Genomic DNA, 142,531 nt, shown 5'->3' with positions numbered 1-142,531 from the left:
ATTCTTCCATTCACTTATAGCTTGTGCAATAATTTAAGTGAACTTCAATTAAAATGTGATAGAAGTCTAATAAACTTCCTAAGGACAAAAACTATCTGATCCCAAATGGTAAATTTCTTTAAAGGCATGTTTTAAAGCTCATTTTAATACCTAAATTAATTCCCTAATTTACTTACTGTAAGCCCCCTGATAGCTATAGCCCTGGTGAGGAAAGTATATTCTTTCATGCCTGAGAAAAAAAGCCCCTGCTAAATCTGTACCTTAAGTGCAAAATTCTGTTCGACTTTAACTATCTAGCTCCAGCGTCACTTCCATAAAGAGTATAAGTATTTTTAACTTGTTTAATAGTTCACCTTTGGAAAAGAGAAAACTGTCCATCTGCAATAATTATCTTATAATTGTGGAAAAGATGTCTCTCAAGGGACTTGAAGGCTGGAAGAAGTCAGCTTAATTAGCTACTCCTAATCCAAACTTCTGGTTTCCTTCAGCTGAAAGGTTATTCCAGTGCATAAATCTAATATATTATGCAGGTTTAGTATCATCCTAAAGAGAACAAAACATTCCCGTGCATTCACAGGTTGTTTGTGGGGGAGGAAGTTCATGTCTGTCATGTCTGTTAAATCTTCCCTAACTCATCTTTTTAGCAGCTCTTGGAGAGGAGGCGCTGACCATCCTTAACTCCAGCTGACTGCCCTGAGACCTGGGGGCACCCAGCACTTATCCAGACCAACACATTTCCACCTATGGCCCCAAACATAGATTTTGACGCACATCCATAAAAACTCATCTCTGGAAATTTTAGCCTCTATAGCTCATAGAGCTGGACTTTAAAATATTAAAGCTATCAAGTGTTATTTTGAATCATAAGCATGTCGCTATTGACTTTTATTTGTCACTTTAATTTGTCACTGTAATTTGTCACTCATGTCATTCCTAGCTGTTTCTATTTTTAGTGTGATTTAATGGAAGGTATACGAGGTCTTTCATTAAAGCCCTCTTCAGTAATAATGTTTATCATTTTACATTCTAGTCATTCTTACTTTTAGAACTTATTTCTTTGTTTCTAAAGAATATATTTGTTCTGACTCAGCTGAAGCATACATATTATTCAGCACAATAATGATGACCAAGTACTTACACTCTTAGACAAAATTTCCCTTAAATGGAGGTGGCCTCTGAAAGGGATCAGGAGAGAGAAGTGCTGAAGGGCTGCGTTTAGAGACTCCGGTAATGGGGCCAGGCTACTATCAAGGTGTCCATAGGCATGGAGGGCTCTTAGCATTGGATGCAAGCATGGGGACTGGACTGCCTGATGGTGAGGCAACAGCCACCCCAGCGGTGATGGCACAACCAAGTTCAGGGTCCCGTCTGCAGGCAGGTTACTGGTGTTAATACTGCTGGCTGTCAGGATCTGCACTTCGCTTGTGACCATAGTGGTCTGAGATGAGGAACACTGAACGCACCTCCCCCAAATCCATTTGCTAGAGGTTTTACATGACCCTAAGTGACGGCAATTAGAGCCCATTCCCTGAAATCATCACGAGGGAGGCAACAATCTACACTTGGGCAACTCACTCATTACTGTCACTACCCAAAGGGAATCTAAACAAAAATTGTTCTTTTGGTATCAAACTGGATTACACTTGCCTTGATTACAGTTAGCATGGCTTTGCTGTCACTTGGGAATGAAACCCTTCATACTGTTCCAGCTCCTGACTCAACTTATGGGAATGCTTTACATCATTAAAGAATGCTAACAGCCAGTTTGACAGAAATATCAGCAACTGTAATAAAGTGAAAATAGAAAACTTCACTACCAGTGCAACTTATACTTCCCATTAGCTTTTAAAAAATGAAGGGCAAACTGGATCAGCTTTTGACTAAAGCTTGTCTAAAGAAATAGAGCAGAAGATAGTCCTTAGTTACAGGTTAATGGAAGGAGGAAAGAAGGGCTTCCTGTCTGGATTCCCATTAGCTCATTACATGAATTAAGATTTGTTGTTACATTCCTTGCATCTGCCTAACAGCTGAATTTAGATTTATATAGCAACAGCTCCTTGCACTGCTCTAGCATGTGCCATCTGAGAAACTGAAAGGGCTTTAAAAATGTTCTTGAAGTTAAACTCACAAGTAAGAAGATAACATAGCTCACCCACTAAACCGTGACTGCTTGCCTGTAGCTTCTTAGGCAGCAGCAAGTGCAAAACAACTGGTGGCATCCTAACTTTGATGAAAAAGAGGTGACTACCAGGTATTTATTGAAGGGCAAGAGAGTGCACAGGAAGAGCTACCCCAAACTCATGGTATTTTGCTGATACATTCATGTCTTGCAAACTTTTTTGAGATAAACCTATATATAGGCAGGTGGCATTTAATGTTACAGCTCTAAGAGATTAGATAATTTTTAGAGCAGTATGGAGCAGTATAGAGCAGGATACAGGGAGCCTAAACTGCCTAATAGTTGGAAAGAGCGCTCAGTCCTGCCAGCACATGTGTTCAGCTACCACCTGGTTAGTTATTTACAATGATGTATCCAGATAATTTTGGACTATTTTTGTCTTGAAGTTGCTCTCCATCAGAGTAACTTAGTAATCTGTTACTGTTTAAACCCTGTGCCTTGGACCTCCACTGATGGAAACTATTTTCACTGCTGCACCCTGGAGCTTCTCATGATTTACAGCTGCAGAAGAACTGGGACCTTCATGGGAATGTATCTTTGAGGACAAATTGCTGGCAAACAGCGCTCACTGTATAGGCTGCTATTTCCATTATCAATATGTAATTGATCACTTGTTCTGTGTGGTTTTGTTTGAGATTCCTAGCAACGAATGCAATTATAGTACAACAAAGTGAAGATTAAGCCAATAATAATTACAGAGCAGGTATTTTTAACAAAACTACCAAAAAAAAACCCCAGCAGACTGAAGAACAGCAAAGCTCATAACTGGATTTTAAAAAGAAAAGACTGATATGGGTATCTGTGGTGCTGACTAGTCCATCCTCAGTCATATGCTAAACTTTACAACAAGTTGTGGAGGAAAAAATAAGGACAGGGAGGCACTTCTGACTTAATCTATCTATTTGACAAGATAATGTGATTTTTAGATGAGGAAATTGCAGTAGCTCTCGGTTATCTTGACTCCAGTAAACATCTGATACACCACCACAAATGAAAGAGGAACTGTCCTACAATTTAGGACTCTGCTATTCATCTCTTTTCCCACAAGCCTTTGACAGGATCCCCATGACAAGACGAAGAACGTGGCCCTTATTTTAAAAGGACTGGATCAACTTAGGGCCCAAACATTACTGGCCTGTCCATTATGATTCAGCTGGATTAACTGGTCTCCTTACAAGTGTATATATATATAAAAAATGTAGGTAAAACTGATGCAGGGCTTTGTCATACAAGACAATTTTTAGCAGAAAGAAGGAAATATTTCTGCCATTCTCCAAACACTGGGGGGGCATCATCTGGAGTGCTGTGAATTCCAGTTATCTGCTACACAGGCAAATGCGTTCAAGCTGGGGCACATGTAGGGGAGAACTACTACAATGAGATCTGAAGGCCTCACCCAATAAAAAGAGTATAAAATACTTCAGTTTGCTTAGCCTAGCAAAAAAGGCTGAGGGAGAATACGCTTCTTTGAATAAGTATATCCAGAAAGAAAGTAGGACGGGAGACTGGCAGTTTGAGGTAAATAAGAATAGTAGCACCCAAATGAAAGCTGTAAGATGACCATTTAGGCTGGAAAATAGAAGACTGCAATTACAGCAAAAAGCCCTGAGAGGGACTCTGTGGGACTGTCTCCTTCTCCTTCCCCTGTGGTTCACCTCAGCCTGAGCCATGCCAGATGGATCTGTCGGACCTGTCCACAACACCCGCTTGGGGAGGGACCCCAGCCCCGGGCAGCCGGCTCCCTGCTCGGCTTGCCTTGCGGGCAAGCAGCTTTATCCTAATGTCTACCTTAAGTCTTTTCTGTTGCAATTTAAAGCACTTTTCTTCTTATCCTCTCCCTAGTGGTTATGGAGAACAAATGACGCCTCTCTTCTCCGCAGCGACTCTTCGCACCCCGCGTGCGCTGCTCCAGGTCTTGGCGCTCCTGAGCCTTCCCACCCCGATCCTTTCCAGGCAGGGCGACTGCCGCAGCCTGCGCTGGGGAGTGCAGCCCTCCCAGTACTGCGCTGCTGGGGGGGCCTGGAGAGCAAGGTCTTATGCATCTATCAAGGACTTTTAATTAATGTCTTAATTTATTTAATTTTTTATTTAAATTTCAATTTAATTGGTCTCCAATTTCCTCGCCACCATTGGTACTCACTTAGCTGTTGTGACAAAGAGTAATTTTGGCACAAGGACATGTATGGGGACTTGCTGGAGAGAAACAGCAAACTTTGTTGGAAAAATTGACGGGGGAAGATGGAAAACTTCAATTTCCACTTCTGCCCACGTTAATTCATTTGGTCATATGTCAATTTTGGTTACAGGTTCAACATACATTTCCTACAAATTTTCATGCAAACAAATGTCTCTTACATTAATTTAGATAAAAAGTAAATATAAAGCAATGAATTGTAGTTACTAGTTTTCAAGAGTGATTATGAATAGATTTTTTCCACTATTCAGCTATTTTTGTGTGCATATTAAACTCATTTGGTTTTTTTCAGGAAAAGAATTGTGTGACAGCAATCCTATCTCAACTCAGCCCTGAACAGAGGCAAAATTTCTCATAACTGAGTGGGAAAAAGTGAAAGAGAATTAATGTTATGGTATAGAGATGATGCTGGTACACAGATATCTGATAAATGCAACACATTTAAATACGAAATCTGTGAGAAATTGTCCTTCAGCTCTTCTCAACAAATGACAAAAATGGAAAATCTGCTACAATAGCATGCATGTGTTAGCACCTAGATACTGCTATGAATGCTATGCTGCAAACAGTTCTTATAAATGGAGAAATAATTAGCAACAGCGTTCATTTACCAGAATCATGACATTGTGCATTCCTTCCTTCTTCAGCTGTTGGAGGTAGTCTGGCAGACCCGCAAAATTCACTTTATCATAGGTAAAGTCCAGGCGACGTTCCGTGTAGTCGATATCAAGATGTTGGACATCCTAAACATCTTTAAAGTAAACATTACATGAGTACTTCATCCAGCTCTGGAGTCCTCAGCACAGGAAAGACATGGACCTGTTGGAGCAGGTCCAGAGGAGGGCCACAAAAATGATCAGAGGGATGGAACACCTCTCCTATGAAGAAAGGCTGAGAGAGTTGGGGTTATTCAGCCTGGAGAAGAGAAGGCTTCGGGGAGACCTTATTGCAGCCTTTCGGTACTGAAAGGGAGCTTATAAGAAAGATGGGGACAAACTTTTAGCAGGGCCTGTTGCAACAGGACAAGGGGTAATGGTTTTAAACTAAAGGAGGGTAGATTCAGACTAGATATAAGGAAGAAATTTTTTACGATGATGAGGGTGGTGAAACACTGGAACAGGTGGTAGATGCCCCATCCCTGGAAACATTCAAGGTCAGGTTGGACGGGGCTCTAAGCAACCTGATCTCGTTGAAGATGACCCTGCCCACGGCAGGGGGATTGGACTAGATGACCTTTAAAGGTCCCTTCCAATCCAAACTGTTTTATGATTCTATGAATGAAGTATTTGATACAGAAAATCAGAATGTATGCAACTGCATTTCTAGAAGGTAACTAAAGTATGAAATGAAACCTAAGAGATCGGCTAAAATAATTGTAAATAATTGTCAGGCCAAATTCGGCTTCTATAAACTTAAGTGGTAGTAATGGACAAAATGGAAATATAGAAGTCCTACTTTAGCAACTGTTTGGCAGTGATATGCATCAGAAGTACCGTAATTTAATTTTTAAATGCACCTCATACTGCATAACAGTAAATCCACACCAGAATCGCCTGCTATGCAGCCAATAGCAGCACTTAAACCTCATGTTCAAAGCCCGCTTTAAATGTTCCTTTAAGCATTATAAAGATATTACATGCAAAACCTCTACATAAGATTATGAACATCCTTTTATTCTACAATTCTCTTTGTAGGATAATCACTTTTCCTCTAGTATAATTCTATTCATCTCGCTTTGGATTGTAAAGCTAGCATACACAGTGAAAAATTCATACTCACATATGGGATATCATAGTAGCGCATGCGATCGACAGTTTTCTTCAAAACATCAATGCTGCCATAACCCCATCGGGAGAGATGAAATCCCGGAGACCAGTAGGCAGGCATGTGTGGGCGTCCAATGGCCTACAGCAGGAATGAGGAATACAGAAATGCAAAGGGTGAGATGAAGAGAAGTTACCCTGAAACACCAGGAGAGGCTCCCAGCTCATTTAAGCCATGAAGATCAGGGCACGGGTATCACACACCCATGAAATGCCCTTTCCTTTCTCAGAACGGCTCAATGTACAGTATGCTTGGCTTCAAAAAAGCACTTCTCCTGGTGGACTCTTGTCCTTAGCAGAGGCTGAGTGACACCCACACTGAGCATCACTCCTAAGAACACCCCAGTGATGTATAAAACCCAGGCTAACGTTAAATGAGGGTCTCGCTCCACACGGTAGCACATGCCTTCACTCACGCGGCGCACGCTGGCGGAAACCCCGCATAAGCCTCAACCGCCTGAACCGTGCCAAGTCCACAAACCCTTTGGTCAACAGCGGGCAAATTTCTGACGCTACACAGCAACGTCAGCTTTGCTAATTTCTCTGCCGCATCCAGCTGAACTAACTCATCTGGAGTCTGATGTTTATTTGAGCTCTCTGAAGTTTTAATTATATTTACACACCACCCTGATGAAATTCAGTCAGTTACGACTGACTGCTCTTATTGCTGGCCCACAGCATTGTGTTGCCAGGCATTGACAAACCTCTTCAAGGTCAGAGTTACTGTTTGGTCCCAAAATTCTCAACTGAAACATGAGGTAATGAGTTAAATATGATTTTATAAATATTTGATTTCCACCGGCTCCATGTAATCCAGCTGTAAATTGCATGAGGAAACTCGATTGAGAGCACAGGGGAGTGAGGCATCCTGCTCTGCTTCCCCCGGTGAGAGCTGCTCTGGCAACCTGGGACAAGCAGCGAGCAGCCACGATGTGTCTGTTCTAGAAATAAGCTGAAATCTGGTGTTGTCTCGTTAGTACACACTGGTGTTTTCTGGGGGACATCTCCCGAAATCATTACTCCAGTTTTAAACAGTTACATCCCATGAAATTAACCTTTGTTCAGTATTTCTAACATCCCTGCAGGCAATACATGAAAATCAAGTAGCTAGTAAGCATCCATGATTATTAATCAGTTGTAGCTATTGACTCCCTTTGGCTAAATAACTGTTCCTCTCTTATTTCCTTGTGGATCTCCATAATTAGGGAATTACACTAAGAAGTGAAAAAGAACAAAACTTGCATATTGGCAGGTAAACCGCATCTACTTTGATTAAATAAAACAAGGCACTCCTGGCACTCCGTATCTATTGCATTGCTAAGCTCTCTAGGGATCACAATGCATAAAGGCACGTCTTCCTATGGGATTTTCTCCACCAAGAATCTGACCTGGGAAAGCAATGCTGAACTTGAAATTGCTCTAAAATACGTCACAGATGCTAGAGCTGGTGGGATGTGCAAACTGCACCGGACAGAAAAACAGATGCAGGAGAGAAGTGAGGAAAAGCAGAGGATGTTTTAATGCACCTGAGCTGGGGGAACACGCAGGATAAATTGCTTCCAAACAAGAATGGCTTGTGGACAGACAGGCAAACTTTAAGCGCTAATATTACAAATTTGTCTACACAGTGTGCTTTGACTTGTTGGGATGCTGATATCTCACCTAAGATAAAGCAGGAGGAGGCCAGAGCAACTGGTGAGGTTAATGGTTTGAGTGCCTCCAGGAGGGATGCTCTGGCTGAGCAGCACAGCTGCCCCGTATGCCTGCTACTTATCCCGTTCCACCAGACTTAACTCTCTTCACCCTCCTCAACACATACTTCACCTCCAACTTAGCTGGAGACTAAGCCCTTCGGAGGAAGCAAGAGCAGCTCTCAGCAGCATGCTCCTGATGCAGCCGCACTCTGCCTTCGCTGCACGCCGCTGCGCCCTTGCCAGGAGAGGCCCTGGACAGACGAAGGTGGTCCCCTACCATGTAGGGGGTGGGCAGAGACGCACCATTGCCACCACACTGCAGTCTCGTCTGGTTACACGTGTCATTAGTTATTTCCAGCCTGTGTGGACACACCTGATCCCTCAGACCATCTTTCAAGCTCTGCTGGAGTTTCCCATGGAGAGCTGAATGGGGCATGATGGCCTGGGACGATCTCCTAGACACTGTGAGCTGGCACCGAGGTGTCCAGCAGAGCACGGCAAGCCTCAGGGCAAGAAGTCTGATTCTCTCTCACAACTGCACTTGCCATATTAAGGATAAATTCATCTGAGGAGGCAGCAGAGCTTGTTTTAGACCAGCCAAGGCTGCAAGATGAGCTCGGTGAACCCCACCACTTTGTGCTCCTAAAGCAGATGCACATTTTGCCCTTGCTTTCTCTACTGTAAACAGAGAGTGACCTCTACAAACAAGGTTAAAAAGACAGACCAAAACAAAAGAACTCCCTAATGAATTAAAATGTTTTGTGCACAGGCTTCTCCCCTTGGACAAGAAGAAGAAGGAAAACCAGCTGATAAATATTAATCCTGCGGCTGAACACAGAGCCCTGTGCCCTGGCAGGATGTCTGCATGGCATCCGCTGCCTCTCCCCAGGCGGGCTGGGAAACGGGAACCGCTGCGGGGGTGACCAGTCTGGGCAGAGGCAGCAGGAACCGCTGGGCAGCCCTGCTCTGGGTTCTGCGATACCCCGCATCGCACCTGGCTGGGGAGGACAGTCAGAGACAATCGCCAATACAACGTGGTTCAGGAGCTGGATAGGGATTTGGTTCTGCCCCCGTGTCCAGTCGAGCACCCAGATGGACACCAGTGGGGCTGGAGGTGGAGCTGTGGCCACTGGTGTGCTGGCCAGGGTCCTTCCCAAAGGGCACGTCCCCAGTGCTGGGGTTTGCTGGGGTTCAGCTGCTCACCCTTACGTGACCGGTGCTGTCTCACCTGCGGGCCGCAGAGCTGCCCCACGGCGAGGCAGTATTTCGTGACAGCATCCCTTGAGGAGTTTGGGATTACAGCTGAACCAACTGAAGAAAATCCACCTTGCAAGCAAGATATTAAGTTTTAAAGCAATTAGTTCCCCAGGTTCACCAGGCTGGCGCATCTATGGTGAGCTTAATTGAAAGCAGCAGAACATTTGAAAAGGAAGGATGAAAACAGGGCAGCTGGGAAAACAAATGTTCTTTTTTCTAATTATGCTGCGGACTCTCTCTAATGGATCCCCCTGAAGCTTCCTGGTAAAGTAACTGACATATGGTACCTACTTGCAGATGGATCAGCCGAGGCAGGGATGTAATTTTGCAAACCTGAAAACTCATGTTGGATTTGATATATATTTAGGATCTAGTTAATTCATATAGATTGCATTCTGCATACAAATGATCATAAAATGCAGTAGGCAGAGAAAGCCTGCTTGGCAAAATTGACTCCCATAGAATCAGAAAAGGTAAATGAGGTATGGCAGGGGAACTGAGGGAGGAAAACACAAGAAATGCAGAAACAGCAAACATATGGGCTATCCAAACTGAGAAAACAAATAGGAAGATATGGTAGTGCAGAAGCAGAAAAAAAAATAGATCCTATTTTCTGTTCCACAATTCCTCCTGCACTTGGTTCTTAAATAACTCCTGGTGTGGTTTAATAAATTCACTGTTAGTTTTTCCAGGTTTACATAACCTGGCATTATGTAATTTTTTTTTCACTTTTTTCAGATGCACCTGAGAGCTGATGAATCTAGGAGGTGCCTTGGAAGTGTTTTGCAGTAAGAACGAAGTTCAGTGAAAACATGTATATGTAACAGCTAAAATCTGTTGCTCAGGGAGCAGGTGATCTGTATTCACTTTCCCTGTGTTGGGTTATTGGACAAATAACATTATTACTATGAGCATCAAGGATATCAACTAAGTTATAAATGCTATATAGTAAATCAGGATCCTATTCTATTAACACTATGACTTTGATGCGAGAGAGACAGCTGAGTAGTTATACCCTATACATCATAGAGGCCATAGAGATACTCTTTCCCATGCTCATAAAGGAGCTGAGATCTCCAGTAGCGCAGGTACAGGGGGCCAACATGAAAGATTGCTAATGTTGTACCCTAATTAGCCATATAAAATGACTCTTGAAGCTTGATATTTGCTTAAACTTCCTTTCTTTAAGGAAGAGCTGTAGGAGGAAACTATAAAAATCCAAGTGGGCTAATGCTCTGGATTTAGACACAGAACTAGTGTGTTTGGATAGTCACACAGTGGCTAAATTACACAGGTGCTCCTATGGCCCACATATCTGTATCCAGCTCACCCTCTGTGGCTGAGGTAGGCAGGTGAATGCTGTGGGCACCTACTTAGGCAGGGGGTAACCTTCGCTCAAAGCCTATGCACAGAAGCTGAATTTTGTTTTAGGAGAAAAGAAGAAAGGCCCTGCAACTGCTGAACCATTAAGAAGACGCTCACAACTTCAGGAGTCTAAAAATTTTAAGGCCTTTCAATGCCAAGGTCTTCAAACCTTGTTCTTTGCTGCACAAACACTTATCAGCTGCTTAGTCTTTTTTGGGGGACCCATGAATTCAACTGCGAGACTCTCACTGAATCACTGTGATAAACTGTAGGTACAAGCAGATTCCCCATCTTACCTCTCAAATAGGAGGCTGGACTAGAGACCTCCTGAGGTCCCTTCCACCTAGAACTATCCTACAGTTCTGTAAGGAGGAAGTAAACCAGCAATTTGCTCTCAAAACAGAATTAGGAGACGTGCAGTATGCTCTCTTAAAGCTTGTCATCAGATAATTTGTGATAAAATAACAAATTCATGGCCTTCACTCCACCCAACAGCTGTTAAATGTCCATTTGTTGAATTATAACTTTCCTGAGTGTCCTGTTATGGAGCTCACGTGCTACTGCTACGCACTGTTACTCTGTCCTGAAAGGCCACCAGTGGACTTGGCAACGGCAGTCTGGTATTAGGTCTGGCTGTAGAGCCTCAGCTAGGCTCAGCTCAACGGCTGACTTCTTTAGCTTGTTACTGCTTTTTCCCATCCTCCTGCAAACCAAGGCGTTTGCCATAAAAAGTGAGATTTGTGTTATGTAACTGTTCCGCACACCGGACCTCTTCTGTAGTAGGAGAAAAGTGTGATTACCGTCAAATACATACCCAGCTGCGGCAGGACCGTCTCTGATGTGCCAGGAGCAGTGCTCCTTGCGGCCGGGCTCAGGGATAGGAGGGAGCAGAAGAATCGGGATGGAGATTTCTCCTTCCCCTTGCACGATGCCCAGCACATGCCCTATCGCTGCCATCACTGCTGCAGCACTGGCAGGATGCGTCCTACAGCCCACCTCTGCTCCGTGCGAGACACGGCAGGGGGGACGGAGGCACCGGCACTCAGCCCTCTGCTCCTTTCCCGCTCCCTGCATCGCCCTTGGAGCCCATTTAAAGCAGATTAGCCTAGGCCAGGCTGGCACCTGGGGCCACCACGGCTTTCGCTGCCACCTGTCCTTGCCCTGAGGATGCACAGAGAGGCTGGTGGCCCTGGCAGGGCAGCCGCAATCACCCCTGATCACCACGCAGGGAGTCCCCGCTCTTGGCACACCCGGCTGTCCCCAGCTGGCCACGCAGCAGTGGCTCTGGGCAAGAGCCTGTGGGCCACCCCTGGGTGCTGGCAGCAACTTGGAGAGGTGCATGGGGAAAGCTTATGTACTCCAGAGTCCCAGTAAAGAGCTTCGTTACAAAGCTTTCCTAACTCACTGGTTTGGAGGGAGCTGCATAAAAGCACTGAGCAGAGCTAAGCTCCTAAATCTTTCACAGAAACAAGCACGGTGGGGGCCAGGGGGTTGCTCAGGTTTTGAAGTGGCACTGAAGGCAACAGCACGAAATGTTTGAGAAAGGTTTGGAGCACTTTGCTCTGGACACAGCTGCCTTGCTCTCAAGAGCCATGCACCGGCTGGCACCTGGCCACCCTGCCATACCACTGGGGCCACCCTGGAGAGGATGCAATGGGTGGTCCCTGCAAAAAGCCCCATGCAGTGATTTTGGGCATATGTTTACACAGCAGGGAGGCGGGTGCTGTTCCCCCAAGGAGCTCGTTGCAGCAGGGCAGCCTGGCCCCCCAGAGTTCCCTGCAGCTGGGAGCTCCCAAAACACCACTTCCCAGAGGAGACCCATGCAATCAGCCGAGAGAGCTGAGACATGCTGCTGAGCGGTGCCTTGCAGACATCGGTCACATTGCTCCTTTCCACCCCCTCTCCTTCTCCAGGGTGTGACAATGACTGCGCAGGAGAGTCCTCTTGGTGTGACAGAAAATACAATTGAAAAATAAAGTCTTTTCTGTCTCCTTCACCTTCCCACATATCTTGTACATAAAAGCCAAATCTTTACCCTAGAGACTAATAATATGGTAATTGTAACATTTGCGATCCGGGAATTTCAGGATGTTTACTGAAGAAATTATTATTTCACTATGAAATTGCTACCATGCATTCTTTAAGATTCCCTAGAGAGCTGAGCACAAGCTCGAAGAATACAGAACAGGGGATTTTTTGTCTTGGCATGTGACATGTCTAGTTAGGAGACGCCCACCGGCTCCCCTTTACCTTGTTTTCTTTGCTCCAGCTCCATTTCCAGAGAGGCAGGGGTGGAAAGTGAGCTGCCAGTACCCATCAGCTGGGGAGTGAAAACTCTCTCATTTTATTTTCAGCTGCTGGCCACCTGCTAAGCCACAGAAATGCTGCCTTCAAACACCAGCGAAAGACTTTGAAAAGAAACGGGGATGGCTCTAATCTCCATCATGCTGCTGCAGTGACTCCCCTGAAATAGGTGCTTTCATCGTTGGGATCAAAGCTGCAGCTAGGGGGAAAGTCACTTTACTTTTTCTTTCTTTGTTTGTTTTTTTTTGTTTGATTGCCAATGTGTAAGTTCAAAACCCAGTTTGCTGGTTGGTCTGTGGCACTGGGGATGGAGGTGGCTGGTGGGGAGGATGTACGGAGGGAGCTGGAAATCTCTGAGCGACAGAGCAGTCACTCCCTGAGGGACTGGAGGGGCACTGGCATGCTCCCACCTCTCTGGGAGGCACCACCTGAACCTCTGCTTGGAAAAGGAAGGTCTAGCAGAGCCTACCACCCTGGGGAGGCTCCAGCCTTCCCAAAACAGCAACATGAGCAAGGCTGCTTCTCCCTTCCATCACCAAAACAGAACCCAGCAATACTTTCCTTCTGGGCTAAATCCTCTTTTTCCCTCTGTCCAAACCACAATAGTTCTGTTCCCATTTCAGGCACTTTAAAAGAAAGCAAGCATAGGATATGGAGGCTTTAAAAAGCCAGGAAAGACAAAATGTTTGCTGAAAATCAGAGCTCAGGCCCCCTTCCCCTGGGGTGGTGGAGGGGAAGGCAGAGCACATGCCCATCTCACTGCGAGCTCCGGCTGCCCAGCTCTGGGATGCCCTACCGCAGGCTGCTCGGCACCTCTGGTTGCAACTTAATCCGCAGGGTCTGCACGCATGAATCCCCCTTCTCACAGTGACAGCCCCTTCTCAGCTTTGCTCCACACTCTTTAGGTGTGGCTCTGGTTTCTTTATATACAAAGCTTGGATTCGAGGTGGCAATTTTCTGTGCAAGGGCCCAGTTAATGCATCACCTGGCATTTGGTGACCAGGAAGAACGTTACCTGTTACTTTTTTCTGGGCGGCCCTCACTGGGTAGGAATTGCACGTACACTCCCAAAACAGCTATTTGCATGTGTACTCCCAGTTCTTTGGAAAACATTGGGCAACTGGAAAACAAGTAGTTATGCTCTGTGAGACAGCAGTAAATATGTTTTTTTCACATCTATGCTCTCCAATGCAATTACATGGGTTTTCATTAGTAAAAAACAGGCTGACGGCTCCAAAATCAGCAGGCAATTCCACTGGCAAATAAAGGCTTGAAGCCTTTGAAGTTCATTCAACATCTCTGAAGCCCAGCAGATGTAAAGTTCCCAGACATTCTCATCTGTGTTCTGCCTAGTTTGTTTACTCCATCCACAGTGTCAAAACACACTTATGGTCAGGGAGTGAAGACTGTAAAACTATCACGGCTCAGAGAAGAGTAAGCTTGGACAAATTTCTTTCTAATCATTGCATCCCTTTAATGCACTCCTGCTCTCGTTACTGAAACACTGCAGGAAAGGCTGGAGACGTGCATTGAACGCTCAGCCAGTCTGCTACACTCAGAGAGACCGTTCGCAGATGCTTGAGCACACACCAGGTTGCCCATGGACCTGAAGCTGCAGCTTTGTATGAACAGGTCAGGACAAAGCTCCCAGATGCTGCTGGGAGTTCCTTACAAGGTACTGCCCCGTGTGCCATATGCACTTTTCTACTAACCTCTGTGTATTGCTGAATTACGTTTTCGGGAGTTGGTCCAAGAAAGACATAAAAGTCAAGGATCCCTCCAATAGTGCGGAAAGTTAGGGATGGGTTTGGACTCAGAGAAACATCTGAAAGGAAAAAAAAGGTTCTCAGTACAAACTCTGCACTATGTGTGGGAATGGTTCAAGGCTGCATCAGAGGAGGTTCAGACTGGACATTTGGAAGCATTTTTTTACTGGGAGGGTGGTCAAACACTGGAACAGGCTTCCTAGAGAGGTGGTCGACGCCTCAAGTCTGTCAGTGTTTAAGAGGCATTTGGACAATGCTCTTAATAACATGCTTTAACTTTTTGTCAACCCTGAAGTGGTCAGGCAGTTGGACTAGATGATCATTCTAGGTCCCTTCCAACAGAAATATTCTATTCCATTCTATTCTATCTTATCCTATCCTATTCTAGATGCATGCACGCTGGGCTCTTCCATGCAGAAATGTATCCCCAGGCAGAGGTGGCTACACGTTCAAGTCACTACCCGATGCCTTGTGGGTACGGTTGGCTGAGCAAACAGGACTTGTACGTAGGCTAGCAGTTGCCCAGTGTTTCTGTAATCTCTACTTTCAGATTGGCATTGTGCAGCAATAAATCACAGAAACCCACACAGAGTAGATTGCACAGATCCATTTGCCTCAGTTTCATTTATATAAAAAGGAACCACAAGCTTGTGTTTAGGGTTCCTCTATGCTATTTTAATCTTCTTATTGGAAGTCATTGCCTGCCAGGGTAAACTGATTTTATAGACTGAGTGAAGATTCCCCTTTTCCGAAATTATACCACTGGATTAATACAGTAAGGTGACCATGGCAACGCACAAAACTGTTCTCCACAGACAGAATATAGAACTAACCTAAATTGATTTGATTCAGTTATGCCAATCCCAGAGGAAATTTCTTCTACCTTCTCTTTTCCCTGTATGTGCATTTATTTTAAAAAAAAAAAAAAAGGAAACATATATTTTCACTGAAAATACCTTACCCTGTTAAACAGTCATTCTAATGAAATCCCTTTGAAAACTTTATAGTAATTCCTGGAACTTCAGTTATGGAACAATCACTCATATTTGTATCACATTGAAAAAGCAATCAGTAAAACAGGTTTTTATATTTACTAATTTACCATCTTTGTATATGCAGTCCGTATAGACAATCCATATATCTTTTTACCTTGTGCATTGGAGTTCAGAAGGAGAACACCATGGGCATTGGAGTCGGCTTCTACACACATATGGAAAGGGTGAACTCCATAGAGGTTGGCAAATGACTGAAACATAAACAGCACATTAGGTATGGCTTCACTTGCTATTTTTCATCATTTTTGTCAGCTAGGTAGATATGCAAAGACAAGGCAATAAATTCATTCATAGTTAGAGACTTGTTGTGAAAGGTTGGGGATTTTTTTAATCTGAACTAGTGTGGAGTCAAATTGATAGAAAAGAGTTATTTTTTCTGCCTTAACACAGTGCTTCTTATTAGTCTCTCTTAGTTAAACCCTTCATATTCTGCCAAACCCTCCAAAATGGCATGGGTAAGAAATACTTTACTTTGCTAGTTAAAATAGACTCATCAATCACTGACCCCAGTTTAACCAAACATTTAATGAGTCCTGCCGAAGTCCAGCTTGTTTGGATGAACAGGCATTGATTCAACACGAAATGAAATGCTTTCCTGAACAGGATCTTGGCACGCAAAATACTTTTTTCTGAAAACTAACTGCACTGTGAGAAAGCTTCTGATGAAAGGTTTCAAAGTCCCCTCAAAATGACTCATGGTTTTGTCATTTAATTAAAACTTACGACACCTGCAAAACCTGTGACATTCCGTGTTTGCCATCGATTCACATTAGCAGTGTTACCATAGAGAGAGGTGCTCCCTCGGCAGAGCTGTACCTTGCCACCTCCTTTTTGTGATACAAGTTTAGGACAAAGTGTTGCATGAAGTCAATTACCATTGGTGCCTGATCCCTGCTGAACATGCCATAAGTAACGAAGTCCATGCTGTGTTTGAAGGACGGGTGCTCATGTTCACCAAACACCCATACACCGAAGCGGATGGCACAGTAGTTGTGATCTGAAGATACTGGTTGAAGAAAAACAGATCAGCCAGGGGACTGTCCCACCTGCGACAAACAGAGGGAGACATGATTAAGTTTGCTTATCTCTGGTATGCATAATTTTAAGTTCACATCTGGCTATTCATAATTTTTCTGTATTTTGGAGAGTAACAATATTAAAAGATATTAAATTCTATGCATGCCTCTAACATGCTTAACCTAACACACATTAAATTCATCTTGTGATGGCTGCAGACATCTCATCTACTTATACAATAAAATGCATCAGTATAATTTTGAAAAGAACAACTAAAATAAGAGAAGACACTATCTATAATCCTATTACCAAAATAAGTGGTTCCTTGTGCCATTTCTATGACAACCAACGGGGCAGGCTAAAAATTGTTATTACGCAGTAGGGTTCAGAATACTTAATGAGAACAACACTGATATAACAAGTTGTTATCAGTTTTTACTTTTTAATGCTTTGCTGGATCAGGACCCAAATACTCTTGTTACCCCCAACTTTATGCAGGCGCCTAAAGCAGAGGGACAGCTTCCTCCAGACTCTGCTTGAATGAGATGTTTTTATTCTGATGATTCTCTCCTGCTTCTCTCGCCAGCTTAATGCCTTTATTTCTATTGAATCATCTGTGGACACAGGCTCACATTTTAATTAGGTGTTACATTTTGTTTCCTATCTCTAGTGCTATAATGAGCTGCAAGTTAGATGGAGGAGAACATAGTCAAGCTGTGGAGAAGTGTTTCATTAATGGTACTGTGTATGCCATGAGTACCACATTTAGATAGCACCCTCTCGAGCCTTGTTTAACCATGAATTTGTTACAGCTAATTAAAATAAATGAGCCAAAGCCATAGAGTGTAGAAGTGGCATAACTCTCCTTTTAATGGTCTTTTGTCAATGATTTTGAGAAAATTAAATGGTTGATCAAATTGACCAGTAAACCAGAGAAGTGGAAGATGGGTTGTGTTGGGGGGGGCAGCACTACCCCTGCAAGGGGAGCGCTCCCTGGTAAGCCCTGGCTGCCACCCGTGCCACTGGCACCCCACCTGGGGACAAGTCCCCGCTGCTGGGAGGCTGGGAGGGCACCGCCGCTCCCACCACGCCAGCCTTGGGCAGTTCTGCTCTCCCCGTGGGGAAGCAAGGACAACCGCTCACAGGGATGCCCAAGGGCAGATCCAAGGCACGCTCCTGCCTCTCCATGCAAAAGGCAGGCACAATCCATCCCTTGCTAGACAAGTCCTAAGTCAAGCACATGTACTGAAGGGTCTATGTATTTTTGGAAAACTCTATTTGGCCTTTCTCACAAGCAGGAAAAATAAGAATTTGTATTTAAGTCTTGTTTTGGTTGTTTGCCAGCAGCAGCTCTCCCTCCCTTCCATCATCTCCTCCACCTACACGCAGTACTGAATAAGGTTATTTTCTTATAGGAAGGTTAATGCACGCAAAATATCCCCAAGAATCAGATCCAGCCCTTGGCAAACAGAGGCCTTTCTGCAAGAGGCTGCTGCTATGCAGGAACAAGGATGGGCTCTGGAGCTATGTTCCTGTCCAAAGGAGCGCTGTCACATAGCTCTGCTCTGTGCCAAGGCAGGCACGGTCACTGCTCTGAGCAGACCACGGGGTTATGCAAAAAGCAAAGGATGCCAGAGGGGAAATGTTTTGGGAAGAGCTTAAATATCTGTCCTAACTCATTGAGCTCTCTCCATGATGTCTGTTCAGAGGACATGAGGCTTTGTACGTTCATGGTATCAACATTACGGCACTGACATTTCCCATCGTGAGAGCAATTAGTGTTACCATGGCATTAAAAGTGCTCCTTCTGCTCAGCAAGACCTCTCCCTGCCCAGAAGGGTCACTGGGGTGGTGCAAACCGCAACCCGAGGAACAACCCCTCTGCCCCACCACATCTTTAAATGGCATGGAGAAACTGTTTTATACCTCATGCATTCCCTCGGGCCACTGTCAGGCACTCAACGTCTGCATGGCATCGCCAAAGCAGTGCCCCTCTCTGCACCCCTCCATCATTCGTCTCCCTGGGGGCTGCCACTCCCAACAGCACAGCTGCCCGTGCTGTGCTGCCAGCCATCGCTCTCCACCAGCCTCGTCTTTCGTTAGACCTCCGCTTGCCAGAACGGCTATGCGCTAAATATAGCATTAACTATGACATAAAAAGACTGGTAATGACACTCTCTTTTTTCCAGGTACCATTATGTCTCCTCCGTCTGAAGGAAAGCGTGGACAGGTTTTCCCCTGGCACCTCTCTCTGCCTCCGCTCCCAAGTGGCTGCCCTTGTGCTCTGCAGCGCACTGTGGTAAGCTCTTGTGTTACTTTATGTGTTTGCTTGTGTTGTGTTGGCAAAGAGTAATCATTTAAATGGAAGAATTATGTCTGTCGTTCCTTAAATACTTGGAGACAATAAAAGAAAATGTCATATTTCTCCCACCTCCCCTCCTGCTGGTTTAAAGCAGATAGAAGGAACAAAACAGGAGGGAACATAAAATGACACCATGTGCGCAGGAATTTGCATGGTTCTCCTCTGATAGTCCTACAAACCATAACAGTGCTGTGGTGGACAACAGAAGGCATCTAAAAATCTAAAAAAATCTAAAAGTACAGCTAAGTAGTTGTTCACTGTCAAAAATTCCACCCCTACCAGCAGTTAGACATGGCAAAGCCTGTGAAGACGAGAACCCTTTTCTTTGCAGAAGAGGTAATAGCTGCACTCGGGTCCATTGCTGGAAGTCCTAACCCTTTCGTGCCTCTGGGGTGGGAACACTCCTGCCTGTGGAAATACAAACTGGCCTCCCCACAGGTCCGCCTGGCCCATTGCCTGCTAACAGTTGCCTGCTGCCTGTCCGGGAAGTCTGACTGATAAAAGCTAGCGTTTTCTTCCAAACACCGTGCACTATACTCAGGAGTAAACCTCTCTTTTTTTTAACCTTGCATCAAGGAAAAAGAGAATGATTCAGGATTGAAAAGGTCTGTGTGCAAATTAACATTCCTGGCCAGCAAGCGAACCAGTCTCACATCCAGCAGGCACCCCTCAGGCCACCAGGACAAAACATAACTACGGCAGACCGGGGAAGCGGCGTTAAAGGAAGGTGGGTAGGCAGATAGATAAAACATCCTGAAGGTGTAGTTTGTGACTAACATTGTCATGACGTTTGAGGGGGATGACTAAAAGGCAGTATAAAATGGTTTTCAGAAGTGCAATCATCAGTCCTTTGTAATACGGCGTGGACATGATGATTTACCTGGTTGAATGACTTCGCGCTGTTTGAAGTTTATTGGAGACCTATAACCGCAGTGTGCCCAACGGCTCGGAGCACTGACTCGCGCCGGCCGTGAGCAAGCAGCTGGTGGCACACACCGAGGGGTCTTGTAAAACCTCCAGGATTAGGAAACTTGGGACACGTATACGATACACCGTTAAGACATGCATAATGCATTATTTAGACGTTCAAAAACCATTTTAGATTGGGAGAGGGAGAGGGGTTTTTTTCCTTCTTGTTGCAATGAATCCAAGAGAAATGAGCTCGTTACTTGGAGGTGTGAACACCTGTCCCCCTCAGTCACTTGGAGAAAATGTCCTCTCTAACATCTGCTTTTCTTGGCCTCCAGACCCTTTGGAAACCATAGCTGTGTGAAAGGGAACACACCGTATATATTATCTGTGTGCAAATCCAGCTGGAAACTTCACATGTCTATCAGAAAGTGGGTCTGAGCCTCCCGGCAGAGACTTGGCATACCTTTTCAGAGGGCACAGGCCATCGCTGTATGCGCAGGCCGCCTATAAAGCAATAAAGCATCTTAGGGATTGAGGAGTATAGGCCCTATTTTCAGAAGAACCGCAAACATACTTGGCCCCTGACTCACCCCACTTGAGCTGCTGGGGAGCACCAGCTCAGGAGCCCAGGTCTCTGTGATTTTCCATTGCTCTCAGATTGCTGAAAAATGTTTCTCACAACAGCCGAATTCCTTATTAGCTGTAAGTCTTGGGGCACCACTGGACTGCAGAAGGCACACCAAGAATGAATTTTTATATGCTTATCTTACTTTTAAGGTGATTTATCAAATAGGTGGAGAAAGTCAGCACGAGTAACCAACAGTTTTTCCACAAACATGACATTTTAAAAGAAAGAATTGCAGGGTATATTTACAGTTATTGACACAGTTCTGCTCTACTTCTACTGTGTTCATTGTCATGGTATCAGGGCATCTCCTGTAAGTGGCTGGATATATAATGCTTCATTTTTGTTCTGAAAAACACTTGGATAAGTGATATACCTACAATACTTCTCGCCTATGTAACATAAATCTTAATGATTAGAAGACTAAAATAATGGCTTTTACAAACCAGGAGCAAACCCAAGCTACCCATGATGCACACTATTTGCTCCTGTTGCTTTCAGCAAAATTGCAGTTTAAGACAATAGTGTTATAAATCATTCTAATAGCCTTGCCTATGTAAAAATATCTTCATGGTAAGTGGCGTCTGTGCTTACTACCACAATCAATAAAAAAGGCAGCTGAACTCTGCAGTAGCCTTTTTGGAAATTAGGGAAAATCTTGATTAGATTTCACTTATTTGTGCTGTATCTTCCCAAGTGTGATAGCAAATGAGGTATTCCAAACTCTTAATAGAGAGAAAGGAGCACTTATCTGGCTTGGGAAAAATGTTCTGCCTTCCATTATTCGTATGACATCATGAAGGAAAAGTCAGTTGGAGAACGGATATTAAAGTGGAGAATCAAATCAATAGTCTATCCCTCTGCAGCCTGTCTCCAGCAATGGCCCAGGCCAGATATCGCAGAGGAAGGCATAAGATGTCACTCAGAGCCTGTCTTGCAATAATCTGCTTATGGAGGAAGTTTCTGGCTGTTTTCATAGAATTAGCTTATGTTGTGAAACATGGAGACAAAAATAGTTGGGTTATTTTTCGTTGTTCTACAAATGATTTTTTTATTATGCGTGAATGTGTATCCTGCTAAGCCTCCCATGTCAGTACTGCCCTGGGGCAACGAGTCCCACAGAGTAATCACACACTGCAAAATGAGGATGTCTTTGTTATTTATCGCTGCCTTAAAGCAAACAGTTCCCGGCCTTTTACTCTCTGTGCTTGAGGAAATCTATGCTTTCTTAAAGCCTTCGTGCTCACACTTGATACTACCTCCTCCAGTGGTTGCTGCTGTTAGTGGCAGGAGCAGAAAGGAGAATAGCACTCAACCTGAGAGCACGTGCCACTAAATAACGCAGAGGCTCCGTTTTGCTCCCTCGTCTGCCTTATTACAACCCAATATTTTCTCTCCTTTTTATTACTCTAGGGCCCTGGCCAGTTTCCCAGTAGAGCTGCAAGATCAGCTAGGATAGCGTGAGTGAGGGTTTATTAAACTAAAGCCAATTACAAATCTCTTGACAAAACATTTTGCCACTGATAACGCCGATTTGCCAAAACAGGTATTTTCCAAGCATCATGGGAGCGGGCAGAGGTTCCCCGCAGACTCTGCTGCCCCACGAAGCCAGTAGTTTGGGAGGCCTTGGAGACCCAGGCCCCAGTCCCTGTCCCTTGTGGTTCACATCTAAGAACAGGTTAAGGTTGCAGCCTTAAATCAGCTGCGGTTTGGGTCACGTCCCAGACAAAATGGAAAACACCTGACACCTGTACGGGAGCAGGGGTTCTGCCTGCCCCTGGTCTCATCTGACCTCCTCAGCACCTCACCGGCGAACGCGTGGAGCTGGCACCTCTTCACCCCCATGGCTTCGGAGAGCTGCTGGCATGGGGAAGGACGTTCCCTGGCCACCAGTGAAAAGCAGGAGCTTGGGGGAGGGTGAAGAGGGGAAGGAGCAGGCAGGACTGGATGGGACAGAAGAAAGGAGAAGGAGAGAGGTAAGAGGCGGGAAGCCAAGAGGCATTACCGGGAGGAGAAAGAGAGGCAGCCCAAGAGCTTCTGGTCCTGGAGCCCCCAGCAGCGCCTGGATCATTTCCCTGCAGGACCCCATCTAATTTTTGCCCCATGCAGGCGAAGCAGCGGCTGTTGCCTGATTACCTTGGAGCAAGCTGAAAATGTAGCAGGACTTGGCCTTTTACTCTTGCTCCTGGCTCCACGTGAGGTTTGCAATCAGCAGTTAATGGCTCTCCCCTTACATAATTCATTCCTCTCCCCCGTTATTGTGATTACACGGAGCCCTGAGTTGGTCCTGCCCTCCTTGAGCCAGCACTTGGGTAGCTCGGCTACAGCAAAGGCTCCTTGTGCTCGGCGAGCGGGAGAAATGCCTGTAAAGCGCATTCAGGAATATCTCAAAGTCTCCGCCGCCTCTCCCCTGCGACGTTTCCAACGTGATATTAAATTGTTCCTCACGAGGAGGAGGCTTTGTGCGCACGAATGGCAGAGCTGGGATGGGGTTTTATGTCAAGTAGGCAGACGGGGAGCCTGCCGCCAGCTACCCCATCACTGCAAAGTCTGCGGCGCAAAGACAGCGATAGCAGGATAGACGGCACCAGGGGAAGGAGGGGAGAGAAACACAAGCGTGGACTTTCAAAGAACAACCCAAACCCATACCGTGTTTCTGCTCCCTCCCCATGTGGACTGTCAGCTGTGCCAGAGCACTCTGGGGATCGTGAGGGATTTTAGGCTTTTTTGGGGGTGTGGGTCATCCAGCAGTGTGAAGCTGCTGGTGAGGGATAAGGAGCATCATGTAAACAGATTTCTGAGGTTTTGGGATTGCTTTACAATGAGAAAGCCTTCCTCGGAGACATTAGAAATGTCCAGCAGAGCGCCTGGACCTGGTTTGGCGTAGACACGAGTTATTACCCATTCACACCCGGGAAGTGCAACTGCAGCACCTGTTGAAGAGACTTTATTTGCCCACATCAACTGTTCTGAGCAATATTTGTGTGCATATGAAGATTAACGATTGATTCAGCTGTTCATTGAGACAGCAAGGCCATGGCCATTCGCATCTTAAAATAGGAGACTGAAGTCCCCCCAGGTGTTACATGCTTGCCTGTTTCTCAGGGACACTTGCCTACGCAGCCTGCCCTAACCTGGCACAGCCGCGGAGGCTGCCGGCTTTGCAGCTCGGCACCTGGCCCCAGACACGCTGGGGGCCCTGGAGCAGCAGATCCCACCTCAGGAAGGAGCCCAAAGAAAAAAGATTTGGGTTTTAGCACCTTCTTTGCAGACTGCACCTGGGACAGGGACAAGGGGACAAGGCAATGATGAAGATGCTCTGCAGCGGTTCCTACTGAGCCCTTGCTGCCGCTGTGGAGCACACTCAGACCCACCTCCCACGCATCTAAACCTGCCTTTGGGCAGGTTGAACTAACATGAAAATCTACTTAACATGCCAGATGCCCCTGGTGCTCCCCCAGACCCAGCCAGCTGGTGCAGTCACCAGTGGGGATGCTCCTGTAATGCTGCTTGCTGAGGGTTCAGCCTCCCCAGTCGAGCAAATGCAGCACCCCATGGCTTTTAGGTCAGGATATATAACCTGCTTTCCTGTTTCAAAAGACGATTTCCATCTGCACAGCTTTTCTGGTGGCTAAGGAGGTTGCAAATCCCTGTAAGTCAGGCTGTGGAGGTATCCCTGAGCATCTGCATTCACTCACTCTGACGGGACGGACTGGCAAGCAATGAAAGGGAAGCATTTTTGCTCTTCACACATAGAATTTAACTCCGAATATGATTCAGCTGTGAGAGGAAGGCTCCCTGCCGGGATGTGATCCTTCAGTCTATAAGCACCGGCTGTGCCATTTCACATGAAACAAAAATTCCCAGGAACATATAATTTCCCTTTCTCTATGCAAAATCCTGTGTCTCTGCTGATGAGAATCTTTTAGTAGCAGCACTGCCATTGTTTGCAGGATAAAAACCCATTAACCGCATGTTACATTCACCTGCAATTTCCTCTTTTTGGGGTCGGTTGGGTTTCAGGAGAACTCCTTTACCTACTTGGAGGCAGCATATGCTTTTCCAGCGGCGATGTTCGATAGCAGATCATCGCTGCCGAGCGTGCACCGATGCTACTAACCAAGACTGCCCTCTACCTCCCCAGGCTCTGCAGCACATCGCTGCTGCACCCCACGCCTGCATCGCTGCTGAGCGCAGATTCTGGGGGACACGGGGGTGCCCCACTGCCAGGGGCGCAGAGGAGGCTTCCCCAGGCCCACGGCAGACCAGCGAACGTGCCCTCCTGGAAATCTGCTCAGCAGGGACCGACTTGTGCTCCTCTGCCTCTCACTGGAGTTGCGCCTTTGGCAGCTCAGCGGATCAAACCCTGCGTCTGCTTCACAGCCGGCCCCTTCCCTTAGCTGGGACGTCCCATGCCCTGACCAAGCGAGCCTAAATCCTTGGGTTTTGCGTGAAGAGGAGGAGGACTGGATGGGCCATAAGCTAGCCGCTCACCATGTCTTATTATGCATTCATCTCTTACATCACCATTCCAATTAATGAGCCTTTACAAAAATCTCTTATTACAAAGAGAAGAAAATTGGGCCTTTAACGTAAGCCCACTGTTTTCACAAAGCTGTTAAGTCTAACAAGGAATTAAATTATTCTTGTTATCGGAGTAATGCATAATACATTCATTTACAATAGCCTGCAAAAAGAAAACTTTACAGAATTGGCTGTGACGTATATGAAAAGAGATGCCACAAGACTAATTTAAAAGGATGGGCAGCTAATTAAAAACCCAGTGCGGTGGGGTTCCATCTGCAGACTCAAACAATTCTTCAGGCTGTATTGTCTTACTTGCATCACATGCGTTAAGCCATCCTTACATTGCTCACAAAGATAATGCTTATATTTTGAGTCTGTTTAACAGAGTTTCTTGAGGGGGGAAATCTGAGCTGATTTTTTAATTTCTTGATTTGGGGTTAGATTTTCTAATGCATGAAATGAACTACTTGGATGCCAATGATCTTCCGGGAATGTGCTTGCACTAGTGGTGGGGTGCAAGAGAGGCAGAGCTGGTGCTGAGGACCCAGTGGCCGCACACATCTCGGGGGCTTGCTGTGAAGCCAGAGCACACCTCCCGGTAAGGTCACATGGAAGGGACCTAATCCATGCTCCTCAGGACCCCTGCAAGGTCAGCCAACGCACAAGACGTGTATAATCAGGAGATTCATGTCAAAAGGTGCTGCTGATCTGAATTAAAATGCTAATATAGTCACAACCACAGGCTGATGCAAACGGTACCCATATTTCTATGTTCTGTGCATCTCCTTTGCCCACCTGAGTCAAGCGGCGATAACCCAGAGCGGTCTGTAACACTGTCATTTGTCACTGCAGACAGCCAGAGACTGCTGCTAACGCCATGCTGTAGCATCCCCAAATGCAACTGGCAGGAGCGCGCCTTGATTGGGACGCAGGGAGCTGCTCCTTCCAAAAAACTCTCTTGCTAAGTAGCATTATACATTAGAGATGTGTTGGTGGAAGCCAAGAAAATGGGAAATTATGACACCTGGTGACATTTGCTGGTGAGGGGAGCTTTTGCTGAAATTAAACTTAACAGTACCAGATTGAGAATACAGCTGGTATTTTTGCAGAGTGACAAACTAAACCCACAGATGCCCTTCACTGAAATCAGTGGAAGTTAGAGGCTTATGGCCTCTTGGCTTTGAGCTTTAGTTTCCTAGGCCTACATCTTGGAGAGTGTCAGGAAATTTGGTGCTCAATTTCTGACATATTTAAACAAATACCAGAAAACTTAGTTCAGTGCTTTCACAAGTTGAGTCTACCAGCATCCCAAGCTGTGACGCTGTAGCCTCAAAAGTTATTTGACTTGCTGAATAATCTTTCCTGCATGCATGTAGATACTCTCCCATAATACAGGCATACACTTCTATCAATAATGAGTGTTTTCCAGGGACGAGGCATAAATCTGTATTTATGTCACATGCAATTTGTGCTTAAGCCTGTATCACACAGACCCAAGCAATAGGGTGTGAGGAAACAGTGCTTGCCCCATCACTCTTAATTTCTGTGAAAAGTGACGTTAATGACATCCGGTACTCACAGCACTGTGCTGGTGCTTTTCCTCTTGATCCTGAAGTGCGAGTTCATCTGTGAACTCCACGTCGTAGCTGGCCTCATCGGCGGCAACTCCTGGGGAGTCGATCTTGAGTGGGACTTCAAACCGCTGCCTGTTGGGGTCGTAGAGCTAAAGCAAGGCAAGGAGGAGGCAGGTTAGCTCGTTCTTTAGCACACATTGCTTTGGTTAAATGATTCCCCTCCCCCCCAAATACTCACCCTGAACCAGAGTCTGTCCCTTGTCTGGAACTCCACTGCGGGGAAGTGTCATTTCCGAAGAGGGACAAGGCCTGGCGCTTGTTCAGCGTTACCCTGCGGCAGAAACACGCGCTGCCGCCCACCGCCACCGCTCGCCGCCTGTGAGCACCCTGGCATGGCGGGGGGGAACAACTCAGGTATTCTACCTTAGCTCTTTAAAAATAAATCATTGACTTATTGACAGAAATAATCTCTCAGGTTAGCTTAGGCTCTCTCTCTTGGTCCCTCTCCTTCCCGTTAATGGATAAAATAGGCGCTCCTGAAGTAAGGAGACCTCATGGTCTACTGGGACACAGCTCCCAGGGCGGGAGGGACCACCGACCACCCTGTGCCAGTGGTTTCCTCACCGGTGGCGTGGTGTGAGCACAGGATCCCAACTCTGCACCCCTTACACGCGGTGAAACATGTCCGTTATCCTCCTCGTCGCAAGCTGAGCACGCGGTAGCCAAGCAGCTTGGGCAAGGTCTCCGGCGAGCTGCCCCCGGGGCGGCCGCGATGGTGGCCGTGCAGTGCCGGACTGCAGCACCAGAGGAGCCACACGCGCTTACCTCCAGCCTTTGGCTGTCTTCTCGGTGTTCCCGCCCAGGGAGTAGCCATAGGGACTCTCCTCGGGGAGGAAGCACCAGGGAGCGCCGGCCACGTGGGTGGCGCAGCATGTGCAGCCCCGCACCTCGCAGCCTCCCGGGAAGCGCCCGGCTGGGGGTGGCAGTCGATGCGCTGCGGCACGCCACAGCCCCCGCGCACTGCCCGTCCTGGCTGAGCCGGGGCACCCGCCTAGGGCCGGACCCGGGGAAGAGGCAGTCAGAGCAGCAGAGAACCACGCTGAAAAACCCCCCAATGCAATATTCTTTAGTTATCCTTTGTTTGTTGTGGTTTTGCCCCACCTGGGGCTAACACACGTGATTCCTTTGACTGAGATGACAGCAGAGCAGCATGCCTGCTCGTGACCGAGGCAAGAGCAACAGGTTTCTTTGACAAGCCAAGGCAGCGGGTCTGTGTTCTTCAGTGCTCAGGCTGCTGGTGCTCAGCTGAAGCACGACTTGCTTGAAGTTAAATAGCATGGAAAGTTAACAGCAGGCTAACGAAACCGCTGGGGAGGTGCGAGAGCAACACTTGGGGCTAGCTGACCAGGAGGTGTACTTCACTAAGGACTAAAACTGTTATCGATATTAAAATGCTACATTTTCTGTATATTTATTCTCTCAGTTTATACACAGAGGTTATCTATATATAGATAGATACAAATATGTGAAATCAGCATGCACCTGTATGATATATACAAATACAAAAATACTGATTACATATATGTTTGTATTAGGCTTCATTTCTATATTATATGACTACTACGTCTACGTAGTATTAGTAGTTTATGTTCATACAGATACGGTTATTTGTAAAGGGAAAATGCCAGCAATAAAAGAAAACGCACAAATTAGTCATTTGCAGAATCATCCTGACAAAAACCTCTTAGTAAGGTGCTAAATTCTTTCTTTTCTGCAGCTGCAGGTAGAGCCCTGTGGTTTCCCTGTGCAGAGCAAGCCTGCTGAGAGCAGGGGGACCCTGAGACCGGCTCCCTGCCGTGCCAACAAAACGCTCTGTTATCCAAGATTCTTAAAGTGAGCTGGCGTACGTACCACAGGCAGCATTCTTATTTTGAAGTTAACTTATGTCATTTTAGTCATTACAGCAATATTCAAAGATTAAATCTACTTGAAAGATAATTGCTCTTTTCCATAAAATGACTAAGACCTCTGCTTTAATTTTTTTTTATGTGGACTGTCATGTGCTTGAAAGCTTAAAACATGATTGCTGATGCAGTCTGGGCTTCTCCAAATAAAGAACTTTACAAGCAGCTGTGCACAAGCAATAATTATATATACTGGGAAAACTTACAGAATAAAACTGTGGATTCACTAGAAAATGCTATCATGCTGCGATGCCAGAGTTGACTTCCAAGTCAGGGATGGGAATGCAGAAAAGCAGGAGCTGAGTGCCGTCTACATTTGTCTTTTGAGAAAACTCTCATCGCCCCTTTGATGCGGGAGCATCTGACGCTCAGGTCTGACGCTCCCGGGATGCGCAGCAGAGCTCGCGCATCCCTGCCACAACATCTTCTATCCCCTTTTTCATTCCATAGGAATATGAACGTCCCTCTGCAATCCCTAAATCATTTCTTCCTGCAGCAGAAATCAGGGAGGATTCATCAATGGTCTAATGAAACACTGAAGACTCCTTGCCTTTTCGTACTCTGTCCCTGATGAAGATGTGGGAAAGTCACACAGATTGCAAGTCCCATGGAAATAACTGCCATGCCTTTGTACCGCTACGCACCAAATACTCCAGCTTATTGAGGGAGAGGTGAAAGGATTTCAAACGCTTCCCGCAGCCCTCTGGATCCTGAGGTCCTTAAACCTGCGCAATCACAGAGGCTAAAAAAATGACGTACCAAGCACCACCTCTGCAGTCAATGCATAGCTTCTGTGTCCAGCAGCTTTGCACTGCTCTGCCTTGCACATTCGAGTTAACACCTTGGCAGACGAAGCACAAAATAGAGTAAACCCATCACATTTCATTTAGTTTTTTGGGTTTTTTTCTAATGGGTGTCAAATGCAGCATCTGTGTTTTCATTGCTGAAATCAAAGAATATGACTGAACACACTACAGCATATTATTAACTTGGCATCATTTTACATAGCGTAGGTTCATGGGAGACTTTTATCAGCTCATTGGTATGATAAAATACTTTCAAAATACTTCAGAAGAAGGATATTGTGAATGAAAAAGCTAGTTCAAGGGAAAAAAAATTGCCCCAGCCAGAGCCAAAAAATTTTTAATTCTTTTACCCTCCCATCAATGTGAAGCTTACATTTTCCAGCAAATTTTGAAAACAAGCAGTTGCAGGTATGAGCAGCTGAATAAGACTGCAACCTCATTCATCCCTTTTTCCTGGATTTACTTCTATTACAGTACAAATGGGATAGTAGCAAGTGGGAAGATGCAATTTTCCTTGCCTACTTTTTAAAAATGTTTTTATTTTTAAATCTCCACATCATTTTCACTGCATTTATGGCCCATGTTTGTAAATTTACATAGAAGATGAAATGCAAACGAGCAGTTGAATTTAGCAATAGCTATGGCTACTTGCTGCTTTTCACGATAATTTCCATGGGAACAGAAGCTAAAGAGAGGTAGTTTGAAAGATACACGTGAAAAATTATCCCCATTGATTTTTAAAAACCTGACTTCAATTTTGTGAGGTTAGGTTAGAAAATGCTGCAATAAGACATAACCAAAGAATTAAAATATTACCACAGGCCTTTTAATTTAATAGCATTAGCCTATACATTTTGGGTTCATCCATACATTTCAAAGCCATTTGCTGCAGCGGTTGCCTCTTCCTTTATCTGGCAACATAATACGATGTATTCTCCCTTTATTAGACTCTGGACTGAATTAACCTCTGGTATACTGGGGTAAAAATCACAGCAAACAAACTAGCGAAGCGTGGGGCAGCTTTCAGCAGCAGAATGGTCACATGGACTCCAGTGTGCCTGTGCTGGTGCCCAAGAGCTGAATACATTGTTGGACTGGGACGTATTTCTAAAGAAGCCAGCCAGCCCTCTTGTCTTCCCCACAGAGTCACCTCAGGTGGAGTTAAAGCCACGCCCGTTCTCTCCTTTTCCATGTAAAACTTTCCCCTCCCGTAATAGCTTTTCTGTTGTTATCACGTTTATATCTCGCTTCTGAAGCCTATGACAAAATACAAATGCCATACGTTTACCTGCTAGCACAACAGCCAAGAAACACGGGCTCCTGATCCTCTCCATGGTTGAACGTCGGTTTCTGCAGGCAGCATGGAGCCTTTTATCCAAGGCAGGGGCACTGTTATGGTTTAACAGCACTTGTTCCAATACATAATAAGAAACATCGCAAATATTTTCTCAGCATTCATATCTTATATGAGATTAATTGTAACACGCGACCTTGCCTGTATTTAAGAATGTATCTAAGCAGATAAGATCAGATATAGTTACTAATTTGTCCACAAACTTTGCTCAACTTCTGAATTCCAACTTTGAGAGAGAACATGATTTTCCCATACGTAGAATTCTTAGAAAATTAATTTTTCACAGATCACCTTCATTTTTTTTAAACAAACATCTTCAGACGATCGGAGTCCAGTGCTTACCTTTTTCTGATTTCATATTCTCTTTTGTCACATATGTAGTTTTACAGTACAAACGAAAAGTTTGGAGAAAACTGAACAGTTGAAGAATTCTCCATTAAAACAAGACACTGATACTGTGACCTTCACAAAATGACAATTTTCTTCCAATTGCTTGATGACAAGAACTTTCAGAGTAAAGCTGTGTTCTAGGGTAAGATCTAGTCTGGGTGGAACATCTTCCTGAGGGGGGGGGGAGAGGAGGGAGGCGGAAATCTTTCTATACACACAATATCTAAGTTATATTGGTCCCTATCACAAGATAGCTTCGTAAAACAAAATGTCTGTGTTGTCAAGCATCACCAGAGAGAAGCATCTGCAATGCAGACTGCTGCCACGACAGCCCCTCGCCATATGCTGCGTTAAAGCAGAGCAGCCTGACAGCAGGTAATCATTTCCCAGGTTTGTAAGGGCTTTGGTCCTGCAGTTGCAAAACAATACTCATACGAATCTTACACACACATTAAAACAACACAACTACCCAGCGTTCCCAGATGACAGCCATGAGTGTTCAGCTTCAAAACCGGGGGTTGCCTGGCATCATTTGTGTAGCTTGGCACAGTGGGTGGCCTTTACCCACTGGGCCAGGCGGAACAGGGACCCTCCACCAGGCACACAAAGCCTCTCACATGAGTCTTGCACATAAATCCACTCTCCACGGGGAGTTTTGCTTAAAGTTGTGATATGGTCCCAAATCTTTTGTGTGTACAGCCCTTGAGTGGTCAAAAAGCATGATAGATAAACACTAATTGGTATTGCTGCTGTTTATTTTAACTAACCTATACATTGCTTCTTAACAATATTTATCATTACTCGTTTCTGCCAAAACTTGGAATAAATCAGTAACTCAAATTGCAAACAGGATGCATTTTCATCTCCTTTCAAGCTGAGCTGGGAAGGAAATAATTCCTCTAAGATGAGTAAGAGGCATCATAACTTTTCTTTGTTTGACAGACCATATGTAATAAGGTAAGAACTGTCATCTCTTAGGAACAGGAGCCATCTGCTTCATTTTAAGTCTGTACCGTACTTAGCATGAGGGAATCCTACCAGGGTTCCTAAGTACTATCAAAACACAAATAATGGCCAACGAGAACACAGACGTGGGATAACAGAACAACCTATGGGCTATATTACTCAGCAAGCTATTCCACTGCATTGTGTAAAATTGTGCATTTTATATTCGGGGCCTTTGCAAGAGAAGTGAATTTTTTATAAGGAAGTGTGATGAAAAAGGCAAAGAGACGTAGTTCACATTCACATCTTTATTTAAGTGTTACCTACATAAGCTATAATTTACAGACTGATATTTTCTGGGGAAAAAAAAAACCAAACAACCAAAAAATCCTCAATATCCAAACACTGTATGTGAATCTACATATATTTTTAAAATTTGCAGAATTTACAAATTAATGTTCAGCGCAGTTGGGTAAATTATACATCCTCCCTCAATATCCACACTCTAAGAGCTTTAAAAGTCATACAGGCACAAGATAAGGTATTTTCTTTGTACAACCATCTATTTACATAGCTTTTTCCAATACACGTGGTTCAGTTCTCAAAGTAACTGCCAAGGTTTGCAAAACAGTGTATTTAAAATACATTTAGCAGCATATAAAGTTAGATAAAAAGGAAAGACATTTTGCTTTAAAAAAGAAAATGTGAGATGATAGAAACAAATCCATAAGAAAAATAGATTAAGATATATTTCTGTTATGACATTAAGAACACCTAGTCATTACAGAATATAGGCAAAACGCTAATAAAACATACCAATTTATGAGCATTCGAGTTCTAGTCCTGAGCACAGAGTACACATAGCTGCACAACTTTGGTCAACAGGGATTATACGCTAACATTAACACAAATCGTATGGCATTCACTGTTAGCAGGATACAGCCATGTCAGATAGATGTGTCATTAACAGCTTCTTCCCATCTTTTATTCACTCCACTTTCCTAACAACAGTGTAAGTGACCTTTAGAGTCTTGAAACAACGCCTGTCGTAATCAAAGGCTTATTACTGGGACATCATGATTCCCTTGCTACCCTAAAATGCAAAACAGCTGATCATACTTGTGAGTGAAATACAGCAGAGCACTTTTGTTATATATTCCAAGTAACAATTTTGAGATGGTCATTAGAGAAGACTGATTTCCAGTTAATTTTAACTGCAAGTGTTATATACGCACACAAATCCATCCATAATATATATAGACATATATATGTGACCATTGAGACACAAGCATGTTACCAAGAGGTTATCTTTTTCTTAAATACAGTACATATTTTAAGGACAGCAGGTCTAAGTATAAGAGTTCACTCTTATTTTTCAGTTCATTCCAGTCATCGGTGTTTACCTAATAAGCATGCAGCAAACTGCATAGAGTGCACCTCAAATTCATCAATATATTCATTTATCCCCATGATTTCAATTACTGGCAAGATCTTCACTTGCATCTCCTGTATCTGAGCTCTGTCCATCTATTACATTTCGAGCTTTCCAGATCCTCACAGTCCGGTCACTGAAAAACAAACCAAAGCAGTATTAAAGCTAGGTAATTGAATTGGGGGAGGGAGAGAAACGGGGGCAGAGGGGGATGGGGAGGGCAGGGGAGCTTTCTTAAAAGCTCTTTCTTATTCAGAAAGACATTGTTGGCAAAATAAGATTTCCTTAATGGATATGCAAGGGTTATTCCACCTCCAGGAGACTTTGTAATCTAAGATGTACAACATTTAAGAATCTCTAACCTTATCACAGCACTGGCTACTACCTTTAACCATCTAGACATATAATCTTTATACTTGCCTAAGGAAAGTAAAATCCTACTCTGCTATTACTTATTTTTTTAAAATACAGCTAATGGTAATAGGCTTAAGTAGACTGACTTAGAGAAGAGCTTCCATCATGTGGCTATTCACAAGTCAGCAGACCACAAGCAAACAGCCAGTGTACTACAGAACTAGAGAGACAGACTCAATAGGACAAGACTATTCCTGCCATTAAGAAAGTGTGAACAGTTATAACAGGTTAAATCAAACAGGACCTGAAACATGCTCTGTTTGCACAAAAGGTGTCAGTCTATAACAAGAAAAGGTAAAAAAAAGCACAGAATTGCAAGATGATACAAAGTCCTAACTCCTCCCTGCCCCCCCCCCCAAAAAAAAACAAAAACAAAACAAAAAAAAAAACCAAAACACAACACCAAACCAAAACCAAAACTCTTTCCCAGGTGCTGGAAAGTGTATACTAGTGAGCGTACTTTTGGCAACAATCACTATTTATGCAATTTTAAAGTATGTATAAGTAAAGTATCACACGGAATGTGTTACAAAACTCTATTATCATAATTAAAAGTAAAATGAAAAATTAGTCTTGTTAAATAGCAATTTATCCTGTGCAAGAGAAGTAGAAGGTACGAATTTCTCATAAACATCGAGTTATGTGACTAGCAAACATTGACTCATGTATTCCTTATAACCCCCTCAAAAAAAGCCAGGAGGCAGCAGTCGGGACAGACTTTGTCACAGTACAGAGGTTTTCTGACTTGAGCCTTCACTTCACTGTAAATTGTCAGGAATACACCAAGTTCTGTAGACCTTCACCACAATGTTACAAGTGCCAAAAGGCTGGGATTTGCTTTCACTAGTAATAAAGAATAAATTTCAGGTGCATGTATGTTCTAAACTTACTAATAATCTTTAGGCAAACAGAGACATAAGCTTTGATGTCTCTACCCCTATCTATTAATACTTAAACATAAAAATTGGCCACCAAACGTGGAAACTTGGCAATTTTGAAATCCTGCTTCGATTCAGAAAGACCTGCTTTCAATTCAGAAGGCCAGAAGCTTCCGCGATTGGCACCAGAAGGTAACATGACAGCTTTCACAGCTCCTGTGCTCAGACTACGCCACTAAGCGGGCTCTACTGCCGTCTCCCGCACCTCCTCCAGAACGAGATACTTTTCTTGGCCAAGCCCCCTGAGGTTTCAGGTACTCAGTTTGCTCATTTTTACTGAGGAAGCAAATATTCAAATCAAGGTGTTTAAAGGATAGTAGGACAGCTTGCAAAGTTTCTGCTACACACCAGCACTCAAAAACAAACAAGCAAAAAGAAACCAAAAAACAACCACATACCACGGCTTTTAGAAAAATTCCCACAGGTCAGGGATCAGGCCTAGCAGTAAATAGCCCAACTGTAGAGACAAGCTGGTAAAATTCTCAACTATTGCCAATTCTCCCTGCCATCCTATAGATCAGTGGTCTCCAAACTTTTTTGATCATGCACCCCTACCACTAAGAAATTTTTGAGCACACATCCCCATGTGTATTTATTAATTTATAAATTATATACATGTACTACTGAAGTTCTAATATTTTCTTCCCATGCCCCAATGAATCATGTTGTGCATCCCCTGGGGTGCATGCACCCCACTTTGAAGATCACTGTAGTAATTATTAGCATTTAGGAGCATGGACCAGGTGTTCCCATGCTTGCTATGAAGTGACCTACACAAGATCTCCTAAATGCATTTGCACGGACGGAATTCTAGCAGGAGCTATGGAAAAGGAAGATTCATGAGGAAGCAAAACTCACTCTGCTGCTGTGAAAATCTGGCTGGAGTTGGTGCAGATTGCATTTATAGGGCTGTCGTGTCCCTTCATCTCCCCAATGGGTGCGAAGGTATCCACATTCCAGAGCTTGAGAGTGCCTCCTCTGCAGCCACTGAGCAGAACCGGAGCGCCAGGTACCAGGCCAAGAGCACACACCCAGTCTTTATGAGCGTTAGGAACTTGCTGAAAAAGAGAAGGCAGGCAAGTCGCACAGGGCTGCAAAAACTTCTAGAGGAACGAGCACAGAAATGGAAAAATCCCAAGTTCTAAGCCCAATTCCTGTCTTGCAATAGATTTGCTACATGATGCTGGGTATATCCCAGCCCTGTGGCTTCTCCTTTAGAGCAAGGAGGGTGCTATCTTCCATGAGGCTACTTCTGTACCACGAGTTTGTTCCTCTTTGTGAAATAGTACTGCAAAACAAGAAGATAATCCAATATGCACAACTGACCTGACGTGGAACAGAAATTAATTTAGGATAATGCTAAATCTGCATATGTTCAAATGCATATTTGAATGCATATTTGAACATATGGTCTCTGTATATGTTTCAAGTCTGACTGTAAAACAGCTATAAAACACATAAAAAGAAAATCCAAAATACTGCTCAAAAAATACACCAGGGAGACAGAAACTGTTTCTATATTTGCCTTCCTCCTTTCTTCTTTTCCCATTACACATTATAAATTGATGTTGTTATGTAGCACTTAACAAAAATACGTTAATTCTTTATTGAGGAAGGACACTAGCATTTTACTGCTAATTCAGAAAGCAAAATGCTGCACACACCAGCTGAGAACAACATCCACTTGATACCAACACTGGGGAATTAATAGCCCAAGTTTGCTGTCTTTTAAGGGGACCAAGAGTGGCTCTTCTCCAGTTCAGTTTGGTAGGAACTGCTTTGGTTTGCTGCCTTTCTCATGTTATGGAGCATTTTCAGCTTTCTAGGATCATCTTGGCGGTTTATCTATAACATACACTGCTATCAAAACACTGGTGGTCTGGTCCTGCAGCACTTCATGAACCTGGGGGGGTTGTTCTTGTAAATCTTAATGTTGTCACAGAAGCGTTTTGTGGCTTGGGTTGTATAGCGCCAGGTGAAGTAGATGATGTCCGAATTCTTTTGAATAGCGTGTTTGTTAAGTGTTTTTCATCAATTATATAGGACCAACCTTGTTTAACACATGTATGCCAAACCAACACCTCTGTTGAAATGTTAGCATTTATACTTTAAAGCAGCTCAGCTCTGTTTTCAAAAAAACACTCTGAAGTGTTTTTTTCCCCCTTCATCTAAAACAGTCAAGTGTACGCCCCAAAAGGAAGTTGCAACAATAGAAATTTTGACCGGATATGGGGGAGGGGGGAAGTTCATACAAGAATAGTTTCAGGGTTGCAATGGGTCACCCAGAGCAGCTGTGCAATCTGTGACTTTGGAGATTTTGAAAACTCAGCTGGGCAAGGCCTTGAGTAACCAGACCTAACTACAAAGTTGGTGTTGCTTGGATCAGAGGACCAACTTTGCACTGTGACCTTCAGTGGGCCCTTTCACCCTGAATTACCCCATGATTACCAAAAGTAATAGCACTTTTCTTCACTCCTTAAAAAGACAGTGAATAAAAATTATTTCTATTGTTTTGTCAAATGCTTTAGTCTCACCTCCTTAAAAAACACACATTTTATAGAAATAAAAAAAGAAGAAATCGTGAAATAATTTTTATTAAGTTCTACTTTTAAAAGCAACAAACAAACAGGGGAACATGAAGTATAGAAATTATGAAATGCACATATATCAAAAGGAAAATAAGAAAAGGAATACAAATAGTCCACTGTTACATTCTCACCCCCGCCCCATATTCTTCTGATGTTAAATTAATTGCAATGGCAAAAATGCACATTGCATAATATTTTAATGAGCCTAAAATGCAAGAGTGAAGATGCTTCTTACATCTTTAATAAAGTCATCCTGAGAATACAAAATCTTTCCTGTTTCTGCGGTCCTCCTGTTTTTGCTAACAAGCTGCTTAGTACATTTCCCTAGACAGACAGATATGAGGGTAGATGTCCCAATATGGCCAAGTGAAGATTTTCTGTAAGAAGCCGAATTTCTGAATCCTTATTTTAACTGTCTTAGTACTATTCCGAAAAGGAACTGGCACCCAGTTGGACAGTTTTAAAAGAAGGTCAAGAAAGACTGTATATTTATGGAATACTAAGTATGCCCATATAGAAATTTTCTTCTTAAGGTAACGAGTCCATTATTCTCTCATGTCCCAAAACTTTAATATTCTATTTCTTTCCTTGCTATCAGTCTGCACATTAAGTGCACATAAACAACATGCTCCTCCTCTCTCAAAAAATTATTAAATGATTGGTATCTAACCAAACCTTTGCAAAAATAGCAGTATCTTCTGGCATTTGTTTTTCTGCCTTCTATTTCTCACACAGTCTCAACTTAAATAATTGTATCTCTACCTCAACAACCTCTCATAAGACCTAAAAGAATAGACTGGCTTATAGCAAGTAGCCAAAAATCAGAGTTCTCCATGTCAGACACATTACAATGAACTTCAAAGTTTCCCTAGATTTGAGGTCCTTTTTTGTCCCCAATAAAAACTTACAGCAAGTATGTTCTAACAGCAAACAGATTATTATGTGTGTGTTGTATACATTGCATAACATATGCATTGTATAAGAAGATGAATGGAGACCTAAGAAGTAAGCTTTTTAGAAAAAAGACTGGGTGGAGCAAGGTAGGTTGTAAACCCTCTTCACAAGAAAATATTCTGCAGCCTGATCTAAAGCATTTTTTGTCATTAATGAGTTCCAGTCCAAATTTACCAACTTGTCAATGACAGGGATGATCCAAAGGTTCCAATCGTAGAGGAGGCAAGTGCTGACTTCATTCTGAAGCAAAAAAAAAATAAAACCCACATACCCAGAGCTAAAGTAGAGGGCTTCATCAGAATTTCCTGACGCTACATACACTGAAAAGAAAAGCAACTGCGTTCCTCGTGTAAAGATCAAGTACATTATCGATTTCTTTCTTAGACAGTGCTCTGTGCCTTCGCTATTAAAAATATCAGTATCTAAGTGAATAGTCATTGCATGAGCCTGAATATTTACACAGCCTGAAAACAGTTCTACAGCGTGACTGTCACATTAGCCGCATGATTTTTTCCATTACCTGAAGAAGGTCTTTTTGAGCCAAATCCCATTTCTTAATTCCATTATCTCTGGATCCACTAAATAGGTTGTCTCCCATAATAGCCAGTGCTTCAATGCCATCATAATGAGGAGGTTCAAAATTGTGTGTAGGACTTACACTTCCAAGAGCCCCTTCAGTCACATCGAACATCTAAAATAAATAAATAAATGATCAAATATGTTAAGCAAAATTATCTGCCATCTAACCAGCTTAGAAGACATTGCAATGACTAACTTCAGAGGAAAAACTTGGAAAGTCTTATTACAGGCCACTGGCTCATGATTTTTATTTGACAGAATTTATCTACCAGAAGAACTCCCTTCTCCTCTTCTACCTCTTGCCTGAAGCAGGAATGCTTCACTGACTTCAGAGAAGACTGCTCTGGGAAGAAGTGCTACTACCTGGTTATGAAATACACAGTATCTTCACAAGGAAGAGCCTATATGTACACCGTGTGGTGGGTTCATAAGTATGGGAAACATGACTCACGCTGGGAGAATTGTACAGGCAGCTGCAGGAAGAGGCATTAATATATTTTTCTGGACAAGGTGTTTTGGCAAGGGTTACATACCATTACACGCTGATGCTTTCCATGGACTAGACATACCTCTCTTGGAGCCTGTGCTCCAAGAATGGGGTGTTAAAACAGATTCTTCAGGTAAGGCCAATTTAAGGCATAATCAACCCCATCAGCTCTTTGTCCCTAGAGCAGCAGTGTAAGCAACCCTGTTTCATTTTGCATTGTAGCGAGCCAGAACTCACCCGTTAGACCGAGCTGAGGAGGCTTAGTAACTTTTTAAACCCCTACCTCTGTTTCACAAGCAAATGTCAGACTTCATCCCCTATTATTTGCTCTCCATTGACCTTTTAAAATGAATAAGCTTGGCAGTAAAAAAGGGACAGCTTGGTAGTGTAAATGAATACCTTAAGTGAGTTAAAGGTATTTTAAAACTTACCCCATTCAATTAACACGCATCAGTTCCAGCTGTAACAAAAAATTCAATGATACTCCAGAAAAATTAGGTGCTTAGACAGAGGTGACTAATATTGCTGGCTCAGTAGACAAGACAGTAGTTTCCTGTGGCAGGGGAAAGCCGTATCTGTGACCAGGTCCACTACCCCCAGGGGACCTACCCATGTGGAGAAGCACTGAGAATTTCCAAACTGCTGCGCTGACCATGCACATACAGATCATTTGTACTATCCCAAGCAGCTTGACAATTATGGACGCATTCACCTTGCAGAACACCCCCTACTCTCTGCAGCTCATACACACAGTCAAAATATCTCTGGATATTCTAGTTGTGCAAGCCAAGCAGCCTCATAAGGATTTATGTAGCCTGCCTACAGCAAGGGAGCACAGAAGAATGGCAGATAAACAACTCTGACTGTTGACACTCTGTTTTCCAAAAGCCCTTCTCTACCTCTTTGCTTGTCACATGAGTTGGTAGCATGACAAACTTGCATTACATGATCACATCCTGTTGTCCCCACTCAGGTCCTACACTCATTACTGTGCCAGGATGGTAGCTCTTAACTAACCCAATATTCTGAACTGCGCAGAGAAGTAATTATTAGAGTGCCTCTCTCTGTCACCCTACTGCCTAAGAATCCTCTGGCCTCTAACCATAGGGACTGCTGATAGGATTCAAATCCATGGCCCAAACCGTCAAACTATGCACCCACCTTCCAGGCAACCTTCTGAGGCTGGCCGAGTGCACAGCCAAGCGTCCAAGAATTGCAGAATAATGTCAAAAAGAGAAAGCCCAGCACAGTGAGAAAGCTCACTCGAGTTCTGGCTCCTGCTCCACTGCCAGATGTGTTTATACACTTTTTCCAGTGTGCGAGAAGTATAAAGACCAAGAACAAAGGGTACCCCCTCACAACAAGCTAGAGTATCTTGCTCATTCTCTCTTTGGCCTCATGAATCACACGTTCTTTGCAGTGTGAGGGTCAGCTTTATGGGGAAGATGATGTATAGTTCCCGTAGTCCGGTGGTTTGGGCATACTCCTGAGAAACAAGAGCTTGTGGGTTCAAATACCCTCTGGCTGAGGTGGGCCCAAAAAAGAAAAAAGAAAGAAAAGGAAAAAAAAGCCCCAGACCCCACCCCTACTCCCCTGCCCCCCCCCCAAAAAAAATTACCACCCCACCAGATTCCCTATCATTGAGTGAATTAATCACAATGCCAAGAAGCAGGAAAGTATCATAACACCACTGGCTATGCTTTTGAACTGAGAGCAACCTGTGTGCTAATGAATACACCAAATAGACTGAGCACCTTGGCTGAGATGTGCTGATCTCTCTCTCCTTCCTCACTCCAGGACTTGGGTAACACTTAAGCAAGAGCCTGGCCTAAACCCCAGACTCTCTTCTGTGGGGAGCACACAGAGTGTCTCTGCTGAGGCAATTAGGTCTGCACTCCAAAACAGAGGCACTGACTTAAGATACTTTCAAGAGCTAAATGTTACTTAAGAGTAGGTGTTAGGAATATTGCTCCAAGACTTCATACACCTGATGTCCACCTTACTGGGGATTAAGAAAAAGGTTAACTATAGACAACCATCCAAATAAAAATAGCACTGAAGTGATAAGTGTTTATTAAGACTGAACATTATTCATAATCTATGATGAAATCTATTCATAAACTGATGAAAGAATTTCCATCTTGGCTATCACGTTTCAGTTATGGAGATGTGAGTCAATTCTGCTGAAGCCTGCATCCCATGCTAATGTGAAGAATTAAAATAAATAAGTAAAAACAGTTTACCTTTATATAATGATCCTTTGAACCAGTAACAATAAGATCTTGTCCATTGGAAATTCGATCTACAGTAAGGCACATAACAGGACCCTGGTGACCAGTTAGCTTTCCTGTAGACTGAAATCTTCAAGAATAAAGAGAAGAAATGAGGATTTGTAATTTTTTAATATTTCCAATACAATTTATAGCACGGTTTCTGCCAGAATGGATCTTTTATTTTCCCCATGTCTTCACTATTCATTCCCTGGTTACATGTACTCTATTGCTCATATCCATATGTAAATGTTAAATCTATGTTAAATATAAACAAAAGCTTCTATTTATGTAAAATAAGAATTAAAAAATTTTAAAGTAAAGACAAATCAGACCCCTCAAAGTATTCTCTGTATTTTGAATGCACTCTTTGGGTGTCGGTTCTGTTTGGAAAAGTGCTGTTACAGTGTGGCTATCACAGCCCCATTACATTACATCAGTTGGCTTTCATCATCTCATCAGCAATTACTAGTCAGGATTCATGCACCTGTCACCTTACAAGAGTCTCTTTTATAGTGCCTGTCTTAAAAAAAACCTTGTGGTTTTCCTTTCAATGTGTTTTGTCCTTTTTCCTTTCCTGCATGTGTCCTTAAAGGAGGCTTATAAGAAAGATGGGGACAGACTTTTTAGCAGGGCCTGTTGCGATAGGACAGGGGGTAATGTTTTTAAACTAACAGAGGGTAGATTTAGACTAGATATAAGAAAGAAATTTTTTATGATGAGGGTGGTGAAACACTGGAACAGGTTGCCCAGAGAGGCGGTAGATGCCCCATTCCTGGAAACATTCAAGGTCAGGTTGGACGGGGCTCTGACCCTGCCCATGGCAGGGCGGTTGGACTAGATGACCTTTAAAGGTCCCTTCCAATCCAAACTGTTCTATGATTCTACGATTCTATGATTTTTCCAATCATTTTTACTGAAACAATTCACCATAATCTTAACACACGAGGAGATCATGAACACCTCCATTATCTCAGTAACCACCATGGCATGGATGAGTTGATCCATATCTTGACAGTATTTTGTCCAGGTTATGGGCATTACCACAAACAGGAAACATTTCACTGACTTTCTTTCATATGCACATGTAACCACCTAAAGAACATTCTCTTCTACTGGTGTTCAGTACCTTTTCAGATCCCACATCCTCACTGAGTTTCCAGCAGCCGCATAGAGGAATGTGCCAGTTGGATTTAGCGCAATCTGATTGATTTGGTTTTCTCCAGCTGGGATAGTGACTGTTCTGTTAGTACTTCCTGAACACACATCACCAGGCATTGCCTGGCCCGAAGACCTGAGTACAGGGAGGAAGGAGGGAAAAAAAAAAAAAAAAAAAAAGAAGAAAACAAATTCCCTTATTATGTATTCATAATAAGCCAATTATGAATACTGAACATTTGATAACACACTATAGGCATGAATGCAAATTGTTTTGTGTTTCTATGTATTACCAATGCCCTAAACTGACTTAGCCTGAACACATAAAGAAAGCCTCCAGCCCCAAATAGTGTACTTAAATTACACTGTGCTGCACTATTGAATTAAATCTAATAATTTTTTTTATCTAAAAGTAAGATTCATTTAAACTCTCAGCATTCGAGGTTTAGCATACTTACGTTAATGTCCGAATACACTTAGCAGAATCTCTGATATCCCACACCTTGATATAGGAGGTTGAGACTGTGAAGACCAGGCTAGTGTAGTTGCAATATTTTATAGAAACAATATTATTTGGATGACCCCCCAGAGACATAATCTCTTGTCCAGTTACCAGATTCCAGACTTTACAGGTACGATCTAAATAAAAGACAAGCAAAAAGGGAAAAAAAAATTAAAAAATTAAAAATTTCAACAAACAAACAAAAAAACCACCAAAGAAACACCACGGAAAACATGTTTTTCCAAAACTCAATTAATTTAAAAAAGTCTATACATCCATTTGCACTCATACATAACCCTCCATTTCGGCAGGCACTTTTAAAGACCTATTTAATTAATCTGTTTTTGTAGAGTACACATGGGCATCATCTACCATCATCAAAACTAAGCAACATTAATCATTAAATGTCATGTTGAAGATGTGCGTATTAGCTCCCATAGCATTTTAAAAGGATAAAATCCCACGTCAACCCCAAACTGTCAAATAGACAGTTTGGAGGCTATAAATTTTGGCTGATGACAGATCAAGAGAACTACTCAAATTTTAATTCAAGGATTCTTCACCAAGAACATAGTTCAGGAGGTGCTTAGAACCTCAGCATGACCGGACTGACTGCCACAACAAAGTTACAAAGGTGAGAAGTGATCCAAACTATTTGACGCTTTAGGAGCCTCTGAAAATCCCAGCGTAAGTGCTTTAGTCACAGTTTTCATTCAGTAGGAAAGGAATTTAAATACTGCAGCCTTTTGTATACTGTAAGGCCCAGATGCGTCGAATTTTTCAAGACTTTTGCAACACAAATGGAGTCAACAGCAAATTCTCCTTGTTGTACCACATCTGTACCACTCCATATGTTTTAGAAGTACATTTTTACTGGAATAAGTACTGGGAGGATGAAGAGAAAACTTCATGTATAGGCAGTGTTTATAAGAGCACGAAGAAGGTAAGTATACCAAGAACTCGTCAGCCACTTTAAAAATCCCAGCTATCAAGACCAGCGCCCAATATCCGCAATGCACCTGAAAGCTTATTGGCATTCCTGACTTGGCACTGTCTGCTAGGGTTATGGTTGTCAGTGAGCTGAGGCTTTCTGCTTCAGCAACAATTTCCAAAAGATTAAGTTTAATTAAACTGCCGTTTACACTCTTGTACTCTTGAGTACAAGTATCCTTTGTAAAGTTTTCCCCTCCAAAAATATATACAGGAAAAATTCTCCCATAAATATGGGAAGCTAGCATATGACAAGAAAGAGCAAATATTTACAACATCTGAAGCACCCCTATGTTAAAAACAAACCAACACTTTCAAACACAAATCTAGATGTAAAATAAAAAAATAAATTTAAAAGCCTCTTTTTTTTTCCCCTCGCATAGCCACTAAATTTGAAATCTCAATACAAATTAACCAAGCAACATTTACAGAAGCTACAAATACGTCCTTTTCTGCATTTGTATCCACTTGCACAAATGCTAGAACGTTGGCTTAAAACTTATTAGACCAAAAGTTTGCCAATTCACTGTAAGAACGTGTCTTGGTATTTTTAACAGCCAGGTAGTAGAATAGCCACAGAAACCATACCTTTCTTCCAAAACACTATTTCTATCAGCTTGAAGAGTTCATAGCGTGGCTGCACCATCCAGTAGGGAATTTAATGACTAGCCCCTCCCACATCAGCCATACAACTCTTACACCTACAAGGGACAGGACGAGGTGCACAGGGGAAGAAGAATATGACCTTAGCTCTGCTCAGAGAACCAACTACGGCAGGAAGAATCTATTCAAACTCTGTAGGTAGCACAGCTAAAGATGTGCTAATTTCCACCTCTACCCCTACCCTGAGGCTATTACTTTGCATTGCACATCATGTGTGCACATGTTACCATGACTGGTTCCACCATATCACTCAACAAATGTTAATGTTATTCTTGAGAGTTACTTTTTCCACTACAAATAAACAGCCAAATACTACCCATTGGAATGAAAAACCTGTAGATAATTACTGTAAATCCTTCTTCAGCTTATGTTGCAAAATGGATCCTCACAATTTTCCAGTGTGTTTACAGCACTAAGCACAAACCGAGAATTTCACAATACCCCAAGCTGTCAAAGCTTGTCATGCACAGGTGCATGAAGCTTGCCTAACCTTTAGATCCAGTGAAGAGAAGATCATCAGTTGCATCAACACAAAGCACAGCCTTGGTATGTCCTTCAGCTGTATAGATACACTGAAGCGGGGACGATCTGATGCATTTTGAAGCAGGGAATGGGTTAATTATCCCCCTAAAGAAAAAAAGAGAACGTGAGTTGGGCATAGTAATAGATACAAATCCAATTAATTTACTTAAATGTAGGGAAAAAAATTAATCTAATTTTCTTACATAGGCAGAACAGCTGAACGTCTTTCATAAACTATGTAAGAATGTTTACTGTTTAGCTTCAACAATTGCCAACTCTGGACTATCAGTTAAAGGAAATCACATTAAAAAAAAAAAAAACAAAAAAAAAAAAAGAAAAAGAAAAAGACAAGATGCTGAGTATTGGATATATGGGAAAGTCTTCGAGTAATGCTGAAAGAACCAGGATGCTTAAAGCTCCTGGATTCATAGGACCAACCTTAAGATTGCAAATTGCATAAAGACACCTTAGTCTAAATAGCATGTCTGAAAAATGGAGCAAGCGTCGTGTACGCTGCCAATTCCAAACTCAGCAGGCATTTCCCATCAATTGCTTTCTGCGGGCAGACTCGGAGAACTGCTGCTAACTTGTGTGCCTGAGGAAGGTTCTTAGTGCGCCCTGTGCCCAATGCCACACTTGTACTCAAATGGCTAAAAGGGAGTATGGTTGGAGTACAGATACCCCACAGTGGAATTTTCCTGGGGATTTGTAGCTAATTCTGTGGTGATGGCAAAAGACTGGAGAAAAAAATGGAAAAAAAAAAAAAAAAAAATAATCACAGTTCATCACCAAACAAAAGTTATTAGCAGTCTAAAATCCCATCCACAGAACTGCACACACACATGAACCCCATTGATCTCTGTGAAGTGTAGAAAAGCCTCAAGGTAATGCCCACAAACATGCAACACAATGCTGTGACCTGACCAGCTTGCAGTTAAAACTCACTGTCATGCTCTTCTGGGGATTACACATATAACGGTGAGAAAAAGGAACTAAGCCATAGCTGTATCTCACAAAAAAAAAAAAGAGTGTGTCAGATGCTTTAGGAAAAATGTAAAAATTCCATAATATTGCCCCAGAAGTTTGCTATGGGAAGGAAAATGTCCTTCCTGATTCTATCTAACTTTATGACAATTAGCTGGTTTATCTAGTACAGTCTTAGAAATTATTATTTTATACATTTTTACTGCTCAGCACATCTTCATTCATATAATTCATTACTCTTCCACAATCCTTTTATAGATTTTACTAATATTAATATTGCCTTAAATTGACATTAACTTCCTCATTTTGGAAAGGCATTCACCTTTCAATCTGCACCTTTTTACATTTTCAAGAATACAGGAACAATTTACTTTATTATTATTATTAATTTAGGTCTCTATGCTTTTGTTTTCTAACACCACACAAAACTAATATGGTTTTCTCTGTAGTACTCCCCAGCGGATCATGCTGCCTTTAGACTGCGTTATTCCTACTGCTGTTCTCACCCACTCATTCCCTTGACAACCCATGTAAAATACATGTCCCGGAGCCATTTATCTACGTATGTGCAATGCTCTGAAATCTACAGACAAAAAATGCTATGACTGCTACAACGACCAGACAAAGCCACCATCACATTATGATTAGCCCTTTGACTGTCCTTCTCTTGATAAACTAATTTTTCACTGAGTACCAAAATCCTAAGCCACAGCTTAGGAACATGAGTGGGAACATTTCTTTCATCTATTAAGCCACTGTGTGTTCTGTCAGAAAGACATAATAAAAAACCTACTCATTTTTACTTACACTGGGATTTAGTTTTTAGTGACCAAAGCATGCAACTGAACAAGAAAAACAAAAAGAAAGAGAGAAGCATATAAAACCTAAGAAAATGTCTGCTCCTCTTTTTTTAAAGCAAATAAAGAGAGAAAGAATATGTTTAAGGAAAGGCTTATGCCATACTTCATTTAAAAAGAAAACACCTGACATGCTCAACAACGATAAAGAACACCCTAAAAAAGGAGAGAGGGAGACATGCTTGACCAAAATTTCAGATTTTTAAACTTCTGGCAAAAGCAAAAGAGATACAGTGCACAAGTGTCAGGAAAATTCATGCAGCAAAATGAAATTTCCTAAGAACTGGAAAAACTTCACTGAGAGATGCCAAGAAAACAGAAAAGAGAAAGAGAGTACCTGTGTACCTCCGACAGAGAGGAATCACTTTCATCAGACCTACAATCAACAGTGGTGGAATTGTGAGGAGAAAGAATATAGGTATCAGCAAAGTAAATCCTCCATATGAGAAGAACAAACAACAGCATGGCCAATTCAGAAAAGCAATGCAAATCCACATACAGTATGCAGCATTGCTCAGGGTATACCTTAAACCCATGATAATATGGGGAGGGGGCGGAATAATAATCTTAATAAAGCACTCTCAGCAGTGAGTTACTCTGGTAGACTGTCTTAGCCCAAGAAGCTGAGTAATACCAGCTGAGCCATTTCTTATTTCTCCAACATTTTCATACAGAAGTAAAGGCAACAAAGTAAAAGAAGAAGATGGATGCATAATTTAACCTCCATAATATAGTGCTTGTTGAAAATATCAAAAGGAAAAACAATTTCTGAACATCAATGCCTGTTAAGTGTAGAAGAAACATGTAAAATGTTAATCGTAAAAATATAAATATTAAACGTATCGATAGTCCACTGAAATAAGAACAGCAATTTGCAAACGATCCTAAGTTCAAAATCCTTCACTTCTCATTTTCAAAAATGTTTAAAAATAAAAACCAAGAAAACACACAAGAAAAAAATTCCCCCCCCAGACATGAACATTTGCAGTATGTCTTAAGATGTCCTTCATTTTCAACTCAGATCAAACAGATTCAGCAGTTTCAATTTGACTTCAAAGTCAGTCCAGAGAAAATGAAAAGGGTTAGGTGGGAGTTAGCAATAAGATAAAGGTAACATAGCTAAGATAAAGAAGTTACGGTTAAAGTACTGAAAGCCTTGCAAACTACTGCTTGGTGACTCTGTAGCCCACTGAAAAAAAAAAAGTTTTATAAAAAACAATAGCGTAAACAGACAAGAGCAATTTCTTGTCTTGCTACAGTCAGAGCTAAAGGTTTATTCTAAGTTTGAGTGGCAGTTCATAAGCGCTGCATGCCACTAGTATCAGTACTGAAACCTGCAATAAAGATTCTGCTCAAGTCAAGTCCACTGCAATCTGGAATAAGGCTCCTACAGAAACAGCTGCTTAGCGTGCCAGAAAACTGAGCTCTACTTCTTCTAAACAAGATATGAATATCATCTGCTCCTCCAGATCACCTCCTAAAGTCAGTCTGCTCGATAATTTGGATAATCTCTAAACAACTATGTTCTAGCCATTCCAACATCCCATCCTCCAGGGTGCTGTTGTGACAGCACTCGGAGCAACGCTGGAGTAACCAAATAACTGTCAAAAGCACTGTTTCCTAAATTGTCAGCTAAATCCTATTTTCAAATGTAAACACACACACAAATACACATACGTCTAAGAATTCTACCGTTCTTTTCTATTTTGGGTTTAAAACTACAAATACCAGACATGGCCTAGAAAACAGGAAACAAGGTTCAGCAGGAAAATGCTTTTCTTGAATTTTTACAATGGTTCTATGGAAGTTTAAAATATTTTCTTTGAAAACTACACAAAACCACAAGAAACGTCTCCTCCTGTCTTGCAGGAGAAGGGCAAAATATCTAATAGATACTACACTGATAACTTGAGCACACTTTGCAATTCCCTGGTTGGGGGCTGAGGCTTCCCTCTGTGACTTACTTATCCTGCTGAACTGATGTGTTTCCCTGAGAAACAGTAAGACGACTAAAAACATTCATTTCATTACGGGGCCGGCTTGGTGGGGAAGTAGGAGGTGACAGACTAGCCTCTGGGGCTCCAGAATCTGAGCTACAAGAAAAAAAGAACATCTTCTTTAACAGGTTATGAATGGTTAGAGAAGTTAAATGCAACATGCCTCAAATGTTAGATGCTCTTTTCTTAAGCAAATAAATAAAATTATAATGCAAGCTACAGATATTTCCCAGAGAAGGCAATAAATGTAGGACTAGAACCTGCTGCAGAGTGCGAAGTGGCACAATGTTCAAAGTTTACGTGCTAACAGTGAAAGCTCCAGGCAGAAAACACACATATGTAAAATGAAGAAATTCTTATAAAACTGCAGTTTCTTAGAGCAATTGATGACTTCAATTAAAAAAAAAAAAAAAAAAAGCCATTTGCAAATGCTCCAGAGGACATTTTCTCAGGGCTCAGTTCCTGAGTTATTTTGTACAGAAAAATACTCTGGCAAAAAAAACCCCACACACAAGTTGAGCAGTGAATAATTTCATTGCCAACAATAAAAACCATCCTAGATTTAAAGAAATAGAAAAATACAGATTTATTTTTGAAGAAAATATACTTGAGGTTTAAATTATGTCAGAGAAAATAAATTTAAAAGAATCTTACAGTTTTTGTTCTTTTGCTTTTGTCTTTTCCATTGTCTTCTCATAGGCTTTTCTCTTCGCTAAAGGTGAAGGCTCAGGTATCTTCTTCTCTGACAGAGACGGTTGTCTAGAACTAAAGCGAGAGGAATCATTATCTTACTTTAAGGCCCTTTACAAACTTGCTTTTCTTACATTAGCTGTCATTCTCCCATGCAGATTTCAAATTTCAGAATGTGCTTAATCTATTATTGTCTCTCTTGAATCTACGGACTCTGAATTTGTTCTCACATTTTAATATAAAAATACACCAAATTTATTAACTTTCACAGTTCATCAACATATGAAGAGCCAGGCACTGAATATGCAAAGGAGATCTACTAATTAAATAATAAAAGAGACTGACCAAAAGAAATACAGTGGAGTATGCATCTCAAATTATGACCATGGAGAGATGGAAGGTCTAAGATCTAAAATTTCAGATTCTGCAACTTTTATCTACAATAGACCACTTACAGACATGAAGAACAGGGAAATCACGATGACTCTTAAAAATGAATTAAACTTTGCATTAATGTATTCATGTTTCAATATCAAATTCAAAATTAGGAAGTGAGAAAAAGTATTTCCCATCGACACCCTGACTATTATAACATTGCTTCTCTTTGTCCCCCCTTCCCTTCTTCCTTGCTTTCCATCCCTCCTTTGTCTCTCTAGTTCTTGCTCTGAAATAATTCTGGTTCACAGTCACTGTGGTCTTTCTCCCAACCTTTTACTCTCCATTAAAAATAGCAAAAAGATCAAGAGTGCAATATTAATGCTGACAACCAAATGTCATCATTTCACCGCGGTCAGATAAAAGAAGAAGGGAGTTTGGATGGTCACCGCTCTTCTGAACTCCTGTTTCTCACTAGCTGGGCAATCAGAAAAGCAACATTTGCTTTGGTTTATCCTTTTGTGTGTGTGTGTTTAGAAGTTGTTTCTGTGAATATAAGGACCAGAAACACCCATTAAAAGAGAGAAAGCAGATTCTGAAAGTGCTTTTGTGCCACACAACTTTATTAAGCAGACAAAGTTCAGCTGGCAGGCCACCTGCCTGAAACTGTTACTAGCATCTGGTTTCAGAGCTCTACAGACTCTGGATCTACATAGCTGCAACTTCTCTGCATGAGAAAAGCTGTACCAGTTTCCCCTGAGATGAAGTCTGCGCTATATAAAATCCACCTGGGGACTGGCATGCGGAATAACATGATTTAACAAGGACAGCACAACCAAGAACAGCTACTTGACGCAAGTAGCTGAGACTGACTGTCTCAAGTGATCACACGCACACTGAACACAAGCCCTAATTGGAAGGTGAAGGTCCTACCTGTAGGACCTAGTGCCAAGAGTTGCGTGCAGACCCTAGGGCTCCCCGAGGGTCTTCAAGAGACAAGAAAAGGAGGACAAGTGATAACCTGTCTGCTTTTGCACAAAAGCCTAGAAAACAAGGGGAGAAGGTGGGTTCAACTCCCTCCTTCAGGCCAGAGGACCCATTTCTCCGCAGGGCTCCCTTACCTCTAGGCATACTCTGCAAAGGACATAAAAAGAGGTGGGACAGGACGGACACCCTCCCTCTCTTTATGCTGGACCAGGATGCATTTAGGAATGCGAAAGTCCTGGTGTCACAAGGCAAATCATATGATCAGGCTGATAGCTAGATCTTCCAGCAAGGATGACAAACTTGGGTTATAATCTCCACTGCCATGGTTGCCGATGTGTCTACTGTGCAGCTACTAGATTAAATAAACCACACCTGAAACTGGAACCGAAGCTTCTCTGCCTCACACTGCATCCTGCATACTTAGACATGAAGCCAGCTCCCTCTTGCTCACTCTCTACCTGCTCCTTGAGTCTTCCATCTTTGACTCCACTGTGGCACATCCTCAGAAGAAGGTGTAAAGAGCATGAGCATATTATGAATTATTTTTGAAAGCCTGGAAATGCAGGTATTACAAAAACGCAGCAGTCTTGCTGGAATGAACTTCCTAAGCATAGATGTAAAAAACCGGTGCATGATGTCAATGACCTGAACGAAAAGGAGCAAGATACACGCCTAATTACAGGTTTCCAGTGCCCTTTTAGATTTCCCAGGATATCAGACATTTGAACAGAGCTGGCACAAGACCTACAGGAGACCACTCGACTCTGAAGAGGCCGCTGTAGATGAGTTGAGCATATCAAAGGACAACGGCACTAGCCATCTTTGTAAACAGAATTCCAACTAAACTAACTGTCGCCCATGTGCATTTAGGTGCCTCTCTGAATCACCACCGATCTGAGAAAACTGAGGGGTTTCCAGCGTGGAGCAGTCTGTACATATGCAGACACCTAGATTTGCACCTAAGCATACAGTTAATTTCTGTTGCTTCAAGATGCGTATTTTGGGTCACTGTTACTGCTTCTACATCCCCGAATGCCACTTAAGTAAGTGGCACAAGGGAGGTAATGCTTATTGCAGATAAGACCACAATCTGTTCCAGAAGAATGTATTTTATTACAAGGGATACAGGCCCATATAAGAAGGGCAGATGGCTCACAAAGAGAACCTTTCTTCAACAACGACCAGTGACCAGCCAACATAGCAAACCTGTATAAAGTATATTGAGTTCTAGTTTTGAAAAAGCATCTCAATTACAGTGTGGAAGTCACTGCAGACTAATTGTGGGAATTTTTGATCACTTATCTGCTAAAACATGATGAATAACAAACCAAAATGTATGTAAGGCCTACTGCTGACTGAATTGATTTACTGACAGTATGTAACACACTAATGCTCACAGAACGCAGTTTTTGGAAAATCCTGTTTTGCCTCGTTGCTGGCTCACTTTCACAAATGGATACATTCTAGAAGATGGAATGAGGCAAAAGTTGGTATTACCTGAGTCTTGGATGCCAGGTCATAACACTTGATGTTTTAAATCTTGAAGCTTCAAAAGTCTCTAGTGATCTCACACTAATTGCTGAAACAAGTGGGTTTCTCCACCTATCCTCACCCCCAAGAGCATTATTCCAAGCAGATTCTACTTGTAAAATGCACTGAAGCCATCAGCATGGGTTAATAATTGCTGTCAGCAGTGTTTTACTGTTCATGATTGCCACCTCAAGCAGATGCTAGAAATACATAGTAAAAATAATACAAATTGCAAATGTACATTAGATGGATACTGCTGTAAAAATATTATGCAAATAGGACAGATGGATAGTGAAAGATGCCTAATTCCAGAATCTGTAACATAAATATAGCTATGGGACACATTTTTTCCATATCACTGAATGCGGCAAGCGCATTCAGTTCAGCATGAGTTTGTGCAATATAGGAGCTAGTACCTAAAAAGCCAAGAAAAGGGTCTCTAGCAGTGAATGGCTAATAACCAACAGTGGTATTGGTATAGAAAGAACAGCCAGAGCAAGTGAAAAAAAGAGAGTGCATGTGAGAGAGACCTGCTGGCCCCAAAGTAAAAAGACAAAAATAATATTTTTAGTTCTATTGGCATCAAGTAATACTTTCAATTAGTAAATCTGTTCTGCAGGTAAGTGCAACCTACAAATAGAAAGGATTTTTGAGGATTCATAATATCCAACATGTTTCTTTCAACTTTACACTTGCATGCTCTATTATTGTACAGACTTCTTCATTTTAAGCATGGTCCACACAAGATGACTCACAGAAAGATTTTACCTAATAGTTTGGACCATATACAGATACTATTACTACATTATATAAAGTTTTTGGGTTAAGTTTTGGGGTGTTTTTTTATTTTTAATCTCTCTGCTGTTTTAAGCAGATTCTCACTAGCTCCCTAGAATGTGCATTTCCTATAGCACTAATATAGCCAAGTATCCAAGGTACTACATGGATTTTTCCAACTACTTAGAAACAGGGCTACAATAATTTTACTGTAACAAAGCAACTTAACAGAACTTGTATCTTCAATAAGAAACATATTACTTAAAACAATGCATTTATATTTTCTAGAGTGGTGATAGTAGAAAAGAAGGAGGAGCTTTGTCAGTATTATTTAGTAAGCTTCAAGTATATCAACCTCCTTTGTAAAGTTAAAACAACAGATTAAAAGAAATTGGCAGCATGCATTTTTTTAAAAGCGAAGGATAATTAGTACAGCGTGGCCAAACTTACATGCTGCCTATCTTAGAAGGTAAGCCAGATGGTGGGGGAATACACTCTCTGTCCCTAGCAGAAGTATCATTTGTGTCAGCAGCCATCCCACTTTCTTGGGTTTCTGCAACTGTTGCAAGAGGGCCAGCCAAAGTAGAGTCTGCAGCGCTAATGTCAGAGACTAAATCGCTGCTGTCTGCATATAGCAATTCCATCTGCGTAGTGGTCCTCCGGCGGGCCTGGAGACAAACAAAAAACAAGTTGCAACTTAAACATTTCATGGTATGTGTCAAGAGTGCTACATTTAAGCTTATCATTAGCTGGTAATTAGCACCTGCCTCGATCACTTGGCAACTACCTTTGGAAACTAAATCAAGGAGCTCACCTCTACTCTTTGGCAATGATTTCGGAGGAGGCAAGTCAAAGTCAACAGTATGAAACATTGATTTGACAACTAGTTTCCAAGGATAACCTTTCAACCAACTACAAGTGCCCGTCAATACTACAGGAGTACAATATTACTTTCCTAAAGTTTATCCAAATGAAATGTTATAAAGCAGAGAGGAATAAAGCAAAGTGTAAATTTAAATAGCTACAATTATATTGGCATGACTTCTTACACCAATGCTGCTTCTGATACACAAATTCTGCTTCTTACATAGTTTATGTCACTTCAAAAGTAGTTTAAGCCAACATGAATTAAGATTCGCTCGGCATTTCAACAATTTGAAAACAACAGAAAACCACACAAAGCTTTGTGCAACACAGTCATTCTTAAAAAAACTGATCACACGTGTTAGGTGTGATGATGCTGTGAAAGCAAGATCTATTCCTCAGGGAAAGAAAGGCCACTGGGGAAGACAAAGGTCCAGTCTGAACAGAGCCATTACAAAAATGACATGTTTATTTTATGCCAACATTTCCAGACCAAACTCACTCAGTTTACCTGCCCAAAGAGCTGCACACCAATGAACACTACCAGTAATGCAACAGCCAACCTAGATACGTTCTTCCAAAGCCAACTGCAGTTAGAAGAGTGGAGGCTAAGCTTCTATTTACTTTGCAAACTTGGTTTATGCTCCTGTGAGCACAGAAGCAAAATCTCAATCAGTGCACATGTTACCAGTTCTCACTGCCATTAATATTAAAACTGCAGCCAGCCTAGATATATTCCTCCAATTCCAACTGTAATTAAGAGCCTGGAGGTCAAACTTCTATTTATTTTATAAACTTGCTTTACATTTCTATGACCACAGAAGTAAATTGCAAACAATAAGCATGTTCACAGTTCCCACTGGCATTAACATTAAACTGTAGCCTGACTAATACTAAATTGCAAATCTACGCCAGTTTGGAGTGCTAGTAACTGGAAGAATGTATCTCTTTCTGAAACTGTAAAAATTCAACCACAAAATATTGAAAAAGTATATTTTTATCATTGCTTCCCAGAAAGGAGCATCACAAAAAAGCATATTACATACAAATCACATTAACAGTACATCAGTTCACCTTTTGCGTGTCTTCGTTCATTAATGTCTCTGGAGCAAAGAAAAAGCATTCTCCAGAAGGTGCCATTAAAGTATGAATTATTATAGAATCATAGAATCATTTAAAAGACATGTAGATGAATTATCATCGTCATTGCACAGCCTACCTTGTTCTTGGGTTTGACTTCACCACAAAGCTTTAAAAGATCTGAAGATAATGAACTAGAAGAAAAATTGCATCACAGTTAGAAAGAAAATAGTCATATTTTTGCAGAATGCATATCTTGATTTGATTCTTCTTTCTACTGAAATGGTGGGCAAAGTGTAACGAAACAGTCAAAGGTATCTTCTAATGGATACATGATGTGTTACAAAAAGAGGAAATGACAGTAAGTTTTCTGGAACCAGATCCAGTTACCTGTTAACAGAGATTGCTCACCTTCCTTCTGTCCCAGGACTATGCAATGAAGCATCCTCATCAGTACTATCTTCCAAATTTTCTAGAAAATTTCCAAAAGAGTAATGTTAGTCTGTCCATCTACAACAGGACGTGCAGGTTTTAAGTGCTATACAAAACAGCTCAGACAATGTTGAATGTAGATGAACAGCCTACAAAAGGGAGGGATTTTCAAAATATCTTGACTATTTGCTAGCCAGTCCCCCATTGAATTTTCCTGGCACCTAAACTAAGTTTTTTCATACAATCTAAATAAATCATACACCTAGGCATATTGTGCCAAATGTGGTCCTCTATCTATTGTAGCAGAGTAACAGGGATGACAGAAAACCAGAAATAAATTCTAGAAGGAAATCTGGAAGAAAGAAGATAAAGCGAAGGAAATTAACTGCAAGACATGGAAGAGACAGGATTTAAATCAATGGACAGTAAGGATGTCTCTTCCTCCTCTTTTTTTGTAATCTTCTTGCTCTAAGACAGAATCAGCCTGGCTATAATGAAAAAAAAAATTGTATTTGTAACGAGCTAGCAAGCTGAGGCTCAACCTCAGCTTATAGAGAATGGCACCATTCAGGCTGACAAGAAGCAAGAACTTTATTAGTATATAAGCATTTAGGTTTCAAAACGGGATGATGCCACCATTTAATACTATAGAACTGCTTCCTAAAAAGAGATTTTATTGAAGTCAATTGTAAAATGAAGCTGTTCAGTAGAAATGCTCCTGAAGTAAAATGGGCACACAAACCTGTCCACAAAAGACAAAACCCGCATGCATGTCACAACACCACTGTCAAACATCAGATTAACATGTCTGCATGCAAACGGTGCAAAACATTAAGCTGAGACAACCAGCCCAGGGCATATGTACAATCAATTCCAAACTGCTGGGAAACCAAATCCCCTAACTTGCATATTACTCTAATAATAACATTTTAAGCATAGTTTAAGGACATAGGTAATACATTCCTGCAAGCAAAGTCCCTTATTTTTGAACATACTCATGAACATACTCATGAAGGATTAAATAACTTCTAATGACATTCCATTACATCTCTTCTTTATTATTAGAGATGCTTTAAGTTTATTTACTTAATTTCTGCCATAAAGCAGATACCATTTGTAATGCATAGAACCAATATATTTGGTACCCGTATGAAAATAGGTTTGTCCATGTATATGTTTTAAGTGCAAGCTCATGCTTTGGAGAAAGGGAGGAAAGACACACGGTTTCCAGTTGAATTCTGAGAAGGAATGAAGAAAAGAAAAGGAAAATGCTGCCTTCTTGTGTATGCTACATCTAAAAATGTTTCCTGAAAAAGTCAAAACTATACATCGATCTAGCACCAACACCAACAATGCACTTCAGAGGTACTCCACTGCTGTATTAGTTTTAACAATGTAACCTTAATTATCAGAAATACAACAATAGTATAAAGAAAGCAGTCACAGGAATAGCACTCTGAACTTTCTTTTTTGTTCCATCCTGGATTTGAGCCCACCTTTTCTATACACGTTATTATTCTATGTCTTCTGCAGAAGAGGGGCTCTAGAGTATTGCTCCTTCTAGCAAGGCACAAAAGCAGCATCAATAAAATAAATGCATTTTTTTAAAATACAAGATTCGTATTAGGGTGATGTTACTTCACCCCCTTTTCATACAGGACTTGCAATCAGCTTTTACAGGTTACAAAGTAGAAAGTGTGGGATGGCCACAAAAGATGGGATTTTAGTTGTAGGCTCACACTCATGTGACCTGACATGTATTGATATTTTTCTTCAGTTTATCTGCAATTCAGCACAGGAAGACTGCAGGAAGTCCCCAGGTAGAAACCAGCACACAGAATCAACAAAAAGAAATGAGAAGAGTCAGAAGAGCAAGATTCTGCAAGAAGTCCTGAGCGAGAAGAGATGAAAGGAGCAATAAAGTTAATGAAGGCAGTACTGCTTGTGAGGAGAAGCTGGGATGACTGCTAATAAACCAATGATTATAAAACAATGGAGAGCTTTTCTGATGACTTGTCTTCATCCTCATGCAGAGGCAAATGTAGAGTACCAGTACGATGCAGCACACCAGCACGGTTCATCCAGAGGAAATGACGTTTGACCAGTCCTCTCAAGATCTGCACATACATGGCTGTGAGTCACATCCATGAACGTCCAGATGTCACAGGTGGGAAGGAAAAGCCGCTCCTACGATTCTTCAGGAAGGAGTCACTCCAGCAACACTTCAGGACTCAACTTTGTGGTCATGTTAACTCTTCACAAGAGCAGATGGGATAGCAAATGGCAGCTGGTTCATCCACACACAAAGCAGGTGTGCATTCAAAACCCATTCTGAGGGTCAAAACCTGAGCCTGTGATGTACTTTTCTGCAGACTGAACCCTTTTCTTAAGTCTACGCTTGAATGTAGGTGCACAACTACACTGGAGAATGCCCAAACTTCTTCAATCCAAGTGTATTCATATGACTAAGAACTTTTGAAGAGATCAGCGCTGAAAGCAGGCATCAAGGGAACTGTTCACAAGCACCCTGGAAGTGCAACCCCTCTGCTTGGGACAGGGCTGGCTGGGTACTGCCACTGAGCTGTCAGGCAGCCGGGCCAAATTGGTCTCAGGATCTGCTGCCACCCAACACTTCCACCTCTAGGAATCGTGTCAGGTTACCAGGGAGCGCCTGCACCAACAGGGTCCCTGCTGACCAGCTGACAGTTCCAGCCTCAAAGCCTCACTACAACAGCGTCTGAACTCCTGCAGCTCAAAAGGTTTAGCCACCAGTGATCTACAAAGCACAGACTATCAACAGTTTGGATTTCAGTGTGGACTGAGGTTAGTACAGCATATTCAGCCAAGATACACCCACAGCGAAGTTTCCTTCCTATAAAGTGTTAGCATCGTCCTGAGTGGCTTAGGTGTTTTAAAAGCTTCAGTTCATGCTTGCAAAGTGTTAAAAAGCTTCTTTAATGAGATACACACTGCAAAAATTTTCACGATAGAGCTTCTGTTCCAATGCATTTAACAAGTGTCTTTTCACTGCTCCAGATGCTGTTAATAAGTAAAAGCCTGTCCAGAGTTAAAGAAAATGCAATACTAACTTCCTGACTGGAGAAGCATTGCTCTCACTCCAACAGGGGTGAACACACACACACATGCACACATACTAAGGGTCCATTTTAGATACACTATGATATTAATAACCACTGAGGTTCCTGAATAAATACTGGCTGTATGCAGCAAGATGCCCTGAAACAGATCTTCAGGTGTCACCTGTGAGGAAGCTGGCAAAGTTCTCACCAGTTTACACCAGATGATGATCTGTACAATTTCAGGCAGTCTTGTGCTTTTGAAATGTTTCAGATGCCTATGTAAACTAGCACAGGACAGCATAATGGGATGAGAAGTAATACAAGACAATACAAAAGGAATTGTTACTGACATCAGGAATATTTTTTTCAAGTTTTGTGGCTAGGAGCAAGGGAGGGGAGAAAAGCATAATTTATTTGGGAATCATTTAAAAGCAACAACAACAAAAGACTCATCTCCTCAAAATCAGTGAAGTCAGTGACTAAACCCAATTGAAAAAGTGAGATATAATCTGCATTCTGTAAAATATTTACATTACAAAATAAGCTATCTGCAAAAGGTTAAAAATGACCTGCATGTTAAGAATTACTTTTTTTCAGACCCAAAAAGATAAGCGGAATTTGTCACAACTACAGCAATAGTGTATCACCAAATAGCTTTATGTAGTCTGAACATACTATAAGTTCATAAGCAGCAAGTCACAAATTTGAAATACAGCTCTGCTTGCTGTGTTCACTTCTTATCTGACAAATCTAACTAACATGAGGGCTATGGGTGGTTTCAGAAAGGAAGAAATGCTCTGTAAGCTCATGATAATGAGTACATTTACAGAATAGTTCATGCAAACTTCACAAACTCACAGATTCTAAGATGCACCAGTTAGTGAACATGAATGAATTAGTAACTCATGCAGCTGTACAGTACACAGAAAGCTAAACATACTTACCTAATGGTATGCTATCTAGGTCTGTGTAAATAACAGCAACAAGGAAACAAAAGCAACACTCCAATCAAAACATATCCATTTATAAAAAGAAATAAAACAAAAGTACCCAAATGTATTCTAAATTTTTCTTAATGTCATCTCATGAGAAGTAGAATAGATGCCGTAACAGACATAGGATGCCACTTTCAAAATCACTAACATATGATGATTGAACAGGACAGCGTATTTAGAATTTCACATTCAGAAGTTAAAATCGTATCAAATTGTAAATGCTTCGTCTTTTGTAAAAATAACAAGCAGATTATTTGAGTTTAAAAAGTCTCAATAATAAAAAAAGGTCTTTATTTCCCATATTTCACTGCCAAGGGGATATACTTAACAATGACATACATGCACATCAATTGTGAAATAGAGTTTAATTATAAGATGTTAAAATACAGCATCTATTCAGAAAAGAAACAGCCTAGAATGCCCAGTACAGCATGCATGAAAGGCAAACATGACATGCAGCTGATTATTCAGAATACAAGGTAACAAAATTACCTTGCAAAGCATGACCCAGCAAAGCATCAAGTTCAGGATTTAACTCAGCTTTTTCTTTTAGCATATGAAACAGCAGTTGGTTTTGAGTAGCGCTAGTAATTTCTGTCTGCTTAAGGCGTCCCTCAAGAACTTTAATCTGAGCTTCTTTCTGAGCTGCTTGGAGACCCTAGGAGAGAGAAAAAAAGAAAAAGATGACAAATGCTTTATCACAACTCTTTTGTTACAAGAGAGTTAACAAAACTCTTTTGCCAAAACTTTTTAAAAACTACAAACACAAACAACTTACACGTTGTAACCTTTCTCTCACATCCTAAAGATCAGGTATCAACTAAAGGTCTTTTTTTATTTTTAATTTTTTTTAGTTTTCTTTTAAAGGGACTCATTAAGCATTCACTTAACTTGTGTTCCTCAGACTCTGCCTTGCAAATATGCATCTAGTGGCTAAGTTGGACGTGATTCCCAAGTACAATTCATAGATTCTTTGCATTTAAGAGTAGCAAGCATCTGAAAAATCAACACCTCCATTTTTCACAAATAAGTACCTTTTTTTTCTAAATTATTACCTATGATACTCTATAACAAACAACAGAAGGGAAAAAAAAAAAAACCACCACAAAAAAAAAAGAACACCAACCCCAGAACGGTAATCTTTCCTACAGGATCACCCAGAGAACTTTCAGCTTCTGCTGAAAGATCTCATGGCCTAACTTAAGAGAGAATCTGTTCTAAGGGAACTTCCCTAGACTCATGGATTAGTGGGAATTTTTTAGTTTTAGAAAATGTAGCCAAGGAAATTTACAGAGAATGTTTTCCAAATAGAAGAAACAGTACAGGTAAATGAAGGTACAACACATCTTCTCAAAAGCTTGTGGGATAACAGAGGACTTTGAGTGCTAGCACTTGAGAAAGAAGTGTAGTACTATGGACTTACACATTAGATTCTGATTTTATCATGAACTAAAACAACGTATCAATAGACACATTTTGCACATGGAAACAAACAACAGAATAGACAGCAGGCATGACCAATTTTGCAAGAAAATGTACCTTCATTTTTCTACACAATAATTACTTACCAGAAAAAGGAGAAATGCTTTCACATAATGAAGCTTTTTATCATAAGGAGAAATTGTTAACAGAGTAAGTCAGAGGCACTTCTCTCATATTAACTCTGCTGCAAGGAATCAGGTATCCATTCAACCCACCCAAGGGCTGAAAAAAATCAAGACTGAAATTTGCAGAAGCCAATGTGATTGTGGGAATTTTCCTTTTTTTTTTTTTTTTTGAATAAAAAACAAACACCACAAACTTTTTTGATTATCTGCAGAGCGATGAATCAAGAACGCAGAAAAAGAACAGAGAATTGGTCAGTGGAACTAACCCAAAGCCCATTTCAATAGCCTTGAAATCTTTCATTTGATTCAATGACACTGAGTATGGCCTCCAAACAGAAAGAAAAAAAGCAGCAAGAGCATATGATACATGCGTGCACAGGGTTATAAACTGCCAAATACTCATTTTGAAAATATTACTCCCCAAGCCTTTCAGAAAAAGCCCTTATTGCTCTACTTAAAAATAGAAGTCTGACTAAAGTATGCGCCGCATCAATATATACCTGAAAAAAATTTTTTTAAAGGTTCATATCTTCAAGGAAGTGGCTGAGCCAGTCTTTAAAAAAAAAAAGATCCTGAGTATTCTTTAGGAGCTTGTTGAAAAACATAGAAAGAAATTTATTTGATTACAAAAAGCTAGTGCTCTTATAGGAACAACAGGAGGTAATTAGCACAGTGAAGTAGGCTCTCCTGAGGGTTGAAAAACAGGCAAAAGGTTGAAAGGGACAATGGATCTCAAGGGCCTTCACACTGAGAACCAGCGTGACTCAGTAGCGTGGACCAGCTTTGCTTTGTTTAATGCACATTAGTCAGTCTTTATGTCAGCACAACTCTGCTCCTGGTACATGGCATAGTCCTGGCACATACATATTTCACTTAATGCATTACCTTATTGATACCCATCGTGAGGAAGTGATCAAGCAAATATCGAGCTTCTGTCAAAGTGCAAGCGTTAATCACTGCTGTTACATCCAAGGTCTCTCCTTCTTCCTACGTGTGCAACAATAAAAACAGTCAAATGTTTTTTGGTCTTGTTTGTTTGTTTGTTTTTTATTAAATCCTTATAGTAATCGTAGAAAACAGAAACAGTGAAGATGCTGCAATATCACCCAGTTCATCCCCTTGGTACCTCTAAACCATGCCAGAAAGATCTCTTTTCCAAATCACCCCCAAAACACCCCACAGTACAGACTCTGTAGCCTTCCCAGTCTCTTCCAGTGCTTCAGTTCCTTTCCTACTAGAAAGCTCTTACCAACCTCCAACCCAGACCCCTTCTTTCTACAAGCTAAGCTATTCACAGTGGATGCGGAAATGAGTGCGTTTCTTCACTCTCTGCAGCCTTCATGCCTTTGAAAACTTCTCCCCCTGGTCTTTTCCTCATTTTTCTTCTGATTATTCTCAGTCAGTATAAGCACTATGGTACCCTTAAGAATTATTAAGCCTTCTGTGTTCACTAACTTCTTTACTGGTAAAGCCCTGTAACCTTGCACTATGCTGTCCAAAATTCAAGAAACTCTGATGTGAGTAAAATAGCAGAAGCTGCTGGTGATGTAACATGCATTAAAGCACAGATTAGCCCAAGGTGGGAGAGGGAGAACTCAGGCACTGCCATACAAAAATTTTGGTAAGTATTACAGGTTCAGACTTCATGCCACCATGTGCCAAGAGACCTAGGAGATTGTATGTGGTGGATTCTTCCTTCTAGAACATGTAAGGCATGATGTGCATTATAAGAGTTTTCACATTTGGATTTCACTGCTTTTGGTAATATTCGAATTTCTACATCAATCGTAATAGACAATTTCCTTTTACTAAATTACCATTTGAAAAGCCAACCCTAAACAAGCAACTTGGTCTGAAAAGGCTCTTTAGTTATAGAAAGCCACTGTTTCATAATTGAAAATATACTAAAATGCAATATAAAGAATTTACATAAATTCTCACATACAAAAATATTTAAATATATTTAAAGTATACAAAAACAATACAAGGGAGAGGAAGCAACAGATGCAGGAAGAGGATACAAGCTGTTAGCCTTCAGTCCCAAGAATTATATTAATTTAATGCCAGCAGAATAGAAAGCATCAGCTTTGACATTTAAATGCTTTGCAATCTTAACTTGCATTACACTATTGACACTAAAGCTCAGATCTGAAAGTTCAGTTGTATAAACACTCTTCATTTCAAACTTCACCAAAGTTTTTACCAATTTTCACTTCCTAGTTCAATAATTATACAGCCAAAACAAAATTCATTTCTAAATGAGAACATTTTCAAGGCTAACACCGTTGTTTTTTCTTTTCTCCATTTTACCATTTTTGCATTAATATTTGACCTACCTTTGCTTCCTCCATTTGCATAATGTTTGCTTGGCAGTCAGAAATGCTGTCGTTAATGTAGTCTATATTCGCAGTTAGTGATTCCATCTCTTCATTTATGTTTTGGACATTTCTATCTGCTTCACTGCCACCCCCATCCTTGATGAGCTTCTCCCTTTTCTTTGAAAGCTTTTCTCTTCTTTTTGTAAGTTCTTCACGTTGCTATTCCCCAAAGACACAATATTACATAAAAAGGAATTAGTAAACAAACACTTAGGACATTTAAGCACATTTTTGTTTTGTTTTCCTTTCCTTGTTATACTTTGATTAACATACCATGATTTCTACAGGAAGAAGTTATACGGGTGAATATATTAATATATTTGCACATGATCCCATTAATGTGTTTTTTATTTCTTACTAAGCACAGCAATCCCATGGTCCAAATGCTTACTGGAGTTGTTAACAGTGTCTTCATTGACTGCAGTGGATTCCAAGTCACTTTGCCTAATACCACCATCACAGCAATTCATTTACAGCAAATGTAAAGGCACTGCTCTCTCTTTATTTAATATGATGATACAGGCAACAGTGCGTAGTAGATCACCCACCGTAAGTAACCTGTTCATATCTGCCTCCATATTGGAAATGGTCATCCTCTGCATGATGATATCAGTCACTCTGCGTTCAAGTAACTGCCACTTCATCCTGGCCGCCTTTGAGGAGTAAACTCTGCTTGTCACTGCTTTTCGCTGATATTTCTTTCTGTGATAAATTCAAGAGAAACATACAGCTAAGTCTAAAGTAGTCCATTTGAATGTGGAAATGATCAGGCCAGAATATTTTTCACGGACAACCTAATTTCTTGCAGAATTCCTTGCAGTCTTCCCTTGCACCAGACAGCTACCTGCACCCAGCCCTGAACTCTACTGCACTCTAATATATTGCATTTGAAAAACAGGTATCAAACACTGTGGCATCTTGTATGATGCACCATGGAAATCGAATGCCACCTAAGAGCTGTTCCCTATTTAACAAGGGGATCTGCTTCAAGCCACAGTAGAAGATTACTAATAAACCTAATACATTAAATTGTGTTTTCCAACAAGTTTTGCTTTGTACTTAAGAACACTGCAGGCATTGGACCAGCATGAACAGATTAACTGGATTTTGAAATTTTGGCGTTTCTTCATGTGACTTGGCCTTTAATGTCATTTTGTATTATTCCACATTGTCTTAAATCCACAAAACTCGAATTGAATTTGATAATGGTAAAATGCCCATTTTATGAGCATTACATGATAGCAATTTGAAAAATAACAACTACTGCAATATGTATCATCACAACATTATCTGTTAGAAAGTCCATACAATTTTCAGTTCTCCTAAGGGAGTTCTAAACAGTTTTAATCCTTACCCTGTTCCGTTTGTTGCAGTTACGGATAATGCTTGAACCCTGGCAACAGGAATTCTCATCTTCTGCTGTGCTGCTGTTCTTGAACCATCGTGCTCGACTGATGAGCTAGAGCTTGCTTCCTGTATAGGATGCTCAGGCAGACTCAGCTTTCGACTTACTTTTCCTGCTACTTTATCAGATAGAGGCCTTACCTGCCGACGAAGGGCTGTAACCTGAAACAGAGTGCAAAGACACAATTACCTCTCCCCAAAACTGCGTTCTAAGTTACAGCAATACAATATCATTCTGTTTTCAAAGATGCATTACTGTTTTACCACAATACCTCTTCAGTTTTACGACGTAAGATAACTTCTTGATTTCTTTTCTGAGCTTCCAGAAGTTTGAGCTGATGCTGTGAAAAAATACAAACAGCGCATGATAGTTTTTCCATTATCTGACACAAGGACTATATTGTATTTAAAAAAAAAACCACCTTTAAACACTAATACAAGTTTGCAAAACTGTTGTGACATGAAGTGGTCAAGTCACAATTGTTTCTTGCTCTTTCTAGTGCAGAATGAAAATAAGTGTTTCACTATATCAATTCTCTACCAAAAAGAACACTTGCATGCAAGCAAGGTGGTAGCAACAGTTTTGTGAAGATTCATTAATAAAATAATACTGATATACATATTCAATAAGCCTTCTATTTTCTGTTGCACTTACCACCTGAAGCTAGGAACTGAGTTATCATAGAAGCCAAACCAAATTATGTGCATTTTGACTGGTGAAAACATACAGGTACATGCCTGCCTCAGTGAATGCATATACACATGGTGTGTGCCTGCAAGCAGATGCACATCATAATAATAGATGCTTGTTCCAAATGAAAGTTCTTTGTCTGTCAAATCACCTCTCGTTTGCGTTGCTCCTTCTTAAGCTGTGCAATCTCTCTATTTCTTCTTGATTCAGTCATTCTAGCTTTCTCCTGCTCTTCTTTCATTTGTTTCATCAAGCGAACCTGTAAAGAGGTCATCACTTAGAAAAGCTGTTTACACTGAAGTGCTGTTCCCTGCCCCCACTCATATAAAGTTTCTTCTTCAAATTGCCATCTTCCAGTATATTACATGCTTTTAGGAATTTACCTCCTCCATCTAATGTGGCTTCTTGACCCAGGGCTGAATAACAGCTAATAAGCAATGCAAGCTTCTCGATGTTTGATACCATAATTTCTGTTCCTTAAACCTAAAAGCCACCCTTTTCCCCCAGGAGTAGCCTAGTCTTCATACCTTTTCTGTTTTCAGACTTTGAAGCAGCTGACAGCAAGAACAGAGTTATCTGGTAGATAAATGCACAGGAGATTTCAACCATTTTTCAGCAAGCACTCCTTGTACAACACTTCAATACACTGAAATATACCTTGGTTTTCTTCATCTCTGTCACCTCCTGCTGCAGTTTCTTCAGTTGCTTTTCATATTGAGACTGATTTTTAAGCAATCGTGCATGTTCCTTTTGCGCTGTTTGAAGTCTCTGCAGTTCTTTATTCATGGCTTGGAGTTTCTTTTCATATTCTGACTTGATTTTTTTTGCCTTTTCTTCTGAATAGGTCTCTACAGAACCTAGAGCAAAAGGGAATTCTTAATCTGCTTTTCTTCAGGATATTTTCACTTTGCCAGCCACAGCGGATGACTGCTTCCTCTGCTTTTAGCATTATCTGCAATATCTTTGAAATTTGTCTCTAGCTCCTGTCACCTACACTGCTTCGAACTTTCCACCTTGTATGCGTTCTTGGATAAGAGATCAAGTATTAACACTTTCCTTCTGATTTCTTTGCACTAGACAACAAATATCTGAGCACCTGAAGACACAGAGACACAAATGCTTGTTCACACACATGTGCACAAGATCATAACAACAGTCCAAAGAGCCATCAAGCCTAGTATCCCTTTTCTGGCACTGATCAAAAGCAAAGGTCGAAGGAAGAAAAAAGGAACAGCAAAAGCATATGAAGTATATAACCATAAAGCATATATAGTATATTTTTAAAAAGAAAGAAACAAAACACTTCCCCCAGTACTCTCCCAAAGTTCAGCTACTGTGGCTTAGGACTTCCTGAGTCAGAGTTAGTTTTTCATCTCAATACTATTACATATTCAAAAAAGTTTGGTCAGTAAAACATCTCTGAAAGGCCACTGATCCTAGTTCTTATTTTTATGCAAATCAAAAGAAAGGGGGGAGGGAGGAGCAGGAAAGAACTTCTAATTCAGGAACTATCTCAAGGACTGTGTTAAAATGAGAGCGCCTAGAAAACTGAAAATGCTTATTCAACCAAATCAAAGACCTGTCAGTAGGAGTATCTTTTTAAAAAAATCCCTCTCAATTCTGGTAGAAACTAGAATGAGTGAAGTATGATTCAATGGCATTATGGGTACAAACCTATTTCTGTTTTCTGCAATTTCTTATCACATTTGAAAAAGGAAGTGAGGAAAGTAGCAAACGATTCAACTTGAATATCTTACACAACATCTAGATTTAAATGATTTTGTACTTCTTACCCAAGTTTTGAAGAACCTGATCTCTTTCAAGCTGAGTGTCTCGAATTTTATGTTGTAGCATCATTAGTTTCTCTTCGTATTGTTTTTTCAGTGTTTGTAACCTTCGCTGGCTGTTCTCTAGCTCATCTATCAGTTTCTGCTTAATGGCTATTTCACAGGTGATATTTGCCAAGTCAGCTTGATAATTTTCTAAAATAAAAAGATTTGAGGAATTAAAAGTTAAGACTTCTGTTAAAGTAACAGTGAGGATCACATAAATATAGATACCCCCTGCAATGTTAGGGTCATTTCCTGACATGTAAATTGTGCCTAGAAGAATGCTACACAAAGCACAATGCAGCAAGCAAAACTACTATCTGTAATTCTTCTCCTTAAACACTCTCCATCCTAGAACTGGAAAAGAGGTAGGGAAAGATATCTCTCATTGGATCACAGTTGCCCATATGTTGTAATTACTCACATTTAAATCTCAACATCAGCAATCTGTCCTTCCCCATACAAAAGGTGCAAGACTGTAAGACTTCAGTCACACCTCAGGGTTGGAGAATAACTGTCGTTCATAAACCCAGCAGATTATAAAAGGAAAATTCAACTGCTGGCAGACTCCAAGGGGAGACTTTCTCTTCTCTAGCTCTTAAAAAGATACAGCCAAAATTCTGAGAAGAAAGGAGCCACCTCAATCATGGAAGTGGAATGGTGAAGGGAATGAGAAAAGTAGGAGGAAAAAGTAAGGAAAAAGGACTAACCCACATGCTAAATTTATAAAAGTTTAATTAATTTCTTTAGTCAATTAGGTCCTTTTTTGGTTTAAGATTATGTGCTCCAGAAAAAAGGTGTCAGTTGAGGATTTTTTTTTTTCAGGTTCTGCAACTCCTGATAATGCTTTGTGAAACTCTCAAACCAGAAGGAACCAACAGACTCGGTTTGCCCATTTGGCCTGACTCACATGAGAATTGCTGGCGATGCTGTCTCTTACTCTAGCAGTACTAATTTGCATGCCCCATGTAGGCCAGCTGTTGATGCTTCTACATAAAGCCACAGCCTCTGAAAATGAGGAAGGCTGATGGACTTCCAGCCTTTCAAAATTAAATTCTACCCATTTCCAAATTAGCTGAATGAGAGCTATCACCTTAGTGATTAGTTCCGAGACATAAAAATAACCCAGTACTTAAGCCTTACACTTTGGATATTCTAACTAAGGAAGAAAGCACCTGATGGCCTCTGGTCAATTTGAAAACCAGTACGAGGACACTTGATCAGATGTCTAATACGTGTTTTAGCACTATAACCAAAAAAAGAATTCACTGGACATACAATCCAGAGAGAATTATGGACAGTGGGTTGACAACATGCTATCTTGCCTACCAAAACCCAAGAAATAATAGATAGTATTTGTAAAATTCCACAGAATTTTGCACCGACATCACCTTTTTCATCAGAGTCAGAATCTGATTCATCTGAGCTTTCAACAACTTCCATGTCATCTTCATCCTCCTCCTCCTCCTCCTCTTCATCCTCATGATCACTTACTTCCTGAATTTCCTCCTACAAAATGTACAAAATAGAAAGATGCTGAAGCATGCCCACACTCTTCCATCCCCCAGTCACTGTGAAGCCACAGTATTCACCTGACCCATTCCTAACTTCCTTTCTATAATCTTGTAAATCGTTAAGCAGACAACGAACAAATAAACCAAACAGTTCTAAATACTTACTGCTTCCAATTCATTATTCTCTCTCTCTGAAGTGCCTTTTTCATCTCTCTTCTCCTGCTCGTTATCTGTGTTATCCTCTTTAACACTAGCAAAAGAAGAACAGACACAAAATATTCATAAACTGAAATGGCATGTGCTTCCCATCCCCCAAACCAATAAGTTGTAATTCCAAATAAAGATGAAAACCAAAGCGTAGTTAGACAAAGGTGTTGGGCATGGGTAAAACACAACTTCCAATCTCCCGCAGATAATAAAATAATGCTTAATTACTCTTAATCTTAGCTTGCAAAATAGTATTAGTGATTAGCACATTGTTTCAGGGCATATTGCACAACTAGGACAATCAGAATACACGTCTTCATATACTACAGCAGTACTCATTTTGCATGGAAGTTGCAGTGTACCCAGAATAGCTTTTACAAAACAAAGAAAGAACGTTGTGTGCAGGTACAACACACAATACAGGTATTACTACACTTTCAAGCTATAACAGAGCCTACTGTGCTTACAATCATCTGAAAATTTATGTATAAGCCTTAAACAATACCCTAATTTATCATACTATTACTACTCTTTTGATCAGTTATCTGCTTTGGCATCAAGGGAATGCTCAAGATAGGCATTGATAAAACAACAAGAGTCGAGAAACACTGAATTTTTGCAATAGGATTGTCTGTCTCAAAAAGAAACTTTTCCCAACTATTAAGATTACATTTTAGTATATTTCCATGCTTTTGTTTTTCAGACTATGGTTCAAAACTTATTTAAAAGTCAAGTATCTCTACATTCTTTCCTCTCTTGGCAACCTGAACTGTAGTGATGGCTTACGCAAATTACAGCAGGGTTTTTTTGGTTTTGTTTTAAAGGTTTGGTGTATTAGCCATTAGGATGAGTTTTAACATTTGTAAGTGCACATTTGAGCCATCACATGCAAATATAACATTCAAAAATCAATGGCACCCTGCAAATTGTCACGGATCAAAGGTCAGTTCCTCTAGCGCTACATGTGCAAAACCCAAACCATCCTCAATAGATGGGAAATCGTGACAGAAGAGGGCTAGACCCATAGGGGGTAGTAATGAAAAAAATGTGGTTAGGATTGCATAATATGGAATCCACCTCACCTAATTTCAGCTGCATAAAAGTTTGGCAAGTTACGTGCTGTCACTGATCAGGCAGGGTAACTAGAAATGCACATCTTCCTCCACTGACACCAAAAGGAGCTCAGACTCAAGGTCTAACTCTTAGAAAAATCCAATACTCAGTGCAGTGACAAGAAATGTTCGGTAGGTTTGAGACACTATAATTTGGCAAGTGACACCTAAAAGCCACCTTTAAAACAGAGCTCTACTCTGAAGAGTGCGAGTTAAGTAACACAGTGCTGCTGTGCACACACGATTTTTTGTTACACTATTTTTTAACCTGTTCAGTGCTAACTGGTTCCTTCTGCCCCGCTCATCACCAGTGAAACCGAATCCAGCTACAGCCATGCACAAGGCAGAAAACTTTTGCTTGGACCGTCTGAATCCACGCAGCAGTTGGGAAGGCTGGAAGTAAAAAGCCTAACCAGATTTGTACAGAAAAAAAATGCCAAGCAGGGAACACTGAGCCACACAATCTCATTTCCACAGACTCTCATCTCTCTCAGCCCATAACATGTTCTGGTTTATGTTGGTTAATAAGCCTAAATGATAACAGATCTTAGCTGCAATCTTCATGCAGATTGAGGCAAATGCCCAGTTTCCCTTCTGCCTGCACACAGCATGGAGCTCACCACTACAGAGAATTTGTGTTCTGCCTAATAAAGGGGAGAAACAGGAGGAAGGAGAGCCAGCAGCTTTCCCAGGCAGAACTGTACTGCTTAATTTGTGTGCTACTGATCTGCGGATTCACATCATCTGCATTCATTCAGTGGGGTTTTTTTGGTTTAGACAGCTGAAAAATAAAAGCTCCATTACTTTCATTTTTAATGACAGTATATTTCTCTTTTTAGAGCCCTCAACTTAACTGCTCTCTATGAATAACTCCCTTATCTACTGCTTTGGCTGAAACTGAACAGAAGGAATGGTCAAGGCTTCAGTCACCTGCTTTCAAAAATAAAAGCAGCAGACTTAACTGAGGTGCGAAGGTCCAAAACCTTCTTGATCTCGCATGCCAAAGTTATTATTGTCATATACTGCCTGCTATACATTTCATACCATATGAGCTACTGCGCCTTCCTCCTGCCTTTCATTCCATACAGGCCATGCAAGAAAGAAGTCTACTTCATCCTGTAGCGATTCCCAAAGACACCACCTCCCCACAAACACTTGCTCAACACTGTGCAACCCCAGAGTCAACCTCAATTCCACAACAGAGTTTTCTTCCAGTTAAAACACTTGTTGAAAGTCAAAACACAGGAAAGAGTTTTGAAAAGCCAAATGAACTACTCTTGAAGTACCTATGAATCTGCCCAACTTCTTTTCATGTATGACAACCAGTTAATTGAAATGACAGGTGATTAAAAACCTGGGAAATATTCCAACCTTCTTTCTTCTTGACTGCTTTCCTCAAGTTTCTGTAGCCTTCAAAAGCACGAGGTACAGTATTGGAAGGCCAAGCCAATGAAAGACAAACCAGACAGTGAAAAGCAAAAGTGATAAGAAGGTAAAAAATGATATATGAGCTTGTGGAGTTTAAAATGAAAATTTAAAAGATACCATCAAGAGACAACAAGTAGTAAAAAGTCAATACATTTCGCACAGTTGGAAAGTAAATAGAAAACAAAGAAGCAGCATTTGTAGGTTAACTAGTCTGTCATTGTCAACAATGGTAAATTCAAGTTACACTAAGGAAGAAGTTTTAGAGATAGACAATACATTTCACTTTGAGAATTATTTCTAATATGGATTCAAATAATCTCTTAGTTCTAGAAAAAGTTTTCTCCTTTCTTGCCGCTTAAAATTGGCAGGTAAAATACTGAAAATTGCAAGAAGTACTGCCCTTGAACCAAAGTTACATATCGTGAGGAATCTATCAGGAAAAAAACAATGCACTAGTTTTATGTATGCTGATAATGTATTGTAACATAAAATAGTAATGAGAAATTTTTAATACTAATATTCTAAATCATATATTCTGAATATAATTCATATAAAAATCTTCAAACTGCATTTTTTTTTTGGTTTGGGGTTTTGTTAATTGTTTTTAAATAAAAAAAAAGAAAATTGCAGTTTATTTTTCTGGGATTCAAAAAGTACATGCCAATGATTGCTGGTTATTTTTTAATAAATTAACAAAAAAAGATGCATCAGAAGCAATGAGATGGACAAAGTGTTAGTATTTTTACTTGTACTTTTTCCTCTTGAACAGATGTGGATGTATCAGTAAAGAAATGTCTGCATGACTTATATAAGTGTAGAGATGGCTTAAATTTCAACAACTACTGAAATTCCTCATGTTCCCATTATGAGCAAGTTTTGAGCAAGAGCTTTTGCTGCCTTTTCACCTTACACTGCCTGCCATCTTCCTTCAGTATCAGCGAGAAGCTAACACGCTGAACCCCATGTAATTTTATCACTAATTTAGTTTAATAGGTTAGGGAAGTCAAAAGACAACAGTCAAAAACCGGTTACCAGGTATGTAAGGCTGACTAATGATTGAAAGGGACATGGGAGGTTTGCTCTGGGGCTTCTGGTGAGTGGGTCACGCCGAGGGACACTCCAATCAAGCATGTCAGTATTTCAGTAGCCAAAACATTACTGCCGTGTAAACTGTTTCCAGTAAACTTCATGATGCATGCTCATTAAAGGCTACAGATATATAGTAGTACATACCTGCTGCTCATTCAGAAACTAGCTCTTAGATCTTCAGGCTAGCTCACAACAATTTAGATAAGTTGTACGTGTTTCAAATTATGCACCTTTCACCATACAGACCCATAGCCAGGAAACAAATAGATGGGGCAGAACTAGTAACTAGGCTTACCGATCCCATTTTAATAGGAAAACACTAGTTAAAAGAACAGCAACCCTAAAAAGAAATAGTACAGTAAAAGCAGCTAAATGCCTGTAGAAGACAGAAGTAGAGCAAAGAATCCCTTCCAAACTGCAGGGTAAATTGTCCCTTTGCAATATATTAGCATACCCATTGCTGATTCCTGAAATTTCAATAGAATAAAAATCCTGAACATTTGCATTTCATTAATTAGATAGAAGCACTCTACAGGTAACAAGTATGACAGGCTATATGCATAATCCCTCAAATTCTAACATTTCTTAGCTTCTAAGGAATTTTTCTCCTAACATATGCACCTCAGAAATTTATATTTATTACAAAGCAATCTGCAGATGGGCCAGTAGATAGGTTCAAACCTTACCAGCACTTTGGAGAGTATGATCCCATTCTATAGAACACAAGACCCATTTTAAGATGGAGGCTGGAACATCAAGAGGTGTCTTCCAACTTAATTTTTTCTATGGTTCTCTAATTCTATAATGCTAGGATAGAAAACTGATCTCAAAAATAGTTTATGGTAAGTAGTCTCTACTTCTGGATCAGACCACTTGGCTATCCCATTCACAAGATTATTGTCCTAGTGTGAGCAAGTGTGACTGGACGCAGAAGCTTCTTTTAGAAAAAGAAAAAAAAAAAAAACCAAACCAATCACCATGTGTTTTACTTACTTCTGAATGTAGGGTAAAACTTCCAAATGTTTTTTTAAAGTGATCATCTCCTACAATAACAGATGTTACTCAACATACCTAGTAACCTTTATCTGTTTGCTGGTCACAATCCCGTCTGCTACCTAATACTCAGGCCCCAATCTTACAATTGGGGCTCTCTCTAAGCATGTATTTAAATGCATGCTTGATTTTAAAATGTGTTGAAACATACAAAATCAAATCTCTTTGTTCTGGCATTTACAGCTAAAGAACATACTGAAGTGTTTGGCTGAAGAGAGACCAGAACATTCTGCTGATTTCATTTAATACTTCCTCCTCCCCTCAAATTCCTACAAATATGAGACAAAAATCTACCAAAATCCCCATAAAAGTATAAGAGTTTTCTGAAAAATTATATGCAAAGGAAGAATCTAGTTGTTATTAAAATGAATGTTCACTACAAGTATTAGACATTTGTGTGGTGATTTATAGATATAGGTCCTCAAATTGCAGCTATCACTAACTCAAATCTGCTTTATATTTCAATTATATTTCAGGCTCATACTGTTGTAGTTTTACTGAAAGGCCATTAGTAGAAAGAGTAATAGACTAGAAGCGTAGAAAATTTCAAGGAAAAGGGAAAGATCTCTAATGGAATCAAAGTCTTGGAGTACACAAACAGATCCTTGCTGTACTAACTGCTGTCTGAACAGGCATTTATATCAATGTCTATGAGCATTTTAGTAGATGAGAAGTTGGACAGCAAAAAATAGCAAAGCATGATGTTGCAGAGAATTAGGAAACCTCAAATTAAAAACATTCACAAAAGCAGAAGATAAAGCAAAAGAAACCATTCCAAGAGCTACCAAAGAATTCCCAGCTATTCAGAATATCTTTTCTTCAGAAAGCTGTTTCAATTTTGACATACAGTAGAAAAAAATTTATAATTTTTGTTTTTGAAAACTTCTGTTGAATTTCAGATGCATTTTAAAAAAAATTAAAAAAAAAACCACCACAAAATTTATGGAAAGCACCTGTGCTTTTACCATTGTGCCTAATTATATAGAAAAAGTCATTACAAGAGACTTTCATTCTACAAATACTGCATAGTTCATTGGAAGAAAAGATGCAAAAGAAAACCACCTATAATTTCAATGTGTAAAAGGGTTTGAAGAAACAGCAGTTTAGGATCCAAACCCACACAGCAACAACGAATCAATTTTAAAGTCTCAGTGGTTAAAAAAACCCACACCTCTTTACGAATAAAGAGAAAACAAATAGCATTATAATTCATACACCACCTCTTTTTCTTTTTCCTTTCTTTTTTTTTCAGCTTTTCTAGATCTTTCTTGGCTAGATCTAGAATTTCCATTGTCTCTTTCTCTGAAGAAAGCATAGAAGCAGAAAATGCTGATGGTCCACCAAAGTACGTGGATCTTGTTGAAGCTCTTGACAAGTTGCGTCGAAGATTTTCATTCACTGCTTCACTTTCTAATAATTTCGCTCTTAAAAAAAGAAAAATTGTAGGCCGTGAATCACAAGTATTGCTAATGCATGAGATATATACTCTTTAGCATCTGTAGCTGCAATGCATTACCTTCAGTTCAAAAAGAAACTACAAACCAAGGTGAAGTCTCACAATTTTGTAGTAAATCCCTTGATGAGACGGTTTTACACAACAGTTATGTATATTGTACATATATCATATACCCTAGACAGAATACATATAAATATAAATGTCTGTATGAATATACACACAGATATATGTACAGATACATATCTGCATACACTGTATATATATACACATTACACAAAAGGTACAATATTATGTAGCTCTAACACCAACTGGGAATAGGTCAGATAATTTTTTTTGCATGATAAACCTCCAAGAAATAGAGAAATAAAAATATCTAAAATATTTAATACTTTTTTTAATTTAAAAGGAAAGCAGATTTTTTTTAACACTAAATTGTAACAAGTACTTTCTCAGTACTATCATTTATATACAAGGTTGTGAAGTTATCATAAAACAATCGTTCCAAGTTTTGCTGTCCTTTGTGCAACAATATCAAGTCATCATCATTATTTAGGCAACATCTTACTTTCATTTCTATTGTCAGCTTCATCTTCAACATTTTAATTTTCTGTGGCCAAGAACAACACCAGGAGGTATTAGAAGCTGAAGGAGCACTGTCCTAAAGTAATCCCCACACAGGAAAACAGCTGCAAAGACTTCTAGTTTGTTTTTTTTTTTTTTAATAAAAATTGTTCAAATACATATTATGCAAATACCTGAGATCTTCAATTTCCTTGATATAATTATGAATCATGTTGCTAATTTCTTCATTTCCTTCTCCTTTGAAGGACAGAGAGAAAGAGGGGGTGGGGGAAGAGAAAGATTGGGAAAGGACAATAACAGTATAAATATCTGAATACAGCTACTAGGCACAAGGTACCAGCAAAGAGAAACAGTCATATGGGCTACACATTTAGATCGTATCTGATTTGTAAAATACATTTCCCCCTTAAGCTGCATGAAGTTTTTGGTTCCTCTGTGTCATATGATTAGGAGTATTACAAGTAACTTTGTCCATTTCATTTGTTTTCCATATTAGCACCTTTTAACAATGCATGTATCATAAATCAGAAGTAACCTGACAAACAGTGCACAAAAAGAACAATGCAGTCATGGTAAGTCAATTGGTTGATTATTCTATGAGGTGAAAAGCAAGCCAACATTCACCCATCTATATTCAGGTCTTCAGCCAAAGCAAAATATTTAAGACCATGTATAGCTAAGCATACATGTAATTCCTATCCAAAGGTATTATTTCACATTTCATGTTGCTCGTAGTCCTAAATGAATGGTCAAATCGGGTTACCAGCTATTTCTATTAATGGAAGTCTCCAAAAACAGAGGAAAGAATTAGATGGGGGCCTATCGCTGCCAAAGCAGGTCCTGCATTACTATTACAAAGATATCACTTCATTCCAAGGGACCCATGAAGCAAGAACATATAACTGATTTAAGTTCATGAACTTATTAAGCAGTTTACACACACGCACAACGCACCCGCAGCATACCTGCTCTGGCTAGCACTTGGTTGGCCTGATCACACATAAGTTGCGTTATTCTGGCTCTCAGTGCATCAATAGTCTCTTGCATTGCTTTAATTCTAACACGCAGGTTGTTGTTTTCTGTTTGCAGCATCGCATTTTCATGAAACATGTCATTGATGCTTTCAACGCCTTCTTCATCTATAATCCTTTTACCCTTAAGAAAGTAAATATATTTTATTACTAGTAAAGGCTGACTTACACATGAAAAATTTTTAACTTGGCAGAGGCAATCCACAGATTACTTGAAATTCCAAATAGACACTCATAGCAAAAGGTAATATTTTCTCAAAAAGTTTAAAAAATGGATAAATGGATCATTTTCTAAACATTGATGTCAGGCCAACACCTTAGTATTTGGGTCCTGTGTAATTCCATCTTAGTCTGAAATACAAGTTCTTGAAGAGGTTAAGAAATGAGAAGACAACTCTTTATCAAATCAGGATACTATCTCAAGAATAACAAAGGAGGACGATACTGTTTGGTAACCACATTTATTGCTGAAAATATTATTTGTTTAAGATTTCAGGAAGAAATGGGCATTGTGTAGTATAAGTATTCGGCTTATATAATTGAAAATGTATTTTTAAAACACAAATTGTTTTAGCTGTCTGGTAAGTTTTTAAAAGCAATACACAATAACTGTTCACATTCATTTATGTGCCAACCTAAACTATGGTCATTTTTGCTTTCGAAGTGATTATTTCTCATTGCTGAACATGACAAGGTCAATTTTTGCCTTTCAAAAAGCAAATAGTATGCAGCATCTGTTGACATCATTGATGTATCTTTTCTCTGGGGATGCAATCTAAATTTTCTAAAAACATTTGGTAATCATTGGAATTAGAAGTGTTGTTTAAGTTAGGGTTGCTATTCAAATTTTTTTAGTGTATGAAGTGGATGTAGCCAACAGGAAAACAAGCTGTAGAACTATAAGCGTTTTGAAGCAGAAGAAATCCAAGAGAATGAACTTACTGTTTTGTATTCCATGAGTTCCATCTGTAGCCGTGTAATCTCACTGCGCAAAGCATTTATTTGTTGACTAGCCCTATCCTGATTAACCATCACCTTGTTCTTGATGTTCCGCGCCCGATTGGCATACTTTAATGTGTTCAAGGTTTCCATGAAGTCTCGATCTGAAGGGCTCACACACGCTATCATAAGTGTTTGACTGCAAGTTACAAACATAGGTCAGCATTACACGTCAAGAACAAAAAGAGTAAAGAGAAGCTAACAGGTCTTCAGGTAGAAGGTGAAACAAGAATAGTGACTTCATAACATTTGTGAAAATGTTCCTCTAACTCACAGTAGAAAACCGTCAACCGCAAAGTTCAGCACTGTGACATCTTGTATCACTCTAGCATAGTATAGGAGATGCTAGATCATTAATTGTTCTATATGTAAAATTATGAAAGCAATTCATTGGTTCCTAGAAATGTTTTTCAAATTATATTCAGTCTGCCTAATCATACATAAACTTGGATTTAAGTCCTTAAGGTCAACCTAAAGCCCTAGACAGTGATTTGGATCATGCAATAGTCAGGACTGCCTACTCTCATTAACTCCTGAGGTTCCAACTTACTTAATTTGAAAGTTGCCCGAATGCTCATCTTAGCTGTCCATGCATGTGCACAACTGCCTAAGGTACTTATTGTCTACCTCAGGTTCTACCAAGATCCAAATTACCTAAATTCTCCACTGCAAATTATCTCCTGTTTTCCAACAGAAGCCCAAAAGCTAGTACTTACGCTTAGTACACCTGGCTATAACTATTTATTCCATGTTTCATACCACCATTGATTAGAGCACTTCCACAAAAAGCAGCAGGACCTGATCTCTAGGCCCAAGAGGGCTATGAACAACCATCTTCCTTTTGGGTTCCTACAACACCCTGTAGCCATCCCATTGTGGGATATGCAGGGTGAGAACATAACTCCCTGCTCCAAATGAAAGATTGAGCAGACAGACCAACAAGAACCAGTGGGACAAAAGCAGAAAAAGGCAAAACATTCTTCATTCCAACCAAGCGGTTTCATCATTCAACAGGCAGATGGAGGAACTGGGGTCCCTGTCCTCTCTCCCTGGAGCACACTCTCATTTCACATCAGATGAGAACAGCCTATAGGGGTCAGAACCAGAATTCCAGCTGCAGACCATATTCTGAAGGTGCCTACATGGCCTAAATTCTCAACAGACAGGGGGAATGTTTGATGGACTGAGTCCTCTCCAGCAGGCTTTAAAGGAATTTGCTTCTCTGTTGTATGTGAAAGCTTAGGTGGTTGCATTAGGAAGAGTGCACTGTCCCCAGGGCAATGGAGCAATACCTGCATTAGGCAGACTGGATTCTGATCTTCACCTTCTATAATTTCAGACTGAGACAAATAAATTAATCCCTGCAACCCTTTGTGCGGCAAACAATTACCTTCACCATATACATTGGGAAACTAAACTGGAAAGAGTAACTAGCCTGAGGATACAAGAAAGATTCAGTTTCAGCAATTCTTCCTCAGACCTCCTGCATACCTTCGTGTCAGTTCCCCAACTGTTTGAGTTTAGTCCTCAAAAGAAGAGTATGTGAGATTAAGAACAAATTTTTAATTCTGACATCAGGACTACTTGTGCTTTCAGCTCAGAATGTGATTACTTTTCTAAAACTCAGATGACTGCTTCTGCCAGGTATCTGTCTTGAAAACTGAATAACTTGAACTCCATTTTCCTATCTGAATTGTATAATGGACTAGGTTTTTTTTAAAAAAAAAACATTCTACTCCCTTTATTTTACCACTTCTTTAAACTGCCCCCCGAAGTTATGAAAGTTTTCATTTTTTATATTATACATTATAAAAGTCCTTTCTAAAAACACCAATACTCCATATTCTTACTTGAATAATTCAAGAAACATTAATATTTAAATGCTGATTCAGAACTGTTACAGTATTATATTTAAAGTCAGGATTATGGTGAGACTAGTTCAATGATACAATGCGTTCATCATCTTTAACTCAGGACTCACTGCAATCTAACCTGAATCACTATCAGTAAATCTTTTTTAAGTATTTGCAAAAGAGAAACAATAATGTGGACTGTAATACCTAGGGAGAATTTAGAAGGCTACAGAACAGGCTAATAGAAATCTAATAATCTCATTTCCCAGAAGAAAAACTGCATATTTATTAATATTTAGCTTTCCCACACTTTTTGGTTGCCAAAGCACAGATAAGAAATTATTCAAATCGTGTTAATATGTATAACTCTTCCTTAACAGCAAACTGCTAATTTGATATGTCTTAGCATGTATATCACAAATAAAAATAGGCGGTAGTGGCAGTGGGTGTCCAGAAATTTAACAGTCAGAAACAGACAGAAAAAAAATATATCTAAATACCCTTGTAAATGCTCTGGGACACCATTTGCTATCTGTACATTGTACACTAAACTATGTGATTTCTCCTAAAGAACAGAAGGGGGAGTAGCAGAGCTATAAAACAGGAAAACGTTTTAGAGTCAAAATAATATTTCAACAAAAGTGCAATTTTAGAAGTGGTTTGAAAGAATGCACATTATCTAGTGTATTTGATATAAAATTTAATCAAGAAATGCTATTTGTAGTTATTTCCAGAAAGAGCTTAGAAGAGCTATGCTCTTGATTTCTGCTGATTTTTTCATAATTCTTGAGTTTCTTCCTCCCTTAAGCACTTCTGAAAATTCTAGCCTTTATTTTACTTGTTTTGTCTGGCTCTTTGCTTTTCCTCGCACTGTAGTGCTACAGGGTGTTGCTGAAGTTCTCTTTCTGAAGAGCAGAGCAATGATTTAAGAATTCTCTTCCACTCCTCTCTATTACTTTGTGAAATGCCCAGAAAACTTCCCACCCTTCTAAAAATAGCGGTCAGCCATATCGGATTAAATAGAGGAATAAGAGTACTACCTTGCTAAAGCATACTCAACCACATCCCCTTTTGTATTTGTACATGTTAATGTTACTAATACAAAATTTGTATTATTTTAATAAATTTGTTAATGTTTGCTCAGACAAAGCTTCCAGAGGCCAAAGTCTCTCTTCCTTGCCTGTGCAGTAGGTATACAGAATAGGTTCATACAAACAATTCTGGTGATACAGTAGTTTGTTTTTATTAGACTGTAATCCAACATCAGATAATGGACATATGCACCATACCCTGAGATATACAACTTTTACAAGAAGATGGCAGTGTCTGTGGTAAGCTGACTCCAAGCTCCTGCACATGGCAATCGGAGCAAACAATTAAGCACATTTAAAAAAAAAAAATCTCTGAAGGAGAAACTCATCACATGTTTAAACTATGCTGTAATTAATAAGGTTATAACACAATAACAATGTTTACCATTTAAGCCATCTATAACCTAAACATGTCTTCATGGAAAGGATTTGTCCTGGAAATAGTTAACTTCTAAGTAACTCGAAGCCTCATGTCTAGTAAAGCTACAATAGCACTGAAAAGAATGATGCAAAAAGCCTCTTTAAAAATCTTTTCCCTGCACTGGCAGTGTTTTCTGTCATGACAGTAATTTATCTTCGGAACCTCCCTCCAACAAAAAGAGTGGCTATTTTTATCATTGTCTCCTGGTTTTGGCTGGGGTAGAGTTTATTTTCTTCCTAGTAGTTGGTATAGTGCTGTGTTTTGGATTTAGTATGAGAAGAATGTTGATAACACACTGATGTTTCAGTTGTTGCTAAGCAGTGCTTACAGTAGTCAAGTACTTTTCAGCTTCCCATGCTCTGCCAGCTGCACAAGAAGCTGGGAGGGAACATAGCCAGGACAGCTGACCCAACTGACCAAAGGGATATTCCATACCATACGACATCATGCTTAACATATAAAGCTGGGGGAAGAAGAAGGAAGGGGGGGACATTCGAAGTGATGGCGTTTGTCTTCCCAAGTCACCGTTACCCGTGATGGAGCCCTGCTTTCCTGGAGATGGCTGAACACCTGCCTGCCCATGGGAAGCAGTGAATGAATTCCTTGTTTTGCTTTGCTTGTGTGCACAGCTTTTGCTTTACTTATTAAGCTGTCTTTATCTCAAGCCACAAGTTTTCTCACTTTTACCCTTCCGATTCTCTCCCCCATCCCACTGGCGGGGAGTGAGCAAGCAGCTGTGTGGTGCTTAGTTGCTGTCTGGGATTAAACCATGACACATTTTTTAATATTTATTTTACTTTCTGAAGATTATGTACTCATTCATGCTCATTCTCAATGAAATTCATAAAATGTTCTAGTTTTCATACCTGTTTCCCCCAAGAGAGTCTTGAAGTAGCCTTGTAAGCTTTGAATCTCTATATGGTACATGAGTTGCCTTCTTACTTTTATCTCCCAGTGCACTTATTACATTGCCAAGTGCCAGCTATAAAACACCAAATCACGTAATGCACAAGTTAGAATCAGTTTCTGAGAAGTTTTATTTTACAAACAGCCATAAACTGAGGTCTGCATATTGTGAAAAAATGAATATACTTAAAGTTAACATAATAAAAAAACTTCTGAAGATTTTTTACATTTTACAGTAGACATCTATAAATTTTCATGCTATCAACAGTGAATCAGATGACTTGCAGTCTGGTATCTGCAAGTGCTAAGCACAATTTGTGTGCACTGTCTATTGATATCTCATGTCAGTCACAAACTAAAGTTAGAACTACTTCATGTAACAAACATTTACTTCTGATGATTATTAAAGCTGATCTCTACTTCTAGCAGCAGCTATATTCTTTTTAAAATTAATTTTATCAATGTGCTAGATTTAGAATAAGATAAGGGGCATTAATATGAAAAAAAAAAAACCACCAGAATTTACTACCTCTACAGATAGGAAATACGGAATGTCTGACAAAGATTTAAGCATTTAAGGATTGAAATTATGTAGTCCATGGCTGTCCTATTTCATTGCTAAGAAAGGGTCTAATTCATATTTATAAACAACCTAACATTTGGCTGTAAAATTATTTTTAATGTGCAACTGCACATACTTCAATTAGATTATTCATATGCCAAATTAAAGAACATTCCTCTAGATGGCACCCTGTACAGCCAGTTCTTAGTCTTGAAAGTGGTCTTGCTGCATCCAGCAGTTGAAGAACTGCATATACACCACATTCTGTGACTGCTTTGAAGTGTTTACATCACTTTCAATCTGTTTCCCAAAGCTGAGGGCTGGAATTCACTGTAAATGAAAGTTTTGTGATCATATAAAATATTACTTTTATCACACTGATTTTCACCTTCATGCATTCTGTACCCTATTTGTTAAGGATACATCTTTGTCATCTAAACCCCCAAATTTCTGTTGGCTCTGTGCTTATATCAATGATGAAATTGAACTGAATTCTCTTTCTCTTCCATATAATATGACCAGAATAACTAGAGAATATAATCACTGTCGTGGTGGCAGAAGAATCACTAAGAGAGTTCTAGTTGCAGAATACCTCTCTGGTACGACACACTAGACCAAAAAGAAGGCATGTTTTCACATATAAAATAAACACGTATTTTTGAGTCTTTAAATGAGCATTGCACAGAGCCTCCACACAGCCAAGTAGCTCAAAATAAAGGCATGAAACTACAATCTTCACTGATAATCACCAGCCCTACATTTCAGTGTAGTCATAATTAAATAAAACATTTAATACAGTTAATTAAAAAACTGCATAGAGAGCCAGTACACAGACCAAAAAAAATATGAAGTGATGCTAGAAGTTAAAAATCTTATTTCTACTTAGAAGTGTTTTGCCTAGGGTTGTTTTACATTATGTTTCATAATTATAACAAAGAACCAGCATTTATTGATCAATTAAGCTTATTCATTGTCCACACTTCACATGCCTGTTTTCCTTACAAACTGCTTGTGTTCTCCAATTTGGGTCTTGACAGTATAAAAAATAAAAATAAAAAAGTGAAAGGAATATCTCTACAATACCTTAAAAGTTAGAGTAGCTAACTATATTTCACAACAGTTATAAGTACTATAATTTGCTAGGGTCTAGTACAACCGAGAAAACGTTAGCAAGCCAGAACCCAATAAGAATCGATATATACTGTTACGTCTCATGCTATAGTCCTTGTTCAGCACATGATGCATTTCTACTTTAGGGATTACTACAAACAGAAGAGAAGACGGTACCAACAGCCTATGGAAACAAATTGTATTGTCTTACTAGTCCACAATTGATGGAAATGCCTTCCTTTGCCCTTTCTCCTGTAGCTCCTGTTCGCTTTAACCTTTCAGATCCCGCTAGATCGACAAAATGGAACTTGGCAGTAAGAGTTTCAAATTCATTCATCTCAGAAGATTCAGATATAATCCTATTATCAGTGGCATTATCCTGAAATAAAGAAGAACCCATAAAGCTTGGTAAGATCTTTCACATTAACATTTGTCTACTGTTCAAAAGTTCAATCAACAATTATTTACAAGACTACCTATTTGTCATGTCAATCTCCTTCCTTATTTGCTCATTCTCTTATAACAAGATCAGTATCTCCCAAAAAAACTGTTTCCATTTTAGTCATATCCACTAACATATCATTCTTGAAGACTCAGCTCTAAATGCACATGAATACCAGTGTACCAATTACTTCTAAGTATGGGCTACAATTGTTTCAGGGCAGGGGACAATACATATATTAAAAAATACAAAACTCATCAGCAAGTTGGGCAAAGTTTGTACCTCTCCTGGAATGCAAGTCAAATCAATTAGCAAAGGAAATTGATTTTTAAAAAAGTAACGGTAATATTACTCTCCCAAATTACCAGTTCATAAGCCTGCCAAATAACTGAAAGATATTTTGATTTTATACCTCTCTAATCCCCATCATCATCTTCCCTGTGGCATGATTCTTCAATTTTATTTTAGGAATTATTTTAAGTCAGTTTTCCCAGCAGCCAGTATTCCACCTGCACTTCTGACTTGACCAGAAATAAGTACAGCAGAGGGAACAAGGGAGAAAGAAGAGGTTCCTTTCTTTTTTTGCCCCCAGGTAAGTTGTAATGACTGGCACCTGACGCACGCTTCCATAGGTGCAGGGAGTCTGCCCAGGAACACACGCTACAGGCAGGTACCATAGCCTCAGCCTCTTTCCACTTCACATCACAAAGCACAGCAGTAAAATTATCCTTTTTCATTAGATAATCCCAAGCTTTTTTCTGTCAACTAGTGTAGCTGCACCATATCCTGTGGAGATTTATTTTACTCTAAGTGTAGTTGGACTTGTTGTCATGAAAGCAACACGGAATGAGGAAAAAAAAATAAAATCTTTAAATCACTCAGTTCCTGACCTTCCTGCTAAGATACCCATTGCAGGGCAATTTCTACTGACATGGCAGCATGTAATAGGCATATACCGACTGTATACTGGACTTACATTCACACAGTCCAATCTACAGGCTTTATTGGGAATATTCTATCACAGTAACCATGGATTGTCCTGTTTTTTCTTTAAAAAAAACCTCAGGTATTCTGTGGCAATGATCTTTCTGTCCTTAGCCAGCTAGCCCACAGCTCCCTCCGCTATTGCAAGGGGTAATGCCTGCGGCTGCAGACCAAACTGTTCTCACAGTAGTTAAACACTTCACGCTTCTTAAGTGATCTCCTTTTGTAGCAGTTTCAGAAGAGAACAGGAATTGTGCCACTTCCAGGAGACTGGACTATCACACCTTCTCGGCCATTTTGACATTTACGCCGCTGGTGGATCACACTCTCTGTCCCAGCCCTCAAAGCAATGATTAACACATCCTTTCTCTCTTGCTTATTTAATAAATCAAGCGTACATCCAGAAACTTCCGAGAAGCACGGACGACGTGAACGCAGCGCAAGGCGCGGCGTGTCCGCGCACCGCCGCCCTGGCTGCTGCACACCGCGGGCACCGGGACCACGCACAGAGAGACAGGCACAGAGCCCGCGCCGTCGCCCGAGGAACCGCGTTGCCCTAGTAACAAAGGTCTCCCAAAACTGTTGTCTGCAGGCGGCAGCAACAACAGAAACTCGAGCTGCATCTCTCCTGGCCACCCAGTAAGGGCTCGTATTAATTTATATTCCGGGAGCGTTCAGAGGCCAATGTCAGGTCTAATCTCTACTCTCCTAAATACTGCAGGGAAAGAAGAGGGTGCTGTCTTCAGATTCAGGATCTAGCAACGTACTGCTCCAGACAGTCAAATTATCTTGTTCGTATCTCCCAAAAAAGAAGGAACAAAACATTTTGACACAAGGCAGAAGGTGGCCACCAAAACCCAGGCAGGGCCAGGCAAGAGTCCTGCGGGTGGCTCAGCTGGTGGGGAAGGCTGCAAGCGCACCAGCACAGGCGGGTTGCTGTGCTGACAGCCTGCTCCCAGATGAGTTCTCACTCTCCAGCCACACGGACAGTTTTCAACAAAACCTCCAAGCAGACAGTGTCACCACGCAGTGACCAAGGTGCCCTGTCTGGGCTCCGAGTGCAATGCCAGTCCCTCCCGAGTGAGAAGACAGACAGCTGCCCACACCACCAGGTCCACAGTTTCAGCGTGGAAAGCGGGAAAAAGTGTTTTTAACAGGTGTGTAAAGCAGGTCTACATACCACAAAGGACCAGGGAGCGATCCTCATTTTGCCTGCAAATGATTATTTGTAGTGTTAAAAAACAGCACACTCCCCCCCCAAAAAAAAAAAACCACTACAAATCCAGTTCACTGTTCCACATGCTTAAAGATGTGGTATCTATGTGTAAAATGCTAGGTACTTAGGAGTTCACCAAAATATTTAAAAATTTTGATACCTTTAGAATAATCAGATTAAGTCCCCCTGAAGCTACTGTAGTTTTCAGTAGCATGGATTTATTCAGAACTCTTCTCTTTACAAGATACACCAACAGCAACTAACAACTGAATATTCACAGGAAGAATCTTCTACAGAACAGCTCCGAGTACATTCATAGTTTAAATTTCAGGTTAAGTGCATAGACTCAACAACACATTTGAACCCCAAATATATATCTATTTAAAATAAATATGCTAAGCTTCAGACTTCAATGCTTTTCTACTTGCTCCTTGATCGATATCAACACTTAATCTGGAATATCGAAGCATTTTCAGTTAGCTGACTGCAAGCTTAAACCCACTAACTACTAAGACATTTAAAAACGCTTTCCCAATTAAAGACAAATTACACTTTAACTTTCTTACTTGTGTATGTTGCAATGAAATGCTGAAGAAAACGCTAGAGGAGAATGGGCAGGTTCATGTAAGAGGCTGCAGTTTATTGTTGCCTCTGGCTAGAGGATGGTTACATATGCACAGATTAAATCAAATTATTATAATGCTTAGCAAATTCATTGAGCATGATGATGACTGTAGCATCTTTACTAAGTGCAATTCAAATAGCAGTGGCTGCCAAAACAATATTCACATTTTGAAAAATGGTTACTAAAGTGAAGTTTAGTAACAGCAAAGATACGTACAGTGTTAAATGCAGGACAGACTCTGGTTTGACATAAGTGTATAGTAAAGATAGCATGTGACCGTGAGCTCTGAACATTCATTTGAGTGCTGGCAGTGGTTCGAGACAAAGCCCCCAGCTTCAAGCACTGCATCATCTAGAAAACAGACAAGAATTACATTGCATTGCTTGCAGTTTAAATAAAAAGTGTTCCTATAACATTTATTGTTTTGGATATAAATAAGCTTTTTCTCTTTGCTATGATTTCAGTTCCTATATGCCAAAACCACAAAGATTCTTAAATAAGCAAACTAAAAGTATTTTTTTGTGGTTCCTGAAAGAAAACACTCAAATTTTTGTACCCCGCTTTTTACTGTCCCCTGGCAGTAACATAGCAATCTTCCTTCCATTCACCTGTGGCAAAAATGGACAATTTTTGTACTTTTTGTTTAAAAACGTACAGTACAATAACATTTGTATTCAGATTTGCAACGCACAGACACTTATGAACGGTAATTTACATCACATCAGTCATCGTGCAAAGCTTTCCTGTCACATAAAAAAGATTTGAGAGATTAGATTTACACACATGCCAAAGTTTTCTCTCCCAGCAGAGCTATACTATTAGCAAAAGTCTGTTTCTAGCATTAAGTGAAAGTGGTATGCACTTAATAGCAGACATTTATCAGATTTAAGCCTACAGAAACTAAAGAAAATAAAAATTTCAGCTAAGCTTTACACTTAAATTGTCGGAGATACAGATGTTAGCAAGCATAACATCTATTTTTAACTGCTTATCAAAACAGACAACATTTTTAGAAAGCATATGGTATGTTACAGAGTGATTTATTTTCAATGATCACCTCCGATTCTCCATTCACAGTTCTGGTTGTAACGCCCACTGTATAAATTCCTCCCGCTGAATCTTCATGTATTTTAATATTTGATTTTTTATTCTTTGCATCAATATCACGTGTGGTATCAAACAGATCAAGAATTTCTTCATTGTAAAGCTAAGGATAAAAAAAAAAAAAGACAAAAAATGTATATTACTTTAGGAATCCCTCCAAAGACTAACAAATCTGTGCATGGCACATACAGAAGGTTCTAAAAATCCAAACGCCAAGGCTCTCAAAGAGGGCTGCCATGAAGAATCCAAACTTACAAGGACAGATTAAGTCATCTGCCCACCTTACTATTATGCCACCCAAAGAAGCAGTAACTTCCTCCACATCGCCAGATCTGGGAGAAAATTCTTTGGTGGGACAAGGGAAGGGGAGGCACTCGGTGCCAGCAGAACAACAGCGGCAGTGGTTTCTGTGGCAGGCACCTGCTGTCTTCAGGTTTGACCTTGGGCTTGGCTTTTGTTTTGTTGATTCAGTTGGGTGCACCCTCCTCCAAACACTTCAAACTCACTCCACTGGCTCTCCCTGCCATCACACCTTTTCTCATCTGCTCTCTCACACCTTAATAATTCTATATCTCTCTTTCATTTAGATAAACTGTTCCAAGCCCTGGAAGGAATTTAATGTATAATAGTTTGTGCAAGCTGCTTATTAAAGACACCAACCAGAACGCCAAAAATACTATGTCATGGTTTCTTGAGCAGGACTTTTGTACTTTCCTCCAAACAATACCTACACTTTGGTGCCCCAGATTCAGTTACAACTTTCAGGCACAATCATATGAGCAATAGCAACTATTTACTACATGTTTCAGCTGCTTAACGTTTACTGCCTGTTTCACTGGGTCTCCTGAAGGTAAGTACATGTGTATTTTTTGGTCTTTCAACTCAGTATCATTAAGCACAGACTTTTAGGTCAGTAAATGATATCAGAACCAGCAAAGATGTCAGAAATTACCATGCAGTTATCAGTGTTAGAGGAGATGGATTATCATTTCATAGGAATGTTCTGGGTTTTAGGAAAGGTGTTTAGATCCAATTGTAGATGTTAGGGCAAACATAAAAAAAAAAAAACAACACAGAAAAACCCAGAAAAAGCAGCGTCCCACTGGGAATCTCATGGCTCAGGTCTCTGCCGATGTACACTGGAACAATTCCAGTGTCTTCAATTTGGTTATACCAATTCAGTTCAGCAGATCTTAGGCCAGGCTGATTAAACCCCTGATCAGAGTTCCCAAGTAAAAGCCAAAGAACAACTGCAATAGATCTGTATTCACCCAATGTACTTTCTCATACACTGAAAGCAAGAGGCTTTCTCCTCTCACGAGTGAAAATCCATCCCTGAGAAGAAAAGGTTCAGCATTTGCGAATGTGATACTTTTAATTCTTTACACATTAAAAAGGAATTATATTTAATTATTAGGCATAAATACTCTAAGTAGGAGCCTTCTTACTAATGTTTTTACCTTGCTAAGTGCAAACAAACTGATGCCACAATTTAGAGAGGATCCTGACAATGCACCTACAATTGCATGGGACTGCATATGCCTATTTTTTGGAAAGGAAAGCAAGGAGTTAAGAGAGGCAGACTGCAGCAAACTGAAGAAAAGCAAGAAAGTAGCAAACAGAAGTCACTGCTCCCAATAGTTACCCAGCTGTCAGACTTCAAAGTTATTCCAAAATAAAACGTTGCTTCAACACCTTCAAAGACTAAATTATTGTTTATGTAATCCAGCCCTAATGGTAGATAGGGTGGGAGGAAAAGGATACTTTCTGATACAAAAGTAGTGTACAATACATAACTAATCAGAAAAAGCTCTGTGTGGAAAAGCTCCAATTTAGCCTCAGTACAATAAAACAATTTCCCCAAAAAAGTAACATTTTGTTAAGGGAGAAATTATTATATACATCATTTAGCCTTTCTCTAAATTAGATAAACAAGACAGGTTTTAAATTTTCATCTGAAATATGTTATAATGGCTGCAATTCCGCATACCATTAGCATTGTAAGATTCAGCTACTGCTCTGTATTTTGGAACTCTCACAGTCGCATTTGTAATGTTATGTCAAAAACCACAAGGAATTCAGAAACTATGCTGGTTACTATCCTTACACTACTACTGTTGTAGCTGCCTACGCAGAAATAAAGCTGCAGCTCCCCGATGTTCAAACAGAGAGAACAGAAGAGCATAGCATTCCCACAGCCCATGCTCAAGCCTAGACTCTCTCTAGGCAAACATTAGCCAGAGCAACAAAAGCTCTGCTTGAGGTTAGCAGTGACAAACCTATACTAGTGCAAAACTAATGCCAGCTTGTTAATCTTTAAAACAATTATAGGAACATATGCCTAAAGGACCTAGTTTACTTCAGCAGTAATAAAACCAACAGCTTTTCTCTTGGGTAATATAAAAGTGGTTTTTTTCCCCCAAAGTAGATAAAGTAAAGTTGCAAATACTGAACTAAGTAATACACATTTACACCTGCTCTTCCTTAAATTGATTCTTCCTCTCCCTGTGCTTAAAGTATCAGATTTTGCAGCTTGGTAGTGAATGTAAATCTGTTACATCTAAACCACTCAATTTAAAAAATAGTTCCATGGGCAGAAGACACAGCATAAAAGCTGCAAGACTTAAACCAACAGCTGCTGCAGGTCAGAAAGATCACAGATGTTATGGCCTCTCTTACCAGTAGCTGTGTCTACAAGAAAACACAAAGAGAACAGTTTTTCCACAGCACTGACCCAGGTTTTCTAATGAAAGAGGGAACAGTAACACAGAAGCCCAATCTTAAACCTCTGGGGATCACAGAAAGAAGTATTTTTACGCCAGGTTTCTTCTTTGGTGAAAGGACATTAACAAGTCGCCTGAACAGATTTTGAAAGCTAAAGTTATCTATGGCAAAGTGATACAAACAGGCGAAGCATGGTCACTATTCAAAGGCACAAAGTACAATTTTTTTTTTTATAGTTTCTTGCTTTAAGGCTTTGTAAAGAATTACAAAGAGGCAAGAGCAACAGGCCCCACAAACAAATGTGTGCTGCAGAAAGGGATAAATTATGACTAATATAACTATTCCTACACTTCAAAGTAACACTGCAAAGGAAACTACTAAAATAACTGGAATAAGATAAAAAAAGCTCTTTTTCATATATTGAAGAGCTGAAGCAAACTCCATAAAATTTCCTTTTGAAATCTTGAAGATGAATTCAAAACATCTCATGGGGAAAAAAATGTAACAGTAGCAACTAGAAAAAATGTTCAATTGGCTTTCAAAAAAAATGTATGAAGTTACACACAAACACAGATCATATTTACCTCTAAGAACTGTGCATTCACTTTAAAATCTGGAGGTGGAAGTCCTTGTTTAATAGCAGCTTGTTTTTTTTCTTCAATACATCTGAAAAGATGCTTAACAGCACGCGATATAATGCCTTGTTCCTCTTCTGTTATGTTGACATCAAATCCAGTGCCCATGGTGTATGTTTTACCAGCACCTGTCTAAATTGAAAAAGGAGTAGTCACGAGAACACGTTAATAGCACCGATCATCACAGAGAAATGCAGTTTGCGAACGCTAGTGCTAGACAGTGACTACTAAGTCGGTCATCTTTACAATATTAACAATAGGTCATTTTGAAAAATGGATAAACAGTAGAAGTTGGACAAATTCTACTGTTTTTCCACAGATCACATACAAGAAGGCAGGGTCCAGTTCAATCTGTCATAACTTTTCCCCTACAAGCTTCCTCTAAGCTGCTTACATCAGCTTTGAGCTATCATCTCTGCGGTCAAAAGAATAGTTTAATGTTTTCAACCGAGACAGCTAATTAAAGCATGTATTTTGGATGTAGAAGCAGCATTTGCAATTCTTTACTGAAGTAGATCAAATGACTCTCTTAATTCTGATGTCTGAATATCTCAGGGAGAACATTACCATTGTTCTCAATTTATAGACAGCACTGAAAAATACAAGCTGTACTTCTACTAGGAAAATAGCTTAATTAAATGTGGAGTCCTGTAGAAGACAAGGTAGTGTTGCATTTTCACTTAATTAGTGGGTCAAGTCTAAAACAAAGATAGTATCACGCAGCTGAACATAATCTACTAAACTGGATCTTTGTTTTACTAGGACTAGACTTCACCTAGCTAACTTGAGATATGACATTTAGCAGTGATGAAATTCAGCATCCAAGACCAAATTTTATGCGATCAATTCCTAAAGAAATATTCAGAAGACAATAACGCATTCTCTACGCTGTTCTCAATGATATTTCAGTTTTGAGAAGTAAAATGTGTGCCCAGTTACTGAGAGGGTGTGTTCTTTATGAAAAGTTCTGAGACTTTGGAATCCAAACTCTACATTTTGCCCACAAAAAAAACAATGTGGCTTGAAGTTCCCTAGGATCTATTTTAAAAAAGCTCCTCTTCCCAAAAGCGTCTGAAAACACAGAGGAATGGATAATTGTTCAGAAAAGAATCTCAGTACAACCTATCTATATCAACTGATTAAGTCACTAATTTGTATTGCTGCATTGGGGTGAATTCAGGAATTATATGGACTCACGCTATTTTCAGCATTACTATGAATTCAGACCTACTACCTATATATGTCTTCTGTGTTTCAATTGCCATTCTGCACAGAATCTATACAAACTCCTAAACAGTATCCTACAGAGTATCTCATTTAAAATAAAATCAAGACACTAAAAAACAGGTTCACGCATTCTAAAATTTAAGAGAAAGATCAGTTACAAGAAACTGTTTATTCCAAAATAAATAGTTTAAAATAAATTTGTAAAGCTTACTTGGCCATAAGCAAAGACAGTGGCATTATAGCCTTCAAAGCAACCTTCAATTAGTTTTTCTATACATTGTTCATAGATCTCTTCTTGCTGTGAGTCAATGTTAAAGACGTAATCAAAAGTGAAGGCCTTATCTTTTCCCAAGAATACTTGAGGTTCACCAGGTGTGACAGATGTACAAATATGGCATCCTTCAATCTTCTCTTTGGCTAGCTGTGGTCTAATTCTGTTTTGGAAGAGACAAAAAGAACTATTAGAAATTCTCATCAACATAAAGAGGATTATACAAACAATGTAAATAAGAGATCTGAATAGAATTCCTTACTGACTGAAAAGTGGAAATTTTTCATCAAGCCAGGAAGCTTCCAGCTGTCTGAGCCACAGTACCGACTGTATCAGAACCCCACTCATACAACTGTTCATGCAAATGATGTTATCTTCCCTGAAGGTTCACCTAACAACTTCAAGTTGAAGACCTGCCTAGAACTCTGAATGTTTCTGTATGCATACTATGCATTACTAAAGAGTAGCTTGCATGATCCATTTCAGACTTTGAAATCAAGCTTTCCAGTTTTGTCAGACTTCTTCATGCTTTCATTGTAAAAATGGATTATTTTCTTTTTTTTAATAGCAACAGAAATATGAAAAAAAATGCAGGATAGTTTAAGTAGTAATTCGGGAGCAAGGACCCCCAAAGCCTACAATAGCATCTTAAATGAAAGCCTCCTTGCTACGAGAGCAAGGAGAAGGTTTACATTTCTTCTTTTCCTTTGACAGGAAAGGAGCTTTGTCATAGCCAGAACACTTCTGTGAAATGTTTGGTTTCAGTGAAGCAGCATGCCTTCAGAGAAAAGAAAAAGCCAATACCTAACAAGTTCTAAAGGTAAGAGTGTCTCATTCCTCGTTATTTCCCCACTGAGACAAATTCCAGCTTTTATTTCAGTTTGTTCAGTTTCTGACGAACTACTTCCGTAGAATACAGCCATCTCAGACTTCTTATATTCTATCATTTTATTAACTCCTGCATTCTTAATACTCTTGCAGTCTTGTCAAAATTGAATTCATGTACTGGCTCCATGACTAAAGATGATTGTGCAAGTTTGTGATTCAATTGGTTTAATGGTTAACTATCAGGAAGAAAAACTCTGACCAACATAACATATTATTCCACCTGTAATTGACTAATAATTTGTTTACAATTTTTTTTTTTTAAAAGTGTTTCCAAGTTCTCAAAGCAGCACCAAACTTAAAAAAAAAAACCAACACGTGTGCAGCTTAAAAGACGGGGACAAATAAGGCTATATAAGAGTGATAAAACATCAGCAGTACAGCTACATACAAACAAAATCATGGAATATTTTATATAGATTCTCCATTTACATCAAACTTCAAGTACCTATATTTACCTCGGTGTGGCTACTTTCAGTTACACAATGTCAAAGTTGAAGATCTGTATACACAGAGTATACTTTAAAGGCACATATTCATTTCATATTCCGTGCTTTAAGGGCCATGTCTACATTAGTGTTTGGTTTGGAGTAGCTGTGCTGTCTTGAAGCAAATTCCCCCGACATCTTCACTTACCACATGTTGGTTTGGATCGTAGAGCAGTTTCAGTGTGCACAAATTATACCCCTTTCAGAGGAAACTAAGCCAAAACGCTCCACTCCAAACACACGAAACTTGTTCCATAAGGGCCCACAGCTACCTACTGATCTACTGCGACCGTGCCAATGCTTGCTGATGCAGAGAGCGCTGGTCTCCAACAACTCTGAGTGGACTGCTGCGGACTAATTCAAATTACATCATCACACATATATGTTAGTTCAAGTTAGAAGTATCCTGTACAAATCAGAGCATGATGTATCTTCTTTTTATTGCAGATTACAAGTTTTTCACCGAGGGATGTGCATCACTGTCAGGAGTGCTTTTCAGAATTTTTATTCTAAATGTTTCATTATATTCCACTGTGTGACACTAGACAATAACCATAATTTATTTGTAAGGTTTTCTGCACACTAATTCCTTTACGGAAAGCTCATTAATGATCAGGCGGTACCTCTCTTGTGAGCATACCCTCTAGTGTGAAGTGGAAATTAAGCAAACCTTTGAAAAATATCATTAAAGGAAAGATTATATGATGTGTAAAATAGGCATAAATATTCTACAAATAGTATTTGCATTTAAGGACATGGAGTGTGTAATATAGGTCACAGACTTTCTCTCTAATAACATAATCATTATCATGAAATAAGAATGCTAAAAATAATTCAGGATTTACATAGCTCCTTCACTAACAACCAACTTGATCCACTAGCACCTGTGTCCACTAAACACAAAACCTGACGAATATGTACAGAAGCTCATAATAAAGTTACTTTCTTCTAAATTAATGAACATCTTGTAATAAAATAGCTTTTATTTCTAGGTAGAGAGGGAAAGTCTTCAAAGAGAAATTAATCATATGCCTTTCCTAAAAGCACTTTACACAACTGGAAAGTTGAGCAATTAAACATTGTAGCATGCTGTCTATAACGCTTAATATTTAGAAAATGCCAACTCAGTAGGTTATTCTACTGCCTTATTTTAATGCCGTGAAGTCAGTCAGAGGGCAAGCTTCCTCTTAAGTCTAAGCCCTCTTATTCTTTCACTAATCCAGTGCAGACAGCACAAAGGCAATCAATTGTTCTTACAAGCATGAACTCTGAGGGCTTCTAAAGCTCCAGAGGTACTTCTTGCATTGTTTTCTAGTACCAGAAAGCCTAGAAAGACCTTTTCTAAAAATCAAGATGGAAAACACATTTTCAAAATTAAGTAACATCTTGTGCATCCCAAAAACCCAACTTCCCCCCAATTCTCAAAGGCTTTTAACACTAACTTGTAGAATGAAGGTTGACAACTTAAAAAAAAAAAGTTTTTCTTCATATATTTTTATTCTATCTTTTTTAAAAGAAAAAGCTCAAAATTAATTTCTACACTGAGGAATTGATGCAATTATGACAGGTGCCAAATAATTTTCTCCTTTCTACTACTAAGTAAAGGCTCAGAGTGACCACAAAGAGGAACAGCATGCCTAAAATATCAATGATTTGCATGGTAATTATTATAGCAATGACAGGACTGTCAAGCAAGCAGTTTCGATGTCAGCCTGCAGAGACTTCCCATGAGAACCCTCCCAACTAGCTCCCTGCCTTGCAGCCGGGCAGCACCTCCAAGCACTCTGCTGCTATAAAAACCAGCACAACAGCAATCTGCAAGTGCATTATGCGTGACCATAATCAGGCCACAGCAAGATACCATTCCAGAGACCAGCTGAGCTGACGGAAATCTGTGTCACTACTAGCAGCTTGTTACCGGCTCAATCACTTCCCTTGGATTGTAACTCAACATCCAGAGACCCAGCAGCGATGATGGTGTCCTTCCTCCCTAACTTACCATTAAATCTGAAGGCAGTGCTAAGAGAAAAAGTAGCGTTTCACCAGCACATGTGCAGCACAAAGGAAAAACAAAGCCAGACTCACCACATCAGGAAAGCTTCACCCCAAAGACAGACTCCCTTCTCATTCTGTAATTGCTCTTACACAATGTCCCACTCTGCCACGGAGCTGGGAGGTAGCAACCAGAGAGAGATCACGGCTGTGTCAGGTTTGAAAGACATCTTCCCCAAAAAGGATGTGCAGATAAGAGATCTTCATCACCCAACCTGAGGTCTGCTCAAGGGATACTTCATGCTCTGAGATCTATATAGCACCCTCGATAAGTTTAGCACCAGGCTAATGTGATGACCTTAATGAGTAAGCAACAAATGCCTCACCTTCAACCTGATTTCTGGCCACTTATGAAGAGTGAGAGTAGATTACCTGGAATCTCATGGCTCTCAAAGTCTTACTATTCACACTGAATGTGTGGTCGGGCAAGTAATAGTCCTCATGCAAGTCAGATTCTGCTCCAGCACTGGCTATAGGAACATTTCCTCCTCTTCCACCCCAATCCTCATCCACATCAATTGAGAAAGTGATTTTTCTTCTGTTTACAGCCAAACTTTTCCCACTCTCATGTCTTAAGGCAGCACCCATGCTTTAAAGTGTGAAAGAGTTCATTTCGGTCATCTCTCCTTGCCCAGTTCCCAGCCTGGCCACTGAGATTTTTCTCCAGGACCAATGTGACTTCACCCATTTTGTCTTCTACATGGCCGCATCTCACCTGTTTTTCAGGCTACTCTCTTAATTGTATACAATCAGGTGTTTTCTACCTGTTTCCAATCACATCTGCTTAGATGTGGCAACTTCCCAAACAACATGTTGCCTTGCATCCTTCCCTCTCCTCCTCTCCAAAGCATGAACACACCCAACTTTTGTTTACATGTACTTTGTAGAGCCTCCAGGCCACACGCATGAAACTTAATCCCCTAAATCTGCCTCAGCACACTGGGACAAGCTGCCTAAATAGGGAGGGCTAAAATAGCCAGTAGTGGCACAGTAATACACTGTATTGTACTGGAAATAATCTCTCAGTAGAATAGGTGCACAATGTCTCTGCTAAAAATATTGTCAGCTAGAACAGACTCAGATAATACAGTTCAGGGACTACAGCAATCATCAGGTCAATACCCTGTGTTATGCAAGACATCAGACTTCCCAGAATGTATTCCTGTTTAAACTAGATAATGTCATAATATCCCTTTGAAAAGCATCCTATCTTAGTTTTTTCCTAGGGATGGAAAATCATCCCAGTGATTTAAATATATATATTTTATATATATATGGATATATAAGGATATAGATAGATATACACACACACACACACATCCCCTTTCAGCTACTGAACAATTTTATATCTGTGCCTGTTCATTTAAGAACCTCCCCATTATCTAATTTTTCCCCAGAAATCTCCCCAGAAATGACACCAGTGAATTTTTTATTTTGCATATCCATGTGAAGTATTGCAAATATCACTCTTACAAAAGGTAATTATCACAACATTTACCATATACCTTCTCAGCACCTGTACAGAATAGCAATAAGCAAACAAGAACTTCTAAAAGTGACCTATAAAGGGCAAAGAATTATTCTTGTTTTACAGAAAGAAAAGGCGGGGGGGGGGTGGAGGGAATCACAGATTGATCTTTCAGATAACAATAACTAGCCAGAAGCTGTGTTTTGGAAAGAAGAAAAGATGATGAAGTCCCATGTAAAGTTCTTTTTCATTAAGAACTCTGCTGTGGGGAAAGGTCTGTTTTCACCTTGCTCAGAAAAGCACGAGTTCAAACATCACTCAAACTTCGTGCAGTGCTGAGCAGGAAACAAGTTAACCTGTAAACCCAAAACTCTCCAATACTCCTCTCTTTACTACACTAAGCCTATTAAATTTGGCACTATTAAGTTTCACATGTGGGTATATGAAATATTAAATCAAAAGCACCTAATAAAACATTTAATAAAGCATAGCAGGCAATATAAACTGGGAAAAAACCAACCAAACAAAATCTCTTCAAAACCAGAAAAGAAGAAAACAGCTTCCTGCCCTTACTTCGGCATCACGATTCCCTCTCCTTTCTATTCCATTACATTTACATTCATCAAACCACTCCCATTAAACATACTCCTTCACAACAAGGAGGGAGTAAAGAAAGCTAAACAGATTTCATCCCAAAGACACCTAATACTTCTTCTTGCATAAACTTTTCAGTATTTTTGCTAGCACACATTGGAAGCTTGCTTGCTTTTATGATTATTAGCACCTCCAAATGAGACCACAACTATAGCATCTGAATGCATTCATCTGAACTAACTAATGGGTATATTAATTCTTTACCTCTCAACGAGGTTTAAGGATATGAAAAAGGCTGGCATATGACAAATGCCAGGTCTACCTCTTGTTAACACAGCAATAAGGATGCAGGAAAAAACCTTCCGGCTTGTGCCAGCAACCATCACCCATTAAGAGTTCCTGTTCTGCTGGCAGCGCATCTCGGCACAATGGCCCCTGCACCTCTGCTGCTTGTGGCACCACAGTCTGTGGTGCTGAATAACACTGGCGGGTAAAAAAACGCTCATATGTGGTGAGTAACTATTCAGTACCTTTAGTACAGATGTACTTCTGTAATGTCCTCAACATTTCCAAAGAGGTTTTTGGTAGCCAGTGAAACAAGTATGAAAAGTCTGAAAACTGTTTTAGTATGCTTTTACCCTGCTTTTTTCCTCCAGAAACACACGCACATACCCATAGTTCATAAAAAGTGCAAAAGTACTACAAGTCAATACCTCACCTTCCAGCCCAACTCCTTTTGAAGAAATATCACAATGATTATTTTTTTTTTAAACTCCACTTCAGAATGACACAAAATACAAATTAAATTCAAACCCAATGCCTACAAATAATACCACATGGCACTCTTTCACAAGGTTAGCATCAAAATAACCCCCTACACTGTAACGGTAAACTACAGGTAAAGCCCAGGTCATTAGTCTTCTGCTTTTCTTTTCAAGTGCCAGCAAGGCAGTTGTCTCCAAGCAAACCATAAATATACTGTACTATAGTAGCCCTTGACAGTCTTCCAGGTGGAATCCATTTGTTTCAAGTGCCTACAATAGCAGAAAACCCACAAACCTTCATACAGTACTTTAACAATTGAATGAATAATGGAATAAAAGTCATCTTTATAAACAAAAGCAAACAAAGTGTAAGACAAATTCAGGGTACCTTTGTAACAGTGGCACTTCTGCAGAAAGACTAACTCAGTGTCTGGATGCCTAATCATTAGTATTCGGTGGTATCAGTTAATGGTACAATTTCGTATTAATGATATCAATCACTGGTATTATACATACTGGTATTAAGAGGTAATGCAGCTACAGATATGCAAGTTACAGTAATTACACGAGACGCTGCTCAGCAGCCAAGCTGTGGCAATTGGCCACTCAGCACATCGCCAAGTCTTTCCCCCCGCCATGGGTCAGCTCCCACCCTGTGAACCTGCTTCGCCTGCGAGAGGCACGGGCACACGCCAGTCACCCAGCCAGGGCAACGAGCACTGGCTCGCTGCGACTGTAACTCAATCGCTCTTACCTAAGATTTAGGCACGGCTCCCATCAATGTTTCTCTAAAGTTGCCATGGCTGCCATGGTCTAGCCTGAGCTCAGCGCTGCCAGCAGGTGTTGTGTGTGCCCAGAGCCCACAGAAACCAGGCAGAGTCCAGGTGTTACTCAGCCTAAACTTACACCAGCTCCCTGAGCGAGCACAAGTGAGGCAGATGGTTTTTGCATGTGTACCAATACTTGCCTTTAGAAACTTTCAGGCACATCAAGTAGGTACCTTGATGCAAGTTTGGCAATACCTGAGAATAAAACTTCCCGGATAGCTCTTGGACATAAAAATGTATTAAGGACTGTGGCAGAAGCTAGAGCGGGATCTATGTGGTCCAGATTTTACTCTAAAGTCCTATGAAGATACTGATAAAAAGGTAACAGCATCTCTTCAATCCATGTATAGCCATTAAACATGACCATTAAGCCCTTAGCTTAAAACATCCAGCAAAATCAGCCACTAAATTACCAAATGGGCTCTGAGATATTACATTTTCAATAACTAACTTATTTTACTGCAAACAAAAAAAAAATCCTATTCAAAAATACACATGCAGAATACTTTGTTTCAGTGCTGCAGACTGTCACTTCCAGTTTGCACATAATGAGAAGGCAGCAAATGGAAAACTGGAATTAAATTGAGGAAATATGCCACTGCTGTAACTAGATTTGTCCAGTTCTCCCCCCCTACACTCAACATCTACTTCAGCTACTGTTTTTTTTATTTTTAAACACAAATTTAATTTCATAAAACAATTACCCTTTTCAGCAGCTTGCGTCTGATCAGCTCATCTACCCATTAACTGTTCGTGCTGGGGATTACACTCGCAGTGCCAGGCTGAGGCGGTTTCGCAGGCTGCTGCTTTTGCTCGGTTCCTGACACACCGTACAACAGCTGTGCGGCTAGGCAGCCGCTACGGCTAGCCAGAAAACAGTTTAGCAGTATGATTTCAGATTAATTCTTGTGCAATTCGGTAACAGCCTAGCAGGCTGTGCAATGCAGATGGCATCCTCACACCAGCAGGCACAGTCCTGTGTTTTTGCCAAGAAACAGGGGAGGGGAAAGGCCCACACAGACCTCCTACTGCCCCGCATGCTCCCTTCCCCATCTCCACCTCCCGGAGAAGGGCTAAAAGACCATCCAGTAGATCTAGTAGACCTCCAACATTTTTCCTTATAACACAGATGAATGCTTTCATCCAAACCTCCTTCTTATTATTTCTCCTGGACTAATTTACTCTCCAGTGGGCGAAGAAATCCACAGCTTTCGAGAACAATTTGACTTTTGAGAGAGAGAAGGGGGGGACTGTGCTGCAGGATTTGCACAGGCCTAGGTTCAAGACCAGGTCAGCTGCGATGGAAAAGCAGCACTACCATAAGCTTCCACGTGCCTGCCAAGCACAGAACGGGAACTCCAAGTGCAATTTGATTAGAACTAAACTGATACTGGAAATGACATTTCTAAGGCAAACAGGTTTTTTAAAATTGTTCTACTGTGCTACTTGCCTTGTTTTTGTGAACGTTTAGTGTTATATGTCTCACCACTCTCAGAAAACTAGAAGAGAAATAACAACACAGTATCTCAGAGAAAATGAGATCTAAGCAAATGCAGCAAAATTTAATTTATTAATTAAGACCTGAAGTATTTATGGTTTATTACCAATAAATGAAACAAGGAGTTAGGCCTTCCTAAAACTGAAGTTCAAAATTAATTTCATACCACACAGGAATGCAGGCACATCTGTACCATGCAATAAAGTCACAGAATAGGGACCTTGGTCCCAGCAATCATGGGTCAAACATACTCCAGTGCTGAAAGGGACTACAGCCACCTGGTCTCCATGTAGCTAACTGGCCTGGAGAGGCTGCCTCTCCTCATCAGGGAGCACAAACAAGTAATTTCAGAGAGTAAGAAGCTTAAGTATCTCTGCTATTACAGTGCAGTGGAACACAGAGCTCAGCTGTACTACTAGCATGGTCAGCATTAGCTCAAGGTCTGGACACCATGTTCTACCAAACATGTGGACATACCCTGAAATATTCAAGTCACTCACAGGCTACTCCTCCTGTAAGGATTAATCCTGAAAAATATAATCCCTGGGAATGTTTTTCATCTTTTAAAAAAGGAGCAAAAAGGAACTCCAGAAGGTGCTAGCTCATTTCAGTTTTTATTTTGAGCAATTGCTTCTAGTCTTTTAGAAAATCCTATGTAGGCTTTCAGCTTGATAGTCTGCTTATACTGCACTTCTGGACATCACCCCACAGTCAGTAGAACAGAAGAGACATCCCAAATACCTGGTTCAGGCGTGAAGGGCAGGTCCCTTCCCCAGGTGGTTTGGGAAACCTAACATCTCCAAAAGGCCTGTCAGAAATCAAAGAAATGCCTTCAGAGCCAACATAGGAAACACAGGAACAAGAGAAATATGTAACCCAAAAATTTACACAAGGAAGCTGAGCCATCTGTGGCTCTGGGCTTGGATGACTGCTTCATGTCACCAGAACTGTAGTTTCCCAGAGGGTTCAACCAGCTAGAAGCCTGCAATTTGATGGCTGTGCTCTGGATATATTTATGTACTAAGCCCAATATCCAAAAACCAAATCAAGGACAGAAGGACTGCCTTAAACTGCACTTTGCAACTGTCTCTCTCACATGAGTGCACTTGCTTCTTGTAAGTTCAAGGTTTATATTGAAAAATATATTTTAGCTTTTATGACTGATAAGCTCATGCACAGAAGTATGAAACACCGTCTTCATTTTATTGCTGTTGATTCACATCAATCACTAACATTGACAATACTGAAGACTAGTACAGATTACTATTATGAAAACTTTGATGGTCACACTGCTTAAAGAACGCAGAGGTCACAAATTCAAAGGGAAAGAGGAAAGCAAGGTCTTCTGGTGAGTCCCGAGACCGGTGTCTACAAGTACTGCACTCATGGTTACAAAGAGACCAATTAGGCAGTCAAGTCTATCTTTCTGTGGATAAGGATTCATGAAGAAAGCAATTCTATATACAAAAGAAAGAGCATGGCACCCTATATTTCTTTTGCAAATTATGGGGTTTTTTCCCCTCCAAAATTTAGCTTTAACACATAAGTTAGCAGCTCTCATCATTCCTGCTCTGGAGTGCAAAGCTGTAAGGAGTGGCTGAGTCACGCCACTGGTAAAAGTTACCAGAGCCTGGTATTAATTATGTAATTAGGGCAGTATCAAGAAAAGGAATACACTTTCTGTAGCATCCTACTGCTATATGACTGAATGCTTAACAGAGATTAAATCTGCTAAACGAATGTCATTATATGTATTTTAAGATGAAAAAACTTAATCAAAAGAGAGTTTAAGGAAAGCTTGTTGAAGAGTGCACAGCCCAGCAGCCTAGTAATGAGTCATAATAACAAGTGCTGCCAGTATTTTAGAGACACTTTGTTTCCAGAAATTTTAGAGTGCAAGAATTCAGCTGAGATAAAACAGTACTGTCAAAACTAATGTCGTGAATATAGGCTATCCAATCCCCCAAAATACTGTAGTCATTGCTGTTTTACCAGGCTACAGAATAACATTTATTTAGGTGTAAGGGGGAAAAGGGGAAGGAATTAAAAAAAAAAACCCAACAAACAAACAAACACAACAAAAACCCACACAAAACCACAGTCTGAGTACCTGCAAACCCAAACTCAGTCACATTTAGAGTTCAGGGATTTTGGGGTAATTCATGTATCTCTTGTAAGCCAGGGCCCAATCAGCCTAACACATCCAAACACTCCAAGCCTGTAAAAAAGTACACCACTCAACACTAATGTGGATGGTATCAACTCTTTATAAAGCACACTTATAACTACTGTATAATTACCAGAGTCAAACTTCACTAAAAACACAGTTCTGTGAGACAGCTGGTTTCAAAAAACATTGCCCACAGCACCACAGTACATCGATGAATGAACTAATAATGCCCACACAGTATTTTCAATTAAAGACACAGAATAGACAGTTTAAAAGCTGAACACTCCTATTTGCAGAGCAATGAAACTATTTCTGCACACCCTCACAAAAAAATCTTTTTTACTTGTAAAGTCAAAGGAATAACTTTAAAAGAAAATTATTTCATGCAATTAAGTAAAATATTTTAAGAATAAGTACATACATTCAGGAACTTCCTCACATTCCAGTTTACCAGCACCTTAGGGAAATCAAGAATAAGTGCCACAAGTATATTCAGAAATAAGTAAACAAAACAATGTTTATTCACTAGAGGAAAATAAATTTTTTGTTTATGAGAGAAAACAAACCGATGTAATGCAAGATTATCCAGATGATCAAAAAACTGTCAGTCATGCCAACACTAGGCTTCATCCAATTTCTTCCTCATAACAGTTAAATGTATGTCTATTCTAGAAGTCCACTACTTCTTCAAAATAGCCTAATTTTTAAAAAGAGGTACTCTGTTATTTTTAAACAAAGTTGAAAGTGTTTCCGATGTCTGCAGCAAAGGGGAACTCTTAATTATTGCCTCCTTTACCCAGATTTCTCTTTCCTTTTCACAAATACCCACACACTCACCTACCCCCACACTCACCTACCCCCACACATACCCTCACTCTCCCAGCCCTTAGCACTATAGTCCAGAAGTCACTACACGTTCATGCCAAGACTACTGTAGCTCTGAAAATTGTTTTCATTTCTTTCACCTCCATACAGAGAATTTATCTTCCCAATTACATATTCTCAAGTCTAGGGGAGTTGGTTGCTTTACACTTAGGAGCCACAGGTCCAAGAACTACATTTTCCAACTTCATTTAACTCAAAACAAACACAAAGTTACCGATATAGTTATTATAGCTAAAGCTACAAGCCACTTCCCAAGTTAAATACAGTTAAGTAATACAATGAAAGAAAAGGAGGATCAGGTCAGTTAAAAGAAAATTACAAGTTGTCATTAATCGTTGCTGAAATGACTGCTTAGCTAACACTACTAAAATAACAACCAGACACTTCACAATGGGACAAGACAGCTGAAAAAAGTGTTTCAATAATCTGCTCTGAATAGTGCCTTCGCTCTGTTAATTTTCAGTGCAACATTCTTGGAACAAAAACCACTGTATGACTTTCCTGCCACTCCTTGTAAAAAAAAGTGTTGTATCCATAACACCCGATTCACCAAGTTCCAAAGCAAACTGCAGAAATTTTCTTCATATTTATTGTTGACTGTTTCTAATGAACAGAAGTTGCTCTGTTTCAAAACAGAAGGTAGACTGTTCAAGCAGTGACTGAAAGCTCTGAGCTGGTAAATCCTAACTGTGCAGTAAGGGAAAATAACCCGCTTGCTTTATTTAGTACTATCTGTTTCAAAACTTGCAAAACAGAAAGAAACAATATTTTACACCTTCTTCAGTCCTTCTGGTTCAGCTACACGTTTTTATACATCTGAATGTCAATCCGCAATTTTAATTCTTTCCTTCGTGTCTATTCATCCTATTTGCCAAAAACATCCACATTAGCAGCAACAGCATCAAAAATTAGAGATTAATTCTTCCATCCTTCTGTTCCTATGCAGAGACAATGTACTCAGCTGCCCTGTGAAGACTTGACCACCTCACTGCTCTTTGTTGGCTTCAGATGATGCTTTAGAAGAAGGCCTCTAAAAAGTTAGTTAAAAGTCAGGGAAACTATGCTAGAAATTCAATAGGTAGCATTTTTCCACACTGAGTCATGCTCCAAACTGATTACTCAGTACAACGCTGGATGCTCTTTTGTTGCAAGCAATAATTTCAGACAAATATAAACTGTCAGTCCCCAAACTTCCCCCCCCCCCCCCACCTTCCCATTGTTCAGTCCCCCAACAGTTGATATGTTTGCAAGCCTCTTGGTGCTGATTCTAACAACACTCCCCATGAAGTTTCAATCAGGTGCGAAACTTGGATTAACTACAGGCCATAATCTTTTGTTCTGTTAACTGCAGGCTGATTTTCAGATGAGGTGGAGAGGGGACAGGAAAAAAAAGAACAAAATATTTTTGTTAATGAGAGAATATTTAGCATTTATATGGAAATACCAGTGGAAACCTGAAATAGTTGGAGCTTAAATAACAAGAGAAGTGAAAAGAAAGGGACTGGTCACAGCTGACTAGTGAAACAAGTTTGCAGTTGGTACTGCTGTGAAGACTATCGGGGCCTTGCTCAACATGATCATCTGTGCAAAAAATCCACTGGAATATGGAACTTCACAGGAAAGCCAGTTTCCACACACAAATTCACATCCCAAGGCTAGCAGGAAGAGAGCTCTCCACTGCAGCAACATCTGCACCAAGGGCTCAGCTGCCACCATTTCACATCCTCAGCCTTTTCTCCGGTCTGAGGGAAATAAGTAATGCAGAAGGACTTACAAGACAATATGTACATGGGACTACATAAGTGCAGGGTAGTAGCTTCTCATAGACAAATCCAGTTCTCTCCATTTATACACCTTCAGTTATCACAGAAGAAAACACTTGTGGCACACGCTCAGATGTATTACCCTGAAGAAAGGCAAGAAACCAGCATGATCAAAAGCTTTTTTAATAAAACAGTTCTGGCAGAAAATTGGGAATTTGATTAAAATTAAGATCGGTGTCTAAATGTGGATACTGCACGGAAAGTAAATATGAATAATCAGAATATTTCAGCTTCTCTTATTTGTTTGTTTTGGGCAAAGATAACTACATTGGGCAAAAAGCTGCAGCCACTATGGCTCCTTCCACACTGCCTAGGGTATTAGATTTTCCCACTGCCAGTAGAGAAGAACATCCTCTATGTAAAGATAAAGAAACATATTAGGGAATGGCTTAAGTTGAAGAAAACATTTAAAAACTGATCAACTGATGCTTATCACCTGACTAAAGATGTGATGCTTCAATATTACTTCTACTAGTTCTCCAGTAACAGTTAAAACTATCCAAATAACTTACTGACTATAATATCCAACATATCACTGGAGATTTTAACCTAACAGAAAGTGAAAGGACATGCTCTGCTACCTCATCAGGAAAGTATGGGCTAATTTCATATTCTTGACTTTTGATAACATATAAAATAGAAAAGGCTGCCTGATTTTCTAACAGTTGAGCTTCTACTCCAGGCAGGTAGAAAGTCCTTGTTGGCTAGGCTGAGCAAATTCAGTGTGGAAATCATTGTGGAAATACAATCATTCTCCTGGTTTAATTGCTACTAGCATGTAGACCTCACTGCACTAGCAAGCCTACAGTTTGGAATTACCACCAATAAAAATAATACTGGTAATACCATTTCAGCAAAATTTTACCTCCAGGACAGAGCATGTCCCTGAAATAAGTGCACCCTGGTAATGCACCACCATGTAAACTGACAGGTTCACAAGTCAGCTACATAGTTAACTCATGACATACACACTGTGAATAAAATCTAGAAAGAACTAGCCACTTCCTCGCTTTAAACAACTAATATCTATGCTGGCATAACAGCATGGCTGAGTACTTTCTGCTTCATGTTCTAGCGGTAGGCTTAATTTTTCATTAGGAATCAGGTTGCCCGATTAGATTACAAATCCAGCCAGAACTCCAAAACTAATAATGCAAAGTCACTTTAGAAAAAAAAAAAAAGATAAATCATGCAGCAAGATAGCTCACACAAATTAAAAGCAGTTCTCTCAATTTTACATTACAGTCATGGGAGGCTCTGCCCCCGTTTCTAGAACAATCCTTCTCTTCTGCACACAGCTGCTAGCCTGGGCACTGCTCTGCCAGCCTCCCTCGGCTCCAGTGCACACAAAGCAGCAACACCTGATCCTGGGATCATTTCTGTCTGCTGAACGCTCGGCTGCAGCTCCTTGGGGACAGAAAGAAAAGTCTGTCCTGACAAGCTTCTTCAGGGTCAAAACCCATTTCTTTGTCTTGACTGAATTAAATCAGCTCTTCTTGGCACATACTACTCCTAAATCAGGCATTTCCCAGCTGCTCTCAGAAATCACTTGTGGTTTGTCTGCATAAGAGTTCATAGTCCCTCATGCACTGGAGGTAGCACAGAAGCTTTCAAAACAAGTATTCTAATATAAAATAAACTGTTTCAAATCACCTTAGAAATTTAAGCTTACAGTAACTGTTTACATATCAGGACCACAGTAAAACTAACCGAGACAGCTATGGTCCCTGCCACAAAACTTGTGACCAAATATCTCATTCCTCAGAGCAATTAACATCAGAAAAGATAAGAGTTCCTTTGGCTTAAATGAGACCTAACTCATTTAAGGTTAAGTGCACACAAGGTTTTCCAGGATCAATACCCAAGCTAACAAGAAACTTTGCCGGGAAATGGAAAACTATGAGTTCACACAAAATAATGTGGTAATGGCATACTGGTAGTGCCTAAAGGCCAGGGAGGGTCTTATGCTAAGGTTTATATAAAGCTTTCATAAAGGGTCATAACATTTATTAAAAGCTACAGACCGATATATCTACATATTAATCTATAGCTTTAAAGCTGTTTCAGACTGTTTCCTCACCACCACCAAGAAGTCAGAAGACTGGATGTTAACACAAGCTACAGACTCTGCATGGCCAACTGCTATGAATCAGGCAGCTGCCTCCCACACCTATACACACACACGACTTCCACCCCATGGCTGCACTCAGCTTCAGCCACCTACTACCACTGCTTTCACAGTAAACCTCCAAAAAAAAGAAAAAAAGGGCAAAATAGCATACAGCAATAACAAAGCTCTAGTGTTTTGGCCAACCTTGTTTCCACTTAAAATAATTTCCTTTAGCACTACAAACAACATTTGGGGGATGGGGAGAAGAGGTAGAAGGCGGTTTATTCCAGCTATTTAGAAAGAAAAGTTGAATATTTAGACAAAACTTCTTAAGCTAACTGGTGTTCTACACAAATTGGCAGGAAGCATTAAGCAAGATCTTAAAAGGGTGTTAGTAGATCAATACTTTTTTTTTTTCCTAGAATTTCCAGATCTCTAAAACAGGTACTTATAATTCTTCCACGACAGTCTGCTTCTACTATTTCAGTGTCAAAGCTAAAGAGTTTTAAATTTTAATATTTTGCTAACTCATGTTACACAAAATTTTAATTGTACGATTTAACTGATTTCACCACTGAGTCTTAAGAAATGCTAAAGCAAGGAACAAGGATAGCAATGAAGGCTCTTTCAGTTCTTAAAAAAAATGGTTTTTTTCCTTTTTAAATAAAATACTGTCAGGTTTTTTTCTTCTTTTAAAAGAAACATGACAGTTAAGCAGATAGTACCACCTTAAGATCCTCCCAGAAAAGTTTGTTTTCTCCCTGGTTTCAACTATAGACTTTGCTTGCCCATGCCTAATCACTTGACTCTTGTTTACACAGAAATACAGAACTCTGTCATCAAATGAAGTGCAACTGCAATGCAGCCCTTATGTAAGCCTCATCACATGAAAATTTAGCAGGGCCCATAGGAAACTACAAATAGCTTATTTCCCAACTATACTTACCAGAGTTAACCATTTCTAGACCACTGAATTAAGAACCAGTGGCTGAAGAATGGGAACAAGACAACTGAAACTGTAAGTGGGCGACAGAGTCAGGACAGGAAGCGGGATTACCTGGAACTAACGAAAGGAGAGGATTTCCCTGCCTCTTGAAGTTTGAAGTCAGGACTGGTTGCACTTCAAATACAAGCATGTTTTTAACTAAACACATAATTGGATTCTCAGTCAAATCCAGTTGACTGGTGTTACACAATATGTCAGATAATCTTATCAGTGTCAGAATGGATCAAAAATGTACACAATCTCTTGTGTCTTCTCTATATTACCCATCAGCCTAATCTGGAGGTATCACAGTTTTCAGTTCAGAGTAACAAGACTTCAGCCCTGTGTTCCCAAGCAGCCATTGCAAAGCAGCACATTTAGGTTGTTGACCTCTAATCTACACCAGCAGTGTTGGCAGAGGGGTCTTGCAAAGGCAGCAAAAATGGAGCAACACAAAGACTCAGCAGCCAGAAAATAGTACAACAGTGACACTCCACCTAAAACCTGCTGTCACAGCAGGAACCTCTAGCAGTTCTTGCTGGAACCGTGGGGGGTTTTTTTAAACAATAAAATCTCATATTTGAAATCCTTTATCACCTACCTTAGCTAACAATTTAAAGTAAACAAACTAGACCAGGATTCAAACAAGTAAGAAAAACCTGACCAAAAAAAAAAAAAAAAAATCGTTTTTCCTTTTTTAAAAAAGCCCTACACCCCACATAAGAGAGGTCTTTGTGCAATCTGTAGCTGTCCTGTGATTTTTGCATCAGTCACAAGCACACTGAACTGAAGAAGTCCAGTATGTAATGGCACATAATAAGGATATCCATAAAGATTTGTGGATATGAAGAAAGGAGAAAAGTTCTGGCTGCCCTTGAACCTTTCAGACTTCACAATAAAACTGGAAAGTCCCTGGTTCTACACCCTCTTGTCATTCCTACCTAGCTGTGGGGGAAGAAAGGGAGAGCTTTGAAAGCCCATTTTCTTTGGGAACAAAATTTTTCAGCTCTTTCCAAAGTAATTGAAGATATCCCCTTCCTTTGTTCTCCAATTGTACCGAGATCAATAAGCAATAGGAGTCTCTCCAGCACATTAAATACTGAACGAATACTCAGAAGACTGGGTCATTGATACTCCAACAGCAGAGCTGACCCTATAAACAGCTGCATATGTCCAAGACGTTGTAGCTTAGCCCTGTAATGAAGAAAAAAAAAACCTAAAACAAGTCACACAGATTATTTAAGTATTTCCAACTTTGAAGCAAGATGGCTAGTGTCCCCTAACAGGACATTTGCTCATGCTGGCACACAGAAGTGGGGATACTGGTGTATATAGGGTATATGGCATCACCCACTTCAACAGGTAGTAGTATATGCAGAGAATTCCCAGTACTGGTAATGGCTGCAGCAGAGAGACCCCTTAAACACAAAAATCTCTTTCAGCTATTTCTCCCAGCAGTACCTTCTAAGTTATCCATCCAGTATCACTTTACATCAACCACCACTAGTGCTCACATATTAATATATCCATGTCTTTGTTTTAGCCCAGCAGTTTTCCTGCTGGTGTTTCCTTCATCTACATTGAAGATCTCCAGAGATGGAGCTTTCAGCCTCAAAGCACAAACAGATATGGAAAATGAGCCTCAATAATCTACTTTATATATTGCACTTTAAAAGTAAAGTGATTCGGAGGGAAAGGTCTTACAATGTGTTGAATGCATTAATACCTGAAACCCTGGGTTACAACATAACCTAAAATCATGCCTTAAACTGATTGGTTTCAAATATTTGAATGATACCTCCAGAAATGTGACACAACTAAATGGCCAATGCATTATTAGCTGACAAGGAAGAACCAAACCAAAAACCCTGCGCCCCACAGAAAACAGCAAGAGTGACTCAAGAAAAACAAGTTTACACATTCAGTATTTGAAATACAGTTACTATCACTAAAATATTTAATGCATTAATACACTAAATTAAAACTGTAGCATTTGTTGCTATTTTGAACAGAAAGTGGGTTAACAGTCAGGATCCTACAGTTTATTTTTTATTATCAGAATGGAAAAATAACATAATGCCAATTCATGTAACTTCTGAGCAAATGAGAGGACCTCTCACACACATTGCTGTGCTGGAGTGACCATCCCCCTCTATACCAAGGAGGCAACAAAACAGGAGAGCAATTTTCACTGAAACGGTGCGGTACATTACAAGCATTCTGCCCCACTGGGTATTCCTTGGTTAGACATATAGCCTTGCACAACAGAAGTTTAATCTTAAACTGAAAAATGCATGTATAAATTACAGAATACACATATAAAAAAAGCAGTCAGTTGCCCAGCTGGACTACAATTAGTCAAATTGCCTTGACATATCTGATAAGTCAGTAGCATTTCCTAGCTGTAATCTGAGAAATCAAAAGCATATATCTTCAAGAGATGTGATATGATGAGCTTCGAAGCACTTTCCTCAGTCTACCAATATATTCCTCTGTTTTAAACAGATTGAACTTCAACCAGACAGCTCTTACACAGATACTAGGCAGACATCCAACAATACAAACCAAGCTGAATGTTAACTTTGCCCAGTGCTCCACACACATTATATGTACACACAAACCCAAAGAAATAAATAAAATTTTAAAATCCATTTTTCAACAGACAAGACAAAAACTGATAATGCACAAATTACAATTCATTTCCAAAAAGTCATAAGAAACTTCCAAGATAAGTAACTGATGCTTTGGATTGTATTCACAAGATTATCATGTGCTTCATATGATAAACCACTGCATTTCTTTCTGACTTACAGAAGATACTGTTTGAAAAAGCCAGAAGAACTGAAAGAATAAAACATGAACTGTCACGGGGAGAGGGGGGAAACCAGGAAACAGACACAATTATTCTATGAGATGGCTGAGGAGAGCATGAACATCTGAAACGCAAAGAAACATTAAACAGTGATGGAGGTTAATTATTCTCATTAGTCAGCTTGGCCAAAAGAATAAGTGAGCTTAAAACTGTGCCAGAGGAAACGCAGGCAGAAGATGACCGCCATGTATTCTTGCTGGGAGAAGAGGGAAGCAGTTTGTTACCCGTAACTGAACCACACTCCAAATGCCTTCACAGCAGCAATACCGCATCTACCGTGAAACAGTCTTCAAGACAGGTACGGAAGGGTTGGATGCGGGGAAGGAATAGACTTTAGAACAGAAAGAATATAGAAACCATGCAAACAAACAAAAGCCTCCAATACTTCATGCTGTGTATGCTTACAACACATTACCTCCTAATAGCACTCATATCACCAGTCATAGCACCACTGGATGACTGTCAATCCCCCAAGAATCTGTTCTATCATATTCAGAACTCATCTGGAGAAGAGGCTGCACCCCCTTTGCTGAAGCTGTCCCCATATCTCACCCTTTCCAACAGATCATAAGCACAGAGCTCTTCAATACCTTCCTGGCTTTTAGGATTTGCTTGCTCTCTTCCAATACAGAAGAGAAGATTACCAAGACAACAGACCCAAGCTCCTTACGGGAGGACAAGAGGCAGTGGTCATAAACCAAAGCAAGAGACTTCCCAACTTGTCATAAGGAAAAAGTTCTGCCCATTAGGACAGTCAAGTACTGGTTGCCCAGAGAGATTGAGGAATCTCCATCCTCAGAGGTTTTTCCACAACCTGACTTGATAGAGCCTTGAGCAACCTCACCTGAATTTAGTTTTGACCCTGCTTTGAGTGAGAGGTTGTATCAGATGACCTCCTTAGGTCCCTTCAAACTTGAATTAGTCTAAGCTTACCCTTCCAAATCTGTAAGGCTTTATTGTTCATGTGGACATTGTCACACCCCTGTAAACATATTCTGACATCTGAACGGAATCATTCAACTGTGCTGAATTTGGGTCCTGGAACTCGACATGCAGCTTTACAGAATTACAGACAATTGGGATGGAAAAGAGCTAGAAAGGTCATACAGTTTATTCACCCACTCTACCTTTCTGGACCAAGTTCAAACTATGTCCAAAATGTTCCCAGCAGTTATCAGTTTGAACTGTTTTTAAAAATCTCCTATAAGGACAATTCCACATCTCCACAGACAAATTGTTTGAGGACATCCATCCTTACAATAGAAAAATATTTTCTTCCCATCTTTTACTTTTCTTACTGTAATTTAAGCCTATTACCTTTTATCCACTTCTCCTTGAACATGAAGAACAATTTATTCCCTTCTACTTTGTATTTGACTCTAGGTATTTCAAGACGTGTCTCTTAGCAATCTTCACTCCTCATATCTCACACTATGGAACTGGTCATGTTTTCTAGACAACAGTCATTTCCCTTCCCTTTTCAATTCACTCCAGTTAGTCCACATTTTTCTTGAACTGCAGCACCCAAAACCTAACACTAAACATCAGCCAAGACATTAGCAGTACTGAACAAAGGGTATGGATTAGTTTGCACCTTACATAAAAACTCCAATTTCTATATACACTAATTTTCTTCTTTTGCCACAATACAACACTGCTGTTTCATGCTTAATTTTTACGCGTTATTCATAATCACTTAAATTCTTGCCTACAGTAGCAGCAGAGCATGCACTGGCCCTTTATTTTCAGTCAAGCATCATCCAAAATGTAGGCCAACATGATTTTATGCAAGTCCTCTCTTCCCAAAGAAACATCTCAGCATTCAGCAGTCATGAGAGTTAAAAAATCAACAGAAGCATTGGCCTGGCATGGGCCAGCCCTGCTTTCAGGGCTGCAAGCACAGAACAAAGCACTTTCATCTGAAGCTCTCAGCTATACAACGTTTCTTCCTCTTTGGGGCCTACCAAGGCTTTACTTGTTGACATTTAGAGAACAGTGAAAAGTCCATCTGTTCCTCAAAAGCTTTGCTAACAACGATAATGGAATATATCTACAGCTATGCTTTAAAATGCAGAGCCAAGACAGTGAGTTGACTAGATGACCAGCCAATGTAGATCACTTTGGGGACTGTGTGGGGAAGAAAAAGAAAGAAGGAAAAAAAAAAAAAAGACACCCACAAAACAAAACAAACAAAACCCTAAAGTCTGAAACTTTTGGGAGTACAGAAAAAAAAAGGACATTTAATTATACTGATGTTTGATTGTCAAATAGTTTACCTGTCAATACCAGTTTAGCCCTATCACAGATCTCATTTTTAGAGCTCAGTGAACACTAATCCACTTTTGCTGAACTGAAAGTTCTGCTAGTGAAAATCAAAATGGCAATTTTATTGTGTCTGAGTGATGGGCTGACCAATTAGACTAGACAGAAGCGTAAGCCGCACTTTAAGTGATGCAGATTGAACAGACGGCCTTCTCTCTGACCTACTATGTCTTCAGACACTGTTAACAGTAGAATCCTTCTCTTTTCTATCATGTCTAGAAAATATGTATTCGGATATTTACTCCCTCTTAACCCAACATGAAAATATTTTTTCTGGTCTTTAATGTGTTTCAAACAGTTTGCTCATAAAACAAATCAACCTTTCCCAAATATACCAGTTATTCACACACATCATAAAATTGTAACTAGAAAAAGAAAATACAGGAGATGTTTAGATGGTATCAATATCCCTAGTCTGCAAAGTAATGTGTATAGATAAGACTTCTTAAAAAAAAACGTTCAAAGGCATCACATTACAGAGCCAGAGCCTAAAAATAATGATTTCATGTGTACTTAAAATTAAAGACCAGACTTCAAAAGGAATGCATTTCAGACCAGGGAGTAAAATAAACCTTACTTGGACCACTTATGTAGAGTGAAAACTGAAGCAATGTATGGTTTGCTTAGCAGGTAAAAAAAAAATAAGTAGTCAGCTATTTCCTACAGATCAAAGTGTCTGGTACAGGCATAATTTTTTTTCCTCTTCACACAGAAACAAATGGTGGGGGGAGGGAGAAAAAGCCATATACATGTTTTAGCAAAACAGAATTTTTAATTGTAACACTTTTCATAGAAGGTGATGACTAACTCAGGTGTTTTAGTAGCAGTTGCTTTTCTCATGATACTACATCATGTATTATTTATATCACACCATAAGTGTTTACTATACTTTGAAGCTACATCTTTGGCCTGAGGAGCTTACAACATAATTCTGAGATGACAATACACAAAGTGCCAGTGGAGCATGAGGAGGGAAGAGTGGGAAAACTATTGAAAAGAGACAAAAGACTCACTACCTACACTCACAGCCCTCTCACATCCTCAAAAGGGTGGAGATGGGGACATAGAGATTCTGTCCTAGGACAGAAGCAAGCACAAACTAAGACAGAGGCACTGCTGCAGTTGGCAAATATATTTAATCAATACTATTGAGTGAGAGATTAGCAACTCCCAAGATCTTAGGATAATGAGCTACTCAGACACAAAAGATCTCAGGGCTCGTCTCCCAATTACTCCCATGCTAAAGGGAAGAAATGTCCAACAACATGAATGCTAAGAATTCTAAGAATTACTGACTTTGAAAAACAAAGTTAATTAGATAAGTAACTTCTTCATTTCAATATTTGGATACATTATATAAACAAACATCTTACTTAAGTCAGTCTACCTTCCTGTCACTTTATTCCAAGAAGATGCAGTCTCACAGGCAGCGTGGTACCAAATGCTTCAAAGAAAGTGGCTTACCTGGGTTCCTACATTCTATACAATACTAAGGGTTATACTGTACATGGGACATTTCTTAGCAGGCTTGCTAGTGATCCAGAATTATGCAAGACTATAATTCATTATTTGCAATATATTTCTAGAGGATACTCTTTCTTTTATGTTTTAAACTATTACTGATGATTTACATAACCTTTTAGTCAACATCGCTAACAAGTCACATACTTCAATATAGTCTCTTGACCAACATTAAAACTCCACAGCTATATAGCTTTTCAGCTTAAGATGCCCCCTTAACTTCGTTTTAGCAGTATTAAGCAAAACACAACTAACATGGTTAGAAATAGGAGGAAAAAAATAGTCAATGAAAATAACGAAAAAATCAAAAATACACAGGCTTAAACAAAGACAATAACCAAGTGGTTGGAGCATTGACCCAAGATGTGGAAGACCTTTGTTCAAGACCCCAAATGAGATTATACCAGGTAAACAGAGAAGACTGATCACACTCTTTCATTTGAGATGTCTCACAAAAGAGAAACATTTTCTGTCCAGTCCTGTTAGCTATAACCTTCCATGTGTTCAGCTGTGGTAGTTGAACTATCATGCTATAGCATGCTGCAGTCCTTTAACTCTTATCCACCTTGAGAATCATGTTTTGTTCATGTTTTTAAAGGATAAATTATGTTGAACATAAGGGAAGGGAAGGGAAAATAAGTGTCCTTCAAAGCTACAGTATACAAAAGAAAGCATTTCAAGAAACCTGGAATATTTAAGAGTGAATATGGAGAAACGAAATTAAATCTAAAATGTCCTGTAAGGCATTAGGTATTTGCTAACCAACTGAAGTATGCAGAGTTCCTGTAACAGCATGAATGCAAGAACCACCAGCGAGACACCAAAAATTACCTAGACAACAAATCCTTTAATCCATTTTTAAATCCAACAATGGAAATGCACTATTCAACTTGAATGCATATAAATTGCTGTGTATAGTAGAACTACTAACGTTTTGTTGCTCTCAGCTTTCTGTGTTGAAACTCCACAGCAAACAGGCTCAGGGGATACGCCATTCATTTTTGTTAGGTAGACTTAAAGACCTAAAGATGCTTAAAGGGTGCATTGTCCCAAACAGCAAGCCTAGCATTTGTCAGCTGATTTAAAAAAAAAAAAAATTTCTTTAAACAAAAATTAATTATTCCAGCAGTGGCCCACTTTACCAAATCTGCTGAGGATACTAACAAAAATAAAGGACCAGATGGTACCCCATCTTCACTCCTTATTTCCATACAGAGCCTATCCAAGAAATATTTTATGCTAATCAATTGTTAGCTCTGAATCAGCAGTTTTTCACATTTTAAAATACATATTGAACAGACGTTCTCTACGCATCAAACTCACTGTGACGCTGACCTTAAAACCCTTTCACCATTCTCCATTTGCATCTTGTTGCTATGGTAAACACATCAAAGAAAAGAACATGTTTGAAAAAAGTCAGGCTGCATTTCTCCCTTTAGTCACACTGGAGCAGACACATTTGTTCCAGATAAGTTTCACCAGGGAAAAGTGGAAATAAACATGGAGAACTACAAGAAAGGAGGAAGGGCAGGAAGAAAATGAACAAAGATTTAAAACAATTTTAGAGAAGAGAAAGAGAGCACAAGAAAAAGATACAGCTCATTAAGTTACTCTTGCTGGACTTGTTCAGATCTGGTTTGATTTCTAATTAAACTTTCTTGTTCGCCAGTTCAAATGATACCTTTGACTTCTTGCAAGTATTTTACATAGGAATAATATTAGCATAACAAAAAATTCTCTGCAGCAGCCACAGATATGGCAGGATACTGAATCTTTTCCTTTAACAGAAAAAAAATGCACCTAAAATGGCTTTATTTCCCCAGTAGTAATCAGGCAACAGAACATGAAAGCAAGAATTCCAGCAGCAACCTTTGAGTGGGCAGCAAGGGCGATGTATAAAATGCTTAAAGCAAATAAAGGGAAAGCAGAAGGAGAGAGCAAGGCTCCCTTGATCCCAAGCACAAGGGCCATTCAACTACTAAAGAAGAATTTACAGAACTCACACAGAAAAAATGAAAATGTGAAGCCTTGAGTTCAGTAATAAAGGAATGTCTAGACCAACAATATAAATCCGAACTCTCCATAGAGCATAAGTAATAAAGAAAACACCATTAAATGGAAATTGGTGACTAACTCAATGGATTTTCAAAGCGAAATAAACTCCCAAGTCTTCCACAAACTTTGGAAAATGCCATGTTAGAAATATAATTCATCCACAAGCGTGAACAGACCACTCATGCACACCACTCATTGCTTTTTCTTCTTCTTAAATTCAAGACACATCCATATTTTGGCAAGGAATACATGACATCAGGGGAAATGTCCGACTAGGATTTCTCTCCCCTCCATCAAAGAATGACTTTGTGTGTACATCACATGAGTGGTGGAAGGGGAAGTTTATTTCCTAGAAAGCAAGATCACAGATTTCAGCCTGCCCCAAGCAATATCAGTTACGGATGATCAAGTCAGATATGATGAAACCTGAATTAATTCAGCAGCAGATGGTGTCGTGTCTTTTTTTCAGCTAAAATGCAAAACATACAGATGGGGTAGAGTAAAGTTTCAGTGAAGGACAAGGGAATGTTTGTTTAAGTCAGGGTGCAAAGAGAAACATCAAAACTAACAAAACAGAAGATATGCAACATGAGCTTTCTAAAAACAAGATCTCTTCTGTAGCTTTCCACTGACAGACTCTCTTTCCAAAAGAGGTATTTCCCAACACCTAACACGTCCCCAAAAAATTACTATTTAATACCACTGAACAATTTTTTTTTTGTCTTTGGTAGGGCATACTTGCATACTGATAGACTGCTGAACTTCATTAACACAGTTACTTTGAGACATTTTCCCCAAAAAACTTTCACAGCTTCACATGATCACAGATGGGTAATAACTTGTTGGTTGACAGCTGGCTGAACATGAGCCAGCAGTGTGCCCAGGTGGCCAAGAAGGCCAATGGCATCCTGGCCTGTATCAGAAATAGTGTGGCCAGCAGGAGCAGGGAGGTGATCGTGCCCCTGTACTCGGCACTGGTGAGGCCACACCTCGAATCCTGTGTTCAGTTTTGGGCCCCTCACTCCAAGAAGGACATGGAGGTGCTGGAGCGTGTCCAGAGGAGGGCAACGAAGCTGGTGAAGGGCCTGGAGCACAAGTCTTGTGAGGAGCGGCTGAGGGAACTGGGGCTGTTTAGCCTGCAGAAGAGGAAGCTGAGGGGAGACCTCATTGCGCTCTACAATTACCTGAAAGGAGGTTGTAGCGAGGTGGGTGTTGGTCTCTTCTGCCAAGCAACTGGCGATAGGACGAGAGGAAATGGCCTCAAGTTGCGCCAAGGGAGGTTTAGATTGGACATTAGGAGAAATTTCTTTACTGAAAGAGTGGTCAGGCCTTGGAACAGGCTGCCCAGGGAAGTGGTTGAATCACCATCCCTGGAGGTATTTAAAAGACGTGTAGATGAGGCCCTTAGGGACATGGTGTAGTGGGCATGGTGGTGTTGGGTTGATGGTTGGACTCAATGATCTTAGAGGTCTTTTCCAACCTTAATGATTCTATGAACTGTTGCCTAATAAAAGGAAAACTTCAGTTCATTTTAAGGAGCCACTGGATAGTACTGTAATCTATTGCTGTTGCTTATCTAGTTACAGAATGATTTATGAGAACACTTAGCACCATATGGGAAGTATGAAATGAGTACCTCTGCCCTCCAGAGCTTAAGATACATACAGCATACACGGCCATTCATCTGACATTTGAGGATCTATTCATGGTAGGATTCTTAAACACAGCTATAAGTGTTTGCAGAACAGCAGCCCAAGAAAGAAAATCAATTTCAACAGCCATCAAAGTGCTTCAAAACACACCTATCAAAAAAGGCAGGTTCCTTCCACTCAGCTGCTTTGTATGCCTAATGTATTTAACAGTTGCTGGGTCTAGCACAGAGAAGAACTTTGTTGTAAAAGCTATTAGAAAAAAATGCTGAAAAAGAGGAATGCAACAGATGAAAAGGAGGAGGCACAACAACAACAGCAGATTCTGAATGGGGAGAAAAACCACACAGAAACTTGCAAAGGAGAAAAAAAAAATGCAGAAGAGGTCCAGCTTGTCACATAATTCAAGAACTGGGGGTACGAAAAGGAGAAATCCAGTGTTCCCATAACAAACCTTTGCAGTGGAAGGCTAAAGCTACAAAGGATGAACATATCCCCAGCCTTATCAAAAGTTAACACCGTATCCTGATCTCATGCCACAAGCAGCTTGATTAGTTGCAAAAAATCTCTGTTCCTAAATTGAATTAGTAATCAATACGTTTTTCCTAGAGTACTTCATCTCCCTTTTGGAATACCAGAAACCGAAGCTGGGTGGTTTTAATTCATCAGCTACACTTATTACTCCCACTGTTATTAAAAAAGTTTCCCCAATAGATCCATTACATTTTGCACATGTAATTCCCATACTTGGCAAACATCAGCATTTCACCTTTGTCAAGCAGTGCCACAACATATTGCAGACACTCAGGGCGGGTATGAAAAGGAAACTTTCTAAATGATTCAGGGAAGAGCTGGGTGGCCGGATCCCACAGCCTCTCTACACACATGAGGAGGAAGATAGCAACACTCCCCCTCTTTGCTTGAGGGATGAAACACAGAGCAGATGTCAATCACAGCAGCTGAAGTAGCACCAGCGAGGTACTCTTGCCAAAGTAGGGAAGCAGCACATATACACAAACATACCGAGGATGATGACAAGTGGAAACTTTCACAGCTCTGCTCTTTACTGCTCACTGATGTTAAACATATCTGATTATAAAACACCATCCCCTAACTCCTCTCTCCCCTGGTTCTTTGCGTTCTGCCCGTTAACACAGTTTCAACTGGGCTCCATCTTTCACAATGACAACATGCCCAATGCCAAAGCCCTACTTCCTTTAGCTTCACCAACTGTCGCTTCATGTCCTATTATTGTCCACTCCACCTGAGGTGCCACCAAAGCATGTCTGAGTGACCATCTTACTTTTCTTGACTACTGATCAGCTTCCACAGCTATTCATCTTTTCACATTGTTCTTCATTATTTCTTCTGTTTTCATACAGCATCTTAAAAGGCAGTATTACAAATCAACACTGAAGCTTTTCATCTATATGTCTGGGGCTTCCACTGACTCTGAGTAAATCAAGGCCATCTCCCTCCTTTGGGGGATAGAAGATAGATGTTTACTTCAACATTCTACATTGTTATGTCTTCTCCATAACAGGATCCATATAACAGACATCCTTCCATGCTTTATCAGATAGTAGTCCTCCACGCAAGCCCTCTGGTGAGCTCTATCCAAACATTATTGCTCCCCAGGAGTTCCCTTGTTTACCATGTATCCAAAAATGCAAAGGACCTAAGTCCAACTTTCTTGTCTTCTTAGATCGTCACTGCTAGGACATCCTAACCCTATGGCTCCAAGCCACATGGAGTGAGGATAGGCACTAACTGTGGAGCCATTTCAATTCCTACGGCACAGCTCAGGAGTCTGGTTGGTGAAAGTAAGCATAACTCTGACCTAATGGTTTAACACAGTGACCCCATCCAATCCCTGGGTAGCTCATACAATGACACTCTAAAACGCAATACTGATGCAGACTATTGAAGATCTCATCCTTAGGTGAGAACTTCATCTACCCAGCACGCAGGAAGCCTACACACTGTATTTTGGCTGTGGACACCACTAAAGTGGCAAGACATACAAGAATTCAGAAATATAACCTGTATCTTTTTTGTGGTCTTGGTTCCAGAAACATAAACTATGATGTTTGTACCATTTCATAGCCTCCTCGGCGAAAGTTAGTTTTCATATGCTGAAAAGACATTTACAAAAGCAAGACAGCAATTTCAGATTTACAAAAAGGATAGTTTTTCACCGTTAAAAGAAAAACCAGCCATCTGATTAGATAACTGTCATGGGCGCTCTCTGATTTCATCTGAAAACAGACACTATACACAGTCACAGGAAGAGCAAAGCTCTTTGTTGAAGTTGCACACCATCACCAAAATTGTAAGTCCACAAGTCTTTCAGTGGTGGTTGACAATAGAGAAAGAATTTTTTTTCTTAATTAAGGATTATAACATTAGTTACTGGATTATCTGCCAAACTATTTTCAGCTTTCATGCTTCACTAAACCAGAGTATTTAGCTCATCGTCCACAAACCCGTTATTACACTGAAGAAAATGGGGAGCAATTACCATACAAGATGATAGCTTAAAGGTGGTGCTAATTGGATAGAATGAAGTATTTTTGAATCGTGTTGTATACAATTAAGTGAGATAACCAGGTTCTGGAAAAACAATTCGCTAAACAATTTCAGTGATGTCTATTCTATAACCTATGTTTAAAGTTTAAGCAAATTCAGCTTTGCAGTAAGTTCAGTGCAATATGCCTTTCCAATATCTTACTTCAGTTACTACCACGGGGGTTGCAAACTAAAAGCTGATCCTGCTGTACAGCAAGCCTTGATCAGGAAACATACGTACAAAAACGACGACTCTCGCAACAGTGGAGATCATCATTGAACTGAGCTCTAGTTCCCGAAAAGAACTGAAGAACAAACCCAACAAGAAAATAGAATGTGATACTCATAATGCACTGATACACAGTGAGTTGCCACACCAGTTGAATTATAGGACTGTGCAAAATACACAACCAGAAATAATAGAAAATCATCTACAAAGAGCCACTGCTGGGAAAAGAAAATTGTGCATGCTTTTGTTCATGATTGCTAGGCAGAGAGGGAGAAATCTTGTACATGAATAGTTAATCTGCCAAAAGGAAGAAAGCAGACAGGAGGAAAGATGCAATTCTTCATTACTAGTGAACCGCACTCAGACATAAGATGTTAGTTAGACAATTATGTTACAGAAATCTGCCTTGTAACATTAGGGATTTGTTTTCAAGAGCTACAGCTGGGTGATTTTAATTCACTTTTACAAATTCTTTCCCATATATTATTTCTAATCTATTTATCACACAACTATACACATATTATAACAACTATGAACATATTTGCATCAGTAGTTTTTATTTCATTCCTAGCTGCAACAAACCTTTGTATTTGTAAATGAACTTCTACATCATTATTTTTTTTGGCTCAGAACATATTAAATATTTTCTTCAAATGACAGAGCAGTCTGTAAACCTGTAACACGCCCTATTTTTAGGATCACACCTATCTCATATTTTCCTTTTTAAAAATACAGCCTAATTATGCTTTGGAATAATACCTCCCTGTACTTTATGTGAAAAATGCTTCAACAGATAACAACACTCACAAAAGCACCTCTCCCCATAGAAAATGCTGCCGTAATCGGTGAGCAGACTTTAATGGACAACTGCAGCATACACCCCATGTTATCATGCAGGGGCGGTGTTTCTCTGTTTACTGAAAATGTTATTGAACTGTTCCCCCCACACGCACATACCAACAACAGCATGCAGTAACATCGCTTATTCCTACGCCCTTCAGAGAAAAAACGATCCACCCTCTTTGTCTTCCTGTACAACCCTTGAATTATCCAAGAAGGTGAGATGTATGTAGTGGTTGCAAGGACCCACTAGTAGGTTCAGACCTTCCCCTAAAGCCTGATTTCTTGTGGCATAATACGCCCAAGTACGTCGGCATATAATATAAACTTCTTTAAAGGAAAGAAATAAATCATCATTCAGTATCATAATTAAAATCCAAATATTGACATACATATACAGACATATATATATGCATGTGCATATATATTTTTTTTTTCTCCTCATGTTTGAATTATATAAAGACATCTTGAAAATTAAGGCATCCGTGGGCTAATCTGGAAGTTCTTCAAACAATAAAATATCTTCACATAGAAAACCGAGAAGAGCCAAGAGTTCACTGATGAACAACAGATTTTTATCTCTGATAAAAGAGTAATTTGAATTAGCTGATGTTTTAACATGATTTAAGCTCCACTCCCATTACGACTTCTACGTATACCTATTCTCATTTACTGTGAGCAGCCCCATGGAAGTCCATCCCTGCCGGTATGTAAGGTTAGACGCAGCCTCCGTGAGATAAAAGCCTTTATCTAAAAATATCAGCCTGCCAGGACCCACTCTCGCAAAGCTCCGTGATGCAAACGGCATCGCTACAGTCAAGGGACTGCTTTACTTCCATGAGTAAGCACTTGCAGCACCGGGCTATAATTAGTTGGAATATTTTTAGGGTCATTGCTGAAAATTAGAGAGAAATGACTGAGAAAGACCTCAGAAGGGTTTTTTTTCCCTCTCCTTCGGCTATTTCCAACTGCTGCAAGGAAAAAGGAGCTCAGCAGGAGCCGAGGTGACACGCTCTTTCTGCGGGGAAGATGTCCCTCGCTGGTGTCCCTGCGCGGCGGTGCCGCTTCCCACGGGTGGGGAGCTCGCACCCCCGCTCCCGCGCACCGCCCGCGGCCGCTCCGCGCAGGGGGCCCGCTCCACGGGGCGCACGGGCACGGCCGGCCGCGGTCGTCCTTGGCGTGAGGGCCCGCGGGGAGCGCTCCCCCCTCGCCGCCCGCCCGCCCGCCCGGCCCCGCAGGAGGGGCGGCGCCGCTTACCTGACCGCCACCCGCACCGAGCTCTCGTCCTGGCCGGCCGACATGGTGCCGGGGGGCAGGCGAGGGGCGGCCGCGAGCCTTGCCGGGAGCGGGGGGCGCTGCCGGGCCGAGGAGGGGCCCGCCGGGGAGGAGGGGGGGGGACACTGCCGCGGCTCCCCCTCACCTCCTCCTCCTGCTCCGCCACCTCCTCTCTCCAGCCATCTTAGGTGCCGGAATGAATAGGTAGGAGCCGCGGCAGCGCAGGGCGGTTCGCGCCGCTCCTCCTCCTCCCCCCGCCCCGCTCCAGTCCTCCCAGTCCCTGGGCGGGGAGCGCTGTCAGTCAGCCCGCCGGCGGGCGGAGGGACGGGCCCCGGGCACCGGCCCCCCGCCCCTCCGGGGTCCGGCTCCCCCGCCCCGGCCGCCCCGCGCCCGCTCCAGCCGCAATGCGTCAGCAGGCCCCGCCCCGGGCAGCCGCCGCCGGCGGCGCGGGCACGGCGGCCGGCAGGGCGCTCGCCTCACGGGCCTCTCCTCACACATGGTGCGCGGCCCCCCACGCAGCTCCCCACGCACAGCTCTTCGCACGCACACCCCCCGTCCGCATACGCCCGTCTCCACACGCACACACACCCCTCCACATACCCCCCTCGCCACACACTCGCACGCCCCTCGCACACCCCCCTCTCCACACACCCCCCTCTCCACACACCCCCCTCTCCACACACACCCCTCTTCACACACCCCCCTCTCCACATATACCCCCCTCTCCACACACACCCCTCTCCACACACCCCTCTCTCCACACACCCCTCTCTCCACACACACCCCTCTCCACACACCCCCCTCTCCACATATACCCCCCTCTCCACACACCCCCCTCTCCACACACCCCCCTCCCCACATATACCCCCCTCTCCACACACCCCCCTCTCCACACACCCCTCTCCACATATACCCTCCTCTCCACACACCCCTCTCCACACACACCCCTCTTCACACACACCCCTCTTCACACACCCCCCTCTCCACATACCCCCCCTCCACATATACCTCCCTCCCCACACACCCCCTCTCCACACACCCGCAGGCCCCTGGCACACCCCCCTCTCCACACACACCTGTTATTCGGACACACCTCACACACAGCCCTTCCCACACACACCTCTTGCACGCCCACCTCCTCACACACGGCTTTCCACGCACACGTGCAGTGCTTACCCTCCGTGCACAGCTCTTCCCACGTGTGCACTCGCACGTAGCCCCACACGCACCTCTTGCACACGCACCTACGCGCCGGCAGCTATGGGCGCACGCGACGCCATTCGTGGCATCTGGCTTACACGTGCCCCGCTCCGACGCGTGCATGGCACTTGCATGCCTGCACGCAGTGCTCCACGCGCACAGCTCGTCCCTCCGCAATTCTCCACGCATGCTATCAACATGCAACAGCTCTTGTGCACACATGTGCGCACACGCATGCACACACGCGCACAGCCAGGGAGCTTAACCCCCTGTCAGGACTGGTTTTTTTGCTCTTCCACCTGTTTCCCTCTCCTGAGCAGGAATGCGATGTCCTCGTTCCTGCCCTGGCCCTGTGCGGTCGTCACGACCCCCATGCCTGCGGGAGCACGCAGCTCTCCCATTTGTCTGGCCGTACTCGGCAGGTTTGTTTGCCCTGGCTGCCCCAGCCAGGCATCGCTGTTCTCACTTCACTAATGAAACGCCTGGTTTTTAGTTGGAAACTGAGTGGGCGGATGACATTAATTTTTGATGCAAATAGTATCCCTGCCAGGAAACAAGCCCGGTTATTTTGCCCAAAACAATTCGCATTCCTAAGGAAGATTTTCCATCAGAATAGGCCCGGGTTTGAATTTGTAATGATATGCTAAAAACCTTGCAGTTCAAGTTGTTTTGCTTCTGATAGTGAAGGTTGTTCACGCCCTCTGACAGAGATGGGCAGGTGAGGTCTGCCGGCGGGATGGGGCCTCCAGCCATGTCCCCAGCTCTCTCAAAAGGCAAAGTAAGTCCCTCCTTCTCAGAAGAAATCAGCTGCATTATTGTTACCCTGCATGTTTCTCGTAGTTATTTTCTCACTCTTTTCTGTTTGTTCATTGAGAAACTGGATTGTTTCTGGAAAATGGCCCACCTGGAAGTTGCTATACAAAGTGATGGTCTTCTGCTTTCTTCTGAATTACACAGCACCACCATGCAAAGCCCCGACAGCATTTGAAAGTACGAGGGACTTAAGCTATGGAGCATATTGCTGAGGTATAGTGAGATAATATTTACCTGAAAGGCAGAAAAATGGAGACACGGGCAGTTCAGTCTGAAGCCACGGAGGGAATTTGGTACAGGCAGAACAAAGCCTACGTTTCCCTGGGCTTCCAGGCTCACTATCTTCTATTTAATGCTGTAGTCCAAATGTTTTGCTTCTCCTTTTTTTCACAATATTTTATAGAATGGGCAAGATAGCCAATAAAGAAAAAGCTCTTGTGGGTGAATTATGTTAGCATTCATACGAAATAGCCTCAAAATGAAAGTGATCGAAGGCTCATAGTTCAGGGCGTTTCCAGCTAGCAGGGACTAAACCCTTGTGACTGTGTTGTACATCTGCCTGTCTTGTACTGAGCTATTTAAAAATACCTGCTGCCCATCCGTGGTGAGTGGCATCGTATAGCATAATTAGGTTATCATAATTTATTTACATCAGATTTACAAATCAAGCTAACAACAAAGCTTAAGCAAATACGGAAAAGGCAAAGGTCGCTATGTTTTCGCTGTAATAGCTTTAGTAACTTGGATACTTTCTTATCCAAAAGTATCCAATACTTTTTTTCAGCTGACACAGCTACAAGGTTAACGTAACAAACACACTCAAGCCAAATTTGTACCCTGGCACTATCAGTCTGCGTTCATTTCACGCAGCGCCTTTCTCTGGGTAGGCCCCAGTACAGCAAAGCTCACCCGCATCACCCTGAGCATGCGTATAGAATCCTGCTAAGTCAGTGCCTCCAGTTCGCCATGAGAGCTGTGCTAAAAACCCAGCAGGGAGTAGCAGCCGCAGGAGCTGCCTGCGACTTTCTCAGTCCTGGCTGCTCAGACCCAGGATTGTATTTTAGATCTTGCCAGGGCCATTTCTTTTCGACCCCTAGACGTTTGCCTCAGCCTGACCACATCCAGCCCTCCCTCTTCCACACTGAAAATGAAGTTAGCAGATTAAAATGTCTGGCAGAAGTCCTCCTGCACTTAACATTATGTATACAGATGGGTTGGTATTTACAGGTTTGGGACCTTAATGACAAAGATTTGTTATCCACATTGGGATTAAACAGGAAGTCATAAATTTTGGTGCTGTAGTAAAACTATTCTCTTCTAATTTATGGTTATTTCAATTCTACAGTATTACATGCATATTTTCTATCTTAAATATGCCCCAATGCCAGACTCCTCTGAAATTGATATAGCAAGTTACGTTTAGCTTCTTGCCATGTTTCATGCAAATTGTCTGATTTGTGACCATTCAGATGTAAAACAGAAAAAAACACATAGGTCCTATTTCTTTAATGGCAGATTTTTCTCTGTGTTCCCCATTTCCAGAAAGCATACAATCCTTTTGTTAAAATAAACTGGTTTATTTTGGTTTTTCCCAACTCATCCAATGTAAACAAGCAGTCTGCTATACTGTTAGCTTGGCTGCCCCAGGAAACGTAAATCAATTTTCCTGCTTTTCATTTCTTATATTGTGGTTGACCTCTGCCCTCCAGCATCCTATTCGTCTCATTGAAGGGTTAACTTGAATAAATAAGGGCACAATTGCTCCCTTTCTTTCATTGTCTACATATGTAGCCATACTGCCAATGTCCTGTATATATTTAACAAAGCTGTATTGTAACATTTACAAATTTGTCCAATCTCCCAGCTAATGAATGAGGTTTCCCGGAAGGTCCCCTCTCGTCATGCTCCTTAGTCAGCACGCCTACAGGTAGGACCTGCAGTAGAGCACCCTGTCTCTCCTGTGGCTCTGACACCACAGGTACCCACCACATCTGGTCACCCCTGATCAACTGCAGAGGTTCCCAGAGAGGGGACAAACTACAACTCTGGGGAGCAGGAGGGGAGTTCACAGCTCTGGTCCCTGCTCAGCGCTTAGAGGAGGACTGCTAGGAACATCCGTCCCTGGCAGCCGTCCCAGGTGACAGCTGTCACACTTTCACCTCCTCCATTCTCCTGCCGTGTGACTCAGCGCCACAAGCTTCATCCACTGGGGCAACCAAAGACCTGCGTTTGGAAGGGTGAAGGCTCTGACTGACACACACGCACATGCACACCCTGCACAGATGGTGAGGCTGCCCATAGAGTTCCTTTAAGCATCAGAAGCTGCCTAAAATCAGAGCTGTAGACAACCTGAATGAGCCAAGCGACTCCCCTTAGGAGTCGGAGCCCCGCATTTTGACATACGTGTGTTTGCAGACGAGTTGTCTAGGCCTTGCCCATGCTGTACCGGTTGGTTTTGAAATGATCTAATTAAAATAACGCAAGACCACTTAAATAGTAGAGCCCTCACTTCAAATTCTTTAACAGTGATATTTTACCAGTGCTAAATAAGCTAGTTTAATCAAAGATTCAACTTATTAATTAGGGCCATGCTAGGGGGTTGCCTATTTCTTTAACCTGCTGAAAATACCATTTAGTTCAGAGAAGAGATTCTGTTGATGGAAATAACATAAAAGTGTTAGAAGATATGGACACTGAGGCAATTCATAACCATGAGGATCTATTCCATAATGGTTTGATAATGATCTTTTATTTAAGATTTTACTGTACAAAACCTTATCAGGTAACAGCCTGACATTCATTATATGGTTGTGGTGTTCTCCAGTGCTTTTTCTGCTGAGTAGTGGAGGTGACACTGTTTTGAGACAGGCAATAACATATGAAATCACAAATTTCTGATTAATCTGTATCAATTAGAGCAATTGCACCATGACTGGTAGAAGGCTTCAAGCAAAATTAGTGTTTTTTCTCAAGTTAAACACGATGCCCACCACTATGGAAGGCAGATATTCTTTTGGATACAGACTGGGGAACATGAAATGTTCAAGCACTATGGAAGAACAGTATTGATGCCTTGTTCTGAAAGTCATTAAATCTAATTATCTGCATAATTCATGCTGTGTTATCAAATTCACACACATGAAATAAACAGCTAGTATATCATCTCATTAGTGACTATTGTTTTCTTGAATGTATATATTAAATAAACTCTTTTTAGCCACATACAAACCACAATTTATTCAGTGATTTTGGAATGACACACCACAAAGCCTAAATATATATGCAAATATGATATAATATATACATCCTAATGAGCAAAATTTTTTTCACATTCATTCATATGATATAGTTTGAAAAATGTGGAGATTTTTGCTCATGTAAGTGATCCCAGATTTTCTCTATAGTTTTTCCTTGTCCGGGTCTGTCGTAATTCTATGACCTGTGCGACCCAGTAACTGCTTGTATTCCAGTATCTTCTGACATAGGAAGGGTAACTGGTATCCCATGAAACTGGTTTTCATGAGCTGTTGCTGATAAGAATTAAGTCAGCAACATTCACTCATCAGCAATAATCACTCCATTTTATTTAATAAACACTAAACTCTTCATCATTAATGTATACAGTGCTTCTAGGTTTCTACTTGGCAAAATCAAACTTCTGTTTGCGTTTTCCATATGATGCCTCAAGCTTACATGAACCTTAGGCTTTTCCATAGTCAGCTTTTGAAAGATCTTCACTAAACACTAAACTAAACTTCTAAAGACTGTTATATATTGATTTTTAAAGGACTTTCTACAAGTAGTTTTTTTCTTCTCTGACTGGCTTCTCATTTCAAACTACAGGTCTTGGAAAGCAGTCAAGCTTATAAAAGACATTTCAAATGCTTTCCATTTTCTTCCCATCACTCACTGAGACTTTTGATTAAATAACAATGAGGAAAGAAAAGTGTTAAGCTACTCTAAACTGGCAGGCAAAAAAGTACAACAGGGGAGTCTTTGCTTCCAATAACTGTGGAAAAGAGAGGCTGCTGAAGGAAATCATCGCTTGGCTTGCGACAGGATGGGGGAAGGTAGTTTCAAAGTTGAGAAGGAAGAAAGGAGTGCAAGATTATGTTTATATATGAGGATACATAAGATAAGGAAAGGAAACAGGCTGGTTCAGTACAGACAAGTGTGGAGAGAAGACGGTAGAGAAACTAGAAAGGATGGGGTGGAGAAGGAAGAGGGATCTCTGGAGTCAAAGCCAAGCAATGGCTCTGCAGGGTTGTTTCTGGAGCTGGTGAGCACAAGAGGAAAAGCAGCATTAGGCACCTCTGAAGCGAGAAGAAAGGAGATGGGTTTTTTCCAATCACCTTCCAGCAAATGGAAGAACTGTAAAGGAGAAAATATAATGGAAAGAAACACATGATTAAGGGATGGTATCTGGAGTGAGCAGAGGATTCAATGGGAATAGAGCTGCTAGCTACACCACTACACTTGATGAAGAAAGAAAGAATTTCTTTACGTACTAATGCTTTTTACACACAAAAATTGTACTGTGTTAACTATACCACTGTTAACGAAGCAGTACAGTTTTCCTCTGCTCCTGGCAGCTCAGAGTGTTTGAGTTACATGACAAAAATGTGCTTATATCCATACACTTATTTATCTTTCTTCTGGGCCTAAGGACTGCTGTAGTTTGTACTGCTATAACCGCTGTCTACACTAAGATGATTATATCAGGATAAATATTTTGATATAAATATACACATTGCACTATATCCCATGTAGTACACATATACATTAGAACCCCACCAAACCAGTGCTGCTAGAGTAGAAGAAAGCATAAGAAAGAGAACAGGGCTAAAACACATCTCTGGGGAAAACCTCCCCTACATGGTCTTAGCAGACTCATGACTCAAATCAGTGGATTTACAATACGGATGAACACGGCTTTTATGTCACCATGTTTTAAGAACTCGTTAGTTAACTGAAAGTTGTGATCAGCTGTTTTGCAGTAAAATCTTGCAAATTCACCCTGGCAACTGGAAGTCCCTTCAGGTATTACAGGAAGAATATAAATAATGGAGATGAGGGGAAAAGGAGATCAGAAAGTAGCCTTTGCAATAATGTAATTTAGTTTAATCATTTATGATAACACTATTCAATAGAGAATGAAGAAGAAAATAACTCAAGTCTTAGCAGGATGAGACCTTACTGTGGCTTTGGGTTATTAAATATCTCCTGAGGTGTAGTCAGGTCCTGCAGTTTTTTGCAAGGGACTCCGTGTCGTGTGTCAGAAACTTGCGCTTCTAAACCTGATCTTTGGGCCTGATTCACTAACGCTTTGAAATAAACCCGAAATGCTACTAGATCAGGGTGACTGAATGTTATGCTTTCTTCATGCTGTTGCAAAAGACAACAAAATATCTCCAAAGGACAAAGAAGGAGGCCAACTGTTTTACAGATCTGAACCAAAGCAAGTACGGCTCTTCCCCTTTCTCGTATGGGGAAATGGAGGCAAGAAGGACATGGGAATCGCAGATACCCATAGAAGAAATGGTTGTCAGAACCAGTATTGGGGCTGACTACTGTGCCTGTGCAAACACTATTAGACCACACCTTAATGAGATGAATTATTAATACAAAAGCTGCCCAGGAAATTAATTTCTGCTGCCTCTCACCAGAACCAGCTGTTCAGACTTGAATGTGTCGCAGTTGCACAACACAAAATTTGCCTTAAGGATACAGTTACCCAACATGATGGATTTTTCATAATGTCCCTCCCAATAGTATCCTCATCCTTCCTCTGTCCTTCACCCTTCCCTCATCACCACCATGCTTTCAATTTTTGGTTCAGCCTTATGGAAGGTACTGAATGACGGGAGTCCTGTATGTGTATGGTGAGCACAGCATTAGCAGTCGCAGGGCAGCCTCCTCTTGCCAATCTGCCCTAGATAAGATAAAAAAAAAAGAGTTTACATATTCCAGCAACAAGCGTCAAAACCCTAGCACATTCTAGATGAAATAAATTTTAAGTTCTCCATCTCTGGTAAAATACTGAGATGCAATTAGTTCCAACAAGGCCAGGAAATTTTCTGTTTCCCTGCAGAGCCTGCTAATGACTATTGGTAGAGGTTAGTCGGTGACCAGTTTTATGATTACTCTGTGTAAACACCTTGTCCTCCTGTGTTGTTCTCCTAGGCTTCCTCCCACTTGTCTACATGTTCACTAGCCATGGTGTGCCTAAGCCCCAGATGGTGAGTTCTTTGGGTTAGCGCTTGCACAGTTTTTTACGATGAAGTCCTATTTCCTAATTGGCATCCTTAGGCATTACCGCAATAAATAGTAATAACAAAAAAATAAGGATGGAAGGTAGGTGAAGACATGACTAATTACCTAAACAATATTGGGACCACAAGCCACAGGCAGCACGGGAGCTTGGGGAAGGGTGAGTGGGTGGAGAGTCTCCTGCATAACAGAGGGTTGGGCGGGTAAAGAATAGGTCTTGCAAGACAAAACTGAGAATATTTTGATAGCATCATGGAATTTATAAATTAAGGGATGACAGCTGTAGATTAAGCGTGGCACGAGTTGCTTTACTCTCCTGGCTTGGCACTGTCACACAGACTCACGGAATAAAAAGTGTAGTCGAAATGGTGATGTAAGAAGCCAGGAGATGTGAGAAGCATAAGTTCCCAAACAGGGTTTGCCGAAGGACCACTGCTGTACCATGTGCTGTACCAAGACAGCAGCAGCCAGGGCTGCTGCGCCAAGCTCTGCGGCAGGCTGCAAGCCTCCCCTCCTCTTCCCATGAGAAAACACGAGCTTCCAGGTCTGTGCTGGGCTACACGTAGGCAGAGAAGAGGCGTTCACTTGTCTGGGTAGCAGCCATGGCTAAACAGCCATTCCTCACCTTCCCCCAGAAAAATGTGACAAAATGAGCATTGTTTTCCTTAATATTTATTTGAAGCTGTTTTCATACCACTCATGGTGTATGTATCGCTTGGGCTATTATCGCCAAAGGATAATACTCAGAACAGTGACAGGCTGAATCTTATGTAAATTTGCATTTATGGACGGGGAGCGTTGATGTAGTTTGCTCCTGAAATGAAAGAGCATTTCTTTGCACAGCGGGTAATGAAATTCCAGAATTCATTGCCACAGGAGGTTGGGGAAGCAGGCTATTAGCAGGCATAAAAAGGGATTAGACACGATTTGTCAACAATGCCTCTATTAACAGATAATAAAAGGAGCAGGCCGTTCCAAGGACTGTGATCTTAGGAGACTGGACCAGGGGAAGAGCCCAGGTACAGGTGCTCTCCCCAGATAGCATCTCTGATTGTCACTCTTCAGGCTTTGCTATCTGGATCTGCCTGCCCTGTCTCGGGCAACGTTGTGCTGGGAGCCTGAGGGACCTCCCAGGGTCTGCTGGGGCCTTCAAAACTCGTGGCTTGATCAGGGCAAATGGCCAGCACCCATGCAGCTACCCCAGTGCCATCACGGGCGTTGGGCAGCAATAGCACTTGTGGCTGTTGGTCTCACCCAGCGGGGCGTTTCTTAGAGCTCTGATGGGTTAAGTCCTAAGTGATGCTGCTCTCACCAAAGGGGCCAGCAACCAGCATTGGTGGACTTGGAAGGGAGTTATAAAGAACAAAAAGGAACTGGCTTTAACAAACCGTTCAGTGAGGCTCAGAAAAATATAGATGGGGAAACCAGAAGATTCTGTTAATACTGTGTGAGTTTGATAATTGTTTGGGATAGCACCAAAAGGGCTCACTCTCCAAAAGTGCATGAAAACAGATATTCCTTAATTTCAGGGGTGACACTGAAAGAAAGAGTGGACAACAAACTAGCCATGACTTCACAGCTATCTCTTTTTCCAGCTGAAGGCCCTAACTCCATTTGATTTATCCTCAAACCATTTCTGAGCACTTCTACTGCCCTTCTCTGGACCTCTTCCAGCTCTCTTACAGCTTGCCTGAGATCAGGCAGCTGCACTGGAAGCTGCACTCAAGATTAGGGTGCACCATGGGTTCTTAACCTAGCACAAGGATGTTCTCTGTTTTTCCTAGTCACTGACAAACACAGTCTCAGGACTTACTTGCAAAAGGACTAGGAATCAACACAGGAAAGCATTCTGGTTTGCTTTAAATTTTTGCTTATGAGTTTTCTGTTCTTTGAGTGAAGTCCTACTGTAACAAATGGGGCACAGTGTCATAAAAAAAAAGCCCATTCCTCTCACAACTATTGAATAGCAATTTAGTAGAGAAAAGAGCACCACCTAGTGCTAAATGCTATTTGTTGATGCCGAAGATCCACCTGCTCGATCTTCTGCATGTCTTGATTTTAGTGTTTTCCCACAGTTTATCCAGCCACAGAGGAATTAATCCTTAGCAGCAAGGAGCATCCCAGCTCCCGATAAGAGTGGCTGGTTCATCAAGAGCTCAACATCTCTGAGTTTTGTGCACACTAAGGTAATGCCTTAGGCACTTGGTTAACATAATTATGATTATTTGTCTGATTCATTCAGGACAGATTCTACTACGCTTACTCACCCAGTGGAGTTATGTGCTTCACAGATAAGCCTCACTGCTTTCACTGGGGTGAAAATTAATCAACACTTACAGGACAGGCTTAAGAAACCAGAAGACCAAACTCCAAGTTCTTGCACTTTTAAAAACAGGGGGATTCATTGCATTTACCTTCTGATTCTATACTCACATCAGATTTTCAAGCTTTTCTTACAAATGCAAAAGCTGTACACTTTTTTGTTTGTTTGCCTGTTGTTTTGGGGTTTTTTTTTGTTTGGTTGGTTGGGTTTTTTTTAGGAGGGAGGTCTTCAAAGAAAGCATTGCTTTCCATGAGGGTTTCCTTCATTATCATGAAGATAGATCATGTGTAACCTTAATTATTTTATTAACATTTATGGTTAAAATCCACTACTGTTAGCTTTGTTTCCTTCTGATTATCAATACACATAATGTTAGTGTTCATATTTTTGGTCTTGAAACCCTTCCACTTTGTCTCACACCATCAAGTTTTCTGTCACAATGTAATTAACATTTCAAAAGAAGGGAAGAAACAGGTAAATCAACTTAGAATGCTTCTGCATCAGCTATCGTTATGTATTATTTAAATAGCTCCAGACTTGAAGATACATGTAGCATTGGTTATGTGGGTTAATTTACATAAAGATGTCTATAGTAAAATATCATTTAAATGTCTTACTCCATTTAAATTTCTGAGTTTCCTAAGTGATCTTCAGTGACACCAGGCTACCATGGGTAGATTAAATTTCCCTTATAATAGAATTATTTCTTCTCCTCTTGAAATTATTCAGCATTGCACCACTCATTTGAACTGGAAGGTGATGAAACTCAGCTATCCAAATTCCTTCCACATCCTCTGATTTGCAAAACATGGTTTAGTCCATAGAGCTTTTTATTTCTGTCTTTTATAACTCTCCTACATTTTTACCCTATCAGGCAGTCTTCGTAAAGCGTGTTCTTCAGCTGAAGAGAAATGCTCTGTGTTACCTGCAGCTGTTTCTGCCATATTGTATCTGTACTGTATCACTGTATCGCTGTATCGCTGTATTGCTGTATCGCTGTATCGCTGTATCGCTGTATCGCTGTATCGCTGTAGCGCTGTATCGCTGTATCGCTGTATCGCTGTATCGCTGTATCGCTGTATCGCTGTACCGCTGTATCACTGTATCGCTGTATTGCTGTATCACTGTATCGCTGTTGCTACTATTGCCACCCACTTACGACCATTTCTTACTCAGAATATTATTTTCCTTTCTAAAATATCAGGTGACTTGTTTTGGATGTTTTTCTTTATAGGAATGTTTTGTTGTTTGTTTTTTTTTTTTTTTTAGTGAGTGGGATCTTGATTTATTCTTATAGATTTATGTCCTTTACTGAGAAAAGACAGCAGAATTTGTCTGTATGAATACATACATCTGAATATATGCGCAGGCCGTTGAATAAGGGTGGTACAAAGTCTGGGTACTTACAAAATAGCCACGGTGCCTGTGTGTGCTGTGTGGTTGGTGTGCATTAACATTTCGAAGGCCAAGTGGCTGCAGGGCTCTAATTCCCCCTAAAGCTACAGGGGTGCAGGCTGTTATCAGTGCAGCTGCAAAGGCTGCGGTCCGGGGACTGCTGGTGCTCACCTCTGCCAGAGACGTGGCAGGACCGTGTCCAGCTCCTGCTAGAGCTCCATGGGACACCAACATGGAGGTTGACAAAAAAGCCTGATTCAGGGCATCTGTAACCATGCTGGTTCCCCATCCTACTGGGCAGGTCTCAGCTGCTTTGTGGTGGAGAAGTAAAACTGCTGTACAGCTTCTGCTCTCTGGGTCTTCGGATTAGAGTCTCATCTGCACCACCTACGGACCTCAGCAGGCAAAGGGGCTTTCTCCTCCCAGCCTCTTGAAAATATATGTGTACTACCATATGAGGGACACCCTCGTTATATCAAGATCTCGTGAGTCTGAAGTAAAAACATGACAGCGCGTGGGTACGTGTTCGTCTGAGCATGGATACATAGGACTTGTGACTGTAGCTGTGTGCATCAGTTCCTGGTTCATGGAACCACCAGCCTGGTACGCTGTACCATATTCCCGAGGGTGCGCCGCTCCCTCCACGAGCACACACACAAGATATGCAAAGGGACTCCCAAGAGCTGATGCTGCAGCGATCCAGGAGCTGTGCAGAGCTGAACATCCCCGGCTGGGCTGGGGGATTGCTGAGCGTGTCCAAGAAACACCCACCTCCGTGGCTACGGCTGCACTGCTTACTGTGGGTCACCCGTGGGTGTCATCGGGGCTCTTTAAGGGGTATAATTTCAAAATGATGTCATGATATAAAATACTTTGGAAAAGGCTGGCTTTCTTTTTGCATCTTTTCTGTAGTAACAATTGTGGGGAGCATGGGAGAGTCTGTAGGGAGTGTTATCTCATTGCACGTGGGTTTAATTCTGTCATCGCACTCAGCAATAGAATTTAACATCTATTCATAGCTACACTAGTGACAGTGTAATTAACTAATTAGTAGGGACTAATTGTTAAAAATACAGTATTGCAACTCCACTAAATTAAATAGCCTGTGTACTTCTAACTGGGAGAGTTATGAGTCCATGCTTTTTCTCCTTAGGAAACAAATGAACTCCTGAGAAATAAAACCAAACCCAGCAATTCAAAGCAAATTTATACTTCGCTATGACTAAACCAGGAGAAAACCCTCCCTAGTCTGGCACCTTGGCTTTCTGTTTTAAAAGGAAGCAGAAGTCACCAACCCTACCTTTCAAACCAAGAGGTGCTGGGCTCCCTTTACACCAGCGCAAGGAGAGAGCAAGCCCTGCTCAGCTCTGCCTGGCAGCTGTTCAAGCCTCCTTCGCCTGCTTGCTCCACACATCAAACCAGAGGTGCTGCCAGGTTCTAGGGAAGCAAACCCCCACCTTTTAAAAAATACAGCTGTGTTAATGCCAGTTTGGGAGGGTTAGATTTCCCTGGGGAGACCTCTTTCTTTTCCCACCTGACACTGTGCCCACTCTCAGGAAGGTTCGGCAAGGGTGAGGTTAGTTGCAGGCAAGAAACAGGAGTCCAGCTGTGCTTTAAGGATGGCTTTTGCAGGAGCAAACAAATGGCATTTATTTAAAAACTGTCATAGACCAAAGATTTTTTTTCCCAGACTGTCTGTTTGTTCCTAGTTATGGTTTTGTTCTGTGTTTTCAGCGAGCATATAATTACCATGAATTATACAGCAGAACAGGGTGTGTGTAAGGCACACCTTGAACAAGCTGGTTCTCATTGGCTTGAGCAATGGCTTGAGAGGTGCTGTTTCCCAAGCACGGCTTCCAAACCCACGGTCTGGGAGGCCTGTGTGGAAAACTGTCTTGTTTTAAAACTTTAAAAAGTGACATATTCTACCTCCTGCAACATTGATAGTGCACTCTATACCTTTTGAATTAACTAACCATAGCCCCTCCTTATAGCAAATACAGAAACATGAAAGCTCACAAATCAGAGCGATATTAATAGAGATACAGATATTCACTCTCAATCATTTTTAGCAGACATCTAATAAACCCTTCTTTTCATGTTTGGGCAGGGAAAAGTACCCATCTAGCAGATTTTGAGCCGTCACTGTATTTCAGTTTAGCCCTTAGATTATTCTGTCACAGAAGTCTTTCATGAAGGCATCCTGAAGGCTTCAACACGCAAGCCTTTTTAAAGGTGATTTAAATGATGATTTTAAAATGATGATGCTGTCAAAAAGTAAAGCAAAGAAGGAAATCTTTGACTGAAATGCTCAGTAGCAGAGCATGCTGGTAGAGTGAGCTCACCTGACTGGAAATCAGCGCAGTTGCTCAAGCCAAAATAAGAGGTAACTGGTTATCATTGTAGGCACAGGACTAAAATATATAGGGAATATATGCTGATACTTAGTCTTCCTGTTTATTTATTTCTGCATAGACCTGCTCAGTCTAATTTCCCACTTAGGTTGATACAGCAACGATTTAGAAATTTGTCTGAGAACTTGTTGCAGTTACTATTTGTGCTCCTTGCTGACAAAGCAAAATGCAGTAAATGCAACCTGCTACCTATGCAGTACCTAGCTCAGGTGGTAGATGGGGGCAGGACATGAAGAAGCCCCAGGGCTCTATACAGGGGATTTCTAGATTAATTTCAACTCCAGTATCTTTCACTAGTGGAGTTAAGGTTTTCAGATTGAAGACCTGAAGATAGTCTTTGTGCTCTGAATTAACCTATTTACCTGGTAAAACAGTGACCACATTTTACTGCTTGATGAACTACGGGACAAAGTCCTACCTTGCTTTCCTTTTCATTCAAGCCGAAGTGCATGACATACATGCAGGCCTGGAACCGGGAAACGCGTCCAACTGAACTGTGAAACTCCCTGCCACGAGGTACCACCAGATCAAAACCCCAGTGACATTCAGAAGAGATCAAGGTCTTTCTGTGTCCTTGTGCGAGGTGCTCCTCGGTTGTACAAGCGGCCGAGTGATGCTAGTGGTCTGTACTTTGCCACGCAAAGTGATAATTAACAACGATAAATAAACCCTTCACATACCAAAGTCCAAGCCACATAGTGAATAACTGGGATTATGGGAAACTACCCCTACGGGCAAATTTTAATATAATTGTCCACTACGGGTACCTGTCCATGCAGCTTCTGAACTCTCTTTCAAATTAAGCTAAACCATTCAGATATTGATCAAATTCAGCGCAGCAGCTCGTTCACCCGGCAAACCCTCCTGAGACTCACAGAAAATTTGGTCTGAAGTTGGGTAAAAACCAAAGGAATAGACGTATTACTGCTTTCAACTTAGGAGGCAATTCCTGCCTCGCCTTGGCCGGGCAGCGATGTGGGCAGCCATTTCATTAGAAAGACAGGATTTGCCATGAAAGCCTTTGTGTTGCCTTTTCCCTCTAACCCCTAAGTTAGGAGGCAACAAGAATCATCCATGAGTTGTGCCTAAGGCCCGTAGACCCAGAATCCAGCTACATACTAATACATCTTAATATTCATCACTATCTAATTCTCCATTCAGTCTTCAGCATAACTACATGTATTTCTCTAGAATGTTCAATCAAGCATCCTTAATTATACAGGCCTTCCTGTATATTTGCTAATGGAACGACTACTTACAGTATTTCTTTTAATCTGTGGATCACGTTATTTCAAATGAATCTGCACCTTAACCTGTGTTACTGTCATCAGCCACATGCTGAGCTATCTTCTCTTACCCAACATGTTTTATAAATTGATTTTTGGGTGGCAAATACTGTGATTTATGTACTATGATACAAACCCCTTTTTAGTTACTAATAAAACCTTGTGAAATTTTTTCTGGGAGGACTGAAATTTTCCAGGCTTGACTCAGTTCAAGGGTATACATATAAAAGAAAAAAAGATAATATTTTTGTTTTATTTTGTAGATGACATAGATAAAGACAAAAGATTTTTTATTTTATAAAACATCAGTTTTGCCAGTTCTTGTAATTTTATCAAGAATTTCAAAGATTTGATGTTTTCCATAATGCCCAAGCTCCTGCACACCCATAATTATGCAAGAGTAAAATCCTTCTGGATTAATAATAAAGTATCCAGCACTCATATTCGCAAAGAAAATAGGAAAATTTAGATTAGCCATATCATGAAGGCTCAGAAATCAGAAACACAAAGATAACAACAATCCAGTGTTCGTTCTTTTGTAAAAATATCACTATTTTTAAGCAAACCTGCTTGAGGTGTGGTGTTAGCAAACGTGAAACCTTGCTCCATTCTGTAAATATGAGGAATGTTTGAACTCTGTCATTGGAAACAGATTGTGCAAGTCGTCCCCAGCACGTAGCACCTAGTTTTGAAGCATGAAGAAACAGGTTTTGAATCACCAGGGAAATGGTACTGAAATATCTCTTGGTAAGAACAGGCAGGGAAGCATTTCGTCACGTTCCGTAACTCGTAGGTCCAGCTGGCTGTGGCACGTGCAGCAGCGCTCCTCAGAAAACACATTTTCCACGTTTATTTACGCAATATATGTGGCATGCCTTGACAGCCCTATCAAGGCAGCGCCTGCTGGATGCGGAGGGAAGACTATGCCGAAAAGGCACAAACACCGTAAAACTTTACCCACGTATTTCCCAGGCTGCAGCAATCAGCAGTTTAGGAATTGCTTCTGGTCTTGCCATCGCATTGAGGACACATGTTTGATAACCACCAGGGGACATACCTAAAGATGTACGTGGGTGTAACTCAGTGCTGGCAACGTTGAGTGGTGCTGCATCCACATGAGGCATAACAACAACTCTCAAAA

The 142,531-nt window shown here is 40.8% G+C and overlaps 1 protein-coding gene across 1 annotated transcript; it reads right to left on the bottom strand.

The window, feature by feature from the left end:
• Positions 1-32,406: 32,406 nt before the first annotated feature.
• Positions 32,407-126,001, bottom strand: KIF21A (kinesin family member 21A). Its single transcript, XM_075145829.1, has 37 exons — positions 125,672-126,001; positions 93,750-93,972; positions 92,261-92,443; positions 88,906-89,055; positions 88,065-88,199; positions 84,793-84,960; positions 82,870-82,985; positions 78,582-78,777; positions 77,574-77,763; positions 76,782-76,845; positions 75,791-75,994; positions 72,372-72,410; positions 69,847-69,931; positions 69,559-69,676; positions 68,132-68,320; positions 66,996-67,195; positions 66,490-66,597; positions 65,920-65,988; positions 65,598-65,809; positions 64,792-64,945; positions 64,202-64,402; positions 62,751-62,852; positions 60,751-60,916; positions 60,208-60,228; positions 56,163-56,223; positions 55,891-55,945; positions 54,258-54,475; positions 50,103-50,213; positions 49,416-49,544; positions 47,789-47,827; positions 45,579-45,715; positions 43,392-43,572; positions 42,905-43,069; positions 41,749-41,866; positions 38,960-39,130; positions 35,756-35,955; positions 32,407-33,681 (listed from the first exon to the last, which is right to left on the bottom strand). Exons 1-37 carry the CDS (start codon positions 125,713-125,715, stop codon positions 33,588-33,590), a joined length of 5,016 nt encoding a protein of 1,671 aa, XP_075001930.1. The 5' UTR covers positions 125,716-126,001; the 3' UTR covers positions 32,407-33,587.
• Positions 126,002-142,531: the final 16,530 nt, after the last annotated feature.

This window comes from Calonectris borealis, chromosome 1 (genome assembly GCF_964195595.1).
Source record: "Calonectris borealis chromosome 1, bCalBor7.hap1.2, whole genome shotgun sequence".
NCBI classification, from domain to species: domain Eukaryota; kingdom Metazoa; phylum Chordata; class Aves; order Procellariiformes; family Procellariidae; genus Calonectris; species Calonectris borealis.
Note: the sequence above shows the minus strand (reverse complement) of the source record. Positions and strands in the feature narration are given on the sequence as shown.

Excerpts from the sequence above, each read along its gene's own strand:
- KIF21A (XM_075145829.1), bottom strand. The coding sequence starts at position 125,715 with ATGTCGGCCGGCCAGGACGAGAGCTCGGTGCGGGTGGCGGTCAG. Across the intron at positions 93,973-125,671 it reads TCGGTGCGGGTGGCGGTCAG|AATTAGACCACAGCTAGCCA; the intron begins GTAAGCGGCGCC and ends CTTCCAAAACAG. Across the intron at positions 78,778-82,869 it reads GACTCTCTTGGGGGAAACAG|TCAAACACTTATGATAGCGT; the intron begins GTATGAAAACTA and ends TGTAACTTGCAG.